This window comes from Oncorhynchus nerka, linkage group LG5, assembly GCF_034236695.1.
Source record: "Oncorhynchus nerka isolate Pitt River linkage group LG5, Oner_Uvic_2.0, whole genome shotgun sequence".
Classification (NCBI taxonomy): Eukaryota; Metazoa; Chordata; class Actinopteri; order Salmoniformes; family Salmonidae; genus Oncorhynchus; species Oncorhynchus nerka.
Window position 1 is genome coordinate 58,623,600 of NC_088400.1, and position 144,179 is coordinate 58,767,778.

General features: G+C 42.5%; 4 protein-coding genes across 5 annotated transcripts; 2 read left to right on the top strand and 2 right to left on the bottom strand.

The window, feature by feature from the left end:
* Positions 1-11,139: 11,139 nt before the first annotated feature.
* Positions 11,140-52,620, bottom strand: LOC115129732 (gamma-aminobutyric acid receptor subunit gamma-3-like). Of its 2 annotated transcripts, none has more exons than XM_029660398.2 (9): positions 51,809-52,620; positions 51,080-51,231; positions 41,701-41,768; positions 33,149-33,369; positions 31,164-31,246; positions 20,086-20,223; positions 17,391-17,543; positions 14,169-14,377; positions 11,140-12,846 (listed from the first exon to the last, which is right to left on the bottom strand). In XM_029660398.2, exons 1-9 carry the CDS (start codon positions 51,859-51,861, stop codon positions 12,565-12,567), a joined length of 1,359 nt encoding a protein of 452 aa, XP_029516258.1. In that variant the 5' UTR covers positions 51,862-52,620; the 3' UTR covers positions 11,140-12,564. The 2 variants fall into 2 exon arrangements, with proteins under 2 accessions (XP_029516258.1, XP_029516257.1); XM_029660397.2 differs by having other exon boundaries at positions 11,140-12,876.
* Positions 52,621-56,934: 4,314 nt separating this feature from the next.
* On the bottom strand, positions 56,935-84,688 carry LOC115129734 (gamma-aminobutyric acid receptor subunit alpha-5-like). Its single transcript, XM_029660404.2, has 10 exons — positions 84,670-84,688; positions 83,963-84,047; positions 83,654-83,778; positions 81,965-82,032; positions 79,006-79,226; positions 74,074-74,156; positions 63,984-64,127; positions 60,715-60,867; positions 58,454-58,665; positions 56,935-58,175 (listed from the first exon to the last, which is right to left on the bottom strand). The coding sequence occupies exons 1-10, from the start codon at positions 84,686-84,688 to the stop codon at positions 57,870-57,872; spliced, it is 1,416 nt and encodes a 471-aa protein (XP_029516264.2). The 3' UTR covers positions 56,935-57,869.
* On the top strand, positions 61,491-113,858 carry LOC115129733 (gamma-aminobutyric acid receptor subunit beta-3-like). The gene is made up of 10 exons (XM_029660401.2): positions 61,491-61,997; positions 86,398-86,445; positions 87,117-87,208; positions 87,348-87,415; positions 94,904-95,124; positions 97,191-97,273; positions 100,341-100,478; positions 104,747-104,899; positions 109,216-109,463; positions 110,366-113,858. The coding sequence occupies exons 1-10, from the start codon at positions 61,870-61,872 to the stop codon at positions 110,720-110,722; spliced, it is 1,536 nt and encodes a 511-aa protein (XP_029516261.1). The 5' UTR covers positions 61,491-61,869; the 3' UTR covers positions 110,723-113,858.
* An 18,911-nt stretch (positions 113,859-132,769) lies between these two features.
* LOC115129735 (NEDD4 family-interacting protein 2-like) lies at positions 132,770-140,049 on the top strand. The gene is made up of 8 exons (XM_029660405.2): positions 132,770-133,011; positions 136,639-136,819; positions 137,132-137,268; positions 137,645-137,732; positions 138,175-138,299; positions 139,311-139,377; positions 139,606-139,710; positions 139,961-140,049. Exons 1-7 carry the CDS (start codon positions 132,982-132,984, stop codon positions 139,707-139,709), a joined length of 732 nt encoding a protein of 243 aa, XP_029516265.1. The 5' UTR covers positions 132,770-132,981; the 3' UTR covers position 139,710; positions 139,961-140,049.
* Positions 140,050-144,179: the final 4,130 nt, after the last annotated feature.

Consider the following 144,179-nt stretch of genomic DNA (forward strand, 5'->3'; position numbering starts at 1 on the left):
ACACAGCCTTGAATTATTATGGAGTTTATGAACAGGAGGTCATATTTACGTTCCAGATATCACTCAGCAATATAATTCAAGAGTTTTATCTGTAGGCGTGAAGTAGAGAGTATTATACTGTATATGGGGATGTCTTTGAGAATTGAGGGTGTCAAAAGTATAGTGACCATAAGAGCATTCTGTGACTTTTCTTTATAATCGATCCATCACTCATAGTTCTGATCTCCCTAGACGGCCCTCCAAGTCTGGGCCTTCAGATGGTCTTTCAAGCTACAATACAAAGAACTGTCTAGGAACTGTTCTCCTATCCAATCTACCAAGTTAATTCCACACATATTTTCAAAACTGCCAGTTTTTCTCTTCATCTCTTGATTTACTCGTCCCAATCACAGAGGAAGATGCAGCTGTCAGTCAGTGCATAAATTGTAATCCCCATCAGTGTTATAGAGCATCGCTCAGTAAAATGCAATGAATTGCAATATTGCTGTTGCTTTTCCGTTTGACTCTTTTCCTGAGATATTTAGTATGGTGTCCATTTTAAGACACCCTCAGCCTCAAGCCGAGTGAGGCAGAGGGTATCCTAAAATGGACACCGTAAAGGAGCTCTACTGCGAAGAGATGCGGGGCTGTATGCATTTATCTTCTCTCAAACCAATCAATATGCCACTGTAACCCAAGGCCATGCTATCGGAAAATTGCCACCGCAAATCACAATACCAGGTAGCAGGAAACTCAACAGAAGCTCACTTTATTGTATAGGTGGCAAAACAACAAATTACTTCTGTTTGTGCATGGTTTGGTCCACATGCCATCAATACCCTCGGGCTACAGACTGAGGTTTAAGGCATCTGAAATCCATCCCACTTTAGGCCTGGAATCCGTAGCAATCGACCCTTTGTGTGACCGCACCATCTTGCCTTGCTGTCGGCGACTGGTACGGGTTCCCATCGTATTTTAGTCTTATTATAGTGTCGCTCTGGAATCTCACCAACCGAACGTTTACACAGGTATATCTAAAGGGCATGTCACATTTCTACACTGGAGGGATATTGCGGAAGGTGCAAAGTCGGTATTTGTACCATAAAGTGGGGAACAAATAGCCCGGTCCCTGATTTGTTTTGTATTGTACTCCTATGACAATTGCTTAACAAATGTTTGGCATGACAATGAGAAGGAGTTGGCAATAGGGCACCACAGATCTGGGACCAGGCTATGGAACAGATATTTTGTAAAAAATAACTGCACTCTAATTTATGCAGTGAACATCTCCTGTGTATCTTTTTTTTATACATAATTCTGGCGCTGTAAACTACAGTATAAATCAGTGTTGTAGTGAAAACTGGTGACTTGGGACTCGACTCGTGACTTGAGTATAAAGGATTCGGACTTGGACTCGAACACTGGGGACCTGGGACTCGACTCGGCCTCGAGGTTTAGTGACTACTGCATCACTGATATAAATTGCTTGCAGCTGAAAATCAATCCGATCCATTCAACATACTGTAGAGCCAGCCAAGCTTGTCTTTTGTCAAATGAGATTTTACACAGGTGACACTCAAGGCAGCTTGATTTGAAAAACGTTGATGATTGCCACGAGACAAAGGATTTTACAGGGCAGTGACAAGCAAACAAGTTGGTCCTTTATGTGTATAGCTAAATATCTATTTTCGCTGCTGATTCTCCTTTGAGCCCCGCCACCTGCGGCTGTTGTTTTCATGCAGGCGTCAGAGGCAGATCTCTTGTGGTTTCACAGCTTTGGTAGCATCAGCAGTGCCACTAGAAAAAGAGTTAAAGGAACAAATACATGGCTGATTGAGTTAAAGATAGTCTTGACGGGGGTCTCTGCCTCATGAAGCGCCTTTGAAGCACAGAGAAAAGCAGAGTAAAAGCAGTATGCATTCAGAGTCACACAGAAATGTCTTATTCTACCTACCAGATACGCTGTAACAGTCTTTTGAGTAAGAATACAGTAGAGTATTTTCGATCTTGTCTCATCGCTACGACTACCCAACGGGCTCGGGAGGCAAAGGTTGAGTCATGCATCCTCCGAAACATGACCCGCCTAACCGAGCTTCTTAACACCCACCTGCTTAACCCCGAAGCCAGCCACACAGACCCGGGATCAAACCCAGGTCTGTAGTGACGCCTCTAGTAATGCAATGGAGTGCCTTAGACCTCTGTGCCACTCGGGAGGCCCGAAGTGATCTCACTTCTAAGTGAGATCAAGCGTGAGAAGCAACAATCCATGAATGCATTCATTTTATTTTGAGTATGACTGTGTTCTGGGGAAAGGCTAGCACAGTGTATCTATTGACTTACCCATTTGTGTATCTATTGACTTACCCATTTTAGATATCTCATTTGCAAACTGAGAGACGTGACCATATTATAAACCTGTGGTTCAAAGACACGTGATATGATGGGACACACATACAGTATGATACATAAGCTGTAGGTGTTTAGTTATGATACATAAGCTATGTGTGTTTAGCTATGATACATAAGCTGTGTGTTTACAGGGATGCAAACTAGTCATCTTTTGGCAAAATTCGCTGTTTTGAATCCAAACTAGGTGATACGTGTATTTCCGATGATAAAAGTTTTTTTGTGGGGGGAGGGGCTTTGGATCACTACTGGCTGTAAGCAAAAAGTGATGCGTGTTTGGAGAAATCCTGGCTGTATCAAGTTCAGCCAATTGTTCACATAACAACAGAATGCTGCACGCGACTGAAGAGAGAAGAGACAACCAATTTGCTACTTACAGCATCAGTGCGCGCTCTGGGAAGACAGCAGAGAGTGGAAAGGCAGTTTTCCAGTTACAGCAGTTACAGTTACGTCCCCTGAACAATAACGAAGAGGTAGGTGAGAAGCTTGACCATGGAGACGTGGGTGAGAAGGTGATGAAGCGTACTTCATGAGCTTTAACCGAAAAACAACTGGCATTTGGAAAGTTTGAGGTGAGGGAGAAAGTGTGGTGGAACAAGTATTGTTAGCATTGTTAAGTATCTTGCTAGGTGGATCGAATTCTTCATTAGCTAGCCAAATAAATGTTGAGCAACATTAGCCATCTTAACTGATCAAATAATTGAGTTTATGATGTGAAAATTAGCTGGCTAATGAAGTCAGACTGCTAACGTTGGCTAGCTAACATTACAACATCAGATGGGCTGGGCCTGACTTAAGCTGGATGCCACTATAGAGGTGAAAGGAACACCACACACGTTCCCTCTTTCTCACATTTTCAATACAGTGGATAAAAAGGGGTATGCTAGGTGTACTCTCTGCCTGAAAGAGATCAATTATGCCAACAAAGAGTATCATGCTCTGCTGGCACATTGTAGAACAGATGCCCACATGCAGAAAGTGTACAATGTAATAATGTGCAGTGTAGCCCAAAGATATTGCTTTTGTTGTGTTGAACTTGACAGTAACACTTGTGTGTGAGTGAGCGGGGATTATTATTTTTGCACACATGTAGCCTTGTGCACTTGATCAATCCACTAAAATATAGCAAAAATAGAATGCCTGTTTGTTTCATTCTATTTCTACTTTAAGATGTTTTTTCCCCCATGTGCAATATTTAGATGTGTGTCGTCACAAGCATTCTATTACAAAGGCTGTCATGGCTAACTGCAATATTTATCACGTTTCAGGTATGACCCAGATGCAGACAGTGTCGAAGAAACAAACGTTTATTTCTAATACAGGGGCAGGCAAACGACAGGTCAAAGGCAGGCAGGGGTCAGTAATCCAGTGAGGTGGGGCAAGGTAGAGAACGACAGGGTCAAGGCAGGCAGAAGGGTCAAAACGGGGAAGGACTGGGAAACAGTAGCAAGAAACAGACAGGAGCAGGGGAACAAATGCTGGTAGGTCTCACGAACAAAACAAACTGGCTACAGACAAACAGAGACCACAGGTATAAATACACAGGGGATAATTGGGTGACACATGGAGGGAGTAGAGACCAGCACAAAGACCGGTGAAACAGATCAGGGTGTGACAATATTAGTGTATTGCTTTTTCTCAAGACTTGAGTGTCATTTGCAGTAAAGTCTAGGCAACATATAACATTGGATTGCTTTCTTAATTTATTTTGTAGTTGTGAGTTAGGTTCACAGTGACCACTTTTTATTTTACACACAGAGACTGTTCATGAAGATAATATAATATAATAGTTAAAACCTGCATTTCCCCCTAGCAGGATTTCTTTTTTGTGCATGTTTCAGTGCAAAAGAAAGTGTCACCTTTTTGTGGTTTAGCTATTTTGTCTGGTTTTATAGGTGTCGCCTGTTCTTCTTCCCCTGTCCTCTCTAGGAACCCGTATGCACACAACACACACACATTTGTTTTACTATCAAACAATTAATTCCCGTTCCAAATATTTTTTCCCCTAACACTAACCTTAACTCCAAACCAATAACTCTAAATCCTACACCTAACCCCTAAGCCTAAAATAGCCTTTTTCCTTGTTGGGACTGGCAAAATGTTCCAACTTCTCCTTGTTTTACTATTCTTGTGAAGACTTCTGGTCACCACAAGGATAGTAAAAACCGAACACACACACACACACACACACACACACACACACACACACACACTTAGAATCTCCAATACCAGGGAAGGCCTTTGAGGAAACAGCTGGTCCATGCGATGATATAGCCTCGGGTCTCCGAACAGATTCCAGAAAACTAACAGGGTGATAACAGATGCAGGGCTAATGGTTCATTCTTCATCAACACTCTCCCCATTATTGGCATATACAATTTAGAGATGATAATCATTGTGGGCACCTACTGTCCTTAGAGATATCAACATACTCTGTTTGGTGTGGTTCTCACTAGATTGGTGTTGAAAGAGGGACATCTGAATGTTTGCACTGATGTGATCATTGATACCACATACTTTTGTAGTAGATATCAGGCAGATAACGCTGAAAACAGTCATGTAAATTGATGTGCTACCCACAATATTGCCTTTATTGACAGATACTCACATTGGAGCAAGTTACATTTTTTTTGTCATGTTCTTTTCACATTTTTCTGATTTCACATTTGTCAAGAAACAATTGGTCACAATGTTCATCATGAAGAAGACACATTTGAGAGAAGCCAGAAAGGCCAATGAGAGCCTGTGGGAGGTTGACGAACACACAAAAGTCAATGACACTTTGACAAATGACGAGTCTCAGCCTGCACGTTTTTTGTGACATGTACACAAGTAGACATTAGGTGGCCAAACAGGAGAGCAATTTGCAAAAGCCAGCAACTCCGACAAGTAGTGAGGAAAACTATTTAATTGGAGGTGAGAACGGCGCCACGTTTACACTTGTGTCCCTTGAGAGGACAAAAGAGAGAGGATTCCAAGTCTGGGTTTGTTTCAGCTTGTTGTTCTCACTGTGCTTCTACTCAACTTGTGGACGCAAAATGGCCTGACTGGTAGGGCATTATTATAGATGTGCCTTCGCTAGCAAAGAGCTACAGTAGCAGAGTTATGGGGCAGATTGTAGTGGACTGACAGGTGTGCGGCATCTCATTTCGGCAGATTAATGTTATGTTGTAGACAGCCTTGGCGTTACACTTGTTGCTTGAATTCACGTTTTTTTTGGAGCTGCAAGACATCTAACTTAAAGTGTGGAATTGGTACAGTGTGTAACATTGTGAAATACAGCCATTCTCTCAGTTTATTTCTGTTTTGGGGCTGTTTATGTATTAAACCTTTATGTTTTCATTATGCCATGTCAAAGATGGATTATACCCAGCCCCCTTTTTTTTTTCCCAACAGGCAAAGGGCCACTCAATAACACACTCACAGTGAAACTTACTCTTGAAAGTTGTACAAGTAGAATGCACAAGGTGCAATTAGGAAATTGGGTAGTGCATCATCAGTTCCTCTTGTCATGTTAGACATTGCATACCTTATTTATAACTTGTCAGAATTGTCCAGATCAACCAGCCCATGTCAGCTGATGTTTCTTTTCTAGTTTTGTTTTTGCCCATATATATTGTTGTAATTTTTTTTGTCACTCAAATATCACATGAATACACATCAGACACATTGCAAGAAAATGTGCATTAAAAGTACAAAATGTTCTTTGCACCCTGTGACAAAATGTGTAGAATTGCAGGAAATACGCATTAAACCTGCAACATTCTCTCTACCAACAAGAGGGATGTGAACAGTTTGTTTCACGAACAGTGCTCGTGGCCATAGAAATAGACGTGGCCCCTGCACACGCGTGCTCAGGGGGCGGCTCGGGATGTTCCCCAATGCTGGAGTGAAAAAGTTTGGGATCCCCTGCTGTAGGCGACACAGTAAAAGTTGGGATTGGCTCTATACTCCAGCATTTTGGATTTGAGCTCAAATGTTTCATATGAGGCAACAGTACAGAATGTCACCTTTTATTTTCATACATATACGTTTCATGAAAAGCATTTAATGCCGGGGTAGGCATTCCTGGATACTGGAGTGTCACAGGCCCCTTTTTGTTTTTGACTTAACTGACCTGGAATACCAGGTGTGTTGAATATAGGCAGTCATTGAACTGATCAATTAGCTCAGTTGGTCAGGTGTGGTGCCGAGTTGGAACGAAATCCTGCAGTACCTGCGGTACTCCAGGAACAGGGTCGGCTACCACTGACTTAATGTATCTAGTCGCCCCCATGTGAAGAAGTCATAGGTATTTGGACAAATTCACTTCTGATGTAATTAAGTATGACTAAGGGCCACTTTGTCCCGTCTAACATGGTCATGGATTCTTGTAATCCTTTTGGGAGAGCAGCCAGGCATATGCACAGTGTTTTGTGTGCCCTTAATTTACTGCTAATTGTAATTACAAATCAGTTATATGAGCAAAACACGATAGACCAATGTATTCTTTTTTTTAGTGAGTGTGCCCTCAGCCCTGTTTCTGGTGTTCCAGGATGTAAATTATTCATGTTTTTCTTGCTTTCCATTGGTCATGATTCAATGTTTGGGAACAATACATGTTTGTGATCCATATGGGTAGTTTCTACTGAATTTATTAAAGTCACAATGGACTGGAACAAAATCTGTATGCAATAATGTATAAACAATGATTCATATGTACAGTGCGTTCGGAAAGTGTTCAGAGCCCTTTCAACATTTTGTTGCATTACAGCCTTATTCTGAAATTGATTAAATCGTTTTGTTCCTCATCAATCTACTCACAATACCCCATGATGACAAAACAAAAACAGGTTTTTAGAAATGTTTGAATATTTATAGAAAATAAACATCTGAAATATCACATTTACATAAGTATGCAGACCCTTTACTCTGTACTTTGTTGAAGCTCAATTGGCAGCGATTACTGCCTCAAGTCCTCTTGGTTATGATGCTACAAGCTTGGCACACCTGTATTTGAGGAGTTTCACGCATTCTTCTCTGCAGATCCTTTCAAGCTCTGTCAGGTTGGATAGGGAACGTTGCTGCACAGCTATTTTCAGGTCTCTCCAGAGATGTTCGATTGGGTTCAAGTCTGGGCTCTGGCTGGGCCACTCAAGGAAATTCAGAGACTTGTCCTGAAGCCACTCCTGCTTTGTCTTGGCTGTGTGCTTAGGGTCATTGTCCTGTTGGAAGGTGGACCTTTGCCCCAGTCTGAGGTCCTGAGCGCTCTGGAGCAGGTTTTCCTCAAGGATCTGTCTGTACTTTGCTCCGTTCATCTTTCCCTCGATCCTTGTGGTACAGCATGATGCTGGTACCACCATGCTTCACCGTAGGGATGGTGCCAGGTTTCCTCCAGACGTAACGCTTGACATTCAGGCCAAAGAGTTCAATCTTGGTTTCAACAGACCAGAGAATCTTGTTTCTCATGGTCTGAGAGTCTTTAGGTGCCAAACTCCAAGCGGGCTGTCATGTGCCTTTTACTGAGCAGTGGCTTCCGTCTGGCCACTCTACCATAGTTGCCTGATTGGTGGAGTGCTGCAGAGATGGTTGTCCTTCTGGAAGGTTCTCCCATCTTCACAGAGGAACTCTAGAACTCTGTCAGAGTGACCATTGGGCTCTTGTTCACCTCCCTAACCAAGGCCCTTCTCCCCCGATTGCTCAGTTTGGGCGGGCGGCCAGCTCTAGGAAGTTTGGGGGTTCCAAATTTCTTTAATTTAAGAATGATGGAGGCCACTATGTTCTTGGGGACCTTCAATGCTTCAGACATTTCTTGGTACCCTTCCCCAGATCTGTGCTTCAACACAATCCTGTCTCGGAGCTCTACGGACAATTCCTTCTACCCCATGGGTTTGTTTTTGCTCTGACATGCACTGTCAATTTTGGGACCTTATATAGATAGGTGTGTGTTTTTTCAAATCATGTCCAATCGAAATTACCACAGGTAAGTTGTTTCAAGTTGTAGAAACATCTCAAGGATTATCAATGGAAACAGGATGCATCTGAGCTCAATTTCGAGTCTATATAGCAGTGTCTGAATACTTATGAAAATTATGTGCTCCCTTCAAAGAACAGCGCAAACTGGTTCTAACCAGAATAGAAAGAGGACTGGGAGGTCCGGGTGCACAACTGAGCAAGAGGACAAGTACATCAAAGTGTCTAGTTTGAGAAACAGATGCCTCACAAGTCCTCAACTGGCAGCTTCATTAAATAGTACCCGCAAACACCAGTCTCAATGTCAACAGTGAAGAGACGACTCTGGGCTGCTGGCCTTCTAGGCAAAGTTGCAAAGAAAAAGCCATATCTCAGACTGGAAAAGATTAAGAAGGGTAAAAGAACACAGACACTGGGCTGAGAAACTCTAACACAACGTGCCATTGGAACACAGGAGGGATGGTTGCTGATAATGCCTATGTAGATATTCCATTAAAAATCAGCTATTAGTCATTTACAACATTACAATGTCTACACTGTATTTCTCAATTTTATTTTAATGGACAAAAAAAAAAAGTACTTTTCTTTCAAAAACAAGGACATTTCAAAGTGACCCCAAACTTTTGAATGGTAGTGTATATAGCTGTATGTCATAAAGTAGGTCAGCAGTAGCATCTGTGAGAGCCTGCTGTTCCAGGAGAATCTCCCTAAGTGGAGGAGGACGTCTCCAGATCCAGCTTTAAATGTCCAACGCAGCCATTTTTATCTTTAATATCAAATCATTTCTGGGTGACAATTAAATACCTTACTGTGATTCTTTCAATTAAAATGGTCAAAAAGAAAGAAAAATAGCTTCGTATCAAAGGGAAATTTTGCTAGGACTGTCTGAGTGTGGAGGAGAAACTGAAATGAGCTGTTATGGGCAGAGAGGTTTCAAACTCTCTTTCTTATTGGTCTAATTTACCGCATAGTGATGTCACCATTGAAGGCCAAAACTCCATCCCACTAAAACAGGCTTAAATTTCAGGGAGTCGTTTCAAACAGCTTTAACACTAAAAGGGAATTCTCGTACTTTTCATAATTTCCCAGTATTATACCAATCTCACAGCGTGGAAATATATATAAAACATTAGAAAAATCATATTTTTAACTGCACTGGACCTTTAACACCCAAACAACCCCCATCATCTCATATCCCTACTCACCCCCCCAAAAAACATAATCTCATATCCCTACTCACCCAAACAACCCCCATCATCTCCTATCCCTACTCACACAAACAACCCCCATCATCTCATATCCCTACTCACACAAACAACCCCCATCATCTCATATCCCTACTCACACAAACAACCCCCATCATCTCATATCCCTACTCACACAAACAACCCCCATCATCTCATATCCCTACTCACACAAACAACCCCCATCATCTCATATCCCTACTCACCCCAAAAACATAACAACTCACCCAAACAACCCCCATCATCTCCTATCCCTACTCACACAAACAACCCCCATCATCTCATATCCCTACTCACACAAACAACCCCCATCATCTCATATCCCTACTCACACAAACAACCCCCATCATCTCATATCCCTACTCACACAAACAACCCCATCATCTCATATCCCTACTCACACAAACAACCCCCATCATCTCATATCCCTACTCACACAAACAACCCCCATCATCTCATATCCCTACTCACACAAACAACCCCCATCATCTCATATCCCTACTCACACAAACAACCCCCATCATCTCATATCCCTACTCACACAAACAACCCCCATCATCTCATATCCCTACTCACACAAACAACCCCCATCATCTCATATCCCTACTCACCCAAACAACCCCCATCATCTCATATCCCTACTCACACAAACAACCCTGGGATTTCCTGTCCAGGTGCCCTATCTCTCAGAAATCTGTATGCATGACTAAGTTAATTTGTTAAGTACTGTATGTGAGCATATTTACCCCCCGTTCAGTTGAAAGGGATCTCTCTATTCTAGCCTACTATTTTTGATTGAGTTCCCTCTCAGCACTGCATCCACTTTTTGATAGCGTTCCACTGATTTCCTTCTCTTTGTATCATACTCAGTGTTGTCTCAATCTAGGTCAGCAAATATACAGTCAGTCTAACAGTGACGCACTTTTGCAGATCTCACCCAGGGGTATCAACATACCAGGGGTATCAATGTACCAGGGGTATTAATGTACCAGGGGTATCCACATACCAGGGTATCGATATTCTGTGGTGAGCTCCAGGACCGCATTCAAAAAGTATCTCAGAGTGGGTGTCCCTTGTGTATATGATCTCATGTGATCTACACTGCTACTCTGACATTTTGTGAATGCAGGCCCTGAACAATAACTTCCGGTTATTTCTATATGGCGATGCTAATTGTATAATGATCTACTCTGCAATAGACATGAATCGTGTGTCGAGTTAATTTCCTTCTGTGGGAATAAAAGGGTCTGTTTTGTATTTCCTTAGCCTACTTCCTAATAAGTGATTATTGTACATAATGAATTTTCATTGACTTGCCTCCTTACTTCGAAACAACAGGATGCACAGTGTGAGGTTTGAAGTGGGCTATCAAAACCACGTCAGAGACAAAACCATTCCTACACGTTGACATATATTTCCATCTTAAATAACTCTAAAGTGTGTAAGAAAGATCACAGTTTGCTAATGATCCAAATGTCCTACATACACACATGTGCACACACACACACACTCACACACACTCCAGACCTTAAGCACACTCACACCCACACTCCAGACCTTAAGCAAAGATAGTTTTATTAATTTAAGCAATACCACAGACTGAATTCTCTAAAAAGCATAGCTGTACCTAGACAGCGGTTCTCTCAGATCTGCTGTAACAAAAGGTTACGTTCCATCAGACTTAGAAAATAGTCTTTGATTTATTGTAAATACATTATATCAAACTAAGACACTTATGAAGTGCAATATTTGTGTTGTTATACAGAGTTGAAAACCACTATTTGTTGTTGGTCTAAAGTATGATCTACATTCAACTATGAAAATAGCATGAAAACATCTCTCACATACACATTCTCTTAAAACATAGAATACAGGGTTCTACCATACTTCTAAGTCAAACCACCGCAGAAACAACAGTGTTACTTACAGTACAGTAAATCAAACTATTTTTAACTCAAACACATTTTACAATTATTTGTGATGTTGTCTGTTTTGGTACAACAGCTACTGTATGATATAACATGAATTACACATGTTCTTGCTCAAGAAAATAGCAGTAGTGTTGTTGGAGAGAAACCATACATTTTTTATTAGTACTGTACTGAATACGAGCACAATATATACAGTACTGTACTGACCCAAATGCTACCCTGGCCCTTAGCCTATGATGTGTTGTCGGCCTGTTGTATGGAGATAAATGTATGTCCAGATTCTGTAAATTAATTCAACAACATCATCTATCTCCATACCACTATAGTTTGAAACCTTACCATACCTTGTCCTCAGACAATTGATTTAATTATCAAATAGTCTGGAAAACTCTATATGTTACAAAAGAAAAGTTTATTAGATACATTATTTTACAAAATAACTATTTTCATCTTGTAAGGTATACTATGCATGTTCTTGTTGTACATCACCCTTGGTAGAAAACATCATTCAAATGTTTATGATATAAATGTATATTAATCTAAACAATGTTATCAATGACCTAATACTTAAGACCCTGTTGGTGACTAAAATTAATCATATTGAGGTTCTATATATGTCAAATGGCTTGCAATGACTATGCAACTGACTAATTAATACAAAGCAACAATAGAATAATTTCATAGTGCAGTCCCCCCTAGCTTTTCATTGTTTTTAATGAACAGTATAGCATGCGTTGAAATGGCGGATGTGGGATAACCTATGTAGAAAAAACTTCAAAGCTTCTAGTCCCCTTATTGCACCTCTGTATAGGTGATGGCCCCTTCCTGAAGAAGGCACTGTGGATGCTTCATTATCTCTTATCTGGCTAGCATCCTGGCGTTAGTGTCTCACAGCTGTCTATTGGCTGGCTACACTAACCCACCAACCAATCAAGTGTCAACGTGCACAAAGCTGCCACTGAGTGACATCTTATGTCTTGTGACATCTCCTCTTCCCATTTGAGTCTTTCCATATTTGTCCAATCGAATTCTATCAAATCCAACTGAAACTGCTAAAGGTAGAGATAAGAGACCCAGTAGACGATGTTGAACAGGAGGAACGACGTAGGGAAGAAGACTCTCGAGTAAGCGTCCAGCTCCTTAATGTCGACATGGATGCGTCCTTTCCTCCACCCTCCCCCCTTGCACTCCTCGTAACAGCAGAAGAAGCTCTGGCAGTCCTTCCCGTCCAGACACTCGTACACGTCCTCATAGTCCTGCCAGTATGAGTAGTTGTTGTTCAACGGTACCACGGTGGTGGGGGACCTGGGCCCCGTGTCTAGCATCGAGTAGGTCTGTGGGAGGGGACAGAGGAAGGCCATCTCCTTAGATGCGTAAGCGATAAAGGGAGAGAAAGAGAGGGTGAGGGTGGTGGTGGTGGTGGGGGGGCAAGAAATGTGATGAGGGGAGAGAGGAAGGAAGGCCTCATAATTAGATACTGAGAGGGAGAGAGTGAGGCAACAGGGAGGGGGCGGGGGGACAACTAAAGCCAGACAGGAGACAAGAAATACATGTGGGCAAACAAGGGAGAAAGACAGATGGAAAGATGAAAAGAGACAGAGAGATAGAGATGAAGAGAGAAAGAGATCTGATACGTTGTGAGTGGAGCTGTGCTGTCATGCATTAAAGCTCCGCAGCGGGCCGTGTCCTCCCACACCCAGCAGGACGCTGTCATAGCCCAGGCAGGCAATGAGATAGAACCCCTCGGCTTAGTGCTCTACCGAAGCTGGGACTCACTCATTGGCTCGACAGCGTTACACGACATGACATGATGACATGACACGCTATGACACGGCATTTACCAAGTACACTGTGTGACCGGTCGGCAGTGCAAGTGGATGGATATATGAAGGATGGTGGATGGACCAGACCTCAACCCTCACCGGGGGGCAACCTCCCGATTTGCTACCATGCAGGTCAGAGCCACTGACTGTAATACTATCACAGCCCATGCACAGTGTGACTGATGCAAGAGGATGGAGATATGAAGGATGGACTAGACCTCCACCCACTGAGACCATAATCGCTACCATGGCTAGAACTATTGACTGTGACAACACAAACAGCCTTGGTCCATGTCTATAACAGCATTACACTGCATTGAGAAAAGTTACACCATTTCGTCATACGGAGGAAAGGTACACCATTCCATTGTACGGAGGAAAGGTACACCATTCCATTGTACGGAGGAAAGGTACACCATTCCATTGTACGGAGGAAAGGTACACCATTCCATTGTACGGAGGAAAGGTACACCATTCCATTGTACGGAGGAAAGGTACACCATTCCATTGTACGGAGGAAAGGTACACCATTCCATTGTACGGAGAAAGGTACACCATTCCATTGACGGAGGAAAGGTACACCATTCCATTGTACGGAGGAAAGGTACACCATTCCATTGTACGGAGGAAAGGTACACCATTCCATTGTACGGAGGAAAGGTACACCATTCCATTGTACGGAGGAAAGGTACACCATTCCATTGTACGGAGGAAAGGTACACCATTACATTGTACGGAGGAAAGGTACACCATTACATTGTACGGAGGAAAGGTACACCATTACATTGTACGGAGGAAAGGTACACCATTACATTGTATGGAGGAAAGCTCACCAGTCTCTGCGTCTTGTTTGTCTTGTTGTAGCGGGGCTTCTGTGCCCTGTAGGCGTAGTAGTTTTGGATGGCGTACTCCATCATGGCCGCAAAGACGAACAAGAAGCACACAGTGACGAAGAGATCCATGGCCGTCACATAGGAGACTCTGGGTAGGGACGTCCTGGCCACTGTACTAAGGGTGGTCATTGTCAACACAGTGGTGATACCTGAAAGGACAAAGTCAGCGTCATTACACAGATTTTTCACCTAGTCGGCTCAGGGAATCAAACCAGCAACCTTTCGGTTACTGGGCCAACACTCTTAACCTCCAAAACTGAATGCTACCTGCCACCCGGTACTAACTGTTTGATATCTGTCTTGGCAAAACGGTGGCAATAGTTCTCTGGCAATAGTCTGAATATATTTTGCAAATATGTTTTTAAGATATTTTTATCAATTAACGAGGGTAGTTTGTGTCTCTATGTAGTTTTAACTTTAGAAATAAATGGACGTTTACATTAATACATTGTCAGCGCTTAAATATACTGAACAAAAATATGAACGCAACATGCAACAATTTCAAAGATTTTACTGAGTTACAGATCATATGAGGAAATCAGTCAATTTAAATAAATAAATTAGGCCCTAATCTATGGATTTCATAGGTGGGCCTGGGAGAGCGTAGGCCCACACACTGGAGAGACAGGCACAGCCAATCAGAATGAGCTTTTCCCCACAGAAGGGTTTTATTACAGAGAGAAATACTCCTCAGCACCACCCCTCAGAGGATCCCGTAGGTGAAGAAGTCGGATGTGGAGGTTCTAGACTAGCGTGGTTATACATGGTCTGCGGTTGTGAGGCCGGTTGGATGTACTGCCAAATTTTCTAAAATGATGTTTGAGGCAGATTATGGTAGAGAAATTAACATTAAATTATCTGGTGGACATGCCTGCAGTCAGCATGCTAATTGCACTCTCCCTCAAAACTTGAGACATAAGTGCACATTTAAAAGTGGCCTTCTGTTCTCCCCAGCATAAGGTGCACCTGTGTAATGAGCATGCTGTTTAATTAGTTTCTTGATATGCCATACCTGTCAGGTGGATGGATTATTTTGGAGAAATGCTCACTAACAGGGATGTAAAACCCATTTGTGCACCGAATTTGAGAGAAATAAGCTTTTTGAGCCCATGGAAAATTTCTGGGATCTTTTATTTCAGCTCATGAAACATGGGACCAAGACTTTACATTTTGCATTTATATTTTTGCTCAGTGTGTATATTGAAAAGTGAGCTGAATGTACCAGCTGAGATTTTGCATGTATAGAGCCTTTGATATAAAATGCTGGGTGTGACCCGCACACACACTCATACTCGCGCACACTCATATGCGCACACACACATATGCGCACACACACATGTGCGCGCACACACACATGTGCGCACACACACACGCACACATTCTCTCTCGCTCTTTTATGCACATCACCAGGAACCTCTCAGTTGATGACTGAATGTTGTGCTGTTTTCAAGCAGTTACCATGGAGACCAGAAGGCCCATCTATTTTGAGCTGATATTTCATACTCAATCCCCCCTTCCTTCCTTCAGACTCTACTGGCCACGGTGATTACCTTCACCTATTTCCCTTACCTTCTATACATACTTTTGGCACTTAGTCAGCAGAGGTCCTTCATAACTTTCAAACAGGCAAAGGTGTCAGAGCACCTTCAACTGGTTCCTCCAAATAAAATAGCAAAAATGTAATGAATGAGAAAAAGGTATCGTTGTAAAAAACAAAAAAAATACCCACAGATGTCATATGAACAGATACAACACATAGAAAATAATACAGATACAAAGAACATTGTACAAAGATATCAGTCTACAGTGCTGTCGTGACTTAAAGACAGAGAGAGAGAGAAAGAAAGGAAGAAAGAGAGAGAGAGAGAGAGAAAGAGACAAAAAAAAGTGGGAGGGGTCACACTATATGAGTCACTGAACTGAGCATCCTCTGTCCCTTACTCCCTGTCAGGTATAGCCTGATCGTCATTACCATCTGTGGTGGCCCTTGTCAACCTGGCTCTTTGGGAATGGCACCCACTACACCCCGTCACTGCCCCCCCAACCACACTACACCCTCAGGGGACACCTGCATGTCAGCACCTGCCTCCTCCTTAGCCCCCTACGACCACCACCACCACCAGCCACTCTGACATATCTCCTGCTCTTTGCAGTCAGAGCCCATTTTCCTTATCACTCCTCTTTCTTTTCATCCCGCTGATCGATTAGCGGGAAGGCCCGGAAAAATCATCGCTGCGCTTTCATGCCTCAGAATAGATACTAAATCATTTATTTTATCAACGAGAATGGGATATTTATTTTTACTCCTACAGACAGCATCCTTGCCTGTTAGCTAGGGGAAAACAAACATGTTCCCGGGCTTATCTTTGTACTGTGTCGTAACAGGTGGCAAGAGGGTCGAGCGAGACTATTCGATGTGATTGTGGTGGTTCAAGGATGGTTTGGTGATGAAACGAACTCGTTAATACACTTTAGGCGTTGACTTGTTTAACCACCATTGCAAATGTGCTTGTGTTGTCACTTAGTTAAAAGCCAAGTATAATATGAATACTGTAATTTGGACTAAATGTGATATATTTGATCTTGAAGACAAAAAAAATGACCTGATCAAGGTCCACTACAAGAGCTGCCTGGAGGAATTGAATCGTACTTACCGCAAAGTTCAACTCAAACTCCCAATCACCTTCAACAACATAATCCAGACGAATGTACATGCACTAATGGAAAGCATGCATCGGGGGGGGGGAAAATCATGAATGAATTGCAAACGTAAACAAAAAGGTCATTGTTAAGCCTTGATAAATTACAAGCACGTCGCATAAACAAAATAAGACGGTACAAGAATCTTGAAAGCAGAACATAACATTGCATAAACACATGCAGATTGTTCTCTAGTCTAAACAATAAAATATAGATTTTTTTATGCAATCTTCCATTGTGGTACCAAGAGTTGGTAACCATCTTTTCAACAAACCAGCTAGACTCAGATGTATTTATTTCCTTTCAGAATAACCCATGCAAAGGTAGTCATTGCTGAACACATACAGTGCACTACATGAACACTGGTGGAACAGGTTTGATTGAACCCTTGGTTTTTTTTTCCATCTACTTATTATAATATCAGTGTGTATCCTGTCAAATGGTATTCTTCAGATCAGGTACCTAGCGCTGTTCTGGCGGGGGCGGCATCGCTATTGATCCAGAAGGAGACCCAGGAGAGCACCACGGTGAGGATACAGGGGATGTAGGTCTGGATGGTGAAATAACCCATTCTCCTGCTCAGGTCAAAGTACACTGTCATGACCACATAATCACCTGGGAGGGGGGGATAAAGAGGGGGGATGTATATGGAGTGAGGGTCGAGGAGGGGGAGGGAGCGAGGTAAGGAGGAAGAGGGGGAGGGAGAAAGAGAAGAGATTGAGGGACAATCAGAGCGTCAGGTGGAACAAGAACAAGCCAGCGTGGGGAGGGAGAAGGGGGGAGAGAAAGACAGAGAGAGAGAGAGATAATCATGAGAGCTAGCATCAGGGGGAACCACAGAACAAGGCACCATACACAATGCTTCAGGGAGTCTACTTTGGTGGGTTTTGAAGAGGGGATGCTGTAACAATAGAAAAAAAGGAGGTAGATATAACAGCGGTAGAACCAGAAGTCCCCGATGGCACGGTGGCATGGGAACTGTCCACTCGCTGTCCTCATTACCACGCTACAGCACAATACCTATTCATTTCATGCTGGATGAGAAACAAGAAGAAGACATTTAGCGCTTTGTTTTCAGAGTTTGTTGAGATGTAAATTAATGACATGCTATTTTTAGCTGCAGGAGCAAGCTAGCTAATCATCATGCAGCATGATGCAAGCTGGGAGTCAAGAAAAAGGGAAAACAAGATGAGAAACGTCTAATTTCCTTGAACAGAACCGAAGGAAGATCTGTGGAAGAACTCTGGCTTTCATGAGTTCTCCACTCCGAACGTGGACTTGTATCACAGTGCACCATACGTAGAACACATCATTTATTGGATCACATGAGTTTTCAAGACGAATAAAGTACAGCATGAACAATGTCACCTCTGAAATTTGAGAATAGGGTCAATGTGGGTTAATTACAGCTTGAGGATTCATACATGAGATCAATTCATCAGCCCCTTGAAACGCTGCTACATGAGTCGTCAATGCTGTCATGAATGCATTACAAATGTATTACAAAGTAATTCCAGCAAGCACCACTCATGAGTATAATTAGATACCTGTTTGTAAAACACAACCTTCGTCGCAAGGAATGATTGTTGTAAATAAATAGATGTAGAATTCAGTATTAAAACCAAACCACATCCTTGGACTCTGAAAATCATTTAAGTGAATAATTAAATATTTTGAATCTTTAATCCAGATGGTTTGTGTAAAAATATGTTTGCCTTTTATACCAGAGGGGACTACTGATGAGCTTCAAGCAATCTACAGAGAAACAATATGTTAAATGTCACAATGAATTATGAAGACAGGTAAATGCACTTTCATTGTGCCCTTTTTCATTACACAGTGAATGATAAAGACAATGTCTACTCCCTGAGCACTACCCCTAAGTCTACTACCACAGTACTACCCCTAAGTCTACTACCACAGTACTACCCCTAAGTCTACTACCACAGTACTACCCCTAAGTCTACTACCACAGTACTACCCCTAAGTCTACTACCACAGTACTACTCCTAAGTCTACTACCACAGTACTACCCCTAAGTCTACTACCACAGTACTACCCCTAAGTCTACTACCCCAGTACTACCCCTAAGTCTACTACCACAGTACTACCCCTAAGTCTACTACCACAGTACTACCCCTAAGTCTACTACCACAGTACTACCCCTAAGTCTACTACCACAGTACTACCCCTAAGTCTACTACCACAGTACTACCCCTAAGTCTACTACCACAGTACTACCCCTAAGTCTACTACCAAAGTACTACCCCTAAGTCTACTACCAAAGTACTACCCCTAAGTCTACTACCACAGTACTACCCCTAAGTCTACTACCACAGTACTACCCCTAAGTCTACTACCACAGTACTACCCCTAAGTCTACTACCACAGTACTACCCCTAAGTCTACTACCACAGTACTACCCCTAAGTCTACTAACCCTAAGTCTACTACCACAGTACTACCCCTAAGTCTACTACCACAGTACTACCCCTAAGTCTACTACCACAGTACTACCCCTAAGTCTACTACCCCTAAGTCTACTACCACAGTACTACCCCTAAGTCTACTACCACAGTACTACCCCTAAGTCTACTAGCAAAGTACGACTCCGAAGTCTACTACCAAAGTACGACTCCTAAATCCACTACCAAATGACTACTTCTTAGTCTACTACCAGAGTACTACTCCTAATTGCAATTTCAACCTGTTTTCTGCCCTGCCAAATGCTGTCTTTGTCATTTCCATGGTACAATAATACTACATATCTTGACTATCTTCCAAGAGAAGGCATTGTCTTTGTTCTCTGGCAATATCTTGCAAAACTGGCAAAGCAATTGACTTAAGCCAGAGTGGTGGCACCAGACCTCAAGACACCAGCTGGTAATGCCTGCTGTCTCCCCCTGCTAATAGACAGGAGAATTTGACAGATAATTTACAGTAAATGTAGACCATTTGATTAAAAAACAGCTAAAAATAACACGTTGTCCTTTTTTCCTTGGAATTTTCATGAGTCAGTATCTAATAATTCAGAGAAAAATTGGATGGAGAACACAGGAGCCAACGAAGGGCTGTGAGGAGGGATTTATTTGATTGATTGTGAAAAACAGAAGGTCAGCTGTTTGGGTATTAAATGTACGGTAACTCATTTGCTGTACCTGCTGTTGTTTTTAGGACGTCTGTGGAATTCCGCAGGCCCATGAAGTCAAACTGGTAGAGGCGCCAGTACTTCTGGTCTGAGGTTTCGATGGAGTTCCTTTTCCATCTGTAAATCATTTCATCCTTGGGGTAACCATCTGTAAGTCAAGTAAACACACAGTGACCCTGTGACCCTATGGTAGCATTTCATTCTAATAAAATAAGATTTATGCTTCAATCTGACCAATACATGTTTTATTGTTTGATGGGTCTTACTGGACAAATTCCTATGTATGTATTATAAAACCCCCTAATTGCATACTGTTAAATAGACCTAAATATGGGAACCGCACACGCACACACACATAAACACACGGACACACAGTATAGAGTAGAGCACCATTAGACCGTTAAAAAAGTAAAAAACATGGCCATAGTAAAGTGCTGTAAGAGCAGATGAAAAGGAGCACAACAGAGTGTAATAGGATACTTTGAGTTACTGTGAGAGAGCATTGTGTTGATGCTGGAGTTGACCTTCACTTTTCACAGAAGTGTGTGTGTGTGCCTGTGAAATCTAATTTGAAAGCCGTGCAACGGAAATGAACCACCTCATTGTGCTCTGATGATTTCAAGCAGGTGAACTGTATCCCATTAACATGTTATTGTGAGGTGTGTCTCTCTCACACACACACACACAAAGCGACAATGTTATTCACACTAACAAAAGCTACAACAAAGGAAAGCTGGTGAGATGATGTGGAGTGTGCTGAGTGTGTGTCAATATCTTAGAAACTATTATGTACAATACAATACAATAACGAGGTGGCAGAAAGGTAAGTTTAGGCTAGGGCTCAGCTGCAAGTTGGGTATCAGGGTTTGGCTCTGGAGTTGGCACTTCCTCCTAAAGGCGTGGTGTCCAGGGCAACCAGGCCAATGATAGAGGGGGCAGCAAAGGGGGCTGCAGCTTCGTGGCCCTGCAGCTGATCCACACGGCGGCAGTAAACTTGATCGTCAGGCGTCCGAGTCCTGTAAGAGACAGGTCCACTGGCTTCTTCCACAACTGCAAGGACCTACATAGGGCCTCCAGAGTAGTTCCTCATGTACACAGACTCGTCAGGTAGAAAATGCCTTAAATGATCACGGCCCCCCTGTCTGCATCACCTTCCTGCCTTAGAAGATGTCACTTGCCATGTCCAGGTGCAGCCAATCTAAAGCAGTTGTCAACCGCTTGTTCGTTAACAGCTTGGCTGGACTCTTCCCAGTAGAGGCCGTCATAACATGTTGAGACTGCAGGACTCTTGACAGTCAGGTCTGCCAGTCACCCACCGAGATCATAGACAGAGCCTCCCTGGTTGTCTGATCCATGTGTTCAGCTTGGCCATTGGAGGACGGATGATATGGGGCTGTGGTGACATGTCCGATTCAGTTCCCCACAGCGAACTCGTTAAACTCCACAGAAGTGAAGGCAGCTCCATTATCTGACACCAGGACGTCACACAACCCATGAATGGCAAAAAGCAAATGGAGAGTGCTTATTACAGCACCAGAGGGCATGAAGATGACCATCGCTACTTCCATGCACTTTGAATGGGAATCAAAGTGAATAGCCTTTGAATAGCCCAGAAAAGTCTATATGAAGACAACAATTTATTTGTTGTCCACTCCCATGGGTGCAAGGCAGCCTTGGGTGAGCATGGTGTGACTCCCGACAGGTGACACAGCTGCGCACCACAGCCTAAATGTCCATGTCCATCCCAGGCCATCCTCACTATTCCAGGATGCATATCATGCAGCATGGAAAGGACCCCCTCCCTCGCCAGGCCAGGTACCACAACCCGACTGTCCCACAACACACAATTCTTGTGAACCGACAGCTCGTTCCCGACGATACCATTAAAGCCCAAACTCTCTGCCAGGAATTCAGAGGCTCATCCATGCAGCACCCAGCGAATAACTCGGGACAGGACAGGGTCCTTGGAAGTCAGTGTGGCTATCCTAGAAGCATAGAGAAGGGCATCAGGCACCATCTCCAACATCATCACTTCCCAGTGAGGTGGTGCCTGGACAAAGAGGTTGTGAGTGGCAGGCAGCTCAGGGAATCTGCATTAGCCAACTGCTTCCCTGGATGATAGCTGAGTTCATAACTATGGGGTCCCAGTATCAGGCTCCATCTGACCATGCAAGTGAAAATATTTTTGGGGCATGGGCTTCATATGATGAAGCACGCCCAGCAAGGGCTTGTGGTTGGTGTAGACCACAAAATGGCGACCTCACAAATACTGATGGAACTTCTTGACAGCAAAAATGTTCTCCAGGGCCTATTTATCCAGCTATGCAGAGTACTGTTCAGTGACAGTTCGGGTCCTAGATGCGTAGCACACAGGTGCCTCCCGACCATCAGATTCCACATGACTAAACAAGGCACCGAGCCCATATGGAGACGCCTCACAGACCAGTAACAGGGGTTTTCTATCATCAGTGGGCTAGCAGCCCATCTGCTTACAGCAGCTGCTTAGCCTCTATAGACTTCTTCATGAGTGTCGTTCCCACTCCAGGGAGCGGCCGGGTCCAGTAGGCGATGCCAGGGTTGTAGCTTTATCAAGCCGGAAGTAGTTGTAAAAGTTGAGAAGCCTCAGAAACGACTGGAGCTCAGACTTGTTCTGGGAAGAAGGCCTTTATGGCCTTTACCTTATCCTGGGTTGGTCGCATGACATCCTTATCAATGTGGAACCTCTGGAACTCAACACTGGGTGCAGCAAAAATTAACTTCTCCCTCTCAGGCTGTGGCCTCCCATGGATACTATAGACAACATACTTCTCAGGGTCTGGGTGACAGTTTATCAAGTGTGTCTGTTGTGTGGTCCTAGTGGGCATGACTGAGCTGCCTGGGGACTGGGACCTTTGTCAAACAAAGTCGAGCTACAGTATATGTCCGCTCCATTTACAGTAGTGACAGGTTGCAACACTAAACCTACAGCTGTTGGAATTATGGGCACCTCCACATCTGAAACGGGCTCTGAAGTCCTCTCTGGACTCTAGACTCTGACCCCCTCCCTCCCTCCCTCCCTCCGTGCGCACCGGCCTACTACTACGGCTCAGCGAGATGAATGTCAGGCACAGTTGGAGGACCAGGGGCCTCATTTATAAAACTGTGAGGAGGATTCACGTCAAAAGGTGGCGTACGGACGACACACAGAAAGTGCTTACGCACAAAAATATTCTGATTTATAACACCGTGTGCACGCACTTCCCACGCCAGTTTCCCTTTATAAATCACAATCAACTCGAAATTTGGCGCACGTGAGCGCACGTCTTGTCCTACCCTTTTAACGCCCATAGTTGCCCATAAATGGGGAAACACCCCTAATTAATATTCATCCATACTGACTGCATGACAACAAATCCCGACAGAAAGGTTAAAAATAAAAATAAAATTCACCCAGTGTGAAACGGAAGATCTTGTAGGAGAGGTTGAAGCAAGAAAAAATACATTGTTTGGTGGAAAAGTGTGGGAATTACAATTTGTATTTATTTTTCCTTTATTTAACTAGGCAGGTCAGTTAAGAGCAAATTCTTATTTTCAATGACGGCCTAGGAACAGTGGGTTAACTGCCTGTTCATGGGCAGAACGACAGATTTGTACCTTGTCAGCTCGGGAATTTGAACCTCCAAACACTCTAACCACTAGGCTACCCTGCTGCCCCGGGGCTTCAGAGTGTCAGCATGTGGCGGACGCTGTGAATGCCGCTGGCTCAGAACTTCAGACTCTCTCAGAAATAAGACGTTATCCAACGTTAAAGTGGAAGCCAAATAGCCTTACACAGATAAAGTGTTTGTGCCACCGGAGCTCAAGCCCCTTGATGAGCGATTGCCAGTATTATAGGGGAGTCCCTCCAGAGTGGAGTAGTGACGGAGGTGGACACGGACATGCAAGACGCACGGGATGACCCAGGTATGTAATTAGTATTCCCTCGTTTGAAAAGAGTAAACAAAATGGATTGTCGTTGTGTTTACATATTTATTTACAAACAACTGACATCTATTTTTAGTCGCTGCGTGTTCCAGCGGGGTCGGCGGTGCTGCAGCTGAGCAGGAGCTGAGTGCGCCCACCCCCTGGCGTCTCCACCGCACCTCGTGAGTCACAACCCCCGGGCGGCCGTGTCCTCACAGATGCAGTCCTGCAAACGCAAAGGGACACCAACGACGCTATTAACCGAGGTTGCCAAGGATTTGAAGTGGGACAGGCACGGCTTGGTTTCTGCGGGTGCTTCTCTGTCATGCTGGGCCCACTACAACACAGAACTCCAAGAGAACAGCTCTTGGTAATCGGAACCGGCTCATAAGCCACTCCTCATTATTGGCCAGTAAATCTGGCAGGTCTCTGAAAATTGGCTCTCTCCGAATTCTTCCATTCGCCACATCTTCCAACAGCAGCCATTGTGCGTCTTTACGCATTGTAATTGCATGCCTTTTTATACCCACCTATTGGATTGTCAAAGATACCCAATTGCGTAACACCTTCAGGTGTGGTAATTACCCTGATTGTAACTGACAATGACTGGGCCAAAATCACATTGACAGTTCTGCGCAACGAACATATATGAAATATGAAACTGTGCACAAACTGTTTATTTATGAAAATAAATGTCACAACATGCAACTATTGTTTAATAATTACAGATCCAATGAAATATGATTCCCGATTAAACTGTACAACATATTTGAGGGGTTCTTTTGCAAAAACAGATATCTCCGTTTGTATTTATTATCCTAAATCATGTTTTTTTTTGTGTGCACTCCAGGGAACTCTTCATATATAATTACATAAGATGTAATATTTTGATTTATTTTACACAATGGTATCCATTTCTGCCATCGGGGTCGCAGTTTCTCCAGGTTATGTGCGCACGTATGGGTCAAAATGAGGACCGCACATTCTCCCGTCAAGTTTAAAAAAAAAAATAAATCTCAACGTTTGCTTAGAAAGTGACGTACACCTTCTTTTGCGCCTACGCAACGTTTATAAACGTTCATAAATGAGGCCCCTGGTCTTTCATGGTGAAGCAGGCAGGCATGATTTGCAGCAGTCTCAGCTGCCAAGGCTTTTCCCTCGGCCACTCTAAATATCAGATTGGGTTCAGCCAATAGACTCATCTAACAAATTCTGTCAAGCAGCATCGGCTCCAGCTGATCTCCAAAATGTATTTATTTTTATTTCACCTTTATTTAACCAGGTAGGCAAGTTGAGAACAAGTTCTCATTTACAATTGCGACCTGGCCAAGATAAAGCTCCCAATTATGTTTCACCGAAAGCCTGCGCAGACCAGCAATGAAACTGGAGATATTCTGATTTGCATTTTGTTTACAATTATGAAAATAGAATCTCTGCACAATATCTGACGGATCTGGGTTGAAAGGCCACTTCAAACATGCCACTATGTTTTCATAACTCTTAGCAGTGGGCAGGGCCGGAGCAAGTAGAGAACCTAATGTACACTAAACAAAAATATAAACGCAACATGCAACAATTTCAAAGATTTTACTGAGTTACAGTTCATATAAGGGAATTTGTCAAATTAAATAAATTCATTAGGCCCTAATCATGGATTTCACATGACTGGGAATACAGATAAAGATACTTTTTTTTAAATGTAGGGGCGTGGGTCAGAAAACCAGTCAGTATCTGGTGTGACCACCATTAGCCTCATGCAGCGCAACACATCGCCTTCGCATAGAACTGACCAGGCTGTTGATTGTGTCCTGTGGAATGGTGTCCCACACCTCTTCAATGTCTGTGCGAAGTTGCTGGATATTGGCAGGAACTGGAACACTGTTGTACAGTTCAATCCAGAGCATCCCAAACATGCTCAATGAGTGAAATGTCTGAGTATGCAGGCCATGGAAGAACTGGGACATGTTCAGCTTCCAGGAATTTTGTACATATCATTGCAACATGGGGCCGTGCATCTTCATGCTGAAACAAGAGGTGATGGTGGTGGATGAATGGCACGGCAATGGGCCTCAGGATCTCTTCACAGTACCTTTGTGCATTCAAATTGCCATCGATAAAATGCAGTTCAGTTTGTTGTCCTTCCCATACTATAACCCCACTGCCTCTGTTCACAAAGTTGACAGCAAACTGCTCGCTCACACAACAACGTGGTTACACGTGATCTGCGGTTGTGAGGCCGGTTGGACGTACTACCAAAACAATGTTGGAGGTGGCTTATGGTAGAGAAATTAACATTACATTCTCTGGCAACAGCTCTGGTGGACATTCCTGCAGTCAGCATGCCAATTTCACACTCCCTCAAAACACGAGACATCTGTGGCATTGTGTTGTGTGACAAAACTGCACATTTTAGAGTGGCCTTTTATTGTCTCCAGTACAAGGTGCACCTTTGTAATAATGTTGTTTAATCAGATTCTTGATATGCCACAAATGTCTGGTGGATGGATTGGCTTGGCAAAGGGGAAATGCTCACTAACAGGGATATAAAGAAATGTGTGAACATTTGTTTGGGAGAAATTAGCTGTTTGTGCATATGGAACATTTCTGAGATCTTTTATTTCAGCTCATGAAACATGAAACCATATACAGTACATGACCAAAAGTATGTGGACACCTGCTCATCAAACCTCTCATTCCAAAATCATGGGCATTAATATGGAGTTGGTCTCCCCTTTGCTGCTATAACAGCCTCCACTCTTCTGGAAAGGCTTTCCACTAGATGTTGGAATATTGCTGAAGGGAATTGATTGCTTCAATTCAGCCACAAGAGCATTAGTGAAGTCGAACACTGATGTTGGGCGATTAGGCCTGGATCGCAGTCGGCGTTCGAATTCGTCCCAAAGGTGTTCGATGGGGTTGAGGTCAGGGCTCTGTGCAGGCCAGTCAAGTTCTTCCACAATGATTTCGACAAACCATTTCTGTATGGACCTCACTTTGTGCATGGGGAATTGTCATGCTTGAAACAGGAAAGGGCCTTCCCCAAACTGTTCTCTTGGCATCTACCAAACCCAGATTCATCTGTCAGAATGCCAGATGGTGAAGCGTGATTTATCACTCCAGAGTCCAATAGCGGCGAGCTTTACACCACTCCAGCCGTCGCTTGGCATTGTGCATGTTGATCTTGGGCTTGTGTGCAGCTGCTCGGACATGGAAACCCATTTCATGAAGCTCCTGACAAACAGTTCTGGTGCTGAGGTTGCTTCCAGAGGCAGTTTGGAACTCAGTAGTGAGTGTTGCAACTGAAGATTTTTATGCACTACGTGCTTCAGCACTCGCCGGTCCCGTTCTGTGAGCTTGTGTGGCCTACTCATTGCGGTTGAGCCGCTGTTGCTCCTAGACGTTTCCACTTCACAATAACAGCTCTTACAGTTGACCGGGGCAGCTCTAGCAGGGCAAACATTTGACGAACTGACATTGCCATGTTGAAAGTCACTGAGCTCTTCAGTAAGGCCATTCTATTGCCAATGTTTGTCTATGGAGATTGCATGGCTGCATGCTCATTTTTTTTTTGCACCTGTCAGCAACAGGTGTGACTCAAATATATACTTTTGTATATATGATGCATTTTTGTTCAGTGTAGAATACGTCATTGCTCCGCACACACAAAGCAGCACAGTGCAATTATTTTAGTCATTTTCAATGTCATTAGCAACAACAAAAACCTTCCAGCCTTTCAACACACTCCTCCCAAAGGCTATGCTTTTCCTCAACAAACTCCTTAATCTTCCCATAAAAAGCCATGATCACGTCAGAAAAGGAAAATCCAATTTTATTTATCCTTTATTCAGCTAGGCAAGTCAGTTAAAAACAAATTCTTATTTACAATGACGGCCTACCCCGGCCAAACTCTAACCCGGACGACGCTGGGCAAATTGTGCACCCCCCTATCAGACTCCCAGTCACGGCCGGTTGTGATACAGCCTGGAATCAAACCAGAGTCTGTAGTGACGCCTCTAGCACTGACATGCAGTGCCTTAGACCACTGCACCACTCGGGAGCCCATTTTATGTTTACTCTTGAATCCTCTTCAAACATTCTAGTTTGGATCCTCATGTTCAGTATGTCCGTGACATAGTGAAAGTACAATCCAATAACGAGGAGGCAGAAAGGCAAGTTTAGGCTATTTACTCCATGGTGCAGGCAATAAACATGAACGCCATGTTGGCAGGTGACTGAACTTTTACACCTATGGGACGGGCACGCCATATATGGGAGCGTCTAGGCGACTCCTTAACGTGCCCACATGAACTATACCCAATACACAATTGAAACCACATACTCTCCCATCTCCATTAAGATGGTAGGAGTACAGTCAGTAGGACTGTAGGTAGGACTGTAGGACTGACTCTTCACTGGTAAATGTCAGTTATTGTCAGTTATTGACATATCCCACTCTGTACTGTAGGTTACATAGAAACGAGCCATGGTAGACAGCCCAGCCAAACTCCTCTCTCCTCCTCTGCACAGATAACAGCTTGGGTCAAAGCAAAGAGAATGTAAAAGGGCCATATGTCTATGAATCCTTGTATAGCAGCCTATATCCACTGTGCTCTATGTTTGGTCGTATATAAACACTTCAATGGACAGCAATGACTCATCTCTTATCTGGAATTCTCTTTTTCACGTTAGATTGAGGCACGATGCGCTTCCTCCCAAATTACAAAATGACATTGGTTTCCTTACCCTGTTAGCAGTATATGGGACAAGGTATGATCCATGCTATGGACAAGGTATGATATCAATCCATGCTTTGGTTTAGTTTCCCTGGCACTGTTTCCAAATGCTAACGTTTTAGCATTTGTGGCGCAAATCCCTTTCAAGTCATGGGACCGATATTAGCATTTTCCGCGACTCATGTTCAAATCATCTATAAGTGACTTTGTTGAGCTTCACAATACATTTAAGATACTTTGGGATGATTTGGACGATGTACAAAAATGTGTAATAATCGGTCCCGTGACTTGAATGGGATTTGTGCCACAAATGTTAAAACATGAACATTTGGAAACAGTGCCAGGAAAGGTAAACCAAACCTAGGCTGCTTACAGGGTAAGGAAACAAATATGTAATTTCATAACTATTCGTTTAAAGATCTGAAAGGTGAGAAAGTCCACAGTGATGAACTAATAAAAGGTGCAGTGAAATCAGTGGAGGCTACTGAGGGGAGGACTGCTCATAATAATGGCTGGAACAGCATGAATGGAATGGCATCAAATACATAGAAACCATGTGTTTTGATACCATTCCACTCATTCTGGCTCCAGCCATTACCACGAGCCTGTCCTCCCCAATTAAGATGCCACCAAACTCCTCTGAGAGAAATGTGTTGTTTTACAGGGTCAGCCATAGCAGTACAGTGCCCTTAGAACAAATGATGTGCTTTGCTCAAGGACACATTGGCAGATCGTTCACTTTGTCGGCACGGGTATTCAAACCAGCAACTTTCGATTGCTGGCCCAACGCTCTAACCGCTAGGCTACCTGCAGTCATTATCGCCATGGGAACACAGCACGCCACATGTCCAATGTTCTTTTCCCTGGGGTAAGTGAAAATATCAAACAGCGAGGATGTGTCTGTTGGCTCTGTCAAGCCAGTGGGTGTGTGGTGTGGAGGACTGGATTGAGTTTTCCCGTTTTGCTTAAGTTAACAGGGGGTCTGAAGAGTTTCCAGGACAGAGATTAAGCCTATTCTCTATTGAGCATGCTTTTTAAACCAGGACTACGCTCAATTTGTGTCTGGGCAATCAGACCAAGATGTTTACTTCCAACAACAAAAAAACATTCAAACCATAATAATATGAAAGGACTATTTTCTGAAGGCGACATTTTAGAGGATGACTTACTGTATGGATGTACATAGAGTATATAGGCTGTAGATGGAGAAGCAATTGTGTTGTATTGGAAGAGTGGGAAATGGAGGGGGGCATACGTACACGGGGGGGGGGGGGTGATTTATTGTAGACTGAATAGAAGTAGGATCAAGGTCTTTATCTGGGAAACAGCTGGAAATCCATTAGGTCCAGCATGCATGGCTTTCACATCCTGTTCCCACCAATCCTTAATAAGGGTAGAAATTCAGTGTTCTATTTCACTTAACAATAATGCTCTATGTTCACTTGCCATTCTGCCTGAACTGAATTTTATCCCATTTTATTGCAGGTGACATGCTGTTGTCGTGTTGTTAATGGACTGCCCAGAAAGACTGGTTTTCAATGTGGCTTTAAAGAATGGTATAGAGGTACAGAGTAGCTTTGCATCAAGCTTTCACATTGGTGACTCACGCATTCTCATGAAAAGCTGCAGACAATCCTTCTCTTTCAGGCTACACACCTATATATATATATACACCTTTCAGAGAATCTGCCCAACAAGTCTCCAACTCAAAACAGTTGTATGTGCATCGACCTCATACTGTGACAGAATACACACGGTATCATTTGGATCTAGTACAATGGACCTTGTAGTGACCAATGGCGTTCATTTCAGGTACCTCCATCGTTTATATAAAAGTGAGTAAGTCAGACTACAGTACGCGGGTGAGACACAAATGCCAGGGATATTATGGTCTGGCTTTTGGTGTCTATTGTGTATCATACTGTGATTGTCTTGTGCATATATAAGACATTGATTGTTCTGTATATATTAGGAGTATGTGAGACGAGGGAGATATACCTTTCCGAAGATGTTTAGTAGGAAACTGTACTAATTTGCTCAATGTATGAAACAACAATTTTGTCCGTAATTGTTTGTTGCCACTACCATTGCTGCCTAACCTTGTTGCACCCGCACGCCCCCCTTCCCTCTTCAAAAGGATCGCAACAGAAGTCATCTTTCAAGCTTTATTGTGTTACCCTGGATTATTTTCTTCAATTGTATGTGCTGGCGTCAATTATTCAATCCATATGAAATATATGACTTCTTCTCATGTATTTTTCATACATCTACATGAAATATGATGTGTCCTGATGTATTGTTCATATACTAAATATATGATTTCCCCATTTATTTATTTTTATTTTTTATATGTTTATACAAAATATATGACATAGGAATGGTTGACATGATTGCCTGGCCGTACAATACTCACAGCTAGAGAAGACCAGGGGACAGGAGTGCTCATCCATAGGGAAGTTGTGGAGCTGCAGCTGGCACTCTGCATTGATGGTCAACCTACAGCACGAGTCAGAGAGAGGCCGTGAGTGAGCATTGCCATCGTTTCTCACATATAGTTCACCTCTGCTCTGAGAGAGCAGTGCTACAACAACAACAACAACAACCACCACCACTGCGCTAAACACATACACCACTGGTGATGTGAACGTGTAATTTATTGATGAAGACAGCATAGGGTGTGAAATAAGGGAAGGCTGGCTCTTGGTGTTGTTCTCACATACTGCACATCCTGCGAAAGAGACAGAGAGCCATAATGCTGTTTCCATTTTTCTGTTGGTGTGAAAAGAATGAGCGATTGCGGGGTTAACAAACTGGCACCTTGTTGCATGCCTGTGAGAGACCTAATGGGCCACCTATTATCCTGACATGACTGCCAGTGCCAGGGAGCTGGAGATTGAGGGTCGGCCGGCCGGCTGGTCGCCACCGAGTCTGGTGAGCCCTGCAAATTGGTATTTTCCTTGAGTAACAAACTCCGACAGACTAGTTAAGAAAAATGAACGGATTTAGAAATGCTCTCGTCCCAAAGTTATGTAGGTCATCGGACTGAATTTCGCCCTATTCGTCTCCTCTTTTCTTTCTCTTCTTCTCCTCCTCCTCTTCCTCTGTCTCCCTGATAAAATGTCACTCTTGTTTACGTTGGCTTGACTGAAGGTCACAGTGAAGAGGAATTAATGGGAGCTTAGATTCACTCCATTGTTTTAATCAGACCAGGATGCCACTCGAGAAGATTTATAGATCTGCTCAATGATAACGCTGATGAATAATGCTAACTGAATGCTTACTGAATAATGCTCATTGATAATGCAAACTGATGTTGCTCACTGACAATGCTCAATTATAATGCTCAACAATAGGCATCACCGATAAATCAAATCACATTTTATTGGTCACGTACACATATTTGGCAGATGTTGTGGGTGAAGCAAAATGCTTATGTTCCTAACTCCAACAGTGCAGTAATACCTAACGATACACACATCTTAAAAATAGAAAGAAAGGAATTAAGAAATAGAGAAATATTAGAATGAGCAATGTCGGAGTCCGGAATATAAATATATATGTATATGATGGTGTGTGTATAGACATTATGGGCATTATATGATGTTAACTAACAATGCTCAGTGATAATGCTCAACGATAATGTTCAGTGATAATGCCCATATACGGTATAATGCCAAACAATAATGCTCAAAGATAATACCCTAACCGATAAAGCTCACTGAGAATGGCTGATAATGTCGGATCTTGTATGATTCCGCCTTGGGGAGCCAGCCAGGTCAGTCCTGACAATAATTAACCTGCCCACACATTCTTTCCTTTGTCCTGTGCTTTGCCTGTTGCCAAGGGAATACCTCAGTCAGTTATGCAAACAGCAGGTGATGTCTCTCTTTTTCTCAGCAGAGGTGAATCCACGGTTGAAAACGTAGCAAAAAAAGGACTGAAAGGATGACATTTACGCCCTAAAAAGCATGATCTCCCGAAGACAGTGTACTAGAGTGTGCAAAGCGAATGTACCAAGTGTGCTAACCCACTTTGCAGAGCAGTGATGAAAGATACAAAACAATGTTATTTCTTATCGTAGAGTAGACAGATTTTTATTTTGGGTTATTGGTGTAGCATCAGTATGTGGCACAGATGTCAGTGCGTTTGTGCCACCTTCTTACACTGTGTTGAACTCTACCTGAGTTCTGAGGAAGTTAGAATATTCTAGATGTGATCTTCAGTACAAAGATGGGCAGTAATGACACTATTTTCATTTATATTGTCTATTTTTCTTTCCTTGAAAGGGAAAACCCAATGTTTTCTAAGCTGTAAATTCAGAAGAAAGATGGGACGATAGTTGACTGTTCAAAACAACAATGTCTGTGACACCTGATAAAGAAAAGCCACTTATTTTACCTCAGCGTGTATAATATCTTCCCATCGTTCCAAATACGCAGAAGCTGATTGGGCATCGTAATCCAATGAGAGTCTGCGTTCTTGGAGTTTCTGAAGATGGTGTCAGGGACCCAGATCATTCCCACCATGTTGCTGTTGAGAGTCAGGATCTTCATAGTGCTGTTGTATTGCAGACGGCTGTCGATCCACGTCTGTGCAAAAATGATGTCAATTTCGTATTCCTGTAACAAAACAGAAGAAACTGACCTTTAACCTACATACAATATACATATTTCATATATTATTACATATTTTATGATACATTTTGGTCCCAACTCTGGGGGGGGGGGGGGGGGGGGAATAATCCACAATCCACAGTCATGCTATATATTTAACTTTAAGATGTTCATTTTTTTTTTCAATTGAGAGAAGCTGCAGATCGGCTGTGTTGATGGTCTACCCGAACATAGAGACAGGACGAGACAAGACCCTTGTTCTCTTAGACAAAACATACCATAAATGATTATATGATAAGACAAGCATAAATTATAAATTGCCTTAACATTTAAAAGTGCTAAAAAATAGAAGCATTTCTCTTTTCCTAATCCCTTATGTTGACGTCCCCCAGAAACCGCATCTTGATTCTGACGGGTGACCTTTTGGAAACTTTTACAGGCACATGGGACCTGACTTTAATACAGCACTAATTAGAGTGTGATGGGAGCAGCACGACTCTAGCTGTTACCATGACCTTAAGGAGTAAAAGAACAGTCAATCACACAACACGTCAGTCTAAAGAGTCTATTCCTTCAAGCCTCCCAGGCAATAGCCACTGTAATATATAAGGTCCTGTTCGGCTCAGTTGGTAGAGCATAGCACAGGTTTATGGGTTTGATTCCCGCTGGGGCAACCCTAAGAAAAATGTATGCACGCATGACTTGCAAGTTGCTTTGGATAACAGCATTTGTTAAAAGGCATACATTAATGTATGAGAAATGAAGTGAAATGGGCTTGATCAGACAAACTAGTATCACAGATAAGATAGATCATTTACCTACTGATGACTAGATTTGAATTAATAATGCTGATCTAACATTTTAACTATGTTATTTCACCCATGAGTTTCTCACTAGCTAAGTTATGAAGATGAATGTGACATGAAATCAGTGATTAATCTCTAAGGAAATCTAAAAAAAAACAAAAAAACAAGTATGCATTTATTCCGCTCTCTCCCCCTCTAACAGCCTCTGTGTAGTCCTGTAATACCCTTTAAAATGTAAGATGAAGGTCAATAAACTGTATAAATATGAATAGATATTTCCCTCAGAAGCATCGCAATTAGTTTCACTTCAGTAAATTCATTGCAACCTTAAGACTGCAATGACATTTCATAGTCTTGAAAAAAATAGTTAACACACGAAAATGACTTGATTCCTATTGTTAGACCTGGCTTCCTTACATCATGAGGGTGTGTACAGTAGACTACTATGTCATCAGACAGGAATTCAGGGTCTCTTTTATACATGTTTGTATTTATTTAACCTTTGTGTACACAGCGAAGTCGCACTGAGATCCAAGTCTCTTTTACAAGGGTTAGTGCTATCCGGGATCCTTGGGGCGTCCCTACACTAACTTTAACCCTTACCTTTAACCATTTTAAATGTCAACATCAAAGTGGTGATGTCAGAGTTGGAAGTCCCTAGGATCCCAGTACTAAAATCCACACATTAGGGAAGAGCTAATCAATCCAGGCATATGAGTAGCCTAGGTCTCTAATTAAGGTCTTAACACGCCTGTAGGGGACTACGTTTTCCAAATTAAGTCTACCCTGGAGTCTATTCCATCTCTACACTAAATGTAAAGATTTGAGAAAAAGCCTTATTATCTACCTCAGATGAGGGCCATAAACAGCGGGATATGAATGGGATATGATTACTACTGTTCAAATCATCACTCTGGCGATTCATATTTGGTTATAAAAGACACGCTGTGCTCAAACAGCTTATCAATGTAAGGAAGGAAAAAAACACATAATTCCTCGTTCTGTGTCATTAACTATTATGGAAATCGGTACGAAAGCTCACACCCACGCTTTTAATGACTGATGCTACAAGACGAGAAAAAAGGCAAAAGCAACAGTCTTACCGCGATGAACGCGAGTTCAAATGAAACATGTTAGAAAGAGGTAACTTACGAACGTGCCTTGGCCTCTCTGTCCGTCGTTACAAGGCTAAGAATTACTCACACAGCGCAACTTCCAGGCAAACACTAAGCGCCCCTCGTGAATTTAGAGTCCAACAGCAGGCACTAAAATGAGCATATCAAATGCCACATTATGAAAGGTCAAGTGAGGGGAAAAAGATGCTCCAAGGACTGACAGCATTACAGTACAATGCCACGATCTGCAAATCCACAATATCAACCCATTAGAAGTACTCACAGACTTGTGTGTGATTCATTACACTTGCTTCCACACATATTTCTATTCTACATTGTTTATTTAGCCTGGTCCCAGATCTCTTTGACCTTGCCTACTCCATTGCTGTCATTGCCAAGCCAAACTTCTTTTTTTTGTTGCTTTTTTAAAAATATTTTTTTATAGAAAGGCTTTACAGTGAGAAGGGACCAAAAGGTCAGTGTTAAAAGGTTGGCCAACAATGGCCAGCTTGCTTGTAGAGAGCTTTGAACTTTTGCATGTTGTGTATGGCTGGCTGTGGCTTCTGCTACGGGTAGCCCCGTTGCCTTGGACACAGAGTGAGCCTCCCAGATATAGCCTAAAAATAGCATTTCCTTTCCGCAGAGAATTGTGAAGATGTCCCTTCAAACAAAATGTGTCAATAATTCAATGTGTACACCGAGAAACCGGTGTTATTAAAACAGGTGTCATTGTGGCTGAAATCTTACAATCCAGAAACTCAGAATGTGTGGATACTTGGAGCATCTGTGAAAACAATTGTTGAAAACAAGCCAATGAAAAACAATGTTGAAAACTCTCACATTTTTACTTTTCTGATATGTACTACAGGGATGGTATTGGATTAGTCCAAGGGACCCATTGCGTTCCTGTGTTTTGTTACAGTAATTGTATCTGTAAATCCTAGTTGACATCTGTCAAGCTGCATGTGTATGGATATTGGATACCAAAGCTAACGGAATCCAACACGCAAAATATTTCCTATGCTCATTGCTCTATGATGACGGAGGTACGATGACACCAATTATTAGAAAGGAGAGATAGGATCTGAGCCTGTAGCCTTCATGTAATCCTATAGTCGTCATATAATCCATTAACGATCTATTGGAATCTGGAGGAGGGTAGACAAAGTCTAATGTTCCTACTAGCACACTGCATAGAATACACACCAAATTATGAATATTAGTTGTTAAAACCATTGGGCCAGTCATTGAAAGATCGCTGATTTGAATCCCGAAGCCGATTAGGTGAAAACTCGGTCTATGCCCTTGAGCAAGGCACTTAACCCTCATGATACTGTAAATAACTCTGGATAAGAGCGTCGACTAAATTACTAAAATGTCAATATAAGTGGTATCATTTGGATATTGAGACAGATGTCAGATGTCATGATGCAATCCTTTAGAGATCTATCAGAAACTGAAGGTGAGACAGACTGCTTAATAGAACGAGTTGTCTGTTGGTCGAGTAAACACTACCCACTGATCCACTATTGTTCCCCTGAGACCTGGTGTCACATCTTAGATGCACTCCATTTTTAAACATGGCATCGTCAAACATCTCTCTTCCTCTCTGTTGGGTGGCTCCTCACTAGTTAACATTATGTAACCCGTTGTTATCTGGGCTAGACATTTTGGCAGACTCAATCAATTTATTTTCATTCTGAGGAGAGAAAACAAATCAGACAGGTTCTGAAGATCTTATTTCTGTCTTTATTGGCACTAATCCTGTGGAACATAACAAATAACCATGCCCTGTGGAAGAATATTGATTCCTCATATTAACACAATCTGTTTTCACACAGCGAAAATGCACCAAATAACATCATATATCCATCATTTCTCAATGGCACCACATGGACTGATGGACTGTAGGCCGAGATTACTGTGGCATAGTGTCCTCTTTTGGTCAACTGATTCGACGCGCTATCTTTTCTGCATAGCACCAGCAACTATGACCACTGCGCTCTGAGATAATGGTCCTTAATTAGACATGCTCCCATCGCACTCTGTCCTAGATTAATATCTTCTTCAGTGACGTTGAACCATCCGAGTACTCAGTCCCGTCGGTGTAAATAAACCCTAACCATTCCCCGATGGCAAAAAAAAGACTCTCCTTCTCTTTAGATCACTAACAATGCCGATGGAACATCAGGTCTGGGTGACTACATACTAGGCTTATACTGTATATATGGCTTAAACAGAAACCATTACAATAGAATACATGCCAGGAACATAGAATATCATGTCTGAGTGAGTAGCCTTCATTGACTATATAAACCCAACACATACAGCTGTCGGAAGTCAAAGGTCAGAAGTTTACATACACCTTGGCCAAATCCATTTAAACTCAGTTTTTCCACAATTTCTGACATTTAATCCCAGGAAAAAATTCCCGGTTTTAGGTCAGTTAGGATCACCACTTTATTTTAAGAATCGGAAATGTCAGAATAATAGTAGAGAGAACGATTTATTTAGGCTTTTATTTCTTTCATCTCATTCCCAGAGGGTCAGAAGTTTTACATACACTCAATTAGTATTTGGTAGCATTGCCTTTAAATTGTTTAACTTGGGGCAAACGCTCCCACACGCTTTTTCAGTTCTGCCCACAAATGTTCTATGGGATGGAGGTCAGGGCTTTGTGATGGCCACTCCAATACCTTGACTTTGTTGTCCTTAAGCCATTTTGCCACAACTTTGGAAGTATGCTTGGGGTCATTGTCCATTTGGAAGACCCATTTGCAACCAAGCTTTAACTTCCTGACTGATGTCTTGAGATGTTGCTTCAATATATCCACATAATTTTCTTAACTCATGATGCCATCTATTTTGTGAAGTGCACCAGTCCCTCCTGCAGCAAAGCACCCCACAACATGATGCTGCCACCCCCGTGCTTCACGGTTGGGATATTGTTCTTCGCCTTATAAGCCTCCCCCTTTTTCCTCCAAACATAACAATAGTCATTATGGCCAAACTAGAGGTCGACCGATTATGATTTGTCAGTGCCGATACCGATACTGATTATTGGAGGACCAAAAAAAGCGATTTTTAAACATTTATTTGTAATAATGACAATTATAACAATACTGAATGAACACTTATTTTAACTTAATATAATACATCAATAAAAATCAATTTAGCCTCAAATAAATAATGAAACATGTTCAATTTGGTTTAAGTAATGCAAAAACAAAGTGTTGGAGAAGAAAGTAAAAGTGCAATATCTGCCATGTAAAAAAGCTAACGTTTAACTTCCTTGCGCAAAACATGAGAACATATGAAAGTTGGTGGTTCCTTTTAACATGAGACTTCAATATTCCAAGGTAAGAGGTTTTAGGTTGTAGTTAATATAGTATTTATAGGACTATTTCTCTATACCATTTGTATTTCATATACCTTTGACTATTGGATGTTCTTATAGGCACTTTAGTATTGCCAGTATAACAGTATAGCTTCCATCCCTCTCCTCGCCCCTGCCTGGGCTCAAACCAGGAACACATCGACAACAGCCACACTCAAAGCAGCGTTACCCATCGCTCCACAAAAGCCGCGGCCCTTACAGAGCAAGGGGAACAACTACTCCAAGACTCAGAGCGAGTGACGTTTGATACGCTATTAGCGCACACCCCGCTAACTAGCTAGCCATTTCACATCGGTTACATCAGCCTAATCTCGGGAGTTGATAGGCTTGAAGTCATAAACAGCACTGTGCTTGTGAAGAGCTGCTGGCAAAATGCATGAAAGCGCTGTTTGAATGAATGCTTACGAGCCTACTGCTGCCTACCATCGCTCAGTCAGACTGCTCTATCAAATCATAGACTTAATTATAACATAATAACACACAGAAATACGAGCCTTTGGTCATTAATATGGTCGAATTCGGAAACTATCATTTTGAAAACAAAACCATTATTATTTCAGTGAAATACGGAACCGTTAGGGATGCCACCTGTTAGATGAAATACCTAAGTCTAAATATTCTTGTGACATTGTACAACCTGTCAATGTTATGTCATAATTACGTAAAATTCTGGCAAATTAGTTCGCAATGAGCCAGGCTGCCCAAACTGTTGCATATACACCCTGACTCTGCGTGCATTGAACGCAAGAGAAGTGACACAATTTCACCTGGTTAATATCGCCTGCTAACCTGGATTTCTTTTAGCTAAATATGCAGGTTTAAAAATATATACTTCTGTGTTTTGATTTTTAGAGCGTTGGACTAGTTAACCGTAAAGTTGCAAGATTGAATCCCAGAGCTGACAAGGTAAAAATCTGTTGTTCTGCACCTGAACAAGGCAGTTAACCCACCGTTCCTAGGCAGTCATTGAAATTAAGAATGTGTTCTTAACTGACTTGCCTAGTTAAATAAAGATTAAATAAAGGTGTAAAAATAAAACATCTGCAAAATCGGTGTCCAAAAATACTCAGCCATTTCAATTAAATCGGTCGACCTCTAGGCCAAACAGTTCTATTTTTGTTTCATCAGACCAGAGGACATTTCCCCAAAAAGTACAATCTTTGTCCCCATGGGCAGTTGCAAACCGTAGTCTGGCTTTTTTATGGCGGTTTTGGAGCAGTGGCTTCTTTCTTGCTGAGCGGCCTTTCAGGTTATGTCGATATAGGACTCGTTTTACTGTGGATATAGATACTTTTGTATCTGTTTCCTTCAGCATCTTCACAAGGTCCTTTGCTGTTGTTCTGGGATTGATTTGCACATTTCGCACAAAAGTATGTTTGTCTGTAGGAGACTGAGCGGTAGGACGGCTGCGTGGTCCCATGGTGTTTATCCTTCCGTACTATTGTTTGTACAGATGAGTGTGGTACCTTCAGGCGCTTGGAAATTGCTCCCAAGGATGAGCCAGACTTGTGGAGGTCTACAATTCTTTTTCTGAAGTCTTGGCTGATTTCATTTGATTTTCCTATGATGTCAAGCAAAGAGGCACTGAGTTTGAAGGTAGGCCTTGAAATACATCCACAGGTGCATCTCCAATTGACTCAAATGATGTCAATTAGCCTATCAGAAGCTTCTAAAGCCACGACATCATTTTCTGGAATTTTCCAAGGTGTTTAAAGGCACAGTCAACTTAGTGTATGTAAACTTCTGACCCACTGGAATTTTGATACAGTGAAATAATCTGTCTGCAAACAATTGTTGGAAAAATTACTTGTGTCATGCACAAAGTAGATGTCCTAACCGACTTGCCAAAACTATAGTTTGTTAGCAAGAAATTTGTGGAGTGGTTGAAAAACTAGTTTTAATGACTCCAACCTAAGTGTATGTAAACTTCCGACTTCAACTCTATTATTGGGTATGACACAAAGTTCCAAATTATAACATGTATATTATCATTCTCTTAGATCCCTAACTATGTCCATAGAACATCATACCTGGGTGAGTCCATTGACTACTAACCCTACTGTATATGAACAAGTAACAATTATAGTAGATGATCAATATGGATGCCCTGTTCCATACAACCCATCAACTTGACCTGCTGCTTTGTCTTCCAGAAACAGAGTTCTGATGATCTAAATGCGTTAAATGGACATTCGAGGCATGGGAGGTCACTCCTCAGTTCACAGGGTGACGCTCGGGGTGCACTGAAGTGTGACGGGGGGGTTTGCAGCCAAGCCGAGCTGAAGAAATCGGTTGTTTTTCTTTTCTTCCTGGCTTTTGTAATGTTGCCAGGACAAACAGTTACAGGGGCGGGGCTAAGGGAGGGCGTGGGATGCTCCTATAGGCTATCGTAGTATGGCCAAAGTTTACATCGTGGTGGAGAATCTGTGTGACTCACCAATCGCGGTGTACCTGAAATAAATCAGGTACAAATCCAAGGTGGGGTGAACATCATTCAGTTATGTGATGGTCTGGTGACTCACTAGTAGGTGACAGCACACTATACTACCCAAGACCGGCATGAAGTTGATTACAAAACATAGGGATATCGCATATAAGATTGATTAAGTAAATAAGCAACAAGGCTTAAGCACCCCGATGTATATCATGAATAACACACTAAGGGTTGTTCTTACTACAGTGGAAGCCAGAGTTGTATTACACAATCATATGTATTCAATATTTAAAGTTTAGTCATGTACATTTGAGCCATTTACATACCGATACAGTGACTACGGTATAACAGGTTGTCTGAGCACTGTGACCACAGGCTCTATTTCTCATTCCAACACCCACACATCCCACTTCACCACCAGATACAACTGCTTTCCTGTCTGTGCAGCCCAGCTCACTGGGGATATGAAAGATGATGGAACGTATCTTGCCTGAACTCTCTTGGCCCACAGTTGACCTTTATTCAAGCAGCACAGAAAAACAAAGTAATCAAATTATGTTCGTAATGAGAGAGATTTTCACTTACCATGTCTATTGATGATACAGGTCCGATGCTATTGACGTATATGTCAACGTCGATAAGCGTTGGTTTAACTGTAAAAGACAGAAAGAAAAATCACTGTAAAAGCTAAAAGCACATTTGAACCACAACCAAGTATAGTAACACTGCCATACATTGGGTGCCATGTCAAAAGTGTTTGAAAGGACATGCCTACATATCTGTTGTTGACTCTGGTCGACTTTCAACCGTGTCTGAGGGAGGAAAACACCTGACACATATTGATTTTGGGGGTGAACTATCACTTTAAGTGACGCCTATACATGAAGTGGTTCACCGGTTCACCAGTTTCATTCCAGGCAGTCACCTTTCACTGGAGATGTAGGAAACTGTTTTCCACACGGCTCAAATCTATTGGATAACATGCCATACACGATTCCAACCCTACATTTCACAATTTAAAGCCTGTTCTCTGTAACTAATCTTACAAGGCGTTGCTGTAATTAGCAGTTCACGCTTGTGTGGCTAAGTGCACCTCTGTCATTGCACATTAGCCTCTTTCATAGGCTTTGGCAACTCCGGCAATTAACTGTTGAGGTGGTGCAGTACACTCACATCAGACTATGACAGAAAGATCCGCACAAAGACGTATTTAATTGCAACAGGGTATAATGGACGAATAGATATTTGACCGTTTTGTAGAATTCAGACGCAAGAAAATAGCAGAGTACATCTTGTCTTAAAAAAAAAAAGTATTGTTATTTGATTATTGTTTACTTCGGTTTATTTAGTAAATACTTTCTTAACACTGATTTCTTCTTAACTGCATTGTTGGTTAAGGTGTATGTACGTAAACATTTCACTGTAAGGTCTACTATACCTGTTGTATTCGGCGCATGTGACAAATACAATTTGATTTGATAGGACATTATTAAAGTTCCACTTTAGCCACTATCATCAAATAACACAATGTACATTTATGGCAGCAACTTTTTGAAGTCATTGGTAAAGTACTTTAATTCAGGGTTACCCAAATTCAGGCCTGGGCACCCCTGGGTGCACATTTAGTTTTGTCCCCCTAGCACTACACAGCTGATTCAAACAACCAATTCATCATCAAGCTTTGAATCAATTGTGTAGTGCTAGGGGGGGGGGAACTAAATGTGTCCCCAGGAGGGGCCCCAGGACTGAGTTTGGGAAACCCTGCTTTAATTGAAGAAAAATGGCGCTATTGGAATGTTATTCAAAGTTGTAGTACAGTAGTTTTACTGTCAAATTCAATATAATCATGACATATGGGAAGGTGAATGCACTGCCCACACAAATCCTCTGTAGAGTTTCCACATATGTTTGTTCTACGCTGCTTTGACTTGAGTTTGTCCACTTACTGTTACTGTTATCAGAGATTTATTTGCACCAAGGCCCCCCCCCCCCCCCCCACACACACACACACACTTCGCCCTCCCTGCCTCCCCTTCCTTATCAAGCAAGCATGATTACAACTCTCCATCTGCAGAGTAAAATGCCCCCATGAGGGTTTTAATGGAGGAGCATCTTTTACACACAGTTAACCTGTCGATGTGATGAGAAATACACTTGCCCTCGTCAGCCCCGCCGGTCTCATTCAACGCGACCGCTCAATTCTCCTAGTTTATTCCCCTTACATTGTGTTAAAATGTTTTCTGTTGCCTTTTGCGTCGCTGTTTTCTGGTCTGATCTTTTCTGAGCTGGCATGATTCAGGGTAGGAGTGCTGAATGAGGATCAGTTTTGACTGTTAGATTACATTGAATATGATTACATGGACAGTGGGATCCTGATCCTAGGTCAGGCACTCCTATTTTGAGATGGTAAGAAGCTATGGGACAGGCTCTCCAGTGTCTTTGTAGCACATGGGGATGGGTGAAACATACTCCTCAGCCTGAAGTGTCGCCACTTGCGCTGCTGAATCATTAACTGTTCGGTGGTGCCGACTGGTGAGATCATTTGGGAGGGTGGTCACGTGTGCTAGCAAAGCAGATGTCCAGGGTCTGCGTCTCTAGCCCAGTAAATGAGCACAATACCCTCAGTAAAGCCACTCTCGTCAGCCTCCAGTCGCTCTTCCCCTCTACCTCCTGTCAGCCAGAATCGTGACAAGCTAATTTCATCTTTCACAACAACAATCCAAACACAAACATCTTCAGACGAGTTCAATGGGCGCCGGGTGATATCTGTCATCCGTCTTAGGAGTCGTGTTAACAGTGTCTGCATCCCAAATGGCACCCTATTCCTTATATAGGGCTCTGGTTAAAAGTAGTGCACTACAAAGGGAACAGGGTGCCACATGGGATGCGGCGGGGTTGAATCAAGCCTTACTGCACTCTGTCTAACTGTCTTCTACTTCACTCTGCCAGACAGACAGAGGTCATTAAAAGCGAGGTGGTAGACAGACAGGACCTAGTGTGTTCTGGGAGTTTGGGGACAGACTATATTAAAATAGGAAGTGAGACATTTCAGGTGGCTGTGTCCCTGGCCTCCGCTGCAACCTGAAACTAATATCCTCTACTTGTCCTTATCAAAAGAGAGACCAGCCAGAGAGAGCTGTAGTTGACGACCACAAAGCATGTATTGGTGACAGTATTGCTGTACAATTTCAAAAAGTACATTTGAAAATGTTAATGAGACCCAATCAATCATACATAGTGGAAAAGAAATTATATGTGTATATACATAATGTAAACACAGTAAGGGCAGGTGTAGTTTTTGTAGTTAATTTGCAGAGAAATACACATAGAATCCATATAGGATCTCTAAGACCTGATATGTGGTGTGTTGGTTTTGTCACAATTAACACTCTGGCTGCATTTACACAGACAGGTCGATTCTCATTGTTTTTCCACTAATTGTTATTTTGGCTAATCACATCAGATCTTTTTACATCAGTTCTTTTTCAGAGCTGATCTGATTGGTCTGTTTTGGCTGCCTGTCAAAACGCAGCCTCTGACAAACATTTTGAGTGAACCTGCAATGTGTTTTCTCCTTTATCTGCAATTGATTGAATTAGGGACCCACATAATTTCCTGTTGCCTCTAACCATTGAATTGATTTTCATCTGCTTCCCCATGTCTTGTTAGGGTCCCTAACAAGACTTATTAGGCCATTTTCTTGAAAAGTAGACATAGATAGACCGGGGACACCATGATCTAATCTCACCAATTACTCACCAAATGGCATGAGGATATGGGGCTGCTTCGGAACAAAACAACAGCAAATTAATCTGTTGCTGGGTTCCAATGTTTGTGAATGCCCTGGCTAAATTGCTGAGCGTCCCTTTAACGACAGCACAGGGAATGGGTTAATAGCCTATCAATCCACCAGGCCCTGCTTTACTGGAGTTGAGACCTGTGAGGCACACACTAACAGTATTAAGTTCAGCAGAATAGGAGGGGGCATTCGGCTAGAGCTCATTATATGAGAGAGGCTTTGAACATGTATTGTGCACCTCTGGCGATCCCATCTTCATTAGGATGTCTGGTTCTGTTTCAGGTCCTGCCTGAAACATTGTGGCTCCTGCTAACCTGATCACTGTAGAGCCGGAAGAGTTGGCTGAACTTTACCTGATGGGGAAACAGGTGACATTTGGTCAAGCGATCTCTGTTCATTTCTGATGGAGGGGAATCCAAGATGGATGCTCAGTTGCTTGATATGACCAGTGAGGAGTTTCCTCGATGTGTCTGTGGGTAATTTATAGCATCAATCTTGTACGGTCCAGAAGTGGGACAAGTTGGTTGATATACAGTACCAGTCAAAAGTTTGGATACAGCTACTCATTCAAGGGTTTTTCTTAATTTTTTACTATTTTCTACATTGTAAAATAATAGTGAAAACATAAACTATGAAATAACACATATGGAATTCATGTAGTAGCTAAAAATCTAAATAGATTTTATATTCTTCAAAGTAGCCACCCTTTGCCTTGATGACAGCTTTGCACACGCTTGGCATTCTCTCAACCAGCTTCATGAGGTAGTCACCTGGAATGCATTTCAATTAACAGGTGTGCCTTGTTAAAAGTTAATTTGTGGAATTTATTTCCTTCTTAATGCGTTTGAGCCAATCAGTTGTGTTGAGACACGGTAGGGAGGTATGCAGAAGACAGCCCTATTTGGTAAAAGACAAAAGTCAAGAACAGCTCAAATAAGCAAAGACAAAACGACAGTCCATCATTACTTAAAGACATTAAGGCAGGTCAATCCGGGAAATGTCAAGCACTTTGAAAGTACTGTATTAAAGATGTTTCGTCTTACACATTCTAAAAGGGCAGGTGAGGAATGTAAAAAGTAAACACCACCACCCACCCACCCAGAGGCATATTCAGTTCCATATTACATCCCCTCTTTCATTAAAAAAAATCCAAATAAAGATTAGTCGTGTATTAAAATCGTCAGACGGCTTCCATTTGTACTATACTGTATATTTCACAGTCGATTCTGACAAAGTCTGGGGATTACACTGAGCTGGTTCCAAAGCCCTTTGCATTTCAACTGTGGAAATAATCATTTGTATTCCACCCTTAAACACCCTAGTAATCCTTAACAATGGGAGGGTGGAAGACACTCTTATGAAGTTGAACATCCATAAGGATAACCTCCACTCACACCCTTGCACCTCAGCAGTGCCCGTATCAAGCCAATCAAAGTATTGCATGATTCTCTGGGCACCTGCTAGATTCAGGAAGTGGGGATGGCCGTGGTGGAACTAAATGAGGAGTCAGAGATGAGTGCTCCCCTGATCAGATGTGGGTTCCATTTAATTGAGTCTGTCTGGGAATCTCGGCTCTCCTCTCTGGTGGGTGATCTAATCTAATGACATTTCAGGGGGCTTAAAATAGAGAAAGGGGTATCAGGCATTCCCTGTCTGCTGGAAGGTTGCCTCAATGTGTCACTCTGGAGAAGCTTGAGAGGACTGAGTTTTCCCAATGTAGCTAAGCTTATAGTATTCTAAAAGTCTACTAATCTACGACCATTATCCATATACTACACCTGAAGTAGATCCAATGACTAGACCAATTTTGTGGGCCCCGGTTCTGAAATCAATTCAATAGAAAACTGGATTTTGCGAGAGGACTGAGACTATCCAGTGCAGTCAAGCGAAGCCTTTAAGATTCTACAAGTTTATCACTCTCTGACCGTTGTCCATCTACTAAACCCGAGTGGATGAAATGTCCAGACCAATTCTGTGACCCTCGGTTCAAAAATAATTTAGATAGAAAACTGGGTGCTGTGTCTCTGATGACATCACTTAAAACAGGGGATAACGGCTCTGGAAGAATACGTAGCTATCGTCAAGGATATTAACGCCAGATAGCCCTGCAAACAGCACAAGAAAATCAATGGCAATACCGTCCATACAATCCAGGTAAGGCTGCACCAATTTCTGCGGCCAACCTTGCCCGAAATATCTAAAACCGATTCCATCTGATAGTGATCCAGCCAACACAGTTTTGGCGCTGGAATCTCCATTCTGAAAGAGACTGTCTAAAGACATTTGCTGAGGGCAAATGTGGAGGCTGTGCAATCACATCTGACCCAGTGGAAATGGGTAGTAGGTGTGCTGTACAGCCAGTCTTGCAGTGTGTCTGGGTGAGCAAGGTTCATCTCCCTGAATAAGTGCCATCCAAAGTTCAGAAGGAAAAATGAGTGTCGACCTTGGATTGCCTTCATTGTGAATCTGGATGGTGTGATTTCGAAAATGGTTCAAACTCAACGTGGGATCAAACTTTGCATTGTGCTGGACTACAGCAATGCTACCCCCTCCAGAGTTATTGTCATGGATGAAAATGTAGAACTAATGTTTAAAATGCATCTTTTGGGAGGGGATAAGCATTTCCGTTGAACAAATCGGCCGCCAGGAACAGGGATGTTCAGAGAAGAGCAGCTGCATTCATTCTAAATCCATTCGTGTCTGAGGGCAATTTATATTTAACAGTGATGCACCTGCGTTTTTGACAGAAATCAAAGTCCCTCTTCAATCATTTCCAACAGCAGCCTGACTAATGCTGGGGTTGTTAATTCACACTTCAAAAAGATAGACTGGAGTGAGGATCTCCTCTTACCCACCCACACACTCTATGCAAACACACTCACACACACCTTCACATGCCGTGCTCAAACACATTCACACACACCTTCACATGCCATGCTCAAACACACTCACACACACCTTCACATGCCGTGCTCAAACACACTCACACACACCTTCACATGCCGTGCTCAAACACACTCACACACACCTTCACATGCCATGCTCAAACACACACACACACACACACACACACACACACACACACACATATAAAGTCATGTTTTAGTTACTTGTCAGAACTTTTTGGGAAGTAAATATGTATTTGCATTAAAAATCATAATCCTAACTCTTAACCTAACTCTAAACCTAAACCTAACCTTAACCCCAAACCTAACCCTAACCCTAACCTTAACCCCAAACCCTAAACCTAACCCTTAAACCTAAAATAGCATTATAACTTTTCAGGACATGCAAAATGTCATGACTTTTCAGAATTGTTCTTGAGTTCCTGTCTTTTCAGGACATTCTGGTCCAGACAAATAGGAAAACAAGTTCACACACACATACAAACACAGACTGGTGTAGGTACATGTCTGACGAACGTGACACTTTCCCATGTGCTACAACAGCTGGCAGTGGGTGGTCCATGCCACTCAGACAATTAGCAACATCAAGTGTTACTCACACTCTCACACCCTTCAACCTGGAAATAAACCCGTGACTTACATATTTCAATCGGACATGCCCTGACAGCCATCAAACATAGCCCAACACATCCAGCCTAGCCCCATAGACATCTAGAGAAGCAGCCAAGGTTCAACTCTGTTCTCCGTGCATGAATCCCTCTGAATCCTCCACTGTGCCCGTGCCTGCACCGGAGGAGTGCCACGTGAGGTACTGGTACTTCCTGAGTTTGATGCTGATGTACCGTGGTGTGATTCCCAAACTGGGTGGCGCATCATCTTGGCATGCTGAGGAATAATATTCTGACCCACTTTGTCTAGGATCCCCTGACAACCCAAAAGGAAGCTGACATAATAAGGACACAAAAGCAGCCACTTCCCTCATGTGAGCTGAACCGAGAGATGCATCAATATCCATAATCTGTGAGGTGATGTTGGAGCTCGGAACTCAGGCAATACAATGTCCCAAGGCGCAAAGCATTGTAGTATACGGCTTGTATAATAGGCATGTAATATATTCATACACGTTTATGAATATACAATGCATATTATGGCATTGTACAGCATTCAAAATGAGCACATGTCTACAGTAAATATGTGGTTTACATGGCCACATGAATAAGAGACAATAATACATAATACAATTAGAATAAAGAGTACATTTGACCCTATTTGTAATACATTACATCTGACCTTCAGACATGACTGTAAAACCCCTACATGCAAAAGGGGCGGGATGGGACAAAAATGTGGTCCTGGTATTTTATCCACACAAGCCCACATCACTGAGCGCACTACCAACTCAAAGCAAATTGCCACTTGCCACATCATCATGATGATGATGGTGGAAAATTACAAATTTGCTTTTTGAAAGTTCTATATCTTGAAAAACGAGATTGCTGACATGCAAAACATTATGGGACTGTATCAACAGTGGACTAATAAAATAAATACCAAAATATCATTTTAAGCGGATTATTCCCTTAAGCTTTATACGTTATGAAATCCAAGCTAATGACTTAGGATATATTGCAAATTAGAGCCTGTCATGTGTGTTCCCCTGAATCAACACATACCCTAAGTATCAATTGCTAATTACTAGCATTATGCCACGGTGTAACTGGTGCCACTACCTTTTACAGATGGTGGCACCAGCCCATGATTTGGTCGGACCCAAATCATGAGCAATCATCTAATGAAGTCATTCATAGTGATTTATTAAGAAGTGTTATAAATAGACTGCTGAGGTAATCAAGTAATATGTTGTTTCATCCAACACATCATTTAATGCATCCAATCAGGTATGATTCAATACGTTTTGATGTGCAACCTAATACAGTGAATATCATGCTTTAAAAAAAAGAAAATTACCATATGCACAACAAGCTTATTTCTCAAAAATGTCATACACAAATGTGTTTACATCCCTGCTAGTGAGCATTTCTCCTTTGCCAAGATAATCCATCCACCTGACAGGTGTGTCATATCAAGAAGCTAATTAAAAAGCATGATCATTACACAGGTGCACCTTGTGCTGGGGACATTAAAAGGCCACTCTAAAATGTGCAGTTGAGGTAGCATGCAATTGGCATGTTTACTGCAGGAATGTCCACCAGAGCTGTTGCCAGAGAATTTAATGTTAATTTCTCTACCATAAACTGTCTCCTACATCATTTTAGAGAATTTGACAGTAAGTCCAACCAGGCTCATAACTGCAGACCGTGTGTATGGCGTGTGGGCGAGCGGTTTGCTGATGTCAACGTTGTGAACAGAGGGCCCCATGGTGGCGGTGGGGTTATGCTATGGGCAGGCGTAAGGGAACATAATTGTATTTTAGCGATGGCAATTTGAATGCACAAACATACCATGACGAGATCCTGAGGCCCATTGTGAGGCCCATTGTCTGACCAACAGATGCATATCTGTACTCGCAGTCATGTGAAATCCATAGATTAGGGCCTAATTAATTTCATTAAATTGACTGATTTCCTCATATGAACTGTAACTCAGTAAAATCAATTAAATTGTTGCGTTTATATTTTTGTACAGTATAGTTCAGTATAGTTCTATCATTTAGTTGTCAGACTCAGGGAGCTAAAAGAAACAGTATGTGTCTACTGTATGAAGACAGCCTTGTGGGAAGAACTCAGTTCCCTACCGAGATAATTAACATAAATATCCTGAATCTGTCTTTGGCTCCATGAGATGGTTGTGTCAAGTGCAAATGTTAATATTTTATGACCAGCATTGAGTTTCTGACAACTTCCTTTCATCTAGATTCCATTTGTAATCAACAAGGGACAGATGGGGAGATGGTTGTGTCACGGAAACTAACCTAAGCCTACTATACAATACAGTGCCCCACTCATTGTTACCATGGACCGGTAAACAAATAGGCGGCCCAAATGTGTATCTGTTTATCTGGAATGATTTCCTCCTCCTGCTTGGTTGATAAGGTTGTCGGGTGAAGCTCTGAGCGCGTTGGTGGAACAAACAAGCACAAAACCACCAGTGAGCGAGCACCGCGCCCGAGGAGGCCAGTTCAACACCATGGACAGCGCGCTTCCGACGTAGCCAAGGTGCGCGTATCACCAAAGCAATTTAGACACTCCATTGAAAGTTTTTGTAATATCCGCAGTAAAAATACAGAAATGTAACTCACCTCCAATATCAGGGCGTAGTGTCTTGTCGTAGTCCTTAAGTAAGTTATTTAATATGAGCGTGGCCTCTGCCTGGTGGTTTTTGGGAGCCAGCATCTGACTGACAGTAGTGTCCTCATAGTCCCCATCGTAGTCCCTTGGGTCTGGGTCGGAACTAAATATCATATAAAAAAGAAGTTTGTTTTATTAATTTGAAAATAATCTCAATATCACAGACATTAGATTGTAAATCATGCATTACAAGTCAATCAGTCTTAGTCTTACAGGCCTAGGTTTTTGAATTCAGTGCATAACAAGTGCTGATGAAACCAAACTTTAAACTGAAATCGTACAAGAAGTAATTTATTTAACAGAAAAAAATAATACAAAATCAAACACATCTCAACACAAAACCAATTATTACGGACGTTCCCGGTTTTACATACAGTAATTAAACTAGGCTACCTACAGAATTTAACTACCTATTTATTTTTTGATAGAATAGACTATTCATATGCAAACACATTCGACAATTAATAATGCAAATGGGGAGTATAAATAGCTATTTGGCCAAACAATGATTCTGAAGTTCAATTAATACTCTGCAAGCGCGTCGGTGTTGTTGCGTATCAAAGACGCGCGTGACATACACAGCACATAATAGGCTCTAATTGATTTAATTCATTTGACTACAATTCACATTTCGACTATGTAAAAACAACACCTATTATCATAACAGTCACGAGACTTACCGCACCCGTTGGACTGACAGAAGTAAGAAAGACACCAGCAACTTGGTTGTCATTGTTCATGAAAATGACTTATGATGAAGACGGTGGAGACTTCTGCGTTGTTAGAGCGGTGAGTAGAGGGAGCCAGGGAGGAGAAGGAGCGGTATATATAAACTGGAACTATGCACCCCGAGTATAGTTTCCTATAGGAAATCCATCAAATCTCCTAATGATCGACCATGGATTAGGTTGAATTCATCCGCGTTCGGAAGTCGCCGAGATTGTTTGAGCCGCTCCGGTCCTTCTTTGCAACGTCAATGATCAACGTCTTAAACAGCAGCACCCCACCTCCTTCCGTTCCATTCAATTACAGTAACCAGTTTATGCACCGACATGATGACGTTATCGTTCACACGATACAGTAGGGCGTCTACCTACAGAACGAGACTCGTAAAAAGCCTTAAAAAACATTAAAGTATGCAAGCAACATCTTAACTTTGACTAGCCTATTCACTTTCAAATGTTTTTCATTACAAATTGTAGCTCCTTAGATCACATATTGCTATATTGCTATAACACGCTTTAACTTTAAGATAAATAATCACTTGATACATTTCAAGCAGAAAGCCACTGGAAAATGGCACCATATCCTCTCAAAGTTGCTCCCTTTCTGAGAAAAAGGCTGGTTCCCTACATTGCTTTCCCAACCAAAGTCGTGCTCTCCCTGTTTTTGGGATACACGAAACATGTACAGATTAACTATCGCAGGCTAAACCCTGACACATAATGCCATTGCCATATTGGCCACATTCGTGTTGGTTGCGTTCGTTTTAGTAGCCTGCTTTCGATTAAACCTGTAAAGATAATCAACAAAACGTGAGGAAGTTTGCACTGAGAAGCCAGACCACCTCCCTGCGGCTGGCGGCGGTACTGCAATTTGGGCTACTATGTCTGTCCAACCTGGTCTCAGAGCATTTCACAATATCCTGTACGTAAATCTCATATACTATTTTTAGTATAATATTTTACGTTTTGTATGGTATGTATTAATTAGTGAATGTCCACCACCCATTTCGTATGTTAAGTTACAAATTACAATTCTTATTTTATGTTACGAATTTACAAATGTACAATATTTACAGATTTGTAAAATGTACAATATGTTATGAATTCTTGCTAGGTAGCTAGTCGGCTAATGTTAGTTAGCTGGCTAACGTTAGCTAGGCTAGGGGTTAATTTAAGTTTAGGGGTTAGGTTAAAGGGTTAAGATTAGGGTCAGGGCTAGGGGAAGGATTAGCTAAAAGGGTTATGGTAAGGGTTAGCTAACATGCTAAGTAGCTGCAAAGTAGATAAAAAGTAGTAAGTAGTTGAAAAGTTGCTAATCAGCTAAAATTGTCCGTAATGAGATTCAAACTCACAACCTTTGGGTTGCTAGACATTCTCGTTATACACCTACTCAACCCCCCACCCCGACCAACCATCATACTTTTAGTTTTGCCTTAAGTAACCATCTGTTTTATACCAAGCGCAACATATCGTACTCATTTGAGAGTCCAGGATTTACAATTACTATCTTAAGTCTAGTCTATGAGACCAGGCTGGTCTGTATGCCAGTGGAATAATACTGTACAGAGGATTTACCTTTTGATGTCTCAGTCCCAAAATATAATCTGCCCTAGTAGGAAATAGCATCTTCCAGTGTGGAGCAGGAACCAGTGTGGAGCAGGAACCAGTGTGGAGCAGGAACGCAGCCACAGAAGTGGGAGAGAGAGGTTTATTGTTCCCTGGATGCACATTATAATCCCACACCAATTGGAAATGGGGCAGCAGGTAGCCTAGTGGTTAGAGCGTTAGACTAGTAACCGATAAGGCTCCAAGATTGAATCCCCGAGCTGACAAGGTAAAAATCTGTCGTTCTGCCCCTGAACAAGGCAGTTAAACTCACAGTTTCTAGGCTGTCATTGAAAATAAGGTTTTGTTCTTATCTGACTTGCCTAGTTAAATAAAGGTAAAGCAAGCATCCATCTCTTCCATTATGTCAAGCTCATGAATTTTGAAAGATGTTCATGACATATAAATACATCTAAATTAGGATGTATTCATCCAAAACCCTGCTTTCTCCCAGGTTTGATTCAAATCAATGGATTATGTGGCTTTACTGTGTAATACAAGTTGCCTGATATAGGCCACTGTATAGCCTATCTACATGCAACATGCATACACAGAGGATATAGGCTACTGTATAGCCTATCTACATGCAACATGCATACACAGAGGATATAGGCTACTGAATAGCCTATCTACATGCAACATGCATACACAGAGGATATAGGCTACTGTATAGCCTATCTACATGCAACATGCATACACAGAGGATATAGGCTACTGTATAGCCTATCTACATGCAACATGCATACACAGAGGATATAGGCTACTGTATAGCCTATCGACATGCAACATGCATACACAGAGGATATAGGCTACTGTATAGCCTATCTACATGCAACATGCATACACAGAGGATATAGGCTACTGTATAGCCTATCTACATGCAACATGCATACACAGAGGATATAGGCTACTGTATAGCCTATCTACATGCAACATGCATACACAGAGGATATAGGCTACTGTATAGCCTATCGACATGCAACATGCATACACAGAGGATATAGGCTACTGTATAGCCTATCTACATGCAACATGCATACACAGAGGATATAGGCTACTGTATAGCCTATCTACATGCAACATGCATACACAGAGGATATAGGCTACTGTATAGCCTATCGACATGCAACATGCATACACAGAGGATATAGGCTACTGTATAGCCTATCGACATGCAACATGCATACACAGAGGATATAGGCTACTGTATAGCCTATCGACATGCAACATGCATACACAGAGGATATAGGCTACTGTATAGCCTATCTACATGCAACATGCATACACAGAGGATATAGGCTACTGTATAGCCTATCTACATGCAACATGCATACACAGAGGATATAGGCTACTGTATAGCCTATCTACATGCAACATGCATACACAGAGGATATAGGCTACTGTATAGCCTATCGACATGCAACATGCATACACAGAGGATATAGGCTACTGTATAGCCTATCGACATGCAACATGCATACACAGAGGATATAGGCTACTGTATAGCCTATCGACATGCAACATGCATACACAGAGGATATAGGCTACTGTATAGCCTATCTACATGCAACATGCATACACAGAGGATATAGGCTACTGTATAGCCTATCTACATGCAACATGAATACACAGAGGATATAGGCTACTGTATAGCCTATCGACATGCAACATGCATACACAGAGGATATAGGCTACTGTGACTGAAAACCATCCATTCTGTTTGATAATTTCTCCCCCCTGAAAACAGAATATAATAATAGGGTAAAAAGTGATTTCAGTGTACTCATTTAATCAAATAATGTGCATACATTTATTGACACTTTTTAGTCACATATTCTATTGATGCATCAGACACACACACATGGGTGGTAGTGTATGCACTATGCTAAGCTACAACCGCATAGCGATGAGCTATCATGTGTCTTTGTCTCAGCGTAGCATTGCAATTGTACATTTCTCCCTGCCTGCTAACACGCACCGCAGCTGTCCACTGCATAGAAGCACCACCATTTGTCATCAGTTAGGGCTTAAATTGGAGGGAAGCACACAGGGCTCCTGAATGGAAAAGCAACTTAAGCGGAACTAAATCCTTGACAAACAGATGTATGGCAGATGTGGCTGCCACAGTGACTGATGGGATGGAATCAGTCCTCTCTCTCCCTACACAACAGAACCTCATGGGCCAGTATTTCTATAATCCGTCGAGTCATCAGCGCAGTCCCCTCCTCTCCTATCCTTTGCTTGTTGCTATTAGTGACAAGAGATAGCTCATACATGACACCTCCATGGGGTCATGTTCCATTTGTTCCATTAAGATGTACTTTAAGTCTGATTGGTGGATTTCTTTTCAGAGGGATGCTTCATTGTCAAGTGCTTAAAAAAAATGTTTGCTGCAGCCTCAAAGTATGTACACATTGACACCAGTACAAGGAGAATAGTACACATAACTAATTAATATACTATATCTGACATTAAATAGGTTTGATTTGCAATGGAATGACAGAATTGAATGATGTGGCAATTTACTTTGTGAAAGTCCTTTATCTTGAAAACATGCAAAACAATTTTGAGACTGTATCAAATGTGGACTAATGAAAAAGATTACATACAAGTTTTTTAGTGGATTATTCCTTTAACACAAGATGTCACATAGAGACATACAAATAAAGAGGTATTTTAGTCACTGTCTCTATATACATGAAGGATGTCTTTGTTGCCTAGGAGATTTGAATATAAAATAATTCATAACAATGCATGTTCAGTTATTGCGTTATCTACAACATGATACTTTAATGAGAACTGTAAAGTCAGTGACATTTAAATTATCCATCCGTCACTAATATTATCCATCATCATATCCATAATTATCCATCTATTTTCTCTCTGTACACGCTGTGTCGACGAATTTATGTGATTCTCAGGAACAGCTTGTTTCATATAGGCTGTATCTCCATCTTTTACTGAAGTGGGGATTCATTTTTCTCTCTTCAGTACGGTGGCCTTGAAGCACAAACATATTCTTTCGTGTTTCATCCATTATTCTTCTTTCTTTCTCTTAAAAAAAAAAAAAGATACCATATCTCGATCTCTTGAGTCTGTAACAAGAAAGTAGGTGTTACCACAGAAGCACCATGCCCCGGAGCCCTACCCACATGCTCTCCTTTCCGTACCCTGAACAAAGCGCTCTGGGCCTGGGGTGAGGGTGGGTGGTCAGTCCCATGTGGTTCGTTCTCTCTCCAGGGGCCATATCAGATAGAGTGTTTAACAGGTACAAGCTCATTATCCCAGGCTAATTCAACCCGAGCAGACTTCAGGGACTGGGGCCAATCAGGTCATGGCACAATGAGGATAGGACAGCAGTGTAGAAGGGCTGTGTACAGTAGAGCAAACTGTGCCAAAATGTTTTGAAACGGTAAATGAAACAAGTCTTTCTTATTGAACAAATCCAGGAAGTGCATCCATGTTTTAGTCCCCCCCATTTGATTGCTAAGGAACAAGACCCTGAAAACGGATCCTGTTACAGTACACGAGTTCAACCTTTCACGACAAAGGGTCAGCTCAAAACGTCTAAGTAGGCATCCACTCCCTCTAGCTTGGGGAAAACGCTTTCATTGCAATTGAAAAAGTCCGACCTTATCAACCAACCATTTTAGAACATGGTAATGCTTAGAATTTTCCCACTGTGCACTTTCACCTAGGTTGATTAGACTGTATCATCAATTACATCACAGCGTTGTATCTTGCTAGCTTATTTGGCCTCTGTCTCCACGGTTAGACCCACGTTTGTCCAAAAAAATGATGAATCTGTACATTATATAGATAGAGGTAAGAAATAGTAACATTTTAAATTGTACAAACAGTACATGTGAGATGGGCAAAAATGACAAAAGTATAACAACATATGTATCCAATAGAGATCAGAGAGATTTGTCCGCAGTATTATACAAACCTTACAAATTGACTGGAAATGACACTGAAAATAATTACTCGCCACTTTCCTTACCATCCTAGCCTCCAATATCTTACTTCATATTCCTAACACAGCATGTGTTTCTCAGTCTCTTATTCTTCAAGATGACAGGGTTATAAACAACAACATAAATGCCATGACCGTTTTCAATTCATTTGAGGCCAGGGCAAATGTCCACACTGCAGCATTATCAAAATGTCCTTGTCGGGTTTCACTTTCAAAATATCATTGTTGAATTAAAAGCAATGTACAGTAGGTATAAAGAGGGAATATCAAGACAAACATGGGTAGAGTATCTCTCCAAAAAAGCTTCATGCAAATGACAGTAATGAGAAAGACAGAAACCATGACATCTCCCATCCTTTGTGAGACAGTAGCATTTTCTTTAGCAGCTTGTAGGCCAATACGGTTGAAGGTAAGGTGGTGTGTTTGACAAAGACACTATGTTGGAGCCAATATATTGACTCCTTTGATGACCGGTTCTCTGTTGAGGTAAGTAGCCCAGTACACTAGGTTAAAGGTTCCAAATAGGACGGGGAAAACTATCCGGGACATTTTGTCGATTTTGCTCACGCTGTTGTAGGTTTTCTTGGGGTCCAGGACTTCTGTTTCAGACGATCTTAGTTGTATGGAGGTGCTGTTGGAGATGGTGGAGATAGAGATATCCTTAGTGATGTTGGGGGTGTAGTTCACTCCTGCTGTACAGACGTTGTTGGGCTTCTTAGAAAGCACCATAGGGTCCCTTTTCTGTTGAGATAAAATATTTCAAATGTATCATTTAATATTTAATACGGTACTATTTGTGTTGGATGGATACAAATAGTCTGTGTTACATGTCGACCCTCACAAACCGGGGCTAAACGGTTTTTATTTTAACTTTATGATTTCTGCCAGTAATTATTATGCATGTACAGCATCAATGTTTCCATTACGTCATCCCAAAAACACGACCATAGCTCTCTATCACTTTTCAATAGTGTTTCATAGACAGTTTTCATAAAGGAGAGTGGGATACCTGGACTCACCTTTGGGTGCTGAGCCTCCATGGCCTTTTTGCCATCCCACGCCCAGCTCCTCTTAGTGAAATAGTTGACGGTGGCAAACTCGATAAGCGCGGAGAAGACGAACGCATAGCACACAGCGATGAACCAATCCATGGCTGTGGCGTAGGCCACCTTAGGCAGCGAGTTGCGAGCGCTGATACTGAGAGTAGTCATAGTCAGCACTGTAGTGACACCTGGTTGAAAAACAGATACGTGATGTTCATTAGGGCACACAGTGGAAAAGGGTTTCAAAAGTTTTGCAACAGAAAAAATCAAATAATAGTTTCTACTTGGACAAGGCCAGGTAGTCCCTCCCTGTTTCAGTCCATTTTCTTCCATTCTCTGCCTAATGAACACTACCCCTTTATGATGAGTGAGCAACAGGTGGGAATAGAGTCGTTAACATAATCTGTAGTGACGTGTGGTAGCTGTAGACATTTTGGGATCATCAACTAGATTCAGCCGCGGGCCGATTTGTTATTGAGCGGATGGTCAGGGGGCCGGAACATAATTACAAATCATTTGTAGACTGCAAATTGATCGCAAGAAGACCAAACAAGTATAATACCATGTGTATGTGACAAATAAAATTTGATTTGATTTGATTTAATACTTCATTAAAACATAATCATTTCAAACCTTGCTTACATTTGTATCCGATAACATTCAGTATACACTATATACAACAGTATGTGGACACCCCTTCAAATGAGTGGATTTGGTTATTTCAGCCACACCCATTGCTGACAGGAGCCACACCCATTGCTAAAATTGTGTGCATAGCCATGCAATCTCCATAGACAAACATTGTCAATAGAATGGCCTTACTGAAGAGCTCAGTGACTTTTAATGTGGCACCGTCATACAACAGCTCAGCCGCGAAGTGGTACAGTAGGCCGCACAAGCTCACAGAAACGTCCTAGGTTGTAACACTCACTACCGAGTTCCAAACTGCTTCTAGAAGCAACGTCAGCACAAGAACTGTTCATCGGGAGCTTCATGAAATGGGTTTCCATGTCCGAGCAGCCGCACACAAGCCTCAGATCACCATGCGCAATGGCAAGCGTCAGTTGGACTGGTGTAAAGCTTGACACCAACTCTGGAGCAGTGGAAACGCGTTCTCTGGAGTGATGAATCACGCTTCAACATCTGGCAATCCGACGGATGAATCTAGGTTTGGCGGATGCCAGGAGAACGCTATCTGCCCGAATGCATAGTGCCAACTGTAAAGTTTGGTGGAGGAAGAATAATGGTCTAGGGCTGTTTTCCATGGTTCGGGCTAGGCCCCTTAGTTACAGTGAAGGGAAATCTTAACGCTACAGCATACAATGACATTATAGTTGTTTCTGTGCTTCCAACTTTGTGGCAACAGTCCTGTTTCAATGCCCCTGTGCATAAAGCGAGGTCCATACAGAAATGATTTGTCAAGATTGGTGTGGAAGAAATTGAGTGGCCTACACAGTGCCCTGACCTCATCCCCATCGAACACCTTTGGGATGGATTGGAACGCCGACTGCGAGCCAGGCCTAATCGGTCAACATCAGTGCCCGGCCTCAATAATGCTCAGGTGGCTGAATGGAATCAAGTCCCTATAGCAATGTTCCCAGAAAAGTGGAGGCTGTTATAGCAGCAAAATAGAGACCAACTCCATATTAATGCCCATGATTTTGGAATGAGATGTTCAATGAACAGGTGTCCACATACTTTTTCTGGTCATGTAGAGTCTATTATGGGTGGGAATATTTTGGCATATATTTTCAAAATTAAATTCACTTAGAGCTGATTTGCTGGCGTTTTTACAGTCTTCTATGTCCAACAATAAATAAAATAAGTATAAAAAAAGTATTTATTTATTTTTGCTCAGAACTTGGGGGGCCAAATAAAATCACCCTGTCAGTTGGGGATCCCTACTGTAGACATTCAGTTTTTTTTTAGGGACAAGAGAAAAGGTGGTCATCACCTGTGATGTCTATAATTACCTGAAAATCTATTTCAAATTGGCATGATCATGGATGATATAGATAATTGTCGTTTAACCAGGTCGTTATTGTGAAAGACAATGTGTTCTCAATGACTTATCTGGCTAACTAAAGGTTTAAATGTAAAAAATCTAACATTCATTCATGACAATTGTGATAATTGTATGTGTTGGGTGACGGGGCAACACATACTGTCCATTTTTTAGTTGAAAGTACACTTTTAGTTAGAGTTGATTCAAGTGGGTGTGGTGCGGTTATACTAACCAAAGACGGTCCTGGCTGGTACAGATTCACGGTTGAGCCAGAAGGACACCTGGGACAGGATCACGGTCATGAAGCACGGCATGTAGGTCTGAATGACAAAGTAACCAATCTTCCTCTTCAGGTAGAAGTGACACATCATGACTGTGTACTGTCCTGTTGGTTTAGAGGACAGTGGGACAAAGATAAATGAATAATTGCAGTGGCAACAATTATAGAGATATACAGTGGAAAGAGAGAGTGGATCGCAAAGTCATCCTGCATTTTTGTCTAATTGTATTATATATTTCATAATTTTATCGAACTTTATAATAATATGCATTTTTGTAAAAAAAAAAAAAGTGATATAAAATATAAATATATATTTAAAAAAGTTATATAAAAAAACACATGACAATGACACATGGCCCATGGCAACAATCGCCAACAAATATAATTATCTAAGAAAACAATGATGAATAAAATCAGATGAATAAAATCAGATATAAAATGGCTTCGCTAAAATATGTATGTTACACTCACTAATGTGACAGTTGCTGTGTGAGGTAAATGTTTAGAGGTAAAAAAGTGGAGAGAGAAAAAACAAACATATCCTGTTAACCAACTGAAGATTGCATTTGAAGCTTTAAAAAAATCCTTTCTAGCTTCCCACAGCCGGCGCCTGATAAACTATAGAAAATCCACTGATGACTGCTGCGTTCTCCAGGCAAAATCCGATTTTTGTATCTCACTAATCCCCTGTCACAATCTGCATCCTGCCATCAGGGAAAACGCTAGCTCAGTCCTGCCCACTCACTCAGCTCGGCTCTGCTCTGCTGTGCGCTGGCCTCGCACACTCGACAAGGACGCGACGCTACCAAATCTCCAGCGACCGACGGACAGATATCTACAGACCTAAGCTCCGAGTTAATAACAATTCTCCCAGGGGTGTGATGGAGGGGGGCTGACCTGGTGCCCCATGGGAAGTTTGTGATTCTGTGAGCCAAACGGACGTAGGGCCAACGCAGGGACCATCATGTCTCCAGCCCCAGAAGCCCCAGCTAGCCGGCGTCTTCTCGGCCCACCGGGGAGACACCCATGACTCCCAGCCTCTCTCCGCCCCGAGCGACCGACCGACCGGGGATCCGATCCTCCATCCGGACTGTTTGCTGTTGATGCATGGAGCCCGATGAGACTCATAGAGGAATGAACATGTACCTTTGGTGGATTTTACTGCAAGGATTCTGGAGCGTTTATGGGGAACTTCCATTCATTGCAGACAATAACGCAGCCATGTTGGTCAACTGGTGAGTACTGAGGCAACGGTGGTCCCAGAAAGTTCTTGAAATACTTAAGTAAATGTCATTTACATGTAAATATGCAAATATAAACAAAGGAAACTGGAATAGGCTGGGTTTTAGGATATGTCCAAAGAAGACATTGCATAAAAGCACACTGTTCTAAACCCAACTAAGGGACTCCATTTTGCAGGACAAACTATATTTCCCTATTTTACCAAACAGTGTACTATATCATTTTAGGGGTGTACGGTATTTATTTTCAGTGTGGTCCGCTGTAAATGTACTGGGAGGGGGTATAGGATGTCATGTCCCTAAACCGAGCTGTTGCTAATCTCGTCTTGATTTAGCCATAGAGGGATTGTCGCTAAGATTAGGCACATGCTAATTCAAGAACCGCAACAGAACTGACCCACTGGATTCCCATCGGGGACAGTGAACTCTACTGACTTGGCCCTGGGCCAGACAGACGGCCCACAGCCACCGCCTGACCTCCGCAGCTCCCATTTGTCACTTGCTGGCAAGCAGAGAGGAGCAGGTGGAGGAAAGGAGATCCACAAAAACACACTTTTAGCTCGCGGGCCTACTGAAGTTCGGGGTCAGTCCACAAGTGGACTATAGTTTACACTTATCAGTAGCCCTGCAGGGAAGCTTATAGGATCCCGCCGCCTACTTAACAGGCAGGGAGGGTTTTAGTTCTTATCCATGATCAAGGGAGATTGCCATGGAGGGACTGTCCTGCCTCTCCTTTCCTTTCATGGCCAAGGAGTTAAACGGCTGTGATGATGACTCACACGGTGCTGGATGGTTTCTGCCACTCTACGCACAACACCAGGGAAATCCACACTTTTAACAGCCATTCTGCAGACAGCAGCCGAAGTGTACTACAGTTCTGCTTTACATAAAGGGAATTAAGCCTTTCAGTCCCACGTGTCTTTGCCCGGGAGCCTGGGATGTCCAATCCCTGCGGGCGCTGTGATGTCGTCCTCTTATGCAAAAGCCTGATGGGACAGTCAACACGGGATTAACCCCTGACTCCCAGGGAGCTCAGGACAGGAATAAGTGAGTCCATGTGTAGCCTAAGTGACAGCTGGCTCCTTCCCTTTCTGCTCTTGCTCCTTCTCCAAAAATACCCCCCCCCCCCCGCTGGCCTGCAGCGAAGTACAGTGGAGTTTGGAGGAGTCAGGCTAAAAATGACATTTCAAAGGGATAGGATACCTTCACCCAAAATATTCATTTCCCCAACGTAATATTCAAGAGTCTACTGACCCACCCATGCTTCAATCTAAGTAACATAACAGAATCCCCATGAAAATCGGTCAGCTTAAGATAGAGATATTTGCATGGCCGCCTATGACAGCGTTCCGCACCTGCGGTGGAAGGTGGCGGAGCTACTTCGGTGTTTGTCAGACCATGAGAGAACCCTCTTTGTCCGGTCTTCTCACGGAAACGTCTGTAGCGTCCGAAGGGTTTGGCCTACCAACTAAGATGACCCCTCTATGGAAAGATGAGACTCTCTGTTTTGCCCTACTACCCCAACGAGTGTCACAGGACTCGTCTGAAGGTAACCCATACAATGAATGGAAGTATGGAGGTAGTTTTGTGCCAACAAAAATAAGGGTTGTTCAATATGTGTCCATAAAAACACAAATATTTCCTGAGCTTTCTTATGTCTCCTAGATATAGGACAGACACTTCAAAACCTTCATTTTTGAAGGTTTTTAGTCATTTATGAATGCGCTATTCAATGCGTTTCTATGGGCTATAGTAGTAAAGGCCAAAATACAATATTTTATCAAACATTTTCTATATATATTATTTGATACCTAAAGGGTACAATTCACAATCAAAATGTCTCAGGCTACATTCCATTCCAACATCCATATGTGCATACCAATTAGAATGCATACCGTAATACATTGCTTAATTCTAGGGTATGCTAGTGTGGATATTGGAAGAGAGCAGGGAAAGTTTTTTTTTTAGAATATACCTCACCTCGACTGGTGTAGATGTCCTCAGAGCCTGCGGTCTGGCCGATCAGGTGGTACTGGTTGAGACGGGATCCGTCTTCTGCCACCACTACAGACTTGGCAGCACCGGTTTGCCAGAGGTACACCACCTCAGAGACTGGATAGGCATCTGAAAGAGAGAAACGGGACACCGTGAGGGCGCTAATGAGATATTATACAGGCCAGGGCACATATCAGGAACTAGCAAGTCTCAGACCAAAGTCATAGTTGATGCTCAGATGTTGAGTCAAGCGAAACTAGGATGAAGCTATTACTAGGACTAAACGTTCTTCTGCCAACACATATCGGAGGCCGACGTCGTGTACGAATGAAATACATGATGGAAAAGGAACGGAACAGTTTGTTACTTATGTCCAGGACACAAGGTTCCTCATTTCCTACTCTAAGTGAAACTACATCGTGGTTTGGTGTCCTAGTTGATTTATTGAACAAATGCAAAGTCTCAGTGCCAAAAAGTTGCTTCTGATCCTGCTGTGTTAAGTACAGCTTGGCACCCATTGCGTTTGTGGATTATGTGGTGAATGGTTTTCTCTCTATGAACAGAGCTTAAGAGACAACACGGCTATACCCAATCTCTTTTCCTTTACCATAGTAGGACAATACCCCAGGAGCTGTACAGTATAGACCAGAGTAAGGGACTCTGCCAGCTTTGCCCCTCTGGGTGCTTCAGGCTTATATTGAGCTGTGGTTGAGCACATGTTTGCAAAGCAACACAGCTTGTTAATCACATAGCCACCCACAGTGGCTGATTGGAGCCGAGGGTGTCGGCTAACGCTGACCCCCAAGGTCTGGTCCAAATTACGCCTCTGCCACAGCAGAGAGGGTCATCAGGCATCGTGACATACAGAAAGACAAGGATGCATACGCAGACAGATGGACAAATGGGCAGACGGGTAGGTAGACAGACAGGCAGGCAGGCAGGCAGGCAGGCAGACACACACAAACACACCAACACCAGCTTCAGATTGTAGCCTACTAGTTTTTTTGCTCAAATTGGTGATCTGTAATCAAATTATTTCCCAATTAATCTAAAAGGGAATGATTTCTCTTGTCAGCTCTCTGTGTTGATTTTCCACCTTTAGGACATCATCCCTCTTACCTAGAGGATTACAGGAGGGTCCAGTGTGGAGCTCACTCTAAAGCTGGGGCTAAGCCCTAAAGACTCATGACATCCACAAGGAGTTACATTGGCTCCTCTCCTGAAACACTGACTCAAGAGAGAACACAAAGGCCTGCCAACATTGAGGATCTCTTAATAGGCTGTATCTATAGAACAGTCTGGATCGATCAGTAATACAAAGTTCAGGTCAGGTCAGCTATGGTTTATTGTAATCAGGTAGGTGCATGTCAAATATGAACTATAAACCAAAATATGAAGATGAAGAGTTTGGCGATCTGTTACAGCCAGAAACCCATTTTTTTTACACTACTCATGACAGAGAGTTATCATTTGAAGTACAAACATATCTCATTTTCTTTTTTAAATGAATTAACAAAAGCATTGTTACTATCAAATTTCCAATCATCAGACATTTACCGTGTACATTCTACACTAAACAAAAATATAAATGCAACATGTCAAGTGTAGGTCCCATATTTCATATGCTGAAATGAAAGATCCCAGAATTTTTCAAAACACACAACAAGCTTATTTCTCTCATTTTTTTCCTCACAAATTTGTTTAGATCCCTGTTAGTGAGCATTTCTCCTTTGCCAAGATAATTCATCCACCGGACAGGTGTGGCATTTCAAGAAGCCGATTAAACAGCATGATCATTACACAAGTGCACTTTGAGCTGGGGAAAATAAATGGCCACTCTAAAATTAGCTGTTTTGTCGCACAACACAATGCCACTATAACGACACAGGACAAGACCCAAATGCAGACAAAGGAGGAAGTTGGTTCGAGTTGCTGATATTTATTAATAGACAAGGGGCAGGCAAGAGGCAGGTCGAGGACAGGCAGAAGTTCGTAAACCAGGTCAGAGTCAGGTGGGTACAGGATGGCAGGCAGGCTCGAGGTCAGGGCAGGCAGAATGGTATGGCAGGCAGGCTCAGGGTCAGGGCAGGCAGAAAAGGTCGGAACCGGGAGGACTAGAAAACAGAAACTAGAAAAACCTGTTGGTAGGCTTGACGAGACAAGACGAACTGGCAACAGACAGAACCACCGGTATAAATACACAGGGGATAATGGGAACAAATTGGAGACACCTGGTGGGGGGTGGGGACAAGCACAAGACAGGTGAAACCGATCAGGATGTGACAGTAACCCCCTTTAGGGGCGCCACCTGGCGTCCTACCTGGGCGCATACCTGGTTGACCGGGATGCCGGCTGTGAAAGTCAGCGATGAGGGCCGGGTCCAGGATGTCCTTAGTAGGGACCCAGCACCTCTCCTCCAGGTCATAACCCTCCCAGTCAACCAGGTACTGGAAACTCCTGCCCCGAGGTCGAACACTCACCAGGCGTCTCACCATGTATGCCGGATGGCCATCGATGAGACTGAGACGGGGAGGGGGAGTGGGGCCTGGAAACAGGAGACAAAGGGCTGTGAGACAAATCTTAGACACATGAACCGTGGGATGTATACGAAGGGAAGCAACAGAACAGTGGGACTAAGGATTTTAGAGATGGGAAATCCCAGAAATGAGTGAATCCCAGAAAATGTTGCAGCTGCACTCTAAATGTGTGTTGGGGCCAATCCACCACCACTCTCACCTTGTCAGGATCCATCTGAACGTTCCCTTCAGCGATGACGTATCCCAGAAAAGAGATAGTGGGGCGAATGGAATTCACGCTTCTCATTTTTCACAAACAACTCAAGAGGCGCTGGAGGACTTGTCGGACATGCTTTTGAGCAGAACGGGAACAAACAAGCATGTCATTGAGGTAGATAAACACAAACCGATTCAGCACGTCACAGAGCACATCGTTGACCAGGGCCTGGAAAACTGCAGGGGCGTTGGTGAGTCCAAACGGCATGACCAGGTACTCATAGTGTCCGTTAGCTGGGTTGAAAGCGGTCTTCCACTCGTCTCCTTCCCTTTTCCGAACTAGGTGGTAGCCGTTCCGAAGGTCCAACTTAGAAAAGAAGGTTGCCCCCTGGAGAGGTTTGAAAGCCGAGGAGATGAGTTGTAGAGGGTAACGATTCTTCAAAGTGATATCATTGAGGCCATGGTAGTTGATACATGGGCGGAGGGTCTTGTCCTTCTTTTCCACAAAGAAGAAACCTGTGCCAGCAGGGGAGGCAGTAGGTCAAATGCTCCCAGCAGGTAGAGAGTCCTTAGTGTACTCCTCCCATGGCCTTGGTCTCAAGGCCAGAGAGGGAATACAGCCACCCACGAGGCGGTGTGGTGCCCGGGAGAAAGTCAATGGCGCAATCATAGGGGCGATGCGAAGGAAAGGAGTTGGTGCGAGCCTTGCTGAAAACCTCCAGGAGGTCCTGGTACTCCGCGGGAACGGCAGAGATATCCAATGCTTTTCCAGAGCCCGCAGGAGGACGCCCTGGGGCAGTCTGCGCCACTTTAAGGCAATGTGAGTGGTTAAAACAGGCTCCAACCCAGTGGTCCAGTCAATCAGGGGGTTGTGCCTTTGGAGCCGTGAAAATCCCAAAACGACAGGAACATGGGGAGATTCAATATGTAGAAGCTGTATGGACTCACTGTGATTGCCCGACACTCGCATGTTAGTGGGAACCGTACTGTGAGTGACCCTGCCAATGGAGCGTCCGTCCATGCTCTGACGTCCATGGGAATGGAGAGGATTTGTATGGATATACCCAGCTCAGATACTAGAGTAGCGTCCATGAAGTTCTCGTCAGTCCCAGAGTCAATGATCACCCGGAGAGATTTAGACCACTCCACAGCAGGATAACATGGAAAGGTGTACAAGTAATAGGAGTTAGAAGACTCACAGTATGGCCCACCAGCATACTCACCAGCGTACCTACTGATGAGCCTGGTCTTTTACTGGACGGGTGGATATGTAATGCCCTGTAGAACCACAATACAGGCAACAGTTGAAGCTCAGCCTACGTAATTGTTCCTTAGGCGACAATCTAGCCCTGCCCAGTTGCATAGGCTCTGGAGTAAACGAGTCGCCCGTCCCCGATGTTTCCCGAGGGGGCTCAGGTGACTTCGGAACCTCTCGGGAATGCAGGCGTCGGGGACTTCCGGGGTTCTTCGAAGGCGAGAAAGCAGGCATGGACGAGCGAGTGTGGCCGAGAACAGACCTCCTCTCCCTTCTGTGTTCCTGTAGGCGCCCATCGCCGGGGTAGGCTGGACAAAATCACCACTGGTAGGGGGATCACTGAGCGTCTGGGAGGTCTCCGTTGCGGCATGATGCCTGATAGATAGTCCACGGAATTGCTCCAGTAATGATTTGAAACCCTGGTCATGGCATTCTGCCAAAGTATGTACTTCCATAAAGTTCTGGAGTAGCTCCTAATTTCTCCCAATGGTGGCTCCATGCAGGGAGACAGTGTTGAGGAGCTAGTCCGAGTCTGCTGGGTCAGTCATGGACAGTTCATTCTATAATGACACAGGACGAGACCCAAATGCAGACACAGGAGGCAGATGGTTCGAGTCTCTGATATTTATTAATAGACAAGGGGCAGGCAAGAGGCAGGTCGAGGACAGGCAGAAGTTCGTAAACTAGGCCAGAGTCAGATGGGTACAGGATGGCAGGCAGGCTTGAGGTTAGGGCAGGCAGAATGGTATGGCAGGCGGGCTCAGGGTCAGGGCAGGCAGAAAAGGTTGGTACCGGGAGGACTAGAAAACAGGGACTAGAAAAACCCGCTGGTAGGCTTGACGAGACAAGACGAACTGGCAACAAACAAACAGAACCACCGGTATAAATACACTGGGGATAATGGGAACAAATTGGAGACACCTGGTGGGGGGGGGGGTGGAGACAAGCACAAGACAGGTGAAACAGATCAGTGTGACAGCCACATATGTCTCATGTTTTGAGGGAGCGTGGATTTGGCATGCTGACTGCAGGAATGTCCACCAGAGCTGGTGCCATATAATTGAATGTTAATTTCTCTACCATAAGCCGCCTCCAACTTCGTTTTTGGGATTTTGGAAGTACGTTCAATCGGCCTCACAAACGCAGACTCTGTGTATGGCGTCATGTGAGTGAGCAATTTGCTGATGTCAATGTTGGGAACAGAGTGCCCCATGGTGGCGATAGGGTTATGGTATAGGCAGGCCTAAGCTAAGGACAATGAACACAATTGCATTATATTGATGGCAATTTGAATGCACAGAGATCCAGTGAAGAGATCCTGAGGCCAATTGTCGTGCCATTCATCCACTGCCATCAGCTCATGTTTCAGCATGGTAATGCACAGACTAGGGCCGAATGAAGTTATTGCAATTGACTGATTTCATGATTTGAACTGTAATTCAGTAAAATCTTTGAAATTGTTGCGTTTATATTGTACGTAAAGTATAATTGCAACCTTTAGGGTAGTCAGTAACCTACTGTCGGGATTCAGGAAAGCGCTGGCTAGGACAGTACCTGCAGTCCAACAAAAGAATTCAATCAAGTGCAGATGAAGGATTTACGCTTTATCCGAGGTGTTAGCCTAATTTAAACTGAAACAACTGGCAAGCTGTTCCTCTCCTGAACACTGTCACTGTTGAAACACTGTGGGGATATTGACGTGAAACCACACCTGTCCTAAGAATAGAGGGCCAACATTTGGCGAGAAACCTCAGAAACAGCACCTTTCCTGTCTGCTATCAATGTGAGGCCTAGGTCTCTTTAAGCATGCAGGGAGATGCAGAGGAAGGTGGATCGTGAGGACTAATGGGCCAGTCAGGACCATGGGGAATGAGTGGAGGTACAGATATAGGATCTTCATTTACTGTAGCAGGAAAATAATCCTACAGCAACAGGACATTTGAATTGTTAATTAGATTGTAATTGACTGACATTTTCCGTAAATTAAAATCCCGTCTAAGATGAATTTCAAAGTAGGAAATTACAAACGTCAACCTCCTGCAACAGGTTGATCAAATTAATATCTCTATAGATTCCTCAGCTTTTGTAGATGGTCTGTATATAAAATAGAAAAACACAAAGGCCTAGAGAACCAGGTTAAGAAAGGGATGAGCCCCAGGAGCCTGGAAGAAAGAAAAGGAAACAGAGAGAGAGAACACGGAGAGAGAGAAAGAAAATGTGAGGGCGAGTCAGGTACTTCAAGGCTATACACTGTACCAGTCTACTTCATTTCTACTTCATTTCCATGTTCCATGTAAAAAAATATATGTATATCTTTTATTTTATTTTTCTAATTATGGATGAAAAGAATAACTGTACTTTAATCCCCCGGATGACAAAGTGTCTTTCTGGATTAAAGAAAATAATCAAAATGAGGTCCACTGTGAATGTTTCTAGGGACTAAACGAGCGTTTCTCCCTAGCTGTAGGAGGAAAATTAAAGGCATTTGTCATGTAAGGACTGTGTGTGTGTGTGTGTGTGTGTGTGTGTGTGTGTGTGTGTGTGTGTGTGTGTGTGTGTGTGTTGGGTGGGAAGAACAAAGAAAAAGAAAGTGATGGATCAATGTAAAGTGCAGTAACTAAGCAACCAAGCTCAATAGCATGTCATAGCACTTTGCTGTAGTACTGGTACTACTGGCCATGCCTAGTGGATTGCTATTTACAGTCAGACTTCTTGGATGGCTTTAGCCGAAAGCCAGGGCCAAAATGTAAAGTTGGGTGGGTTTAGAAGCCTTAAGGATAATGATGCGGGGAATACCATGATTTAGTAGTAGAGCTAAAGGATTTGGCAGACCGGGCCTGTCACATATGCCAACTTTACGGCAACCTCTTCCTGACTTTAAGATTGCACGGTACACACCCATCTATTACATAACATGAACATTAGGAGTTGCGATAGATGAATGAGTGAGTGAGTGAATGAATGAATGAATGAAAGGATGAATGAGTAAACAAATGAATAAACAAATGAACAAACAACTGAACAAATGAAACGATGGACAGATTTGATATCATCTTTGTTTACATACTGTCCACGCACCAATACATCTTAATCTGAAAACCTGAGCCATCTACTGTACCTGTGAGGAGAGTGTGCTAGTACATAATAGCAATAGGATGCTTTTACAGCATCTAAAACCCCTACTTGACCATGGGAATAGAAAAGAGCTACACCGGGTATACAGCAATGCACTGATTGAGCCTTGCCTGTAGTATACAACCCATTTTAAACCAGCTTCGTTTATCAAAAGAGGCTGTGCCCAGGTCCCAAATGGCACCCTATTCCCTATTCCAGAAAATAGGGAGCCATTTGGGACGCATACGGCCCTCTGTACTCTCCATCTCTCCACTCCATACAGATAACCTTGTGTTAGTAATGCATGGACGACAATAGAGAACCCAGCTCCTAAAAGCACTTCAGTTCACCACAGCTCTAATCGGTTGAAGACTGAGAGAGTCTTGAGTGTCATCATTCCACAGACTTCAATGACTGTTTATTACAGCACTCTTGTAGATTATTTCCGCATCACGATATAGTTTTAACATCAATTTAACCATTTTATGAATTTAGATGTGGAATAGTGTCAAAAGGGCACATTTTTGACCTGTGATGTTTATTTGCTGGTGATTTCAATATTTTATTGTTCCTTGTAGTACAGTACACTAGTTATGAGTTCATCTTAAAAAGAGTGTCTGCTATCAATACAATATACAGTAGTAAGTCAAAAAAGCAGAAGGAGATCCCACGTCTCAAATATGACGTTGCATTGACCCCCGAATTTCGTCTTAGCAGCAGCAGCATGGTCAGGTCAGACATTTTCCATGCTACTCCACAGACCTATACAAACGTAGGATCTTCATTTGTTCCAGTTTGCTTATAGCAGGAAAATAATCCTGCAGTAACAGGAAATATAAATTATTAAGTGGATTATAATTCATGGAATTTTTTTGTGGAGGTTGATACATTGTTCATTAGGGCAAATCAAGTCAAAAAATGTCAAATTGGAATTGACAAACTTCATAAGCATTTTTAACTCTCAAATAGACGACACCTTTTAAATGTCCTGCAACAGTTCTCCTGCAACAGGGTGATCAAATTACCATCCTACATCTGTACAAACATACACACACTCCCTCCTCCCCACACCCTACCACATCCATCCTACTTATCATGGACATTATTTGATAAGACTTAGTTTTTCTGTGCTGCTTGAAAAAAAGGTCAACTGTGGGCCAAGAGAATAAAGGCAAAATGCACTTTCCATCATCCTTCATATCCCCTGTGAGCTCGGCTGCACAGGAAAGCAGTTTTATCTGGTGGTGAAGTGGGATGTGTGGGTGTTGGAATGAGAAATAGAGCCTGTGGTCACAGTGCTCAGACAACTGGCTATACTGTAGTAGCTGTATCGGTATGCTCTGTATGTAAATGACTCAAATGCAAATGTTTTCCGAGTGTCTGGCCTTTTTTTGTTAGGACAAACCTAGTCTGTAATTTCAAAGTGAAATTCTAAACTTTAGAAGGCTTTTTAAAACTCAAATACACTACAAGTTTCCATTTCCTGCTGAGCAGAAAAATATCTCCGCAACAAAAGAGTGATCAACTTAAGATCATACACCTGTAGGGGCAGTTCAATCAGCTAGTTAATCTGGCTATATACGTCCTATGGTGTGACAAAGCCCAGGGTTTACTATAGTGTGGCATGGCGTGACCCTGCTCAGGGCATTCCTATTAGCTTCCCCGGGACTATCCATCTGCGCTGTCCGCTTCTAAAAGGTCAAAGTACAGCTGAGCTATTTCAGGCCAGCACTTAAACCCGGCAGGCAGGCAACACCCGTTAGAATAGCAGAATACATGGGGCGACATTTCGAAACTTGGTTGTGCGTAAGCATTTTTTTCCCTCTTGTTATGCCAGTCACTGCCAGTCTCTCAATTAGCCCATGTCAGCATTAAAAAAAAGGTATATAAGTCTAGCCAGCTATTTAAACTTGTTGTAGTGGCGGCAGGTGGCCTAGTGGTTAAGAGTGTTGGACCCCTTTGAATCCCTGAGCCGACGTGGAGAAAAATCTGTCAATGTGCCCTTGAGCAAAGGACCATAATTGCGGCTAAAAGTCACTCTGGATAAGAGCATCTGCTAAATGACTAAAATGTAAATGTAGTAATCATGGCTGAATTACCAACCAGGCACGAAGGGCCATTGATTTTGTTAGTCACTCTCACTCAAATACTATATTAACATGGCATAAGTCATTGCAAAATGTGTCAAATTTCTGTAAATGATCTTTAAAACTGCAAATAATTTGCTCCACCCCATGGCAAAATGTGTAGAATTACAGGAAATTATCTGTAAAACTGCAAAAGAAATTATATGCCCCTTGACAAAATATGTGGAATTGTACTTAACTTTTTCTCTCTGCCGTCAAGAGGGGGGCCACCAAAATGTTTTGCCAGCGAGGCATGGGGGCCCCCCAACCAAATCTCACAGAGGGCCCCCAAAAAGTCTAGGGGATGGCCCTGCCTGACCATAGTCTGCTTTTAGGTCTAATTGGTAAATGATAATACAACCCTGGGAGCCCTGGCGAGGTGGTACAGTAGGATAGCCCAGGTGCTGAGGCCACAGGCCACGTGCCAAGTTAGCAAAGGTAATTAAGGACCAGGTTACGAAAGGTAATTAAGGACAAGCAATTTGATTAAAGGATATAGACCTTTTGGCCCTCCACCTAGTTTAACTGAACCAGGTTTAGCTCCTCCGGTTTCAGGATTCAGGTCATTCCTTATTGCAGCGCCGTCGTTGTGGCTGGATCCTGTGTTCTTTCCTTGCTCCATAGGTACCATCCTACAGAATACTGTGCAAGCTCAATTGTCTCTTTAGAGGAATTGATTTGGTAGTTTACTGAGTTGGAGGTTTGATAAATAGTGCTGTCATTGACTCGTACTCAGATCATAAGACATCTGGGCCTAGTAATGTTTATACGTATGGGATCTGTGCCGTTGTATTATTCGTGTGGCAAAGAGTAATACACTAAATATCAACACATGGAATTTTACTCACAGCTTCCAAACTTCAAAGGGCAAGCATGAGCATCCATTGGGAAGTCCTCCAACTGCATGGGACACTCCGCCGATATGGTTAACCTAGAGAGAGACACAAAAGATCAAGACAATAAACCCAAATCCCCTACAGCTATATAATAATCCTGTTATTTCAAGTTTCAAATCCGCAGTCATCATCAACATCTTCATCTCCAGTGCTAACGTTAGTTGCATAGATAGCACAATGCCTGTACGATGACATCACATGCCGTTTTTTTCCCCTTGTAGTATTTCTAGACAGAATCACCAAGAATTCACCCTGAGCCAATCACATGGCATTACATTTGAATATACTGCCATCTTGTGGTGGTTGTATTATTTGTGAATTCCCAGCTGTCATTCACTTCAAATCCCCCATGTACTGTCCGTCAAGAGTGTATTCACAGAGAACATGTCCACAAAGTAACCACATATAGTGACACATGTAAACACGTTGATATAACAATGAAATGAGGACACCTCTCGTCCTTGAGGACCATATGGACCTCCGGTTGTGTTCACTTCACTGCATCCTTATTCAATGTTATTACTTTGCTTATGTTGCGTCAAAGCCAGCTGACATGTTTTCAGATCTTATTGGATCATAGGAAGACCAACTCTAATTCTCATTGGTCTGTATTGTGAACAGGGAAGGCTGCCATCATGTGGTTACAAGAGAAACTGCAGGACTGGAAATTGAAGAACCCAGATTTTCTGTCTCACAAGGAAAGCATATTGGTATACAGGTTTGATTAGCTATATCCTAATGTAGGTCCATGCATAGAGAGCTGCCTTTTTCCCTTTCAAAATTAGGGCTACAAATGTAACCGGTGCCATCTATTCTAAATCATCCCCATTACTCATTTTTTTTGCATTTACAATTATGCACCTGCATTTCTTGTGTGATTAACATTATAACATTTACTTGTTACGTGTTGATGTCACCAGTGCACCTCAAAGGAATGAACATGGCAAAAAGACTGCACTAGTTTCTTAATATGCATATTTCCTGCATCAGAGGCACAGTTTGCTCTGGATATAAGAATACTGCATGATGCTCTCGTGCTTTAACCTCTTCTGAAGGTTTCTGAAAACTCTGTTGCTCTCGGGCTAATGTTTCGGGAATCGGGGGGGTGAGAATGCAATCACATTTAGTCATTATCTCCACTGGAGAGAAGGAGCCCTCCCCTGATGTCGGTGGATTCGGAAAGGCTGGACCATGCAATAAATCTAGGTAGCGCGTTAATCTCTTTCCTGGTAATGGAAATACATTAGGAGACAGGAGTAAAAACCGGAGCGATTAAAAGCAGAAAAGTCCTGATGTTTCATTTCCTGAGTCGTTGGGAAAATCTATTACCTTTTTTTAAAATGATGGGCCTGGTATCTGCTTCTTCTTCTTCTTCTTTCACTCATCAGACTTTGATTCCAGCGACGGCGATGCCTGATCGTGCCAAATAGTGCCCGGTCACATGGCCATAAGGGGTTAATATGGTTCATCTATTTCTCTTGCATCTATTTATCTGGCATTAAGATGATTTTAGTTGGTGGTAATTGATCTGGACTGACTGATACCTCCTAAAATGATACCAGGAAGTCCTGATCTATTCTTATGACTGCTATTGGTTGTCATCACATTCGGTTCCTGTCTATTATGAATTCAATGGTGAATATTTAATCTAACCTGCCACATATTGGTCAGTGTCCGATAACATACAAAATACAGCATCACAAAGAACAAAAGAACAGAAAATTGTCTGAGCCTACGTTACCAAGACCTTGGCTGAGTAGAACAGCTGTGCAGAGGCTTTTGTTACCTCCTACACACAAGACAACAACAATAACCAAACCAGTTCAGGGCCATTTGTGAATCGTGGCTGGGTGTATTTCAGTGAGCGTAACATTAGCTTTTCAGACACAAAGCTCAGAAATGATCCTCTATAAGTCTAAGCCTTTGGGTGGGGTGGGGGAGGTTCAGCTAACATATGGAATTGTTTTAAGATGGTCATACCATGGATAATTTAGCTATTTGATTTGGAATTTTAGGACCCCTGTAGGTATTCCCCCCCCAAATTTTAATTTGGTCTTTACTACTATAGCCTATAGAAACACATTGAATAACACAATCATAAATGGCCAAACAGACAGTCAAAAATAAAAGGGGGAATAAGATTTTGACACACTTTATCTAAGAGATATAAGAAAGCTACAGTAAGGAAATACTTTTGTTTTTTGGACACACATTTAACCGCCTTTTTTTGTTGGCACAAAACTAACTCCATACTTCCATTCATTTATTTTTTTACCAGTTACCTTCAGACGAGTAACACTTGCGGAGATCGTAAATCCAAAACGGAGAACACCATCGTATTTGTGAGAATATCTCCTTTCCATAGCGGGGTCATATTAGTTTGTAGCCCAAATCCTTCAGACGCTACAGAGTTTTTCGTGAGAAGACCGATTTTTCGGGATGTCACATGGTCTGAAAAACGCAGCCCATTCAAAGAAACATATACCTAGCTTAAAGGGGATATTTGTATTATTATGTTACTTAGTTTGACGCACGAGTGCTTCAAGACTGCTTCGATCACGTGGACTGGGATATGTTCCGGGTAGCCTCAGACAACAGCATTGACCTATACGCTGACTCGGTGAGCAAGTTTATTAGCAAGTGCATCGGTGATGTTGTACCCACTGTGACTATTAAAACCTCCCTAACCAGAAACCGTAGATTGATGGCAGCATTCGCGCAAAACTGAAAGCGCGAACCACTGCTTTTAATCATGGCAAGGCAACTAGAAACATGACCGAATACAAAGAGTGTAGCTATTCCCTCCGCAAGGCAATCAAACAAGCAAAGCGTCAGTACAGAGATAAAGTACAGTCACATTTCAACGGCTCAAACACGAGACGTATGTGGCAGGGTCTACAGTCAATCACGGATTACAAAAAGAAAACCAGCCCCGTCGCAGACATCGATGTCTTGCTCCCAGACAAACTAAACAACTTCTTTGCTCGCTTTGAGGACAATACAGTGCCACTGACACGGCCCGCAACCAAAGCCTGTGGGCTCTCCTTCACTGTGGCCAATGTGAGTAAAACATTTAAACGTGTTAACCTTCGCAAGGCTGCCGGCCTAGACGGCATCCCTAGCCGCATCCTCAGAGCATGTGCAGGCCAGCTGGCTGGTGTGTTTACGGACATATTCAATCAATCCCTATCCCAGTCTCCTGTGCCCACATACTTCAAGATGGCCACCATTGTTCCTGTTCACAAAAAAGCTAAGGTAACTGAACTAAATGACTATAGCCCCGTAGCACTCAATTCTGTCATCATGAACGGCTTTGAGAGACTAGTCAAAGATCATATCACCTCCACCCTACCTGATACCCTAGACCCACTCCAATTTGCTTACTGCCCCAATATGTCCACAGACGACGCAATCGCCATCACACTGCACACTGCCCTATCCCATCTGGACAAGAGAAATACCTATGTAAGAATGCTGTTCATTGACTACAGCTCAGCATTTAACACCATAGTACCCTCCAAACTTGTCATTAAGCTTGAGACCCTGGGTCTCGGCCCCGCCCTGTGCAACTGGTTTCTATACTTTCTGACGGGCCGCCCTCAGGTGGTGTGGGCTGATACTCAACACTGGGGCCCCACAAGGGTGCGTTCTCAGCCCTCTCGTGTACTCCCTGTTCACCCATGACTGCGTGGCCATGCACGCCTCCAACTCAATCATCAAGTTTGCAGACGTCACTACAGTGGTAAGCAATGATGAGACGGCCTACAGGGAGGAGGTGAGGGCCCTCGGAGTGTGGTGTCAGGAAAATAACTTCTCACTCTACGTCAACAAAACAAAGGAGATGATTGTGGATTTCAGGAAACAGCATTTCCACTTTGACAGGACAGTAGTGGAGAAGGTGGAAAGTTTTAAGTTCCTCGGCGTACACATCACGGACAAACTGAAATGGTCCACCCACACAGACAGCGTGGTGTAGAAGGAGCAACAGTGCATATTCAACCTCAGGAGGCTGAAGAAATTTGGCTTGTCACCTAAAACACTCACAAACTTTTACAGATGCACAATCGAGAGCATCCTGTCAGGCTGTATCACCACGAGGTACGGCAACTGCTCCGCCCACAAACGTAAGGCTCTCCAGAGGGTAGTGCGGTCTGCACAATGCATCACCGAGGGAAAACTACCTGCCCTCCAGGACACCTACAGTACCCGATGTCACAGGAAGGCGAAAAAGATCATCAAGGACAACCACCATCCAAGCCACTGCCTGTTCACCCCGCTATCATTCAGAAGGCGAGGTCAGTACAAGTGCAACAAAGCAGGGACCGAGAGACTGAAAAACAGCTTCTATCTCAAGGCCATCAGACTGTTAAAACAGCCATCACTAACATAGAGTGGCTGCTGCTAACATACAGACTCAAATCTCTGTCCACTTTAATAAATGTAATAAATGGATTTAATAAAGGTATCACTAATCACTTTAAATAACGCCACATTAATAATGCATACATATCCTACATTACTCATCTCATATGTATATACTGCATTCTATACCATCTACTGCATCTTGCCTATGCCGCACGGCCATCGCTCATCCATGTATTTATATGTACATTTTCTTATTCATCCCTTTACATTTGTATGTATAAGGTAGTCGTTGTGAATTTGTTCGATTACTTGTTAGATATTACTGCATTGTCAGGAACTAGAAGCACAAGCATTTCGTTACACTCGCATCTGCTAACCATGTGTATGTGACCAATAAAATGTGATTTGATTTGAATAGACCTGACACAATTCCCTGCACTACATTACAGGCACTTCCTATCTGTTCATATGTGACACATTTCTATCTGAAATAGTACTGAACGGTCCCGTGGTTGGTACCTCATGGTGTAGAGCAGCGTCCCGTCATCCTTCAGTCTCAGTAGCTTGTTGGGCGTGGTCATGTTGTGGGCGATAGACTTTTTCCCGTTGAGGAAGAACGTGTCTGGGGTCCAGATGTTACTGGCCAGGAGGTTGTTCAGAGGCAGCATCTCCATGGGTCCTTTGAAACACAGGCGCTCGTCTTTCCAGCTTTGTCGGAAAAACACATCGATGGTGTACTCCTAAGGTGGAGAGAGGCATGGTGTTGATACATGGTGATAACACTCCGAGTCAAAGCCCGTGGACACATGCAGATCTGCTATTTTAATTTGATCCCTCTGACTCTGAGAATGTTCCTGTGCAGGAGGAAATGCAATGTGTAGTGTACCTGAGGTTTAAAAAGGTTTTAAAGTATTTCATTTGGTATTATTTTATTTGATTAGATGTAGTATTTTGGACTAACCCTACCACCCCTCCCCTAATTGTAGTAAACTAACGAACAACAACACTTAAGCTTCTACTTCCAGCTTATACATGCTGCCTTCGGAAAGTATTGGCTTTTTCCACATTTTGTTACGTTAAAGACTTTTTAAAAACGGATTAAAAATAATTATCCTTCCCAATCTACACACAATACCCCATAATGACAGAGCAAAAACAGTTTTTTAGACATTTTTGCAAAAACAAATATAAATTTAAAAAACGTATTTACATAAGTATTCAGACACTTTGCTATGAGACTCAAAATTGAGCTCAGGTGCATTCTGTTTCCATTGATCACCCTTGAGATGTTTCTACAACTTGATTGGGGTCCACCTGTGGTAAATTCAATTGATTGGACATGATTTGGAAAGGCACACAACTGTCTATATAAAGTCCCACCGTTGACAGTGCATGTCAGAGCAAAAACCAAGCCATGAGGTTGAAGGAATTGTCCGTAGAGATCCGAGACAGGATTGTGTCGAGGCACAGATCTGGGGAAGGGTTCCAAAAAAAATCTGCAGCATTGAAGGTCCCCAAGAACACAGTGGCCTCCATCATTCTTAAATGGAAGAAGTTTGGAACCACCAAGACTCTTTCTAGAGCTGGCCGCCCGGCCAAACTGAGCAATAGGTCGAGGGAGGTGACCAAGAACACGATGGTCACTCTGACGAAGGTCTAGAGTTCCTCTGTGGAGAAAGGAGAACCTTCCAGAAGGACAACCATCTTTAAAGCACTCCACCAGTCAGGCCTTTGTGGAAGAGTGACCAGATGGAATCCACTCATCAGTAAAAGGGACACATGACAGCGCACTTGGAGTTTGCCAAAAGGTACCTAAAGACTCTCAGACCATGAGAAACGAGATTCTCTGGTCTGATGAAACCAAGATTGAACTCTTTGGCCTGAATGCCAAGTATCACGTCTGGAGGGAACCTGGAACCATCCCTACGGTGAAGCATGGTGGTGGCAGCATCATGCTGTGGGGATGTTTTTCAGCGGCAGGGACTGGGAGATTAGTCAGGATCGAGGCAAAGATGAACAGAGCAAAGTACAGAGAGATCATTGATGAAAAACTGCTCCAGAGTGCTTAGGACCTCAAACTGGGTTTGAGGTCATTGAGGACAACGACCCTAAGCACACAGCCAAGACAATGCAGGAATGGCTTCGGGACAAGTCTCTGAATGTCCTTGAGTGGCCCAGCCAGAGTCCGGACTTGAACCCGATGTAAAAGTGACATTTGAGCAGTTTTTTATTATTATAAATTAGTACAAAATTTGGAAAACCAGTTTTTGCTTTGTCATTGTATTGTAGATTGATGAGGGGGGAAACTATTTAATACATTTTAGAATAAGACTGTAACGTAACAAAATGTGGAAAAAGTCAAGGGGTCTGAATATTTTCCGAAGGCACCGCACATTTTACAGACACAATATATTTTACAATCTTTTGTTTTGTTTTTACTCCTATCCTTCCACTACCCTCAACCCCTCCCGTCTATTTCTGAAGACCATCCAGTTTGATTTCTATTTGCCATATATTTTTAACTGTGCTTTTTCACAAAAGTTCTGAACCTTTATATTCTCATAGTTTCTACAGAATGGGTGATTTGCAAGTGTAACAGGGTTATATTGGTGATTCCCCTTGCCACTTTATTGTTAAGCCAATGGGTTTTTGGTTTGAGTTTTGTCTTGCCTTCACCTACTCAACATGGCATCTTATTGGCTGGTTTGCGTAGCTTGCTTACGAGGGGGGATGTTCCAGTTAGAATCATCCCAGTGAACAAGCACTAAACCAGCATGCGTGAATGCAGAGTTGGATGGTGAGCCGTGCATTGCATGGCGTGCAATTTGGTGCCGTTCCTATCAGAATAAATCTCCATGACTGGTGCTACACGTTGGAGTTCCGTGTCGATGACTGATTGTACACGACGCAAGAAGAGTACTGTTACACAAAGTCATAGTCAATCGATCAATAATATAATAATACTTTTTTCCAAAAAAAATCTTTGAATTGACAATCTGTATAAACTATGAGAACAAAAAGGTTTAAAGTTAGCCATTTTCACCTTAAAAATGTCAGACTTGATTTTCCCTAACGAAAAGTGTATCAACGCCCACAAAAATGTCCATTCATTGTAATCCATGTAATAATTCACATTGTTGCTGCAGGATTCTTTTCCTGGTCAAATTGAAATACAAACTGTAAAACTAGTCCTGGACAACAAAAATAAATACTAAAAGGAGATTCTCCATTGAAATAACGTTTCAGTCCAGGACTTAATCTGCATCCTGGAATCTGGCCCATGATGTATTTCTTGAAAATATATTGATTTATTACTTAACAAAAAAATATGAATACACATGTCACTATATGCGCCTAGGATAATTGCTGTGTATTTTAACATTTACATGAGGGTGTGGTGTTACTCCGATCGCAAAGAATTACGTTAATGGACGTCATTGAAATGGTGCATAATGAAATGGGCTGTAAATTGACTCACCATTTCAGTATCTGAAACTGGGCCAAAGCTTGTGACAAATATATTGGTTTTGATCTCCGTGACCTTTTCTGTGGATAGAATGGGATTTGGAATATGACCGTGAACATGAAGAGACAAGGGACAGGGACAAATTCAATTTATGAGTAATCATCATTGAGATTTCCATTTGAAATCTTTTACAGCCTTCAATGACAGAAACCATTCTGAGGAAGTGAGTGCAGCTCTGTTCTCCAACCCCAGTTGCCAAATCCATGTTGGATGTATCCATGTTACATTAGCGACATTATGAAAAAAGATTTAGAAAGGGGGGAAAAAGGATTTTAAAAATCACTGTAAGACCAAATCGGAGGTAGAGCATTTTCTTTCCTCTAAGAGATGCAGGATATTTCTATCTTCCGGTGAACACTCTTTGACTCCCTCTCTCTCTCTCTCTCTCTCTCTCCCCCTCTCTCTCTCTCTCTCTCTCTCTCTCTCTCCCTCCCTCTCTCTCTCTCTCTCTCTCTCTCTCTCTCTCTCTCCCTCTCTCCCTCTCTCCCTCTCTCTCTCTCTCTCTCTCCCTCTCTCTCTCTCTCTCTCTCTCTCTCTCTCTCTTTCTCTCTCTCTCTCTCTCTCTCGTCTGAATAGAGGTCTGGATCTCAAGGTTACTTTTTGCAGATGGAGGTGGTGGTCATGAGGGGGGCTGTGTGATATATGGCGTGTTGGCAGTGCAGTTCCTTCTCACTTAGGATTGATCTATTACTGTGATTGCTTTGCTCTTGGAATATATTCCAGTCAATGCAATTCTGTATATTAGAACAGTCTCTTTCTTTTTCTCACTGAATCCAAGAAGTCTAGCAAGTGTGATTTTATAGAGGGGGAAAATGCTATTCTGGATCACAAATTATGTATGAGGCTAAACATTGGCATACTGCAGTTTTGCGAGCCCCCCCCCCCCGCAAGGTCTGATCAAGTTTAATAGCTTATCTCATGCTATTCTAAACATTTTGCCATGAGACTGAGAGAAAATGTTGCAGTTTTAAAGCTAATTTGCTAATCATTTTGCCATGGCTTATGATGTGTTCATATGCTTTCTGGGGAAGAGGGGGGTGGCCTCCAGGGTGCCCCCAACCAAAACGCCCCAGAGCCCTCTCCCTGCAAGTAAGGGAGTGTTTCCAAAACATATAGTTGGTCCCACGTGGGGTCACACAGCGCATCTCAGTATGGACCGCACTATGCATTTATCGTCTCATCAGCTGGTAACTTTTTTCTTGTGACAGGTCAATTTGCTGCAGCATAACCTGCATAGCATTTAGGCTACAGTGATATAATTGCATTAAATCAGTGCACACGCAGGCACACTCTCTTAGTATTTCTCTTTCCCCCCATCAAATCCCTTCAAGTTGCAAAAGAACCTAAATACATTCAGTATAAATTCAAACAAAGACAAACTGTAAGTTGAAACAGAAACATCTACATTTCACACTGTATTTCGGTTCTATAAATCCCCTGCATCAGCATGCTACAATGGTCCAGCTGCACCTGGCTTGAGTGTACTCTGAGGAAATACAATGTCAAATAAGAGTATTAGTGAATGACATTTGCCCCAAGAAATACGGATATAATACTGTATTGTGTTGTATTGTTTTGTACTGTAACCTCTAGTGATGTGAGTTTGGATCAGAATGGTCTGTAAGTCGGGATATACGTTACCTCCAAGTCCTGGTCTGAGTCTGTTGTCGTAGCCGTCCAGCAGTCCGTCCAGTATCCGCGTGAAGATGGTGATGTTGTCATTAGCCTCTGCCTCTTTCAATGCCTCTGCTGTGGTCTGGCCACGACTGGAAAAGACACAACATCAATCAGGCTGGTTAGTTCCACATACTGTAACATGGAGACTGCTTGACAAGGCTAGTGTTGATGTCAATAAAGCACATCATCGTTGGACATGTACAGTATATCTACTGTTCAAATGAGGATGTAATGCAGTGTATAGTCAGATTGGATGGTAAACGCTTCACTTACCCCACGTGACATGTAATACACACTAGCAAGACAGAGATCCACACGTGTTTCATTGTAGAAAAGCTGGTCATTTTGTCCTCTATGTCTGGAATAACAACATATAATCCACAATCAGTACTTTCAGTAGTATGTATTGTCATCATACTCCCACTCCTACTTCTCCTTCATCTTCTACACTATACTCCTACCAGAGTATTATTACTACAGTACTAGTATTACTATAGTACCATAATGATAAGTACTTTGGTGTTGTACTGTACCCCACCCTCCCCCAATACGCACACCTGACCACGCACACTTTCAACTAGCAGCCCTATAATGGACCTACAAGAGTAATCAGTAGGCTAACCTTGATACAATAACTGTTTGAAACTGTGAATATACCAATCATGTCTTTCTACATTCCTGGCCCACGTCCTTGTGTGCATTCATTTTGCCCAATGCTAAACACCTTGTTGCAGCAGTATTATAACATCTCCCCACTTTGCGGCAACTGTTCGTGTTCGCAGTTGCATTGTATTGGTGATCCTCACTGCGTATGAATTCGCAGGCAGTGAAATAGGTTTTCAATGTAGGCTAATGATGTACCCTCACTGTTCCCTTTCCCCAGACCCCCCCACTCATACCCCCCTAACAAAAGAGGGAAGGAGAGTGGGGGTGCTTCTGATGCCATCCTCATGCATAAAAGAGGGTTGAAAATCAATTACCTGTAGAGAGAGCCATCATCTTGATTTAAATCCAGGTTAGAAAAGCGATACAAAACCCGCAGCAATGAAAGTCAAGGGTATGCTGCTGCTCCTTCAGAGGGATATAGATATACTCCGTTTATAGTTGCCACCGCAGGCAGTCTCGATCGTGTATTGTTCTCTCCTGATTTGCTTGACTGACTTCCTACTCATATCAAGCAGATGTTTGCGTCTTGTGCCGCCACCTCCTTCGCGCCTTTTGGAGATGAGAGGTTTTAATGCCGAGCCCTCATCTTCGGTTGTGACAACAACGTTTTTCGTGTTACATACCCTTAGTCTCAAGGTATTTGTCCACTCAGAGCGGACTAGCGGCCCGGCGCCCCATCTTAGTCAGAAAACACACTCACCTCCAGTTGCTGCTCACATGCACACACTGCAACGATTTGCTAACCGGTGCGTTATCATAGGTGCGACAGTGAAAACGATCCTCCAGGAACTCCAAGCGTCACTTAACTTTGCCCTGTTATCTTACTTGCCACTGTAAGCTACTCTCGCCTATGCATATTGCTGTGGTTAGTTAATAAAACGCCATCCTCTCACGCAAGCTAATTAGCTGTCTAGTCGAAATCAATTTAATCAATGAGGGGCATTGGGTTGATCCATCCAGAAGAGAAAAAAAATAAGGCTATATCCCAAGGACCCAATAAAATAGTATACCTATTCACCTACATGTCCAATTTTGGTCCCCTCTGTTTACCTAGCTTTTTCTCTCATTCAGTGGGAAATGCGTCAGCTTTGTTGAAAAGAGAAGTACCGCTTATTATAGTTCTAATGCACATGGTACCGCTGCCTCCAGAGTACTGCCTTTGATTTCGACCCCGACCTATTATGCCACGATGACTCACCAGCCTAAGGTCCATCAATGAGAATTATTACGGTAATGATCAGAGGAAATCGAGAATGACCGCACTCAAATATGAAAAGAAGGACCGCAATAAATCAATGTCTATCAAAAGGTGTGATTACACAATCTTACTGAAAAAAAACACGTTTTTTTACAGTTAGCCTACATCAAACAAAGTCGTTATACCAATTGCCATAAGAGGGTACTCTAACTCCATATTTTTTGACAACATTATACTGACTAATCATATTTCACTCTCCTGTAGCACGCTATTCAATTTCTACACCATTTTACATTTACAATCAATAGTTGACAGTTCAGTTTGACAGATCTATAATACGTGAATTATTTGCACCAAGTAGACACATGTCGCACTGTCTTGTAAATTGCCAGGTATATGTGAGTTATTTAATAAGTGGTGCTAAGGTGTTTCAGCCCCACGTTTGAACTGTACAGCTCCGTTTCCCATAGCGCGTTCTGACCCTACATTAATGACATCGGGTGGTGCTGTCCACGGTGCTGAAACAAACTTGAGCCTGTTAAAATACTTATTCCTAAAGTGCAAGGCTTATCATATAAAGCACGTACAGTGTTTGGGAAAGAGAGTATGCCAAGTGTGTGCTATTATAAGAACATCTCATGGTCCAAAAACAAATTACCCACTGCAAAGCTGCTATAGCGACGCCTAAAACTAAATTGACTCAATTACAGACTTTACACTGCGTTGTATGTTGCTAGGTGTGAGTTATCAGCGTATATATAAATCATAGTCACCATGTGTTACTGTGCAGGTGAAAATGAAAGTGTTCTACTGAGTCATATTTCCTCTTGTTTTTCCCCCTCAGGAATGCAGTCGATGGAAACAAGAAGTTGTTTGCAATCTATGATACCAGGTAAGTACGTCAGTCAGTTAGACTGACAGTCCCCACGGGCTCGAGTGGTCGATTTTGATTGTTGAATAGGACTTGGAGGAAGGGAGATAGACCTCTTATAACACGTTGCAACAGGTATAGCAATTCAGTCTAGGCCTACATCTATTTGGCCCATTATGTGAAATCTTATTGGGATTAGAACATATTCAGGTTTACGGTCAATTAGATGAAAATCTGGAGTGAGAGGGGTTGGCTGCAATCCAAGCAAGTACCTTTACCGCCTCCACCGGTGGAGTCTTTGCCAGTAGCCAATATACATTTCAGTTAGGAGTATAGTTCCTTCATGTCTCCCCGTTGCATAGAGAGAGAGGAGAGAAATCCAAAATACGAGGGATGTCAAACCGAACAGATCTGAACGGTCTGAAAAGCCAACGACTTCCTCCACGAGAACTTGCCAATGGAATATTCTGATTTGTAAACACATTGTACCGTTTTTGCGTTGCACTTTTTTCACCAAAACAGTAAGGAATGTGGGCTTTTCTGAGTGGAAAATTATTTAGTGTTCTTTCAGCACCAGTGATTGTAGCTGTCGTGTGCTGCGCACAAAGGTGAGTGATTTCTCTAGTAAAAGTGTGACGGAAAAACGAACGTGCAATTTTGTAGTAAACGCTATCCTTTTGTTGTTGTTTCAGCGTGAATGAACCAGGGAACATGTCGTTTGTGAAAGAGACGGTGGACAAACTACTAAAGGGATATGATATTCGTCTTCGACCAGACTTTGGAGGTACGTTTTCAAAAGTGGGGCAACCATGTTGCAGCGTGTCCATGTTTACTATGCAGATTCGCTCATCTTGGGCTCATATTGCAGCCATTTTTTTTAATTCACTGTCATTGTAAATGATACCATTGCATTTGCATTACAGGGGCCCCTGTTGCAGTTGGCATGAGTATAGATGTGGCGAGCATAGACATGGTATCCGAAGTCAACATGGTGAGTGAACTCACCCCCCGATTACTGTAAACATTGGGACTCACACAATTGTGTTTTTTGCTTTGCTCACTTTCATATAGTACTTGAATATGTTTCTCCTGGGATTCACGTAATGCGTAAACTTTCATTCAAAATCATGCAATAATGTCCTACAATTAGAGTTATTGAAAAGTGAAAAGTAAAGTGAAAGGTACAGTATGTTCAGCAACTCCAGCACTTCAAAGAGGAGTATTAGAAGCTTAGACATGGGCATTCTCTCCCTCTCTATCTCGCTCTCTCTCTCTCTCTCTCTCTCAATTCAATTCAATTTGCTTTATTGACCTGAAGTAACAATCTACATATTGCCAAAGCTTACCTTGGAGATTTACAATATTAACATCATTAAAAAAGTAATAATCTATTGTCAACGGGACAACAGTAACAACGATAATCAAGGGTCAAAATAACCAATAAACAAAATAACAAAATAAACAATAACAATGGCATAGAGGACATGAGCAGGGATGGTTGGTCTGACAGACAATGTACCTCATCTTATGGCAGGCAGCAATGTAGTGAGCTGCCAACACACAGCTCTCTGTGTCCTCCCCCTACAGGACCGGTAGTTTGTTCTCATCAGAGAGGTCTTTGAAACCTTGAATAAGGGTTTCAAATAAGTTTTTTTCTCTCTCCCCAGCTCTCCCTCACACTCTCTTTCTCTCTCTTTGTCTCTCAAGTTCTCACTCTCTTTCTCTTTCTCTCACTATCTCTCTCTTACTCTCTCAAGCTCTCTTTCTCTCTCTCTGTATCTCTCTCTCTCTTTCGCTCGCTATCTCTCTCTTACGCTCGCTACCTCTCTCTTACGCTCTCTCTCTCTCTCTCTCTCTCTCTCTCTCTCTCTCTCTCTCATGAACGCACACACACACACACACACACACACACACACACACACACACACACACACACACACACACACACACACACACACACCTTTACCACCCCATGCATCTGTGGCTTGTCTGTGAATACACATGCCTGGGCTCAACTTCTTACAACTGTGCCTGTGCAGTGTGTATACTGGAAAGTGGCGCAGCATGTGCACAGCAGCTGTTCGCGTCTCTATCAGAAATAATGATCTCTGGGCTGCTCCCCTACCTGGGACAGGCACTTCAGGTGAGAAGCCACTTTAGGACAGCGCCAACACATTTCAAGTTTCAACGTTAATTCGCCATGTGCACAGGATACAACAAGTGTGAAACGGTATAGTGAAATTCTTATTTTGAGAATGCAGTGTTAATAATAATAATAATAATAATAATAATAATATAGATAACAATTTTTTTTTTTTTTTTTAAATAACTACGATGTGAGTTAAATAAATAATAGAATGCAAATACTGTATATACAGGTCAGATCCAGTACTTTATTCAATGTGCAGAGGTACTGGAGTGGTTGAGGTGGGTTTATACATAAAAAGTGTATTAGGATATACATGTAAGTATTCAGAACCCTTGACTTTTTCCAAATTTTGCTATGTTACAGCCTTATTCTACAATGTATTAAATTGTTTCCCCCCCTCATCAATCTAGACACAATATCCCAGAAGGACAAAGCAAAAACAGGTTTTTAGATTTTTTTGCTAATTTATATATATAGATAAAAAAAATAAAATTAAAATTACATTTACATAAATATTCAGACCCTTTACTCAGTACTTTGTTGAAGAACCTTTGGCAGCGATTACAGCATCAAGTCTTTTTGGGTATGACGCTACAAGCTTGGCACACCTGTATTTGGGAAAGATGGGGAGTTTCTTCCATTCTTCTCTGCAGATCATCTCAAGCTCTGTAAGGTTCGATGGGGAGCGTTGCTGCACAGCTGTTTTCAGGTCTCTCCAGACATGTTCGATCGTGTTCAAGTCCAGGCTCTGGCTGGGCCACTCAAGGACATTCAGAGACTTGTCCCAACGTCACTCCTGCATTGTCTTGGTTGTGTGCTTAGGATTGTCCTGTTGGAAGTTGAACCTTTGCTCCAGTCTGAGGTCCTGAGCGCTCTGGAGCAGGTTTTCATCAAGGATCTCTCTGTACTTTGCTCTATTCATCTTTGCCTCGATCCTGACTAGTCTCCCACTACCTGCCGCTGAAAAACATCCCCACAGCATAATGCTGCCACCACCATGCTTCACTGTAGGGATGGTTCCAGGTTTCCTCCAGACATTCAGGCCAAAGAGTTCCATCTTGGTTTCATCAGACCAGAGAATCGTGTTTCTCATGCTCTGAGAGTCTTTAGGTACCTTTTGGAAAAATCCAAGCTTGCTGTCATGTCCCTTTTACTGAGGAGTGGCTTCAGTCTGGCCACTCTACCATAAAGGCTTGATTGGTGGAGTGCAGAGATGGTTGTCCTTCTGGAAGGTTCTCGCATCTCCACAGAGGAACTCTAGAGCTCTGTCAGAGTGACCATCGGTTTGTTGGTCATCTCCCTGACAAAGGCCCTTCTCCCACGATTGCTCAGTTCGGCCGGGTGGCCAGCTCTAGGAAGAGTCTTGGTGGTTCCAAACTTCTTCCATTTAAGAATGATTGAGGCCATCATGTTCTTGGGGACCTTCAATGCTGCAGAAATTTTGGGGTACCCTTCCCCAGATCTGCGCCTTAACACAATCCTGTCTCTGAGCTTTAAGGACAATTCCTTCAACCTCATGGCTTGGTTTTTCCTCTGACAATGTAATAGTGTAATAGTGACTGGTAGCAGGATAAATAGATGCATACAAATGGTAATGGCAATAAATAATCAATGGACTGCAGTGTAATGGAGTAATACCTCTAATCAATTTAAATTTAGCACAGGAGCACGGAGAACAGTCCATGCCTCGGGTTTTTCATACACGTGACATTCTCAAGAACAAGACGCAAAAAGGAAAATACAGTGAGACAAATAGAAGGAAAAGATGAACTAATGAATTCACTGATTACATAATGAATGTTCTGGATGATGTTCAATTAAGACAACAAGTTTTGGATGATGTAATAGTCACCCTGGAGGATGTTCATGCGTCTCAGGATGCTGATCGAGGATCTGTTTTGCCCTTTAGATCATAACAAATGAGGTTACGTTGACACGGAGGACCTAAACCTGCATCAGCACTCCTCCTTTTGTGATACTCGACACATACGGACCCTGGTCTTGTAGTGATTCCGGTCGTTCTAGTAAGCACTGTAACCCGACCAAGTAAACCATTAATGTGCTTTGAACTTCCTGAAACCAGGGACAGTTGTTTACCTTGGAACAGGAGGCACTTTTGCGCCGCAACAATGGAAGTAGCCTGTAAGAAATGTGTAAATGAGATGCTCCTCTTTTCCCTTTGATAGAAGAATCTCTTTGAAGATAATATGTAGTCCCGTGGGGACTCTATATCTTTGAAATGGCAGAATTAGCTCTAAATCACTGGCTGGTCCTACATGTGTAGGTAAATACTGCTTTTGTGTATAGTCAGTGATCTTGGGTTAATAAGCTGTTCTCTCTCTCTCTCTGTGAGAACCTCAGTGATGGCTACATTTGCAGTTTGTTTTCCGGAGGGATGTTTTCTCTCTACTCTTAACACTGCATGGAGGAGGCAGGGGAGAGACTGTCATAGCCGTAGCCATCAGTTACCATGGGAACTGGGGTAATTACTAGCACTAACTATATGACTGTGTGTTGACTGCACCCAGGTGATGTTATAACTTGAAAAACAGTATTGACCAAAGAAAATTGATGAACGATCTGAATGGCCACTGTGCACTTCCTTTGTTATATTTCCGCAGTTTATTGAACAATAGATTTTTACTTAAATTACTGTCCATTTCGGGTTAGTTGAATCATAGGCAACTGGAGAAGAAAGAGAAGAAATGTTGTAGGGTAGCTTCAGTCAAGTTGTTGTTGTTGTATGACACGCTTATTGTGTGTTGTATGGAGGAGATACGAACCCACAAGGGACTGCAGAAATAGATAACGATTTGAATTCACTCTGAGATAGCCCGAGTAACCAGCCGTCAGTACAAGTCCCTCTGCAGAGTGTGTGTGGGTGTGTGGGTGCAGAAAATCTGGCATATGAAGTGGAGATTTTTCCTCTCTCCAACTGTTCCTGTCATAACTGTTTGCTTTTCACTGTGTCTATCTGAAGAAATCCTGCCCTTTTTACAGCCCATAGACCATACTGACCCTGGAATTTACATATAGGTTCATTTTAACGTTCCATCAGGGACTATGTGTAACCAGATGTCGAAGTGCACCATTATAACCCCTATGAATATTGGCAGGTCTGCTAGGGGCTGTGAGGCAATTGGTCTCCTGAAGTTAAGGCCGTATTTCCCAGAGTGCTGTAGGAGAGTTAAAAGAGGAGTAATGGGGTTATGCTTCAACGCTGACCCCCACTTTATCATTTATGATTGCTATCGGACATGATTCTATTGATCCATGAAGCCAGCTCTCTGCAGTAGCATGATCCCTCTACAAAGTCTACAGAGCGCGTGTGTGTGTGTGTGTGTGTGTGTGTGTGTGTGTGTGTGTGTTTGTTTGGGTGTGTGCGAGTGCTTTCTTTTGGGCTTGGCAAAAGCTGAAGATAAGTGCCCACATTTCCGGTGCAATGCTTTGGCCCAGCATCATATCATGTTGCTTGTGTCTGTGTACACAGGCAGTTATTTATCCCTTCAGTCTTCTGTGTAATTCTTGGTCGCCTCCTGCCCCTTGTGAATCACTTGTAAATCCTGTATCAAGCCTTTTATCACCATTTTAATCCTGATTTATCTATCAAACCCCACTAATGCACGTACAGAGAGATCCATTGTTATCGCGGCCAAAGCTCTGTGTGTTTAGAAGCCATTAGTATCCATTACATCTCCATATACGGCTCTGGGTCTCCCCTCTCAAAGCGTATGTAAGATCATTTCTGGGGTAATCAGCTCCTACTACTAAAGGCCCTTAGAGTAGAACAGAGGCCATGCATGCTATTTTTAACATGCTGTTGAGGTTCACTACAGAAGTGGGGAGAGAGGGTGATTTCCCGCAGTGGAAAATGGGCTTCCAAGAAAAAATCTCTGGGGGGGGGGGGGGCTGTGGAATTTGCTTTGAAAATGACCGACTGCGTCAAATGATTCTTTACTGAGTTTTGGTTGATAATTGATGATCATGTATAACCCGAATTAGCTGCATTGATTTGTTTTTATAACTGCACTTGCAATTTTGAGGATCACTGTTCCTGTAGGTTATCGCTGTTTGCCTTAGTATGCTGTCATTGATGGCTACTATGGTTATCAAGGTGGCTATTATTTCTCACACTATCCAGAGGTGTTTTAGCTAAGAGACCTCAGATGAGCTATGAGCGACATACTGTAGTTAACGTAGAGAATGTTTGCGATCAGACTGTCACAAACTGCCGGCTGACTATTGCCACTGCACTATAAATATCTCCTTTGATTTGCGTGAATCTGTATGATAATATATAGCTAAGGACCGTTTGTGCATACAGTACATGACGGCATGTGGGGACCGCATGCAAATAAGCCTCACATAGCTTCTCACAATATCAGTTGGTATTGTATTGGCTAATGACCTTGGGGTCTACGCACACATTCATCTTTCTACGGATGCACCATGTCATAAGGAGCCCATTTGTAAATGCACTAAAAGTACACAGATTTACGTCAAAGGCGTGTGACCGTAGAATTATGGATGTTGTTGGTGGGATGGTGCCGGTTCCATAAAGAGTGGTTTTGTGTGAAAGCATGATCATGATAAGCTAGTTTGATAATGAGGAGACGGGGAGCAGATGCAATGACAAATGAGAATAGTAGGCTACTGCGTCGGTCAGTATGCAGGGGATCATCACACACTGTAGGCTGAATAAACGACGCCACCAAACAAGAGCAGGTTCACCTCCCACCAGGGCCTGTGTCCCAAATGGCACCCTATTCCCTATACAGTGCACTACTTTTGACCAGGGCCCACTATGTGAGGAATAGGGTGCCATTTGGGACACATCCAGTGTCATCAGTAACATTAGGTCACTAAATTAATTACAGAATGACAAAAAAAAAAGCTTTCTTGGAGAAAGTAGTATCAGTAAAATCACAGTAATATGGACAACCATGACTAATAAGTCCTTACAGGGTGCGTTATTGAATGAAAATAGATTAAAGTCTATTCACAAGCACGCACACACACACGTGCACACACACACACACACACACACACACACACACACACACACACACACACACACACACACACACACACACAGCTAAACAGTGTGCAGTAAACATGCAAAGAGCCTTCCCCTCAGTCCTTCCAGGTTGATACTTTGAACGGAACTGAAAGTGCAGATACCTCCTTCAAGGAGATCACCACAATTGCCACTGTAGCATGACAGCATCAGTGTGATAAACTGTCTGATTCAAGGTGAGCAACTACTCCTTTATTTGAAATGCTCTGTGATTGTCCCCGTGCAAGATTTATAAGAATTCCAAGGCAGCTGCGGCTTTGAATGCAGGACCCGGCTACAGTGGTTGTGGTTATTTAAATCATTCATGCTCTTTCATGTAAAGACTTATCTAAAACTACATCCCTGACTGGTTTACAATTCTCACCCCTGGAACACTCCCATCTTGTAATACCTGAAATAATCTCCGGGGACATCATTGAATAGCTGGTTGGAGGTGTAGAGAGTCATACACTTAGTGTACATTTTGTATCTCTTTATCCTAAAAACTGATCAGATGGAGGGAGTACGTGCCCCCTCAGTTTCAATTGGCATGACGTCCTGCCTCTGGCTCCCCTCCATAGCGAGATGCAAGGACTGAGTAGGCTGTGCACTGAAATATTGGACCCAATACCACACAATGTAATTGGCTTTAGTCAGAGACCATGTGGTTGGCTCCACTCATAACAGTGCTGCTGGCGTAGAGAGAGAAACACATTGCTGTCGGGTATTTTGGAGTGTGTGGCGGAGCCACTTGGACAGACTCCTGGTACAGCCTGGCCCTGCCTACAGTATGGCTGTTGTGTAATCACCATTAGAACTGTGGCTGAATCACACGGCCATGCCACACACAGCCATGCCACACACAGCCATGCCACACCTCCTGCTGCCTGGTGGGAAGCCTTCTACTGCGGCGGCCATTTTGACACAGAGGGTCGGTAATTGAGGCGGAGTGGAGTGGGTGGAGAGAACATTTGGAACACCAGTTCGGTTGGCATGGGGATGGGTCAGAGTAGAGTACTGTGTGCCACCACGTTGCAACCTAACCCGTCACCATTCTGACAGCTTGTGACTGTAAACTCCTCATCTCTCCTCCCAAAATAGGCCTATCCACAATCATTCTCAGAGCTATGGGGTGCAGCCTCAAACACACACACACACACGCGCACACACGCACGCACGCACGCACACACACACAGGCACTGTATGTCAATCAAAAATAAGGAAGTGAATATACTACAGTATACTAACATCACCATATGTTCATCTCCTTCCAGGACTACACTTTAACCATGTACTTCCAGCAGTACTGGAGGGACAAGAGGCTGGCGTACTTAGGGATCCCACTGAACCTCACCCTGGATAACCGGGTGGCAGATTCACTCTGGGTCCCTGACACCTACTTCCTGAATGACAAGAAGTCCTTCGTCCACGGTGTGACGGTCAAGAACCGCATGATCCGCCTCCACCCGGATGGAACAGTGCTCTACGGCCTGAGGTGGGTTCCAAAGCAGTGGAATCAATGGGTTCTAGATGAATGCGTCCAAGACTGATTCATTTGAAGGGATATCACAATCTTTTATTTGATTATTTTATAGTAATAAATGCTGTGTGGTATGTATGAGCTGCTAGGTTTTAAATGTGTTTTTGAAGAAGTGGGGCATTCCCACTCCTCTCTTTTATGTCTGTTTATTGGATAGCATAGACGGAGAGGAATAATAGCGGAGAGAGTCCAAAAATAGCAGCGGACCAGATTTTTAACCATGCTGTAGTGATCTTTGTGTTCCGGAGGCAGTGGCTTAGACCACTGGACCACCTCTAGGCCACCAGCTGCTATGTTTTTGGCGAGTAAATATAATCCCTTCCCATAGGCTCAGTTTAGCTTTTCCCTCGACATATTGGTGCAGTAGCGTGTACATCGTCATGCTTTGTTGAAATATCTATTTTCCAGATATATGGTGAGAAGAAAACATGAAGAAAAAAAAGAGAATGTATAGATGATGATGACGCAAGCTCAGCTGTTGCTTTGTTATGATTCCCTGTTTCAATATCCATAACCATTGGTCTTTTGTTGTTTGACAAGTCCTGACTTGTTCATCAGGATAATGAATATGTATAATGCATGGTTTTCTTCCAAATGGAGCCATCCAGCATGGAAATTCAATGATTTTTGCATTTTAATCACTCGCAGTGGGCTTAGTTTTAAATGATACGTAGTTGTTTTATATCAATTGGATTTAATACAATGCGTTGATTCTGATCTTTTAACATCCTGTAAATCTGTTTCATGTACCCCCTCTAAAGAACACGTGTGTGTGTGTGTATGTGGGTGCATGAGCTTGACCCTGTGTACAGCTCATATAGAGTTGTGTTATTAGCTGTGTGTGGGTGTGTGGGTGGGTGCGTGTGCTTGTGTGGATAAGTGTGTGTGTGTGTTTGTGTGTGTGCGCACGTGCGTGGTTGTACTTCGTGTGTGTGTGTGTGTGTGTGTGTGTGTGTGTGTGTGTGTGTGTGGAATCATCCATCTTGTCTAATAGCTAATAGCTTCTGACGAACACACTCGTCTGGATGTAATGCATTTCTGAGATGACAGTATAGCTATACCTGGCATTCTTATCCATAAAGACATATATGACGTATTGCTTTAGATTGTGGAGCTTAAACTGTCTTAATGGTCACAGCTTCACTAACGGAGTCCAGGAATTCAGCAACTTGTGCAAACATGGTTAGATTCTGACTTCTTCAAGCCGAGGGCACGTGAGGAAGATCAATCGCTGTTGTACCGAAAATATTCAACCTCATGACCTGACCAAAAGGACAAAGTCCCTAGTGTTCATATCTATACCATTTAGCAGACACTTTTATCCCAAGCGACTTACAGTCATGCGTGCGTACATTTTCCGTATGGGTGATCCGGGGAACGAACCTATTATCCTGGCGCTGCAACACCCTGCTCTACCAACTGAGCCATACGGGACCACAGTCCACTTGTTATTATCCCAACTCAATCAATCACTCACCCTGAAACCCACGGTCCAACTGTAAGTGATAATGTATGGAATGGAATGCCAGAGTAGGATCTCCAGACATTACTATGTGGAATGTTCCGATGTTACATTACCTGTCCACTAAAGTAACCGAGACGTGAGTGTACAGTAATGATGAGTTCTGGTTCTGAATGTCGTCATATCTTAAGGTAATCTTGTCTACCGGGCTGAACCTAATACCAACTGAAGCACTATAAGTAAAGATCGAGGCACAGTTGTAGTTTCTCTTCAACAATTATAGTCTATACTGGAATGTATTCAGTTTCAGCTCTTCTTGCTTACAAGTGGGAACAGAGAGATATCCTTTCTCTCTGTGGACTTGACTGTGGTTGTTCAGGAGATCATAACGTCATGGTGAATAACATTATACTGAAATGATATGGTTTCATGCACAGATGAGAAGTTAAGGTGGATCCACAGCAGACAGTATGGATGGAGAATGTGTGTGTGGGCTCCGGTAAAGCTTAAGTTAATGTGATCCTCTTCGCCCTTGTGTGTGTGTGTGTGTTGACCTCAGGATCACAACGACGGCAGCCTGTATGATGGACCTGAGGAGGTACCCTCTGGACGAGCAGAACTGCACTCTGGAGATCGAGAGCTGTGAGTGACCCCAATACCATCAACCTCTGAAATGACAATTTCAGTATTACATTTCAGTATTTCAATATTTCAGTATAAAAAATAAATCCAGTGTAAGATTTCAGTATAACTGTAAGGGGTGCGTACTGGCGGCAGAGAAGTCAGACGCAGGAGAGCAAAAACTGTGTTTCCAAACGGGGCAGTTTAATAACAAAATAACCACCGGAAAACAGAACAATCAAATAATGGGTACATAACCCGACGCACACCAGGACAGCCGTGCACAAGCACTTACAACAAACAATCACCCACAAGGACATGAGGGGGAACAGAGAGTTAAATACACACCCTGACAGACGTACACAAGCACTTACAACAAACAATCACCCACAAGGACACGAGGGGGAACAGAGGGTTAAATACACAACATGTAATTGATGGGATTGGAACCAGGTGTGATGGAAGACAAGACAAAACCAAAGGAAAATGAAAAGAGGATCAGCGATGGCTAGAAGGTCTGTGACTTCGAACGCCGCCCGAACAAGGAGAGGGACCAACTTCGGCGGAAGTCGTGACAATAACATTTGACTATTTCAGTATAAATACTATTTATAAACTCAGCAAAAAAAGAAACGTCCCTTTTTCAGGACCCTGTCTTTCAAAGATAATTTGTAAAAAATTCAAATAACTTCACAGATCTTCATTGTGAAGGGTTTAAACACTGTTTCCCATGCTTGTTCAATGAACCATAAACAGTTAATGAACATGCACCCGTGGAACGGTCGTTAAGACACTAAAAGCTTACAGACGATAGGAAACAGTTATGAAAACTTAGGACACTGAAGAGGCCTTTCTACTGACTCTGAAAAACACCAAAAGAAAGATGCCCAGGGTCCTTGCTCATCTGCGTGAACGTGACTTAGGCATGTTGCAAGGAGGCATGAGGACTGCAGATGGGGCCAGGGCAATAAATAGCAATGTCTGTTCTGTGAGATGCCTAAAACAGCGCTACAGGGAGACAGGATGGACAGCTGATCGTCTTCACAGTGGCAGAGCACATGTAACAACACCTGCACAGGATCATTCCGAACATCACACCTGCGGGACAGGTACAGGATGGCAACAACAAGTGCCCGAGTTACGCCAGGAAGGCACAATCCCTCTATCAGTGCTCAGACTGTTCGCAATAGGCTGAGAGAGGCTGGACTGTTGTAAGGCAGGTCCTCACCAGACATCATCGGCAACAACGTCGCCTATGGGCACAAACCCACCGTCACTGGACCAGACAGGACTGGCAAAAGTGCTCTTCACTGACGAGTCGCGGTTTTGTCTCACCAGGGGCGATGGTCAGATTCGCGTTTATCGTTGAAGGAATGAGCGTTACACCGAGGCCTGTACTCAGGAGCAGGATCGATTTGGAGGTGGAGGGTCCGTCAGTGTCTGGGGCGATGTGTCACAGCATCATCGGACTGAGCTTGTTGTCATTGCAGGAAATCTCAATGCTGCAGCATGACAATTCAGCATGACAATGCCACCAGTCATACTGCTCATTCTGTGCTTGATTTTCTGCAAGACAAGAATGTCAGTGTTCTGCCATGGCCAGCGAAGAGCCCTGATCTCAATCCCATTGAGCATATCTGGGACCTGTTGGATCGGAGGGTGAGGGCTAGGGCCATTCCCCCCAGAAATGTCCGGGAACTTTCAAGTGCCTTGGTGGAAGAGTGAGGTAACATCTCACAGTAAGAACTGGCAAATCTGGTGCAGTCCATGAGGAGGAGATGCACTGCAGTACTTACTGCAGCTGGTGGCCACACCAGATACAGACTGTTACTTTTGATTTTGACCCCCTCCCCCCTTTGTTCAGAGACACATTATTACATTTCTGTTTGTCACATGTCTGTGGAACTTGTTCAGTTTATATTTAAGTTGTTGAATCTTATGTTCATACAAATATTTACACATGTTAAGTTTGCTGACAATAAAAGCAGTTGACAGTGAGAGGACGTTTCTTGTTTTGCTGAGTTTAGTTTTAGATATCCAATCACAATGGAGATTACTGTGATGTGTTAAAGGTCCAATGCAGCCGTTTTTATCTCAATATCAAATCATTTCTGGGTAACAATCACCTTACTGGATTATTTTCAATAAACATTTGAAACAAGAAACAAAAATTGACTCCCTGGGCGTGGTCGGAGTGGGGAGGGGAAAACGGATAACTGTTATTGGCAGAGATGTTTGGAACTCTCTTTCTTATTTGTCTATGATACTAATTTTCCACATGGTGATGTCACTAGGCAGGCCAAAACTCCATCCCACCAAAACAGGCTGAAATTTCAGGCGGTCTTTTCAAATAGCTCCTACACTAAAAGGCTATTATCATAATTTTCACAATTTCACAGTATTTCTGCAACCTTTGAGTGTGGAAATAAACACTGAGTATACAAGCAATATGTTACCAATATTGAGTTGCACCCCCCCATCATAACAGCCTCAATCGTCGGGGCAAGGACTCTACAAGGTGCATCCACACTGGCCCATATTTACAGTTGTGTCAAGTTGGCTGGATGTCCTTAGGGTGGTGGACCATTCTTGATACACATTGGAAACTGTCGAGCGTGAAAAACCCAGCAGCGTTACAGTTCTTGACACAAAAAGGTGTGCCTGGCACCTACTTGCATACCCCGTTCAAAGGCACTTACATTTGTTGTCTTGCCCATTCAACCTCTGAATGGCACATATACACAATCCATGACTCATTTGTCTCAAGGTTTAAAAATCCTTCTTTAACCTGTCTCCTCCCCTTTGTCTACACTGATTGAAGTGGATTTAACAAGTGACTTCAACAATGGAGCATAGCTTTCACCTGGATTCGCCAGGTCAGTCTATGTCATGGAAAGAGCAGGTGTTCTTATTGTTTTGTACACTCTGTGTATATAAAACACAGGAAGATCATGTCTTTGATGACACTGGGCCTTTTTAGCAGTTCAATTGAGTGAGTGGAGATGTAATGATCTGTGACTTAGTTTCTTCACATGGTATCCAACTCCAGTGGGTTCATTCTAACCCTGTCTTTCTTTCTGTGGTTCAGATGGATACACGACAGATGACATTGAGTTCTACTGGAAGGGAGGAGACAATGCGGTGACGGGGGTGACACGCATTGAGCTGCCACAGTTCTCCATAGTGGACTACAAGCTGGTGTCCAGAAACGTTGTCTTTTCCACAGGTAAAGCCCTTTTTTTCTTTTCTTTTTTGAATCACATGCTCAGAAAATACACATCCTTACCATGTTATTTTCCATCTCGCTTTTTACCCAACCAGTGCTCCACTATGAAACTCTTCACTGCTACTTCAGTTCACTAGTGGCTGTATCTTCCAGTTCGGATTCAATGTTATCGGTATCCTTGACATCATTTGGTGCGTGGGTGCGTGCATGTTCGTGTATGCGGGCACATGCATGTCAGGTTGTGAGAGTTTGTATGTATATGCACTTGCTTGTATGCGAGAACTCCTCACCATCCCTACCTTTTATTTGAGTCCCTGATGGCAGCCATTAAAGTTTAGTGTCCAGTCTGGCCTCCTCTATACTCTTTCCCCTCTCCCTGGCTCCTCAGTGTGCCCCCCTGTCTCCCTTCTCCCTGGCTCCACAGTGTGGCCCCCTGTCTCCCCTCTCCCCGGCTCCTCAGTGTGGCCCCCTGTCTCCCCTCTCCCTGGCTCCACAGTGTAGCCCCCTGTCTCCCCTCTCCCTGGCTCCACAGTGTGGCCCCCTGTCTCCCTTCTCCCTGGCTCCTCAGTCTGGTCCTCTGTCTCACCTCTCCCTGGCTCCACAGTGTGGCCCCCTGTCTCCCCTCTCCCTGGCTCCTCAGTCTGGTCCTCTGTCTCTCTTCTCCCTGGCTCCTCAGTCTGGTCCTCTGTCTCCCCTCTCCCTGGCTCCTGTGTGCCCCCCTGTCTCCCCTCTCCCTGGCTCCTCAGTCTGGTCCTCTGTCTCCCCTCTCCCTGGCTCCACAGTGTGGCCCCCTGTCTCCCCTCTCCCTGGCTCCTCAGTCTGGTCCTCTGTCTCTCTTCTCCCTGGCTCCTCAGTCTGGTCCTCTGTCTCCCCTCTCCCTGGCTCCTCTGAGGACCCCTGCATCATACTTCAAAGGCCTGTCTCCCTCCCCGAGCCTGGCTAAAGACCAACTTTCCTCCATGTGCTGCGGTTGCTTGCTTCACTCACACAGACTCACACAGGAGCAGTGAAGGATGGTAGGATGGCAATTACCCAGCTGTTTTCTTCAGCTTTTTAATAGAGAGAAGCCATGGAGAAGCAGCCTGGGAAACAGGGCATCAGAAATTCATGTAGAAAATAAGGCCCAGAGCATCAATTATTCCCCTCCAAGCTCACAAGGAAACATCGCCATAATGATTTCAAGTTTCAAGGTGTAATGTCATGTACAGCTCCAGAACCAAGTGGAGAACATGTCTGTCAACGATTCCTAGACACCATCATCATTACTATTTGTGAAATGCCTATCTTGAACCCAACACAGGAAATAAAAAATAAGAAAAACACAAGAAAGTAAGTAAGCATATTTTATACAGGGTCAGTCAATTCCAGTACCATATTTACAATGTGCAGTGATACTGGAGTAGTAGAGGTAGATATGTATAGGGGTAAGGCATATATTATAAACCGGAGTAGTTTCAGCATGTATGTGAGTGGGTGTGTGGGTGTGTAGAGTCATTGTAAATGTGTGAGCACATTATGAATTGAGTGTTTGTGTGTTGGAGTGTCAGGGTGCGTGAGTGTGAATAGAGAAAGTGCGAAAATGTAAATAAATGAAATACAAAGGTCAACTCAGATTGGTTGTTTCAGATGAGTTGTTTCCACATGCTTTTCCCCCCTCTCACTTTAGCAGTGGATAAAGGGGATCTCTGTTGAACTGGTGAACGTTGTCAGAACGTTGTTGGACAATCGCACCCTTACATTATGAGAATTTTCACGCTGTGGTCGTCATGGGTGTTGTCATGGTTACCATATCACCATCACCATCCTCCTCTATTCCGTCCTCTCCTCTCCTCCTCCTCATCCCCCTCTTCCTCCTCCTCATAACATACGGTGTACTCTCCCACTTGCTGACAAACGTCCAGACACAGCTAGTGTGAACGCTTAGTTGCACACCTACATCCTCTGTATCACCAATCTTCTTTCAACACCTACTTTCGCCTCCCACTATCTCTCGCATAATGTTACCATTCTTAAAGGGACAGTTCCCTTCCATGACAATTAAAAAATATATATATTTCACCTTTATTTAACCAGGTAGGCAAGTTGAGAACAAGTTCTCATTTACAATTGCGACCTGGCCAAGATAAAGCAAAGAAGTTCAACACATACAACGACACAGAGTTACACATGGAGTAAAACAAACATACAGTCAATAATACAGTAGAAACAAGTCTATATACGATGTGAGCAAATGAGGTGAGATAAGGGAGGTAAAGGCAAAAAAAAAAGGCCATGGTGGCAAAGTAAATACAATATAGCAAGTAAAACACTGGAATGGTAGATTTGCAGTGGAAGAATGTGCAAAGTAGAAATTAAAATAATGGGGTGCAAAGGAGCAAAATAAATAAATAAAATAAAATAAATACAGCAGGGAAAGAGGTAGTTGTTTGGGCTAAATTATAGGTGGGCTATGTACAGGTGCAGTAATCTGTGAGCTGCTCTGACAGCTGGTGCTTAAAGCTAGTGAGGGAGATAAGTGTTTCCAGTTTCAGAGATTTTTGTAGTTCGTTCCAGTCATTGGGCAGCAGAGAATTGGAAGGAGAGGCGGCCAAAGAAAGAATTGGTTTTGGGGGTGACCAGAGAGATATACCTGCTGGAGCGCGTGCTACAGGTGGGTGATGCTATGGTGACCAGCGAGCAGGGTCTTGTTGATGACATGGAGCCAGTGGGTTTGGCGACGAGTATGAAGCGAGGGCAAGCCAACGAGAGCGTACAGGTCGCAATGGTGGGTAGTATATGGGGCTTTGGTGACAAAACGGATGGCACTGTGATAGACTGCATCCAATTGGTTGAGTAGGGTATTGGAGGCTATTTTGTAAATGACATCGCCGAAGTCGAGGATTGGTAGGATGGTCAGTTTTACAAGGGTATGTTTGGCAGCATGAGTGAAGGATGCTTTGTTGCGAAATAGGAAGCCAATTCTAGATTTATCTTTGGATTGGAGATGTTTGATGTGGGTCTGGAAGGAGAGTTTACAGTCTAACCAGACACCTAGGTATTTGTAGTTGTCCACGTATTCTAAGTCAGAGCCGTCCAGAGTAGTGATGTTAGACAGGCGGGCAGGTGCAGGCAGCGATCGGTTGAAGAGCATGCATTTAGTTTTACTTGTATTTTAAGAGCAATTGGAGGCCATGGAAGAAGGCTGTATGGCATTGAAGCTTGCCTGGAGGGTTGTTAACACAATGTCCAAAGAAGGGCCAGAAGTATACAGAATGGTGTCGTCTGCGAAGAGGTGGATCAGAGACTCACCAGCAGCAAGAGCGACATCTTTGATGTATACAGAGAATAGAGTCGGTCCAAGAATTGAACCCTGTGGCACCCCCACGAATGTGCCTCGTCTCACGTATACAGTACATGGACAGCAATCCATGGATCCAGATAGTTTCTGATCCGAGAGTTTTGATTGGTTTGTTTAGTTTTTTTTGTGTGCAAATCAATGGGAGTTTTATGATCTATGTTAGCGTGATTTAAATCCCATGCTTACATAAATAGCCACGGTAATGTGTGGTCTGGAGGATATTTTTTTAGGTCAACTTGTCGTAATAGCAGTGGAAGGACTTCCTCCTATCGCTTAGAGGTGTACAACTGACACCCTTGAGTATTGCATTGCTTCTGGTACTCGTTTGTCCTTGGCTCTTAATGGATCAATAAGTGTCATTGATTGGCTGAGGAGTCCACACACTTGGATACCCAGATGTTAATTCGTCTCTGATTAACAAGGCAAGACATGGACGAAAACCAGCAGACGCTACGACCCTTGAGGACCAGAGTCATGCATCACTGGTTTAATGCTATACAGAGATGAATGTGCACTATACATTCAACTCAAATGGTAATTTATGACGACAGATATGTGATGAATCAGAAAGTGTGTTTTTCATGAGCCAGGTCAGAGAAGAAATACATACATTACCAAAAGCCTAACATATCAATCTCCAAGACTTTTATACATGCATAAATTATAAAATAATATATGTCGATTGAAAGTGCAACATTTTCTTTCATCACAGTTAGTATTGAAATATTTTATTATTTGCCTCGCATTCATCGCCAACGTGTGTCAAATTGTTGTGAAGTATGGTTCAAGGATGCTTGTTTCCATGGTGATAAATCCAACCCATGCTGCCATTGCCATAGAAACAAAAACAAAAACACGAGGTGTTCCATAATGCTCCTCGAACCAAGAAGTCGTTCATTCTGTTCAACCTCTCAACATCCTGTTTTCATAGGTGCCTACCCACGACTGTCTTTGAGCTTCAAGCTAAAGAGGAACATTGGCTACTTTATCCTGCAGACCTACATGCCCTCCATCCTGATCACCATCTTGTCCTGGGTCTCCTTCTGGATCAATTACGATGCCTCGGCTGCAAGAGTGGCATTAGGTAGGTGTACAAGCACCATATGTTACACATTGTACAATATTAACAAGTATCTGAATACTGTTTCCCTATTATTGTGACTGATCCCAACATCCCACTAGTTATACAGTTTTAGAAGAAAAGGGGCTATCTAGAACTAAAAAGGGTTATTCGGCTGTCCCCACAGGATAACCCTTTGAATAACCCTTTTTGGTTCCAGGTAGAACCCTTTTGCATTCCATGTAGAACCCTTTCCACAGATGGTTCTACATGGAACCCAAAAGGGTTCTACCTGGAACCAAAAAGGGTTCATCTACCTGGAACCAAAAAGGGGACAACCGAAGAACGCTTTTGGAACCCTTTTGTAGGGCCACACATACAGTCTAGTCCATGAGATAATTATACTCTAATTCTATTTTGATGGTCTACTCTGTATTACTGAATGGACAGATTCCCCTGCACTCTCTCATGAACATAAAGCAGAGAATTGGGAGGTCTTTGCAAAGGCCTGCAATATCCGGTGGCTTGCTAATAAGGAGTCCACCAGAGAAGAACATTAACTCCCTCAGTGATATATCATTATGGGATTTCCGTTGCCACCCAGAAGGGTGCTTTGTGGAGGCTGCATGCCGGTAAGAGCAGCAATCAAGATATCAATGCAGTGGGAGAACAATTGAATTGTTTGAAGGTAAAATTGATTAGGGAGCCGTGTTCCAGTGAATTCCAAATCCAGACGACCCACTTGGCCCTAATCTTGTTCCAGCACATTTTCTTCACTCTCTCGTGGAGTACCTTTAATCAATAACTCTGAGCAAAAGAAATAAAACTCCCCGTTCAGTATGTACATTTTAGCAGCCTCTCTTATCCTGAGCAATTTTAAAGTAATGAGTGCATACATTTTCATTGAATTGAACTCACATCCCTCAGCGTTGCAAGCATCGTGCTGTACCAGCTGAGCCACACAGGACCTGCAGTGTGTTCAGTGTAGCTCACCTTCTGCATGCGTTCAGTGGTGTACAGGATGCAAGGTGCAGGGAATGCAGGGTACAATAACCTGGACCTGTACATGCAGTGTTCAGCGATGTAACACTCCGGAAGTTTGTTCAAAGTACCAGAGCTGTTCCATGTACTGGTGCTGTTTAAAGTACTGTATTCATTTGGTTAAATGTCCTCTAGAGTTGCTAAGGCTCTGCGGTCATACTTCCTCACTTTTAGACTAGAGTATCTTCTGACACCTTAGAGACACTTAAGTGTGGACTAAATCTCATTTCTTGATAACCTCGTAACCCCCCCAATTTCAGAGAACAGACGATGGGGATAATTTATCGATAATGCCGTTAGCAAGCAGAGTGCTACAGGATCTGAAGTCATTTGCACGATGCTTTAGTGGCTCCTTCCTGATGATTATGCAGCAGAAATAGAGTAGGGAGTCTGTCTGAAACATACAATTAGATAGACATTAAAGGAGCAGTCTGGGATTGGTAGATCAATTTTTGAACTTTTAAATGAGTGATATATATATATACATACATACATACATACATACATATACATACATACATATACATACATACATACATACATATACATACATACATATACATACATACATACATACATATACATACATACATACATACATACATACATACATACATACATACATACATACATACATACATACATACATACATACATACATACATACATACATATACATACACACACACACACACACACACACACACACACACACACACACACACACACACACACACACACACACACACACATACATGTATATATACCCATTGATTCTTATAAATGCCTCTTGAGCTTAGTTTTAACTGTCATACCCCATCAGAAACCAATGTATTAGCTTGTTTTATGCCATAGTTTGTAAACAATGGAATGGTAAACATACACTGTATAGCCAAACAACATGGCTGCAACTACCATTTTGGCATCATCTATGGTCAGACCTTAGCACCAAAGTGACTTACAGTCATGAGTGCATACATTTGACATGGCCTTGGGAATTTAACCCACAACGCTGGCGGTGCAAGCGCTATGCTCTACCAACTGAGCCATACAGGATCACATACTGTAGGCTCTAAAGCACAGTATAGGCTCTATACCACAGTAATTACCAGTAGACTAACCCAAATAGTTCATTGTTCAGTAGCAGACCAGTATGTTAGCAGATGTGGAGTACTTACCACTTTCTAATTTTTGGGAGGTACTATTTAAATGCATAATACCTACACACTTTTTGGGAAGTACTATTTAAATGCATAATACCTACACACCTTTTGGGAAGTACTATTTAAATGCATAATACCTACACACCTTTTGGGAAGTACTATTTAAATGCATAATACCTATACACCTTTTGGGAAGTACTATTTAAATGCATAATACCTACACACCTTTTGGGAAGTACTATTTAAATGCATAATACCTACACACCTTTTGGGAAATACTATTTAAATGCATAATACCTACACGCCTTTTGGGAGGTACTATTTAAATGCATAATACCTATACACCTTTTGGGAGGTACTATTTAAATGCATAATACCTATACACCTTTTGGGAAGTACTATTTAAATGCATAATACCTACACACCTTTTGGGAGGTACTATTTAAATGCATAATACCTACACACCTTTTGGGAAGTACTATTTAAATGCATAATACCTATACACCTTTTGGGAGGTACTATTTAAATGCATAATACCTATACACCTTTTGGGAAGTACTATTTAAATGCATAATACCTACACACCTTTTGGGAGGTACTATTTAAATGCATAATACCTATACACCTTTTGGGAGGTACTATTTAAATGAACAATGCCTGACATTTTTCCTTTGAAAGTGGCTAGAGAGAGAGAGAGAGAGAGAGAGAGAAGCTCCATAAAAATATATTTATCCCCAGAGAGTCCGGTCTCCTGATGAAAAAGAAGGGAGGCCCATGGGCACATGGCCCTGTGATTAAATTGTCAGGTCGGTGGGTGCAGTGAAGGACAGAGAGTAATAGAACACCGGGAACACCGATAAAGAACATGGCTGCCGTTCAGCAAAACCACAGAGATCGTTGCAATGAGTAAAAGCAAAAGGGGAGAATGCTGCTGTTCCTCAGAGAGAGAGAAACACACACACACACACACTGTCACAGCAAACCGGTAATACTTAACTGTCTCCTTTAATGTTCCAATAAATCAAGGAAAGGGCCAGATTGATCCTACACTCTAACTACCTCCAGTGTGGCTTTATGACAGTACTAGCTACTGATACACATGGTTTATATTTCTTGTCAAAGAAAATACATGTTACTATTTTATTTTAGGTCAGTTTTCCTACATATGTGTTTCTGCACGGACAACAGATTTATTTTTTATTTTATTTTACCTTTATTTAACTAGGCAAGTCAGTTAAGAACAAATTCTTATTTTCAATGACGGCCTAGGAACAGTGGGTTAACTGCCTGTTCAGGGGCAGAACAACAGATTTGTACCTTGTCAGCTCGGGGGTTTGAACTTGCAACCTTCCGGTTACAAGACCAACGCTCTAACCACTAGGCTACTAGGCATGCCTAGCATGTGCAAAGAATGCATTGTTTCCATTTAGGGGCCTTTCTTTAGGACAGAATGTGTAGTATATTTAACATGAGACATTCAATTCAACTCCTTCCACAGTTAAAATGTCACTCACAGCTGGAGGCTGAATGTACACAATTATTCAACGAGTTATTTGAGGTTGGTGGTGTCCGAGGGGCAAGTAGAGGACTAACTTTTGAATTTCTATTCGGGGAGGTTATTATCTCTGATTTTGGCTCAGAGCACAACAAGACGAGCAAGTCCCATTCGTTATATACTGTAGCCAACTCTTCTACCATTGTCACGTCATGCATGTTTTGGAGGAGGAGTTAATTGGCAAAAGCACAAACAGACTGGAGCACCAGGCTACAACGAGGCAATCTGAGGCTAAAATTCTATCAAATAATATTCCCCTCTGTTCTGGGAAGTGGTTTGGTTGGAACATAATTAGAAATAATTAGTAGACTGCAAATTGACCACAAGAATCTCAAACAGACATAATGTTTGACTAAAACATAATTATTTAAAATCTTGCTTAAATTTGTATAGGATCACGTGTCTCTCCATTAAGCATGGGGATACTTGGGAACAGATTGATTTAATTCAAATGACTTGGAGCTGATTTCCTGACTTTTTTTTACAGTCTTTATGTCCAACAATGAAAATGTAAAAAATTATCTGAAAACTTGTGGGGGCCAGTTGGGGAACCCTGCCTTAAACTGTCAATTGTAATCCAGGGATCACCACTGTGCTCACCATGACCACCATCAACACCCATCTGAGAGAGACGCTCCCCAAGATCCCCTACGTCAAGGCCATTGACATGTACCTGATGGGCTGCTTCGTCATGGTCTTCCTGGCCCTGCTGGAGTATGCCTTCGTCAACTATATCTTCTTCGGCCGTGGGCCACAGATGCAGAAGAAGCTGGCAGAAAAAGCCGAGAGGGCCAACAACGAGAGGGCGGCCAAATATGACACCAATCGGGTAAGTCGTTCATGAAGATCTCTGTCGAGACGCTCTAACTTCTTCAAAGTTCTTCCAAGTTTCTTGGGTTTCAGGTTGAGAAGTTGTCGGGCGTTATCTTTGCAGTCCGCACACTCTTACGACGGCAGATCAGAAACTCTATAAATATGGTGTTGTGTTTCTTGTGGTTAGTCTCCTCAGGAAGGAGGTAAAACGTCATCTCTTAAGCTGACTAAGCAGCCTAATAGAGCAAAAACGCTCCGTGTCTCACAGTCGGTGAGTCTTGACCAGCGGACACATATTTTTTTTCACTATCTGTCTGACTTGTTTGTCACAATTGACTGACATTACATTTATTTTATTTTTTCATGTCCGCATGAAAATTTAATGAGTCTGTACGTGTCACTTGTTACCTAAGTTGCCATTGTCCTTTTTCAACTTCTGGTTTGACATTTGCATGTCCAATGCAACCTGCAAGCCCTATGTTCTGTAGTGTTGCTAGAAAACGGATATTGTGCTGTGTTGTCCATTCAAACGTTCATTCAAAGTGACCTCATTCCTACATAGTCTCATATCTTGATTCTCCAATGTATGTCATTGGTCTAAATCAGTGGTTCTCAATCCTGGTCCTGGGAACCCAAAGGGGTGCACATGATTATTTTTTCCCTAGCACTACACACCTGATTCAAATGATCAACTCATCAAAAGGCTTTGATGATTTGAATCAGGTGTGTAGTGCTAGGGCAAAAACAAAAATGTGTACCCCTTTGGGTCCCCAGGACCAGGATTGAGAACCACAGGTCTAAATGGGTATATAATGAACATATTTCCGGTTCTCATCTCACCCTTGAACCTGTCCAGAGCAGGACCATCATGTTGTTGTAGCTCCAGATCATACATCAATCATCTACTTCTATCTCCAGGCGGAGTCCCACGGTAATATCCTGCTGACCACCCTGGAGATCCACAACGAGGTGGCAGGAAATGAGGTCACCACCAGCCTGGCGGACAGCAGGAACTCCTCCGTCATGGGATTTGACAACACCAGCACAGGTACCGGCGTCCAGTGCAGGAAGGCGAGCCGGGCCTCGGGTCCTCGCCATAGCCTCGACAGGCACGCCCAGCTCAAGAGGCACAAACTGCGGCGGCGCTCGTCGCAACTCAAAATCAAAATCCCTGACCTGACGGACGTAAACGCCATCGACAGGTGGTCGCGGATTATCTTCCCCTCCGTTTTCTCCCTCTTTAATCTAATCTACTGGATGTATTATGTCAACTGATTGACTGATTTTAGGGTTAGATGGTGTTGTCATTTTTTTTTGTTTTCCTTCGTCATCATTTTGTCTTTTTTTTTTACGTGATAGGAAATGTTTTCGAAAAACAAAGGACTGCCTCTATGTAACACAGACAAACTGCTTTGACCCCTTTGTTCAAGGTTTTATATTTGCAGTCGTACTCAAATTGTGGATTGCGGTGGGATTGCTAATTCTTTTTTTTTGTACAGAACTATGTAGATAAATACCCATACTGTAGGACTGGGACTGTATACTTCCCAGTCTTTTTGCCCTCTCTGCAGTTTGATAATGTTCTTTATACCCATTTCAATTTGTGCAATCTGCAAGAAAGAAAAGGTAACCATAACATTTTTTTTTTTAACAAACCCAAATAAAATACAAATGTTATGTAATGTATTATGCACATACACAATGAATTGTGGTGTATACTTGATCATTATTTACATTTGATTTGTTATGAATGCGGATCAATGCAAAAAATATGTACTCATGTTTTGTGATGCTTGTCATCTTTATCACGTATATATTTTTTGTCTTGGTCAGATAATATCATTTTCAAGTGCACATACAGTATTTGCATATTTTACAGTGAAGTGGTCTTGTTTCTGTATGTCTATGTACAGTGTATTATTATTAGTAGTAGTAGTAGTAATAGTAGTAGTAGTATTGCTATTATTATTATTATTATCATCATTATTATTATTATTATTACTATTATTATTATTATTACATACTGAACTATAATATTTTAACACAGGTGCAAATTAATGTCTAGGGTTGAGGGTTATAATATCTCAGGTTCTGGATTTTGCTAATTTGGCGTCCAATAAGTTTTCAAAATCCTGTCAAGCAGTCTTGCAATTGGAATATTGATTGGTAATCTAAACATACCCACCACTGCACTCAATGAATATGTCACGGTTCACATCTTTTCTACCTGATATTGTGAATGCATGACAGGATTTCACTCAGTAAATTGACTGCATTCCTTTAAATCAGCTCCACCTTTGATACTGTAGCTGTTGAACTCTCCTGCCAATGGCCTTGCACTATATACTGTATAACATGTCTTTGTGAAATATTCTGATATTTTTGTAAGGTGTAACGTTGACTATAACTACAGTATGTTAACTCCCTCTCTTGCGCGCTAGCATTGTAGACCATAGATTCCCTCTGTTCACAACATTCCATGGAAGTGGCAGGGTTGAGGGATTGTTTGGTTTTGACCATTTGACTGATCTTTACTGCTGAAATGACCTCCAACTGTAAATATAATGTATATAACATGTGATGTAAAGTGTGCACATTTTTATTTGGAGTTGTCTAATTAGTTGTCTGTTTTATAAGACAATGTGAAATACCGATGACATTTGTCCTCTTTAAATGCTTGAACATCTATTGAATTAACATATGGGGTTGATCATATTTTTTTTTTATAAGCAATGAATGCCATGAGAGACTATCTTATCAAATGCACAGCCAATATAAATAACACAACAAAACGCATTGTAAATCAAGGTCATTGCGACCACTGATAGCGGCATATCATCGTCATCCATTTCTATAATCTATTCTGCACAGCTATCAAAGAAGCACATATGATGTATTAGTCTCTCAGTATACAACTGATGCATGAATTCTGTTCTACAGGGCAAGGACAACGAGCCATAGTCATTAGATTGTAACCGAACATCGAACACATCCCATGAGGAAATGTAATCAACGGCATGGGAGTAGCTAACATTTGGTGAAACATTGCCATTGTCCATATCATGCTGCTCTGGGCGAGAGAACATGCCTAGATGGCACTGTCTCTTGTTTCTCTATGCATGTTATATCGCATGAGTAGTGGCGATAATTTTTTTTTAAAAAGAACCTTAACCCTATCATCTTAGACCTGTATCTCAGGTTACAAGTACAGTTCAAGAGGATTGTGATAAACTGCCAGTCTCTGGTTGGTTACAGAACAACCAATCATATCCTGGGGTCAATGGCTGGGATTCACAACGACAGTCTTCAAAAATATAACACATTTATATACGCATAAAGAATAAATCGTGCGCCCATGTATTTTACCATTACCAACTTGCAGCCAATTGCTTATAGTAGTGACATGTATCTCTGGTATGTAAATACACTTTGCTACTTGATCATTAAGCTTGTTGTGTGTTTTGGGTTTGAGTGATACAATGGCAGAGTGTGTGTGGTTACACACGCTGGCCTTTAAACAGTTACAGACTCTGTGGTTTCCCGTCCCTTTTCTACTGTGTAGATGAGGCAGTGTTGGCTGGGTCTTGGTGTAAGATGACTAATATCCCTTGTTCTTGGCGTAAGATAGGTAATATCTCTTGGTCTTGGTGTAAGATGAGTCATTTCTCTTGGTCTTGGTGCAAGATGAATAAAATATCTTGGTCTTGGTGAAAGATGAATACAAAATCTTGGTCTTGGTGAAAGATGAATAAAATATATTGGTCTTGGTGTAAGATGAATAAAATATCTTGGTCTTGGTGTACGATGAATAAAATATCTTGGTCTTGGTGTACGATGAGTAATCTTTCCCGAGATGCAAAGACTTGAGTTAGCCATTCAGAGCTAATGCCTAGTCTTTAGCTCAGAGGGCTAACACAGTCTTGTGGCATGCAAGAGACCTGGGTTTGAATCCCGGTCAGTCACATTGGCACATTCAATCTGACACTGTTTCATGCATTACGTGCACTCATCATTGCTGGCTTCTAATGTTGTCTGGCCCATTATGGAATGTCAACATGTTCTGTTCTGCCATAAATGTATTTAGGTATAGATATCTGTGTTTGTTTTTCTCCCTTATTTATTTAGGTTATAATGTTGCTCTATTCATGAAATAATATCAATTGTATGACAGTAATATCTGGTTTTGCATCCATTCAAATCAATGATTTCTGTAGCACACCTGTTATACGCTATAGCAACAGGATGAACAATGGACAGACGTCAGAGACAACATTTCTTGTTCCTAATGCATTTCTGTTGAATGATTGAATCTAGAAAAAGCTCAATAGTTTATGATTTATATGTCCGGTGAAGATAAACAAATGATTACCAGTATTCCTGGATTGTGATTAAAACCGTATTTATCAATGAATTTGTGTGTGTTGGATGTTGGATGTTCTGATGTGCCATTGGCGACTTTAAATACACAAAATATTTGTTCATAGCCATGTACACTGAATAGAATTGCATTTTAAATCTCACAGTGTACATATTAACTCTCAAGGAAGTGTTGCCTTTGCAATACTCAAAAGGGTTCATTTAACACTGGATTAGTGGGATTCATGTGTACACTGAACGTGTTACATTTAACACTGTCCCAGTTGAATTTGCTATGTACAATTATGATCTTTGACGGCAATCATGGACTGTAGGTCTGTGCCTCCTACAAATTGGGTATTCATACTGTAGTACATGTCCAAAAAATGCTTCACACTCTGCCTCTCCACCATCTAGCTTGATTAACCTTTGCGCACCGAACCCGTTAGCGGTATGACATTCGACAACATACGCTACATAAATAGTCATATTAAACATTCATGAAAATACAAGTGTCTCACATGTTTCGAAAGCCTAGAATCTTGCTAATCCAACTGCGTTGTCAGATTTAAAAAAGGATTTACTGTGAAAGAATACGATGTGATTATCTGAGGATAGAGCCCCATAAAAAACAACTATTTCAACCAGCACAGGCGTAACAAAATCACAAACTGCAATAAAATAAATTGTTTACTGTTGAAGATCTTCCTCTGTTTGCAATCCCAATGCTCATTGTTACACAATGAATGGTCTTTTGTTTGATAAAATCCATTTTTATAGCCTAACACGAAACATTTTGTGAACCGCTTGTGTCGTGAATTCCATTTTCGACAACACATTCAATGTAAATACACACACTAAACGTGACTTTTCCAGTCATGTTTGGTTTCATTGCAATCAACTGGTTTATTTGTAACACAACCAAACCTGATGGGTCATTTCGCGGGACATATTGACTGAAAGAAACCGATTTGAAGACAGCAAGTAATGACATCGTTGTACACCAATAATATGACCGCTGTTTCATTGATTGACTGTATTTTAACCCAATGACCACAGATCGTCTTGAAATCTAGCTGGGTAGATAGCCAATGAGCTGAGGTAAATGACAATATGTAATGTTTATGTGTTGGAAGACCAACCCATGTAGTAAACTCCAGCGTAAAGAGGTTCATTCGCCATTGAAGATTCATACCGGAAGGAGCCACGCATGTTACGCACAGCGTTGTTTTGGTAAAGCGCATCTTCAGCTGTTTATATATCAATCAGCATGGCGACAAGGTCAGGGAAAGCTAAATCTAAGTCTAGATATACAGATGTACACACAATTTTAGAAGAAATTGATTGGGAAAGTGAGACAGAGATTGTTGGAAGGACGATTCATTTAGCGATTCCCAAATGGAGGAATATTTTTTAAACGGAGAGGACATCATTTTGGACTGGTAAGTTCTTCTCATGCTAATGCCGTTGTTTGAAATTAATAATATAAAATATTATTTGTGAAATGAAATAGCCTATTTGAGGCTGTTGAAGGGAGGGCAGGCCCACAACAATGGCCAAAGTGAAATGGAGACAGTAGATACAGCTGGTCTGTTGTAATATAATAAAGATAGTAGATCTAGCTGGTCTGTCATAATATAATAGAGACAGTAGATCTAGCTGAAATGTCATAATATAAAATAGACAGTAGATCTAGCTGGTCTGTCATAATATAATAGAGACAGTAGATCTAGCTGAAATGTCATAATATAAAATAGACAGTAGATCTAGCTGGTCTGTCATAATATAATAGAGACAGTAGATCTAGCTGAAATGTCATAATATAAAATAGACAGTAGATCTAGCTGGTCTGTCATAATATAAATGAGACAGTAGATCTAGCAGGTCTATAATAATATATTCAACCTTATGTTCCCTGTACCCTATATATATATGTTTATTATAACTGTTGATACAGGGCTCATATGTGAAACTATTCTAACTGAACATTTTCTGTCACAGTGACACTGACTCCGAATGGGAGCCCCCAGTGCCAAGGTGTCCTCCTGCCACAAGTGGTGTTCATCTGCCCAAATGTATTTCTGCAAGCATGGATGTGCCTCAGGGCCAAAAGGGCACAGCATGGAGGCATCGCTGTGTTCTTTGCAAAATGAAGTCCCCCATCACCTGCACCACATGCTTGGTGACCATCTGCTTTACAGCAGAAAGAGACTGCTATGGCACCTGGCATCAGCAGCACAATATTGTGTAGAGGACTGAGGGTCTTCTAAATATTGAAAGTGATATTTTGTAAATGTATATATATATATTTCATGTTTTTTCTTCATTTTCTTTTGGGGGGGGTGTTAGAATACCATTTTGGTATTTTGTATATAGTTATTCCATTCAAAATGTATAACTTCACCAATTTGGCCACTTGGGTACATTTGGGCTACTTGTGTGGGACACCTGGGTGACTTCATGATAAATGTCATGTAGCACACTCATTTTGGAAGTTATTATTCTGAAACTTTACACAAGTACAGTTTCCCTCTTATGTTTTTCACTGAAATTGTCCCCATCATCCTATCTGAATCTTTGTTTTGTCTTGTTCATTTTAAAGATGATGATACAACAATAAAAATGAAAAAACATACGTTTTTTTCATTGTATTATCTAAACCAAATCTATTGTGTTATATTCTCCTACATTCAATTCACATTTACACAAACTTCAGAGTGTTTTCTTTCAAATTAAACTAAGAATATGCATATCCTTGGTCCTGGGCCTGAGCTACAGGCATTTAGATTTGGGAATGTCTTCAGGCGGAAATTGAAAAAAGTAGGGGGTAGCTGTAAGAGGTTAAAGCAAAGGCCCTGGGCCGTGACCTACAGTATAAGTATTCCATTACTCTGAAGTTGGACCTGCCAGACATACTGTAAGGAACCATCCACACTATAGGTCAGCCTGCCTGGGGGGAAGCCTTATGCAGCGGCAGAGAACCAACAACACACTTAACCCGCATGGCCCCGGGGGATTAGACTAGTCATAAAGTGCCCCAAAATCAACAACCCATTGCTTAAAACAACCCTTTCCCTTGAAAGTTATAGTAAGTACGGCATCAATGAATCATTGAGTATTTGGCTCCACCTCCTGAATTTATCATACCATACTGTTACTAGTAAAGCCAATAGGGTTTTGTATGCCAAAGTGCAGCCTACTCATTGTGGTTGCTGCCAACAGAACAGCACATCTAAGGAGACATTGAGATGTAACCAATACAAATCACTCATACAGTATAGGCAATATAACATGATGGAGTCATAACTGTTATGACTCTGATTATTACCAGTACCCTTATGGGGCAAGTGGTGTGATTGTGTGGGTTGCATTAGAGGTGGACTATGTTGTGTAGGATAGGTGGTTGATAAATTGGTTGTAGTAACATGCCGGGGGGAAATTATTCTGTATTTCCTGGAGGGGATCTCAACCCAGCATTAGAGTGTACAGCTGTCAGAAAGGTGTCGGAGGCAGCTGTGGAATAATGGTGATACGGAGGCATTGACTAACCAATAGGCACCATTGGGAACTAATTCCCACTTTTCCCACTTTTATTACACCAATGATCAATCTCATTTGATCCATTACTATTATGATTCTTGAATGCAATAGTCCCACGACAAAATACAGCCAATCACAAGCACTCTATGTTGTGATTCAACTTTACACAGTATCGGCATATAATACCTCATATGCAGTGGTTTCAAGAGTTAATCATATACAGTATGCAATATTTATCAACCCTAAGGTACCGTGAGGATCTGGCGACTACATATAGACTGTGGAAATGAATTTCTTCGCAGCCTATCAGTTCTCTCAGGTAGAAAACAATAGTGTATATGAATAATTGCAGGGGAAACTGCTGCGGTAGGCAGTTCAATCCCCAGGCACCCCCATCTTCAATAAGGTTGCTGATGATAGATTTGTACACTTCCTTACTTAAAACTTCATAATGGGATCCATGGATCTCAATCCCAAAGTTGCATTGTGTAACATACCATTATTAGTATCATCTAAGAATAACAGGACTCAGCACTTTGAGCAGGCAGAGGTATGGTAATTTCCCCACCCAGCTTGTTTCATGAAATAATTATCAACACATCCAACCCTGGATGATATTCCTGTATTTTTGAAACAAGGTATACTTTCTTTGAGTCACCCACATTTAGTCTGGGATACGACTACTCTGTTTCATTTCCACATTCTCCCCATACGGTACACTCTCCCCTCCTCCCTTCTCTTCTCTCCAACTTCCATGCTAAAATAAAATGCTGTTGCCGCTCATGAGAACACTAATAATTTCTGCCAATCTGAGTTGCCTTTTAACATTTTAATTGCAGATATTTTTCTTGGACTTCACCTCTCTTTGACCTTGTGATACCACCTCAATACTTTGCAAATAACCCCAGCAACGCGAGAAGAGCCAACCCAAATTCCATTACCAGCTGGGTTGCTGTTTCCAAAGCCTGCCAAATAAACTGAACTCAATTACGAACATGTCTTTGGGGCTTAAGGAAATGGTGCAGTTCTCAGTAACAGTATCCCTTGCAAGACGTTGAAACGCCTCCCAGAATGCTCCTATGTTTGTGTTTAGTCCGCTTACTTTTCCTGACCATTCACAGCCTTTCCTCTTGACCAGAACACCCTGTTCTAATCCAGTGATCTGCTAGATTGACAAAAGTCTGCCTTATGCTGCATTCTGTTATCTAATTCACAGACTCTCACCAAAGTGTACCTGGCCCTACATCAATCAATGTGACAATATCCAAGTGCATCAAACACAGATCTTTGTGAAAGCAAAAAGCCAGTAGCTTCCTCCTACAACTTCCGGCGCCGACTGAGATGGCCGCCTCGCTTCGCGTTCCTAGGAAACTATGCAGTTTTTTGTTTTTTTACGTGTTATTTCTTACATTAGTACCCCAGGTCATCTTAGGTTTCATTACATACAGTCGAGAAGAACTACTGAATATAAGATCAGCGCCAACTCACCATCAGTACGACCAAGAATATGTTTTCCGCGACGCGGATCCGGTGTTCTGCCTTACAAACAGGACAACGGAATGGATCGCATGCAGCGACCCAAGGAAACGACTCCGAAAAAGAGGGAAACGAGGCGGTGTTCTGGTCAGACTCCGAAAAAGGGCACATCGCGCACCACTCCCCAGCATTCTTCTTGCCAATGTCCAGTCTCTTGACAACAAGGTTGACGAAATCCGAGCAAGGGTAGCATTCCAGAGGGACATCAGAGACTGCAACGTTCTCTGCTTCACAGAAACATGGCTTACTGGGAAGACGCTATCCGACGCGGTGCAGCCAACGGGTTTCTCCACGCATCGCGCCGACAGAAACAAACATCTTTCTGGTAAGAAGAGTGGCGGGGGCGTATGCCTCATGACTAACGAGACATGGTGTGATGAAGGAAACATACAGGAACTCAAATCCTTCTGTTCACCTGATTTAGAATTCCTCACAATCAAATGTAGACCGCATTATCTTCCAAGAGAATTCTCCTCGATTATAATCACAGCCGTATATATCCCCCCAAGCAGACACATCGATGGCTCTGAACGAACTTTATTTAACTCTTTGCAAACTGGAAACCATTTATCCGGAGGCTGCATTCATTGTAGCTGGGGATTTTAACAAAGCTAATCTGAAAACAAGACTCCCTAAATTTTACCAGCATATCGATTGCGCAACCAGGGGTGGTAAAACCTTGGATCATTGTTACTCTAACTTCCGCGACGCATATAAGGCCCTGCCCCCCCCCCCTTCGGAAAAGCTGACCACGACTCCATTTTGCTGATCCCTGCCTACAGGCAGAAACTAAAACAAGAGGCTCCCACGCTGAGGTCTGTCCAACGCTGGTCAGACCAAGCTGACTCCACACTCCAAGACTGCTTCCATCACGTGGACTGGGACATGTTTCGTACAAGGCGTCAGATGGAAATATTGACGAATACGCTGATTCGGTGTGCGAGTTCATTAGAACGTGCGTCGAAGATGTCGTTCCCATAGCAACGATAAAAACATTCCCAAACCAGAAACCGTGGATTGATGGCAGCATTCGCGTGAAACTGAAAGCGCGAACCACTGCTTTTAATCAGGGCAAGGTGTCTGGTAATATGTCCGAATATAAACAATGCAGCTATTCCTCCGCAAGGCTATTAAACAAGCTAAGCGTCAGTACAGAGACAAAGTGGAATCTCAATTCAATGGCTCAGACACAAGAGGCATGTGGCAGGGTCTACAGTCAATCACGGACTACAAGAAGAAACCCAGCCCAGTCACGGACCAGGATGTCTTGCTCCCAGGCAGACTAAATAACTTTTTGCCCGCTTTGAGGACAATACATTGCCACTGACACGGCCTGCAACGAAAACATGCGGTCTCTCCTTCACTGCAGCCGAGGTGAATAAGACATTTAAAGGTGTTAACCCTCGCAAGGCTGCAGGCCCAGACGGCATCCCCAGCCGCGCCCTCAGAGCATGCGCAGACCAGCTGGCCGGTGTGTTTACGGACATATTCAATCAATCCCTATACCAGTCTGCTGTTCCCACATGCTTCAAGAGGGCCACCATTGTTCCTGTTCCCAAGAAAGCTAAGGTAACTGAGCTAAACGACTACCGCCCCGTAGCACTCACTTCCGTCATCATGAAGTGCTTTGAGAGACTAGTCAAGGACCATATCACCTCCACCCTACCTGACACCCTAGACCCACTCCAATTTGCTTACCGCCCAAATAGGTCCACAGACGATGCAATCTCAACCACACTGCACACTGCCCTAACCCACCTGGACAAGAGGAATACCTATGTGAGAATGCTGTTCATCGACTACAGCTCGGCATTCAACACCATAGTACCCTCCAAGCTCGTCATCAAGCTCGAGACCCTGGGTCTCGACCCCGCCCTGTGCAACTGGGTTCTGACTTCCTGACGGGCCGCCCCAGGTGGTGAGGGTAGGCAACAACATCTCCTCCCCGCTGATCCTCAACACGGGGCCCCCAAAGGGTTCTGAGCCCTCTCCTGTACTCCCTGTTCACCCACGACTGCGTGGCCATGCACGCTCCAACTCAATCATCAAGTTTGCGGACGACACAACAGTGGTAGGCTTGATTACCAACAACGACGAGACGGCCTACAGGGAGGAGGTGAGGGCCTCGGAGTGTGGTGTCAGGAAAATAACCTCACACTCAACGTCAACAAAACTAAGGAGATGATTGTGGACTTCAGGAAACAGCAGAGGGAACACCCCCTATCCACATCGATGGATCAGTAGTGGAGAGGGTAGCAAGTTTTAAGTTCCTCGGCATACACATCACAGACAAACTGAATTGGTCCACTCACACTGACAGCGTCGTGAAGAAGGCGCAGCAGCGCCTCTTCAACCTCAGGAGGCTGAAGAAATTCGGCTTGTCACCAAAAGCACTCACAAACTTCTACAGATGCACAATCGAGAGCATCCTGGCGGGCTGTATCACCGCCTGGTACGGCAACTGCTCCGCCTCAACCGTAAGGCTCTCCAGAGGGTAGTGAGGTCTGCACAACGCATCACCGGGGGCAAACTACCTGCCCTCCAGGACACCTACACCACCCGATGTTACAGGAAGGCCATAAAGATCATCAAGGACATCAACCACCCGAACCACTGCCTGTTCACCCCGCTATCATCCAGAAGGCGAGGTCAGTACAGGTGCATCAAAGCTGGGACCGAGAGACTGAAAAACAGCTTCTATCTCAAGGCCATCAGACTGTTAAACAGCCACCACTAACATTGAGTGGCTGCTGCCAACACACTGTCATTGACACTGACCCAACTCCAGCCACTTTAATAATGGGAAATGATGTAAATATATCACTAGCCACTTTAAACAATGCTACCTTATATAATGTTACTTACCCTACATTATTCATCTCATATGCATATGTATATTCTGTACTCTAGATCATCGACTGCATTCTTATGTCACTAGCCACTTTAACTATGCCACTTTGTTTACTTTGTCTACATACTCATCTCATATGTATATACTGTACTCGATACCATCTACTGTATGCTGCTCTGTACCATCACTCATTCATATATCCTTATGTACATATTCCTTATCCCCTTACACTGTGTATAAGACAGTAGTTTTGGAATTGTTAGTTAGATTACTTGTTGGTTATCACTGCATTGTCGGAACTAGAAGCACAAGCATTTCGCTACACTCGCATTAACATCTGCTAACCATGTGTATGTGACAAATAAAATTTGATTAGATTAGATTTGATTTGATTTGCAGGGCACCAGATAACAGCAAAGATGGTTTGAACCACAGGGATCACTCTCCAATAAAGCTTGAAAAGCTAAAAACATGTTGTTGGCCTGAGAGAAGTCCTCATCTGGCAAGACAGTACATGGCTTGTCACCAAGGGAGTAAGAACATATTTGCGTTGAGAGTATGAGAGGAAGCTGTGTTCGCAAGTCCTTGCATTATCACATAAACCCATTCATTGGTGTCAGAAAACACTTTGAACTTGAGATTACATACATTTGCCATGAATTAGAATACAAATTACAATGTCTACGCTTCATATGTGCAGTTATTTGATGCAGGGTTGCCTCTGAACTGAATTGTTCTATCGTGAGGTGTTACAGTTTAGGGTTTCCTATATTTCCGATGTCGTATGTGACGGCTCGTGTATGTCACTGGTTTCGACCTCCATATGGTCAATATTTGTTGTGGTGTCTGAAATAGCAGTCCTAGTTCTTGTCAGGACATGTCACAACTAATAACAACATTACAGTTTCCGTTCATCTAGGGACCTTCCAGTTTGTACATTTTTATAGGCACTTAGGAGGGATGACAGACATATTGTGATAGATGGCTGAAATGTTTGGTCCCGGAAAGTCACAAAAAGCACTCTAGAGGTCATTAAACCCCACGTTGCGGGAGAAAAATATCTACTTCTGTATCTACAGAATCTACCCCAAAGTTTGCCCTTCGCCATATTCTCCTTGAAAAAGAGACCACCATTCCAAATCCTACCTACACTCTTATGTTTATAGTAGACAAGACCCCGATGGATCAGAAATGAATTGTGTAAGGCATTTACCATTCAAACCATCCGCACGACTCTTGCACTAACACCTGATTGTCAAACAAACAGAATACACCAGAGACACATCTCATGTGTTTTTCTACTTCAAAGAGATGGCCTTGAACATGCTGCACCAATTAAACCAAATTGGTAAGAGTGCATTCATATGACTGTTGTATGTTTTGGTACGTGTTTGAGTCCCCCGAAGAGCCTAGTACATCTCATTGGCTTTATTGTGATAGGCTTTTCTTCAAATAATCCTTCCTGTATGTCTTCTTTGTTTCTCCCATTTCATTTGATTTGGAGGTGTTTCTTGTTTGTGGTATGCCAATGCAGATATTATACCATGCGGTTCTGAATTTGTCAGTCCCTGCACTAAATCCATTATGGGCCAAGCCACTCTTTCAGTGTTATGGTAATGACTGAATCCCCATTGTTACGTAATGACGGAATCATTGTCACAATTGGGAGAAGGATGCGATCTAAAATGGTCAGGGTAACTTTGGTCCATAGTTCCAGATTACTGACCCCACAAGTCCTGCTCATAGTCCCAAAATCCACAGGAAAACATTCATGCTAATGTATAATTCCAGCCACTGAAATTGAGATTTAGTTCTACAGAGAACCCCTCTGAATAAATTCTATCTGATGTTCTTCTCTTTATCTTTTTTTCCAGGCCTCCTGACACACTTTCTGCTCATTCATCAACAGCATAGTGAGTGAGAGGGAGGAGGGATGGTTCTGCATCAAAGGACTGTCTCAGTGACTGGGGGAATACATCCCTCTCTTTGGTGTGTGTTTGATGATGCCTTTCTGTTTTAAGAACTCAATGACACACTTCAGCTGGGTATTAGCCTACTTACTCATCTTTCCTGTGTTGTCTTCTATTCAGACCTGGGTTCAAATACTATTTGAGTTTTTTTTCAAATATTTGCAGTGCTCGTTTTAGTCTGCCTGGAGTGCCAGATGGGCAACGTCAGCACTTTTGCAACTATTCTATTGGTTCCATTACACCAGGTAAACTCAATCAAGACCATATCAGAAATAATTTCCAAAACTATTTGAACCCAGGTCTGGTTCTCTTTGATTTACAGACAAGCTGCTGGATTGTTCCTCTTACTGTATAATGTATATTATCTAGTATGTCAGAAGTTATGTCCTAGTTCATGCATCGTATCAGTATACTTGAACATAACTGGAACAACTTTTAAGGTTGACTTTAAACTTCAAAAGATGCTACCTTAACGGTGCGCCTTCTGTTGCAAAATAACATCCTCTTATATAAGATCATCTTGAAGAGGGGCCGTAACGAAGCCAGAAGCTACCCAATGGAGTATAGCTTACTGATCTAACTTAAAAGGGTAGTCCCATGTGATATTAAAGCAACGGAAACCAGTGAACATTGTTAGTAGAAGTGATACACTATTTAAGTTTGGTACCAACATTATAGTATTGTCTTTGTCATGGGGGAGGGAGGGGGCTCTGTGGATTTGGAGAAGGAGAGTGTTGCCCAATGTTTTCAAGTGATACCCACTCAATAACTTATTTTTGTGGCAGAGAGAGGAGAAGACAAGATAGTGGAGGTTGTGTGTTTGGATACTGGCTGACGTGGGAGGCATGGCCACAACTTGACTGATTAAAGGTAGAGGGATGTGTCCCTGGGTCTAAATGTACTGTATAATCAAAATAAGGACTTACTCTTTAGCAATACAATGCTGGCTTATTCAAGAATCCATTCCACACTAAAAAAACAGCCAAAGAGTGGACCTTTACTGAATTATACAGTATGGTTTGGCTGTCTTAATTTCAATGGGAAGAGGATGCTTCAGTGTTTCATTAGTTAAAGCTGCGCTATGCAGAAATTGCTCCACCATTTCCTGGTTGAATTTTTTTTTCTAATAGTTCCCCTAATTTCCGTTTGAGAAGTAAGTATATGTTTTAATGTTTTTATTTTCCATAACCAAAAATATTGTATTTTCAGCTGATGGAAGCTGGTGTACAAAACTGAATGTAAAAGACACAAAAACAGAACAGGGAGCATAGAAATAGCGCACATATAGTGCTTCTTAGACTTTCTTTCAATGAGAATGACAGATCTATGACAGATTCACATTTCTATGTGAATTTGGTCAGGTCACCCAAAAAGTTCAGTATTGAAACTTTAAATTACTGTGGTTTCTGCTTTACCTCCTGTTTCTGCATTTGTCTCAACCAAGGTTGCCATATAACCGTCACTATCCCTGATATACTGCCTTCTCTCAACTCATGTTAATGATGAATCAACTGTGCTTGCCAGTAAGGATATAGGATTAAAGACATGCTCCTGAACTTTAGAGACTACTAAGTATTTTTTTTAAATCTCCCGCTTTGGGCTGGATGTGTCAATGTGTAGTTCATACATGCATAATCTATGAGCAGAATTATTGTTTTACTACCAAATCCCTAGTTTGAAAGACACTGTATTTCTGAAAGCTGTGCTGCCCTACATTTCCCCCCACGTGGGTCAGCCCCCTCGTAATTAGTTCAACAATTGAGCTTAAGCCCCTCGCCATGTGAGTGACAGCTAGCAAGAGGCATATCATGCACACACAGCAGAGAGAGAGAGAGAGAGAGAGAGAGAGAGAGAGAGAGAGCAATGACGTGGTGCACATGTCTGCAAATATGTGGTGTAGTACGCAATTTTCTGGGACCACTTTTGGCTCGTGGGTGCTACTTTCAGAACTACTGGTTAAAAAGTCATCTAAAGTACCGGGAAAATGTCTTTAAATCCTTTTTCACTCAGGGTAAGGCGTTACTTGCGAGAGGTAATTTTAGGATAGGGCCTACTGTATGATACTTGTAAAAGTCACACTGTTGAAGTCTTTGGTGGCTTCTTTAATGGATACATGCTAAAAGAGACATCTGGCTTGGTCACGGACATAATTCAAAGGAGAGGTTTGTAATTTAGTTGCTGCCAATCAAGAGTGAACGGAGGAGCTTGACACAACGGAAAATTGACAATTCTTTAAAGTTGTAGACAAGAAAACAGTGATCCATGCCAGCTTACCCTGTCATTTCTTAGGCAAGTGATACATGCGTTTTCAGTATCCAGTATAGTTTGCAGTACAGATTTCTCAGAGATTCCGCTCAACATTAACCTTGAATCACCAGACCTTTCCTCAATGAAAGCATACATATTTCTCCACCAGCTCCATCCAAAATGGTTCATTCTGTACATTCATCCCGTTTCTCCAATCTCCTGTGAGTCTTTAAAGAGCATTACGGCAGATTGATTGGTGACTTCGCTTGGATCAGCATGTTTGAACCGAGCAGCACTCAGAGTGAACACTGTAGCGGGCTTCCATTTGTTTTCCCCGTGACAGAAGCAATATCTATCCTGTAGACTCATTAGAAGACAGGGAACAGAGTGAGTAGCAGCTGGGCTCAGGGGAGAAGAGGGGTGGAGGAGAGGGATGGGGGGGGAAGACATTTCTTGCAGCACATGCCTTAAGATGATTTAATGTTATCCCTTTCCTGATAGCACCTTGGGCTCATCTATCAGCCATTGTGGTTTTATTTATGGGTGTCTCTGAGGCTGTAGTCGCTGTGACAGACAGTGTGGGGGAGTGAGAATAGCTCTATCTTGGTATCACCGGGTCTTTGAGTTGATCTCTGTACCCACCAGGAGAGAGCTTTGTTTCAGCTTGAAGTGAATAGGCCCAATGAGACTCTGACACTGTCCTAATATGGACACAACGTGTATTGACTACCAAATGTATGTAATGGTAACCAAGACACACAGCCAAAAGCTGGAACACAATGTACTGGCAGTCAACTAAACCAATTCATGCTGAAAGGTATTCTAGCTTTCCAAGGCCAGACAAATAAAGAAGAGTTATTTTGATGCAAGACATTCTGTATATCCAACCTGGTCTCAGAGCATTTCGTATTATTCTGTACGTGAATCCGCGATGTGACATTTAGTATGATATGTTACGTTTCATTTGGTATTTATTAATTTGTGGATGTCCATGACCCATTTAGTATGATATGTTACGTATTACAATTTCTATTATATGTTTTTAATTTTCAAAATGTACAATGTGTTACATATTTGCAAAACGTATGACATGTTACGAATTTTAGCCGGGTGGTTAATGTTAGCTAGGCTAGGGGTTAGGAGTTAGGGTTAAGGTTAGGGTTATGTTTATGTTTAGAAATTAGGTTAAAGGGTTAGGGTTAGGGGAAGGGTTAGCTAACATGCTAAATAGTTTCAAAGTAGCTAAAAAGTACTAAGTAGCTGAAAAGTTGTCTGTGATGAGATTTGAACTCACAACCTTTGGTTTGCTATAAGTCCAAGTTATACGCCCAGCCATCCACCCCGACTAACCACCCTAATTTCATTTATGTCTTATGTAACCACCTGTCTTACGTAACCATACGAAATGTAACATGCCATACAATGTTGAGAGTCCCGGATTTACTTTTACTATGTTACGTCTTGTCTATGAGACCAGGCTTTTACATCCTGTCCACTGTATGCAATCCTCTGAAACAGTAAACAAACTGGAGTCTCACTCCCTCTGCTGTACACTCAAGGTAAATGTGTAGTGTGTGCCTGCCTGCCTACCTCCTTTCTAACTGTCCACCATATTCATTCCATCAGGAGCTTAATTAAAATAGAACCATACTCAGTAATTATGAAATGTTCTCTAACTATATCTAGCTAAATACAGTATTACAAATAATCTACTAATGAATACCAACTCATTGAATTCATTAGGCGACATTATATGTATGTTTGGACATTTCAGTAGATTCAGCTGTGTGATAATTACATATTTAATTCATAGCAATAACAGATGGATGAAACCTGCAGTTGAAATACATGACATGAGGACCTAGGAAGCTTTTAAAAGAGTTTCATTGGTTCGTACACTGCCTCTAGACAACTGCTGACATATTTGTGTGTACAGTAATGCAGCCAGCATTCATTTTCTAAGCAATCTCCTCTCTTCTCCTCTCACAGTAATTATATTTATTTGGAGGCTGCTATTATTCAGAGTAAAACGCTTTCAACCTTGCAAGAATCAAGAGAGGGTGTCTTTGTCATGGATTACATCTCAAATGGCACCTTATTCCCTGTCTAGTGCACTACTTTTGAACAGGACCGATAGGTGCGCTATTTAGGGCAATAGGGTGCCAATTGGGATGCACTCAAGGTACAAGCCGCTGGACAGAAAAAATAAATCAACTCATCTTTTGTTGGGTTTTCTAAAGTCCAGTTACCTTGTCATGTTGCCAGGTAACTGCAGCCATGTGCAAGTTTTTTTTGTTACATACATGGTTAATGGTATTCCTGGGCACCGAAACAGAGTTCTTAACAGACGCCCTGTGAAATGACTTGAAGCCATCCTCTCTTGATACCTGCACAGGGTGCAACACAGACACTTGTACACCCACCATACACACACACACATACGCGACTGCGCACGCATGCACTTGGCGCACAAACACACACAGAAAAAAATACTAGAGCCCTACAAAACCCAGAAACATATCACTACACCTTCATCCCCAATACCCCTATAATGTCTTCTCCTCTTCAAATGGCAAAGCTCATCCCCCTTTCTTTAAACCTGCTGATGTTGGATAATAGGAACTGAAGGAAGGCTCTTAGCAAAGATGTCTGAGCTACTTAGCTAATACAAGTTCCAGGATGTAAATCTTTATTATAAAGCGAAAGGGATTAATGTAAGGCTTATTTCAATATGCCCTATGTAGTCATGATTCACTCTATTTAATGTGTTCGCCAAAAAAAGAAATCAATTGTGAGTAAAAGGAAGACTTGACATAAGTCAATAACAAAGCTAATCCCCTTTATCCTCGCTGCAACAGCACACCAGATACAGTTGTAACATGCTTAGGCCAATAACATGCAATCTCCAAATCAACTTTTGTCAGAATTCTCACTTCTGTACTGCACTATCAATATGTTCTGTGTCTTTAAGGGAATCCAGGAATGTGCTTTAATGCGATCTGACAGTCATTAGATTATACACACTGTACAGAAAAGGATAGATTTCCCTGGGTGGACATTCAGGCTTTCATTTGGTTCCCTATGAGGTAGGTCCAGTTTTGAACAGCTGTGAGTAGAGATATCCATCCCAGCTCTGTGAACCTTCAACCGGGCATGAGTCTGCCCGACAGCTACCTGGGAGAGTCCAGAACCTAAAATCTCCATATTTAAGTTATCTTGATTCTGTCCACTCCTTTCCCCGTTGAGGTTGGTGATATTCCAATCACAGACACCCACCTGCCAAAAGCCAATGTTTCTTGGGATTACATTTGTGTCTCTTTACTCAAATTTCCAACAGTGTTAAAGCTGAAATCCTTAATTGAAACAATTATCAAGTGGCCACCCCGCCTGTGGTTTTGGTAGAAAGCTGAGGGACGGAGCCCAAGAAATCAAACCAGTCTCAAATTCAAAGCGAGAGCTATGGATGCAAGGACTGACCATCCATGATATCACAATGATAGTTTCAACCATGTTTTGAAGCTATATGGTATTTGGTTCCATTTACAGTGGAGTAAAACAAGCTTATATTTTGTGTTCAGATGGGGTACGACCACCTAATTGAAAAAGATACAGCTAGTTGTTAGTATTCAGTGCAACGTGTAAAGTACCATACAGACACATTTCATTTCACCGCTTTCTGTTTATATACAGCCTCTTCATGCCCTTACAGGAGAGCTGCTTAGCGAGGGCTTGCCATCTCTTTTGCCTGAAGCATTACCGGCCGAACTCGGATGGAAAACCATTTTGGGGTAGGCTATGTAAGTACCTTGAGAGCGTTGGGTGCCTCTGGAGTGCTCCGACGGTTTGGATCCAACTCTTGCGTTTAGCTCTGTGGGTGTGATGCGGCTCTCGTTTCAAGTACAAATGTAGAATGCGGGCTCTCAACGTGAAGGGTATCTGAAGAGGTTATTGCCATGGGCTGTGTAATGTTCCTTTTATGAAGAGAACTGCAGGTAAAGCATGAGTCAATGCAGCCTAGTTTAGTGTATCTATCTGCATGGGTTATCATGATTCATTGGGGGGGGGGGGGGGGGGGGGGTAGCATCACTCACTGTCCCACCTACTCAGCTAAAAAAAATAACCCTGATTGAAGAACCCAGTTTGTAATGGATACACATGAAAACAATAATAGCCTGGAGAAAACAAACAGTAATCAGATCACTGGCTCAGCTGAACACATTAAAACAAGTGAAAAATGTGAACGTCATGGGATACCCAGTAAAATGTCCACATCATAGGTACAATAGCGTTTTGTATATTTGTGAAATAATTTTGTTCAAGTAGGACTCCCACTGAGATGAAGAAGAATACCTGGTATTCTGTGTGTCTTGTCTATGCCTACAAGGATACATGAAACAAATCTTCTTGAAAGTTGCATGCATCATTTCACATAGCATCATGACACTCTACACTTTTGGTTCCAGTACACCAAATACATGAAGTATATCAAGGTTTTGCTCAGCAGTATGACGTCCTTGCAGTGTTCAAAGCAGACCTGGGTTCAAATCCTATTTTGAGTCTTTCAAATCCTTGTTTAGTCTATCTGGATTACCAGATGGGCGGGGTTTGCTATTTTGCTTACATTCTATTGGTTCCATTACACGGAGGAAACTCAATCAAGCCCAGATAAAATATTTGAAATGATTTCAAATAGTATTTGAACTCTGATCTGGTTTCAGTAAGCTCGCCTGAATTGTTTTAAGTGGGGAAAGCTGTTTAACAACACCATTTGTACTGATCAGCATGATGTAAGCAGCTGAGTCAGCTTGTTAGCCAAGGCTAAATGGCTGCCATGGGCACTAAACTTGGTCAGACATCACTGGTCTCAGTTGTAAGGCAGTCAGAATTCAGTAGCCTCAGGGGTGAGAGTGGTATATCTATAAAACTGTAAAAGCAAAGCATGTGGGTGGAACTTGGAGCCGTCTAGACAAGCAGACCCAGCTCTGCTGACAACCTGCCTGTGACCCACAGGTCATAGGGCCTCTGGGCAGAGCACTCTGTTGTCGGGTTATGAAACGGGTTATGAAACGTCTTACTGTGTTCATGTATATGGATAATTGTGCACTCATCTCACCCATGTTGTACTTCTTACATAAAAGGGAAGCTATGAATGCATCCTAGAGATGTTCATCAGTGAAGGTATTCAGCTGTTGCATGTTTGCGTCTGTGCCTCAGCATGTTTGTGTGAGAGCCCTCCTCAGATGGTCTCAGGTGCCTATAAAATCTCATGGGTCTTCTGACCCCCAATCCCCTCTTTCCCTAGATTATTTATATGCACACAGTTCTCTTATAATCAGGTGAGACAAAACTGGCCTGGAATAAAAACCTGCTCACTCTATAGTTGTATGGGACAGGGTTGGTCACCCCTTGTTGCATGTAGTCAATGTTTTACATACATTTTCAGACAAGGACACCTTTACTAATTGGTATGATTATGGCGACTCCATGTGGTCATGCATGAATACTGCAAGTAAAAGTAAGAATCAATTCCTCTCAAATTTACACACTTGTTGCGGTCATGAATCAATTGATTTACTTTTGATATGTGACAACTATCCAACAGTTCCAAATTTAACAGAAACTGGAAATGTTGCTCTTATATTTGTTGTGTTGTTTGTAAATGTTATCTTCTCTATTTGGTCTGATTGAATAGCTATAATCTCCTGCTCAGTTTCTCCCATTGTGTTTGTAGTACCCATGAGCCTAGATAGACCATGTCTTGCAGAGCCTGCATTGCATATCATTTTTATTCTGTCTTAGTCGAATGAAAGACAGAAACAGCCGTGCAAATGAAAGCTCTCCCTCCTTCTCTCTCTCCCTTTCTCATTTAATGGCCAAACACACATTTCACTAACAAGCACTTGCAGGGAAAGAAAATAGAAGGAAATTAGAAGTTGATTGGGTCCTCTGGGTTTGTTTGGAACTCTCACTCCATGGTGGTAGGAGCCAAAGGGGCCTAATGTATTCTCTATGAAATCAGGGCCTCATACATTCCTAATCTCCCCCAATGTTCTTCCCAATGTTTTCTAACCAGGTCTCTCCTTACCAGTGCTTACAGCAGGGATCATCAACTAGATTCAGCCTCAGGTCAATTTTTTCTTAACTGGATGGTCAATGGGCCATGTAGGAATACCTTGGAACAATCAATTGAAGATGATTTCCTGGTGCTTTTAGTATTTTATGTCTAGCAATGAAAATTGTAAATATAAAAATAATTTTAAAAGTGTGGCTCAGAATACTTGGGGTGCCAAATAAAACCAGCCGCAGATTTGGTCCGCGGGCCGCCATTTGGGGAACCCTGGTTTCCAGTTACAGCAGCCCATCCAATGAGTCCTGATAGACTATAAACCAAGAGTACTGCCAAGTAGGCCTACCTGTCCAAATGCAGAGTCCCACAACCCAAAATGGGGAATTAACTATCTTTCCAACATCTACGGTGGGATTATAGCGAACAGTGAGTGTGTACTGCAGGCTTCTGATCGTCCTTCTTCGCCTGTCTCTGAATAACTATTGAACCACCTAGTGGTCAAATATGTTATAGTCCCCGGTAGAGTAGAAAACCCAATTCCAATTCGACCACTAGCACCTATTTCCTAGCCTATACACTGTCTTGTCTAACGTTACATTTATGAGATTTGATAGGTATTAAGAATAAGACGATATCTCATATTTCACTATTGTTTACATTCATCCAATATCTTTCAGCTCTTCAGGGATGAGGGAAGTATAGTGGGTAGGAGTAGATTTGGAATTCGGAGGCATTGCGTCACAAGTCAAAGAACCCTCTGTGTTTCCACTCACTCGACGTTTCCTATGAAAAGGAGTTTTGCTTCAGTTGAAGCGTAAATTTACGTTTTTTTGTACGTGTATATTTAATATACTTCACCTGAATGCGGTCCATTAAAAAGTTAAATTAAGTGACGAAATAGCTAAATACAAGATTGTCGACTTTTCGCTTGCTGGCCAGCTCCGCCAGCGGAGTCTATAACGTCAAGATGGACCAGGCAGCGAGCCGATACCAAGTGGTGAGACAAAACAATCGACATTGTCATCTGTTTGGGAACTCAAACTAATATAAACGATACAAACTATTTACAACATTACTTTGTGTCAAACTAGACTAGAAATTTTTAAGTTGACGGCTTGTAATCAAACTGATGTTCCTCGTGCCTGTCACTTCCGCATTATTCAGCAGCAGATCAACAGTACAATAGCTAGCTAACTTAAACGTTAGCTAAGCTAGCAAGTTCCAATTCAATTTGAGTTCAGTGTTAGCCATCCAAATGACAGCACTTTAGCTCTTAGTTAACTCTGCTTGTATTGGTTTTCTGAACGGATAACTAACTCGGCTAGCTAGCGAACGTTATTTAGCTGTATGTCAGCCAGAGCCAGGTAAGCTAACACAGGCTAGAGTTAAATTATATACAGCCGTTTGTGGTAACTACCAAATCTACCTTTCTCAAGTATGTTTAGCCCCCCCAAAAAAGCCACACCGTAGGCCTGTAACGCGTGCCTAATACATGATCCCATCATAAATACAGGTAAAATAGAGTATGTGGCCCATGGACCCACAAACAAAATATCTGTAGTGCTCAATTAATTGGCTTTCCATGAGAAAAATATACCCTCCCCGCGCAAAGATGCTATTCCTAGTTATACCATTTTTTATTTATTTAACTAGGCAAGTCAGTTAAGAACATATTCTTATTTTCAATGACGGCCTAGGAACAGTGGGTTAACTGCCAGAACGACAGATTTGTACCTTGTCCGCTCGGGGGTTTGAACCTGTAACCTTCCAGTTACTAGTCTAAAGCTCTAACCACTAGGCTACCCTCCCGCCCCAATAATGGTCACGAAAACAAGGCGGTTGGTTATCCTGGCCTCAAATGTTAGGTTATTGTTCAATCCAGTTTTCTAGGTAGTTATTAGCTCTAGACAGATCCCTGTATGATATATCTTCCATACAGGATTCAGCTTTTCCGTTAGGATTTATTTTCTACAATTCTACACATTTTTGCCATGGCTTATTCTGTGTACATGTGCTGTCTGAGCAACTTGCCATGTCATTTGTTTTATTTTTATTTCCCCTTTCTAGTTTTTATTTAGGTGATTTGTTAGTTCTCAAATATGATTTTATTAAAAACTATATAGCTCCATTATGTTATTTACATAGATAATTTCTGGTTTTAGTCATTTAAATTGACACTGAAAACATTTCAACACCTCCCCCCATTTGTATTTTTTATTACTAAAAATAGATATAAAGGATATAGAAATTACAAAAAAGTATGTGTGTGTATGTATATATATATATATATATATAACACAACTTGTAAAGTGTTGGTTTCATGAGCTGAAATAAAAGATCCCAGAAATGTTCCATATCCACAAATGTCTTACATCACTGTTAGTGAGCATTTCTCCTTTGCCAAGATTATCCATCCACCTGACAGGTGTGGGATATGAAGAAGCCGATTAAACAGCATGGACATTGCACAGGTGCAACCTTGTGCTGGGGACAATAAAAGGCCACTCTAAAATATGCAGTTTTGTGTCACAACATAATGCCACAATGTCTGAAGTTTTGTTCAATTGGCATGCTGACTGCAGGAATGTCCACCAGAGAATTGAATGTTAATTTCTCTACCAAAAGCCGCCACCAATGTCGTTTTAGAGAATTTGTCAGTGCGTCCAACTGGCCTCACAACCGCAGATCATGTATGGTGTTGTGTGGGTGAGCGGTTTGCTAATGTCAACGTTGTGAACAGAGAGCCCCATGGTAGCGGTGGGGTCATGGTATGGGCAGGCAGAAGCTACAGACAATAAACACAATTTTATTTTATCGGTGGCAATTTAAAAGGTCAAAAATACCGGGACCGGATCCTGAGGCCCATTGCGAGGTCAAGTTTTATTAAAGGTATCTGTGACAGGATAGCATATCTGTACTCCCAGTCATGTGAAATCCATATATTAGGGCCTATTGAATTTCTTTCAAATGACTGATTTCCTCATATGAACTGTAACTCAGTCAAATCAGTGAAATTGTTGCGTTTTATCTTTTTGTTCAGTGTGTATATATTATAAAAATTTAAAAAAAACATTGGAGTGGAGTGTTCTAGCGTTGGATGGGTAATGGATAGGGGAACATTGTTCAACCTACCATTTTATTTGGCGGTAACAAGGAAATATTCAGAAATCCACTTTTTGTGCCGAGTGAGAAATGACTCTTACATGTGTGTAAATACTTGTTTGGGTCGTGCTGTGTGACGCGCTGTCATGTTCTGCACTTGGCCTCTAGCACCAGCTTTAGCTATGCTGCTGGAGGTTGGCTATTGCTTGGCTGTCTAGTTGTCAATGTGAATGCTGTGTATACAAGGCTAGGGTCACTTCTGGTTTAGTCCTGTATCGGCCCCTCACTCTCTAAAGCAGGAAACTTTAACTTTCATAGTCGTTATCGTGCCATGTGTATTTAGGTTAGCAATAATTACTTCCATAGACTGACTGATTTTGATATGGGATAAGTTAATTAGGCAGTTGTAAGCCATTGAATAATGTAGCCTACTGGCCTTAAAAGTCCGAATGTCCACTGCTGCACTATGCTGGAATGCTTGCTGACATCAGACATACCATGGTATGCCTTTCCTTTTTTGCTTCTTGATGTGCAGAACTTTTTCAGCCACAGCCATGCTATTTTGATCCTGCCTCTGCAATTTCCTCAGTCGCTAGGCAACTGTGGTTTTGCCTCCAATGTGTCATCTTTCTGTCAGGTTTTCCGTTTTGAGGGCAACCTGTATTTAGATGCATCATACAGGCTGTTTTTACAATGTACTCTCCCCAGCCATCCTTGTTATTTGTGTACACTCATTCTGAACAGGTCTTTATTAAACATGTCGGCCTAACCTATCTATTTGGACTTGCTTTTTATTGTTGTATTATACTGAGATGACCTCAGGAGTTCTTGTTTAGGCCTTGGTGTGCTGATGGTGAAATAACTAAATCACTCCCGGCCAATTATGCAGTTCTTACAGCTCTTACATAACTGGTGTCCTTGACACCGGATAGCTTCGCACTCACTCATTCTCCTGGCTTTGTACATTGACCCCGCGGTGTGTAGAGCACTGCTGGACATGATGCCAAACTTCATCTACAGCTAAGCCACAAGTTAAACTCTGGTCTGTTGACCTGCGCAAAAGCCACAGCCTCAAGTGAGCTGCAAGACTAAAGCCACATTTGGCACTGCTGCCACACTGATCAAGGCCTAGGCTATGCATCCGCTTAGACTACATCATTTGTCATTGGCCAAATATAAGGCTGTGTTGTCTTCTCTAGAATCTTACTTTCACCCTTCTGTTTCCCATGACCATGTTGTCTTCTTCCAACTGGATGCTATGCTGGAAATTAGCCTAGATCACATGTTGTTTTGGATGTCTTCAGCACTCTTAGCACTGGAATCAAATGTTGCCTACTTAGTTTATTACAAAACACCAGATGATCTTTCAGTGTTGGGCCATGACCACATCTCTCCAAGCGTCTCAGTTTACAGGGCTTCCCTCTCCTTCCTCACCTTTGACAGTCTGTGTTGTGAACTTGCTACATGGGTTTTATTGAAGTGACACTTAACTCCTTCTCTATACCCCCCCCTTCTCTCTCAGTTTGAGAATGATGAAGACGACTCCTGTGAGCCCTCCACCAGCGCCCAGCAGCCGTGCACCTCGGCCCAGGCCAGCTCGTCCTCCCAGGCCTGCCCAGTCCCAGTAGCCCTGGAGGGGGATGCAGAGGCCCCACCTCCCCCGTATGCCAGCATCGCCCTGGGAGACACCTCTTCCATGCCTGGTACAGAACCAAAGACTCCATATACTGTCTGTTAGAATTTTTTTATCCCCATTTATCCACCCCCATCCCTACTCTTCAGTTTAGCTTATGTCTTTGCTTCTGCCCTTTTCTCCATCTCATTCTCTCGCAGCGTCTGTAGCTCTTTCAAACATGCTGGAACTAGCCAGTTGCCCTAAGTATAGGCCGATAGTTCACGCGGCTCCTGGAATTAAGCCAATGTGATTTCCTTATTTGATTGAATTGATTTCCGAACTTCATCTTCACTTTGTGAACTTTGTTAATTGGCCATGTCTCTTCCCTGTGGTCCCCCAGTAGGGAGCAGTTGTTACCCAAGTGATTTCCCCGTGCCGCCCCCATACAGCGTGGCCACCTCTCTTCCCACCTACGATGAGGCAGAGAAAGCCAAAGCGGCAGCAATGGTGCTCTCTGCTGTGGAGGTGATACCAGGGGTAGGACACACACACACACACTCACACATGTACGTGTTTAAGTATGGGATGTTTACCCATGATAACAAGATTATTCAGCTGGAATGCTGTAAGGAACTTCAATGCTGCTGTTGTTAACTACACAGCATAACAACATATTTCAGGACCAAAACATAGCTACAACTGTATTTACAGTATGTTAGCTCTATTTTATGTAGGTTTAGTACAAATACCCATTGAACTGTTTCTGCTTTCTCAACGCCAAAAGAGAAGGAAATGTCGACACGCAACAGTACTATACTGCTCATCTCCTTATTCATTGGGATGACCGAGCTATTGCTACTTTTCTGCAGAAGAGGTGGATGAGTTGTTTTCCTGTCCTCTTTTGCTTAAACAGGAGGATGACTTCCCTCCAAGGGATGACTTCAGCGACGTCGACCAGCTGAGGGTGGGGAACGACGGCATTTTCATGCTGGCCTTTTTCAGTGAGTGGATCTGTTGTTTGTGCACGTACCCCCCCCATTCTTCAGTGATTTGACAAGCCAAATAGCCTCTTTCACTGAGCGGACTGGCCCATTTCAGTCTGAGCAGGGGAACATAACAAAAGTTTGCTTGGATGAAAATGTCAGTAAGCAGTTGAAGGTGTTTTCTATGGATTCACCACAAGGTGGCAACAGTCAGACTCATTGAAGACAACATGATCTCTTCCTCCAGTAGGAATGGAGGTGGGAAAGGTCAAAGTAAGTCAGCTTAGCTATTCTCTGGCTACATTCATATGGCCTCAATGTATTTTTTAAGTATGTATAGAAGGACATCCAATTTGTAATATACTGAACAGTGACTCCCTCAACAAATGTCAGTCAACCTTGAGAGTGGTGTCTGTCGGTCTGTGCTTGTAACTGCATGCTTTCTTCTGTCTCCCAACAGTGGCCTTCCTGTTCAATTGGATTGGGTTCTGCCTGTCATTCTGCCTGACCAACACCATCGCTGGCCGATACGGGGCCATCTGCGGCTTTGGCCTCTCTCTCATCAAGTGGATTCTCATCGTCAGGGTAAGTGCAGTATTGGCTTAAAGGGGCCTAATCAATGCATCTAAAATAACTTGCAGAGTTGATTTTCTATTAAGGGACAGGATATACAGGCCATTACTTTAAAAGCAGCCCATACAAAGAGCGTCTACTTCAAACGTCAATGTTACAAATGGTTTACTGTAAATTAACTGGCTAGCATTATCCTGCTTAATAGGTAGCCTAGCAGTTAAGAACATTGGGCCAGTAACCAAAAGGTTGCTGATTTGAATCCCCGAGCCGACTAGGAAAAAAATCTGCCAATGTGCCCTTGAGCAAGGCACTTAACCCTAATTGCTCTTGTAAGTCGCTCTGGATAAGAGCATCTGCCAAATTACTCAAATGTTTTTTTTTTAACGTTTTTTTTTTTTACAAAAAACGTGAAATGCTTCACTTGACTAACATGTTATAATGAATTGAATGTTACAAAATGAATTTCAATTATGTCCAGTACATCACTGCATATCCCAGTCATGGCTTGTGCAGCAGGAAGCAGATGCTTGCTAAGGCTTGTTAGCCCTAGATGTGAGGAAGACACCCTTAAGAGCAGGAGCCCAGTGTGCTCTCTGTGCTCCGGGCATCAATCAAAGCCCTGTAGAATTTCCACATGAAGAAGCAACACACTGGTGGATGTAGTTATTAACCCCGGGCTTTCATCATTGCTCTGGTGCACACAGCTCCTGCCACTGGATGTTGTGCAATACTAGGCTATACAGTAGTTTAGGCCTTTATCCGAGCAGTGCCAAATCAAAGGCCTGGTATCCGGGAATAGTTTTTATTTAATTTTTATCCTTGAAACCGGCCCATGGTCTCAATTAGGACACCCAACATTCGAGGAATTGAGGCTTGAGGAAGTCTAATCCTAGCTCAAGGAAATATTTCTCCCATCGTGATTCTGATCATCTGTATGTGTTTACAGGAACTGTCATTCAAAAGTATTGTCCTGTGGTAGGAAATGTTGAATGTCCGTTTCCTGTACATTCCACTTTCCCACAGTTCTCAGACTACTTTACTGGATACTTCAATGGGCAGTACTGGCTCTGGTGGATTTTCCTGGTCCTCGGTAAGTTTACAGATCTGTATAGCAAATGCTGCATTCTTCAACTGGCCAATTGCTGAGGAATTAAGCTGTACTAATGTATCCACTTAAAACGTTATACACCAATGCCATCTGCTGGCTGAAATGATGTACTACTAATCTGCCCACAATAAAGTGAATTCCTTGACCTTGGATGAATAGTGGTGAAGTGTTTTTATTTTTTTTACTAATGATTTTGAATCCCTTCCTCAGGTCTCCTGCTTTTCTTCAGAGGGTTCGTGAACTACCTGAAAGTGCGCAACATGTCTGAAAGCATGGCTGCCTCGCACAGAACACGCTTCTTCTTCCTGTACTGAGGTATATGAAGACCTTAGGACACAGTCACCGCATACTAACATGTATAGTAGATAGTATCCTAGAGACCTTGACATTCATATAAAGGAAAAATTAAGTTATTGTTTATGAAATAACACTATATATTGTTGTTACCAATTTGTCTTTATCTAAATGGCGACGTTGTAACATCCGCTACCCGTAGTCTGCGAATTCTACAACGGTAACTTTTTCATATTTCCCCCCCCCCCCCCCCCCACTTCCTCTGCTCCAGGTTGTTGCACCAAACATTCCTCCTTAATGTGAAATTCCTTGAGGATTTGCGACCCTCTTCTCGAATGACCAGGACAAAAAAAATATATAACCGTGAAAAGACGCGAGGAAGAAAAGAACCAGTGCGTCATTACCGCTGCGAAAGTCCGCCGTCTTTCATTAAAAGCAAAAACAGCTGACTCATCTCTCTTTCAGAAAGACTATACAGATTAACCCAGCTAAATATACCCTGTGTTTTTTAAATTTTTTATTTCCATTGGCTTTGTTTGGCTCTTTAGATTTCAATTGCCTTCCTGATCTAACTCCTGTTATGGTCCCATCCTGCTTAATATCCCAAGTCTTGTACATTGAATACACCTTAACATGGGGTAGAATAGTCCAGTGTAGTAGCTGGGTCTACATGTTGTGGATGTTTATTGAAAAGTACACACAAGAACATGAAAGAGGACCGTAGTATACAGCCAAGAGGTCTTATGTTATGCAATTGTGTCCTTTCCTGAACTGGATGTATGCTAATGAGGATGATGAAAAAAAACTTTTAAAGTTCCATTGGAGTATCAATTTGTATTTTATCCTATGATATTAATCCCCATATTTAATTGTCTTTGGTATAAACATGTTATTTGATGAAACTCATGACTTTTATCGTGAAAGGATTGAACTGTACCACAGCTTATGCCAATTTGTTATATTTGCACTTTTCAAGAACCTCTTCAGTTGTGCATTGCTTACTTGTCGTAGTGCGTAGCCTGATCTCTTTGTCAATCCATTTTGAACTGGAATTTGTGTTTATCCCAAAAAAGGATATCTGCCTTTTTGCACTTTTAATTTTAATTTTAAAGAATTACATTTTCATTGAGTTGATTATTGCAATTAGCCTGGATTGTGACATTTTTAAACTTGTCGCGTTTTCTTTAATGCTCGAATGATGCCTTTCTCATTTTGTTTCTGTTACACAGAAGCCTCATCAGCGATATAAAACATTTTTAAAAAACGTAACTTAAATGCATGATTAGTCTGGCCGAGTTGGTTATAACAGTATTCAGCTAAAGCGACGTTATTAATATTATATTTGTATGTTTGTGAAACAGCCAAACGAGTTTTGACAAATGATTATTGGAATATGCTCTGGTACTCCAGAGATGATGATGATGCGTGCTTGTTAACCCTTTAACCTGAAGTCTTACAAAATGCCAATAAAGTTCCAAATGCACCCTTTGACTGCCTCATGTTAGAATTAATTTGATGTCGAGTAGGCCTAATCGTGCTATTGTGAGCACTGGAGGATGTTGAATAGCCTCTCTTATTTAGGGCTGTGTCTGAAAACGCTACTAGCTGTTAAGTCCTTGCTTCCTCCGTTCCTGTTTCCTCAATTGCTCTCAAAGCGCATTGGAGGACCGGATACAAGGTTCCGCCCTCCAACCTCTTCCTCCAGTGGTCTTTTGATAGGAATTGAGAGACAGCCCATGACACTGATTCTCTCTAGACCCTCAGTTTATAGTTTGGTTGTTGGTTTCGTTAGATGGTGCACATTTACCTCACTCTTTGGCATTTGTGCAACCAAATATGTTTTATCGAAATGACAAAGTATAAACTTCTTCCTGAAAAGCTCATTGTTTGCCATACAGGGGCCTGCTTCTACTGAATGCATGTGGGTTTTATTTGTTCTTTCTTTTGGCTGTCCCCAATCCAGCCTCTTTATAAACTGTTAATGAGTGACCCATTTACAGAACTCCCTTCCGGTTGGCAAATGTTCTTTTTTATTTTTTTTTATGGGGCACTTCTTCTTTTTTTCTCCCCTTTATCAGGCCGGGATAGCTTAGGCTCTACTTCTCACAACCTCAATACTCGCCCACCTCCTCCATCCACCCTTTAACTAGAGCAATTTGGAATAGAGGCCAGGGCACAAAGTAAACTCAGTCACACGCACCGGCCCAGAGGGAACAGTGCTGACAATCGCTGTCGACAGCATATCTGAGGTCTCGTTAGCCTCTAGCTAGTTATGGCCAACCTAAGCATGTGCCTGCCCTGCTACCCGCTTCCCGGCCCGTTGCGGACGCTACCGGGGCTTTAAGTCAACAGACTCTCCTCACTCTCTGAAGGGGTGATCAAGCTGAGCTCTTAGAATCAGTTGACTCAAAGATGACACCTCCCTCCAGGGCACAGGAGAGAACGAGAGGGGACGGAGTTGAAACTAAATAATAGACGGTAATAGGGTTGCTGTGTGTGCTTCCTGATGACTTTGGAAGTCAGTGTGTGTCTTGGTGAAAATGATCGGTGTGCGTGGATGCATAATGTGTACTAGTGAGTTAGAATGTATGCGATGTTGCTGATTTCTATGGTTGTGCCTGCATACATGAGGATTTGTGTGTGGGTGTGTGTATGTCTCTGATAGTGTACACGTATTAGCATACACAACTAGCATGTTCACAAGAAATGGTGGGATATGTAATCTTAGCAGCACAAGGCTGCTACAGCTTTCAAGTGGGCATGGAACATGCCAGTGTGGAGGGAAGAGTGGCTTGGCTCACCTGTTGGTTTGGCAGGTACACTCTTGTCTCTTTACATCAGAGTAAAGTAACCACAAATAGTAGAGCCTTGGGCTCTTTCTGCTCTGTGTGGAGGGTTTGGAAGGATTTCCTAAATGCATGCATGCCTGTCTTCAGTCAAAGTGGGCTATGGTTCTTTGTTATCATCATACAGGCATGCTAGAATTATCATGCATACTGATTACTTAAAATTGGGTTGTTGCATTTCACTGTGTACTCATTTAGCTAATCAGCACGAGATCAGGAAATATTCCTTCTCACTGAATGAACTGAAATCAAGTGATGCTCATAAAGAATTATACTTTTGGTGGCCATTATCAACCACATTTCCAATTGCAATCAAATCCAAAGGACTTACTGACGTCTGTGTGCTTCTGTACGTATGTGTGTATAGCAATCCAGCCAGGTCTAAACCTACAGAGGAACTCTTGAGGTCATTTCACACATCTGTGGGCTTTGGAAAAAACCACCACAGCCTGACCACATGGTCATCTCTATACCTAAAGAGGAATTCTACACCTGGCCGCAGAAACCAGTTCAAAGCCAGCCTTTCCGACACTGCATGCCAAACTATCAATAGCCCTGAGGTGTCATAGTACAGTTTTAGGTGCAGGGTTAGACAGAACGAGACTAAATATTCAACAACTTCTATTACGATGAGAAGAATTTCAGGTGAGAGGAGAAGTAGGATGCTGAATTAAAGGATAAGCACATTATGGCTGAGGTTCGGGTAAGAGTTAGTTAAAGCTGATTCAAAACACTGCCCATAACAGCTAATCTAGGGTTGTTTTATTTGCTAACCTCATGATGTTTACGGGTTTCACTGTGGTATTGGAGGGCTGATCCTAGACCAGTTGTTAATGGCAGATTATAACCACAGCCAATATAAAGACTCATGGAGGAGAAGCCAGGCCTCAGATCTGTTGTGGGGAGTGGTGTTGGAGCTGGCAGGGAGTTGCTTGCGCTCACTTCCCAAGCGCTCTCCACTTTGACAAGGTTAATCTGCTCTGACGATGAGCAGTTGTGCTTGGCTCTGCTCCTCCTAGATTCCTTCCCATAACCGTAACATGAACTCCTCCAGCGCGATAGGGAACCTGGAGTAGAAAGTAGTGTGTTTTACATGACCTCCTTTTGATGTGATCAAGGGATGCATCCTGTTTTGGTGGTGTGTGTGTAGGTTTGCATCAAGGGAAAGGAATATGGAACAAATAAATACATTGAGGTCAGACATAGACTTAGTCCCAACAGATTTGTCTTGAAATGGGAATCATTTTAATCTGCATCAAATCATTTGTTTCTGAAGATTTGTCAATCGAGTCAAATCAATCACGTTTAGAGGTTAAAAAGCCTACAGTATAATCTGAAAATATGCACCTATTCCTGTATTATGAACTGATACCTCTAATAATAAAACGTACGATAGGTTTTTTGCAGAATAAAACATACAATACATGTTAAACAGATACAAATACACAGATATTATGTGTCACTTCTAGCCCCACATAGTTGTTCTGGCAGAGCTCCATCAGGAACAGGTTCTACATGAAGTGAATCAAACCAGCTGTTGCTGAGCTGTCGCCGTGGCAACTGCCACACAATATTTGTATTAGGATGTGCGAGAGACATACGATACAGACAGTTCTGCTCGCGCCGGCCCTAGAGTACACAGCG

What these genes read in the sequence shown, in the direction of transcription:
- LOC115129732 (XM_029660397.2), bottom strand. Translation starts at nt 51,861, where the DNA reads ATGACAACCAAGTTGCTGGTGTCTTTCTTACTTCTGTCAGTCCAACGG. An exon ending in ACTACGCCCTGATATTGGAG is followed by an intron (nt 41,769 to 51,079) that starts GTGAGTTACATT and finishes TGTCTTTTACAG; the next exon opens with TTAAACCAACGCTTATCGAC. An exon ending in CAAACAAGACGCAGAGACTG is followed by an intron (nt 12,877 to 14,168) that starts GTGAGCTTTCCT and finishes TACGCATCTAAG; the next exon opens with GAGATGGCCTTCCTCTGTCC.
- LOC115129733 (XM_029660401.2), top strand. Translation starts at nt 61,870, where the DNA reads ATGGAGCCCGATGAGACTCATAGAGGAATGAACATGTACCTTTGGTGG. An exon ending in GCAGCCATGTTGGTCAACTG is followed by an intron (nt 61,998 to 86,397) that starts GTGAGTACTGAG and finishes TTTCCCCCTCAG; the next exon opens with GAATGCAGTCGATGGAAACA. An exon ending in AAACGTTGTCTTTTCCACAG is followed by an intron (nt 100,479 to 104,746) that starts GTAAAGCCCTTT and finishes CTGTTTTCATAG; the next exon opens with GTGCCTACCCACGACTGTCT.
- LOC115129734 (XM_029660404.2), bottom strand. An exon ending in CAGTTTCAGATACTGAAATG is followed by an intron (nt 79,227 to 81,964) that starts GTGAGTCAATTT and finishes TCTCCACCTTAG; the next exon opens with GAGTACACCATCGATGTGTT. An exon ending in TGGAGGCTCAGCACCCAAAG is followed by an intron (nt 58,176 to 58,453) that starts GTGAGTCCAGGT and finishes TTATCTCAACAG; the next exon opens with AAAAGGGACCCTATGGTGCT.
- LOC115129735 (XM_029660405.2), top strand. Translation starts at nt 132,982, where the DNA reads ATGGACCAGGCAGCGAGCCGATACCAAGTG. An exon ending in CTGTGGAGGTGATACCAGGG is followed by an intron (nt 137,269 to 137,644) that starts GTAGGACACACA and finishes TTGCTTAAACAG; the next exon opens with GAGGATGACTTCCCTCCAAG. An exon ending in AGTGGATTCTCATCGTCAGG is followed by an intron (nt 138,300 to 139,310) that starts GTAAGTGCAGTA and finishes ACTTTCCCACAG; the next exon opens with TTCTCAGACTACTTTACTGG.